The 144,179-nt window shown below is 41.9% G+C and overlaps 3 protein-coding genes across 3 annotated transcripts; 2 read left to right on the top strand and 1 right to left on the bottom strand.

Annotated features, from left to right (window-relative positions):
- The first annotated feature begins 36,587 nt into the window (after window positions 1-36,587).
- LOC139472798 (A disintegrin and metalloproteinase with thrombospondin motifs adt-1-like) lies at window positions 36,588-106,668 on the top strand. Its single transcript, XM_071255267.1, has 20 exons — window positions 36,588-36,939; window positions 49,404-49,497; window positions 56,466-56,660; window positions 57,366-57,554; window positions 58,675-58,822; window positions 60,083-60,150; window positions 60,558-60,746; window positions 63,696-63,884; window positions 64,887-65,081; window positions 70,873-71,061; window positions 72,261-72,449; window positions 74,020-74,214; window positions 76,412-76,600; window positions 77,577-77,765; window positions 79,697-79,897; window positions 94,112-94,306; window positions 95,001-95,189; window positions 97,399-97,587; window positions 104,247-104,417; window positions 106,390-106,668. The coding sequence occupies exons 1-20, from the start codon at window positions 36,613-36,615 to the stop codon at window positions 106,590-106,592; spliced, it is 3,693 nt and encodes a 1,230-aa protein (XP_071111368.1). The 5' UTR covers window positions 36,588-36,612; the 3' UTR covers window positions 106,593-106,668.
- A 15,089-nt stretch (window positions 106,669-121,757) lies between these two features.
- Window positions 121,758-127,937, top strand: LOC139472835 (uncharacterized). Its single transcript, XM_071255306.1, has 3 exons — window positions 121,758-121,989; window positions 122,887-123,027; window positions 127,678-127,937. The coding sequence occupies exons 1-3, from the start codon at window positions 121,758-121,760 to the stop codon at window positions 127,935-127,937; spliced, it is 633 nt and encodes a 210-aa protein (XP_071111407.1).
- Window positions 127,938-129,517: 1,580 nt separating this feature from the next.
- On the bottom strand, window positions 129,518-142,208 carry LOC139472905 (uncharacterized). The gene is made up of 4 exons (XM_071255366.1): window positions 142,127-142,208; window positions 140,335-140,409; window positions 138,759-139,163; window positions 129,518-129,783 (listed from the first exon to the last, which is right to left on the bottom strand). The coding sequence occupies exons 2-4, from the start codon at window positions 140,384-140,386 to the stop codon at window positions 129,518-129,520; spliced, it is 723 nt and encodes a 240-aa protein (XP_071111467.1). The 5' UTR covers window positions 140,387-140,409; window positions 142,127-142,208.
- Window positions 142,209-144,179: the final 1,971 nt, after the last annotated feature.

Below are 144,179 nucleotides of genomic sequence, written 5' to 3'. Positions count from 1 at the left end.
ATTTTAACACAGTTGGATAGCCAATGTGACCCTTTCAATGTTTCCAAAATATTTGAAAAGATTTGGTCACTGCAAAGTGTTTCAAAAGACATGCACATTTACTCCTAAAACCAAAATTGGTGCGTTTCTCTCACACTCAAGGCAGAACAATGTCTTGTTCGTTTGCTGACTTGGAAGTCCTTTTGCTGGAGAGGTGAAAAAGACATTTTTCTTAAATATTAAGCGATTTTAGTGCATGATGGCTCGTTGGAAAGCTCTTGAAATTCTAAGACGTTTGATACCAAATCCGACACACCTATAAGGGGTCGTTAGGGAAATACAACTGTTTGAAGGTGTCCAAATTGACGTCAGAGACCTCTCTTAGTGTGCTACCGCACGCGCATGCGCGACACCATTGTGGTTATTTTAACACAGTTGGATAGCCAATGTGACCCTTTCAATGTTTCCAAAATATTTGAAAAGATTTGGTCAGTGCAAAGTGTTTCAAAAGACATGCACATTTACTCCTAAAACGAAATTTGGCGCGTTTCTCTCACACTCAAGGCAGAACAACGTTTTGTTCGTTTGCTGACTTGGAAGTCCTTTTGCTGGAAAGGTGAAAAAGACATTTTTCTTAAATATTAAGCGATTTTAGTGCATGATGGCTCGTTAGAAAGCTCTTGAAATTCTAAGACGTTTGATACCAAATCCGACACACCTATAAGGGGTCGTTAGGGAAATACAACTGTTTGAAGGTGTCCAAATTGACGTCAGAGGCCTCTCTTAGTGTGCTACCGCACGCGCATGCACGACACCATTGTGGTTATTTTAACACAGTTGGATAGCCAATGTGACCCTTTCAATGTTTCCAAAATATTTGAAAGATTTGGTCACTGCAAAGTGTTTCAAAAGACATGCACATTTACTCCTAAAACCAAAATTGGCGCGTTTCTCTCACACTCAAGGCAGAACAATGTCTTGTTCGTTTGCTGACTTGGAAGTCCTTTTGCTGGAGAGGTGAAAAAGACATTTTTCTTAAATATTAAGCGATTTTAGTGCATGATGGCTCCTTGGAAAGCTCTTGAAATTCTAAGACGTTTGATACCAAATCCGACACACCTATAAGGGGTCGTTAGGGAAATAGAACTGTTTGAAGATGTCCAAATTGACGTCAGCGGCCTCAGTTCGTGAGCTACCGCACGCGCATGCGCGACACCATTGTGGTTATTTTAACACAGTTGGATAGCCAATGTGACCCTTTCAATGTTTCCAAAATATTTGAAAAGATTTGGTCACTGCAAAGTGTTTCAAAAGACATGCACATTTACTCCTAAAACCAAAATTGGCGCGTTTCTCTCACACTCAAGGCAGAACAATGTCTTGTTCGTTTGCTGACTTGGAAGTCCTTTTGCTGGAGAGGTGAAAAAGACATTTTTCTTAAATATTAAGCGATTTTAGTGCATGATGGCTCGTTGGAAAGCTCTTGAAATTCTAAGACGTTTGATACCAAATCCGACACACCTATAAGGGGTCGTTAGGGAAATACAACTGTTTGAAGGTGTCCAAATTGACGTCAGAGACCTCTCTTAGTGTGCTACCGCACGCGCATGCGCGACACCATTGTGGTTATTTTAACACAGTTGGATAGCCAATGTGACCCTTTCAATGTTTCCAAAATATTTGAAAAGATTTGGTCAGTGCAAAGTGTTTCAAAAGACATGCACATTTACTCCTAAAACGAAATTTGGCGCGTTTCTCTCACACTCAAGGCAGAACAACGTTTTGTTCGTTTGCTGACTTGGAAGTCCTTTTGCTGGAAAGGTGAAAAAGACATTTTTCTTAAATATTAAGCGATTTTAGTGCATGATGGCTCGTTAGAAAGCTCTTGAAATTCTAAGACGTTTGATACCAAATCCGACACACCTATAAGGGGTCGTTAGGGAAATACAACTGTTTGAAGGTGTCCAAATTGACGTCAGAGGCCTCTCTTAGTGTGCTACCGCACGCGCATGCACGACACCATTGTGGTTATTTTAACACAGTTGGATAGCCAATGTGACCCTTTCAATGTTTCCAAAATATTTGAAAGATTTGGTCACTGCAAAGTGTTTCAAAAGACATGCACATTTACTCCTAAAACCAAAATTGGCGCGTTTCTCTCACACTCAAGGCAGAACAATGTCTTGTTCGTTTGCTGACTTGGAAGTCCTTTTGCTGGAGAGGTGAAAAAGACATTTTTCTTAAATATTAAGCGATTTTAGTGCATGATGGCTCGTTAGAAAGCTCTTGAAATTCTAAGACGTTTGATACCAAATCCGACACACCTATAAGGGGTCGTTAGGGAAATACAACTGTTTGAAGGTGTCCAAATTGACGTCAGAGGCCTCTCTTAGTGTGCTACCGCACGCGCATGCGCGACACCATTGTGGTTATTTTAACACAGTTGGATAGCCAATGTGACCCTTTCAATGTTTCCAAAATATTTGAAAAGATTTGGTCACTGCAAAGTGTTTCAAAAGACATGCACATTTACTCCTAAAACCAAAATTGGCCCGTTTCTCTCACACTCAAGGCAGAACAATGTCTTGTTCGTTTGCTGACTTGGAAGTCCTTTTGCTGGAGAGGTGAAAAAGACATTTTTCTTAAATATTAAGCGATTTTAGTGCATGATGGCTCGTTGGAAAGCTCTTGAAATTCTAAGACGTTTGATACCAAATCCGACACACCTATAAGGGGTCGTTAGGGAAATACAACTGTTTGAAGGTGTCCAAATTGACGTCAGAGGCCTCTCTTAGTGTGCTACCGCACGCGCATGCGCGACACCATTGTGGTTATTTTAACACAGTTGGATAGCCAATGTGACCCTTTCAATGTTTCCAAAATATTTGAAAAGATTTGGTCACTGCAAAGTGTTTCAAAAGACATGCACATTTACTCCTAAAACCGAAATTGGCGCGTTTCTCTCACACTCAAGGCAGAACAATGTCTTGTTCGTTTGCTGACTTGGAAGTCCTTTTGCTGGAGAGGTGAAAAAGACATTTTTCTTAAATATTAAGCGATTTTAGTGCATGATGGCTCGTTGGAAAGCTCTTGAAATTCTAAGACGTTTGATACCAAATCCGACACACCTATAAGGGGTCGTCAGGGAAATACAACTGTTTGAAGGTGTCCAAATTGACGTCAGAGGCCTCTCTTAGTGTGCTACCGCACGCGCATGCACGACACCATTGTGGTTATTTTAACACAGTTGGATAGCCAATGTGACCCTTTCAATGTTTCCAAAATATTTGAAAGATTTGGTCACTGCAAAGTGTTTCAAAAGACATGCACATTTACTCCTAAAACCAAAATTGGCGCGTTTCTCTCACACTCAAGGCAGAACAATGTCTTGTTCGTTTGCTGACTTGGAAGTCCTTTTGCTGGAGAGGTGAAAAAGACATTTTTCTTAAATATTAAGCGATTTTAGTGCATGATGGCTCGTTAGAAAGCTCTTGAAATTCTAAGACGTTTGATACCAAATCCGACACACCTATAAGGGGTCGTTAGGGAAATACAACTGTTTGAAGGTGTCCAAATTGACGTCAGAGGCCTCTCTTAGTGTGCTACCGCACGCGCATGCACGACACCATTGTGGTTATTTTAACACAGTTGGATAGCCAATGTGACCCTTTCAATGTTTCCAAAATATTTGAAAGATTTGGTCACTGCAAAGTGTTTCAAAAGACATGCACATTTACTCCTAAAACCAAAATTGGCGCGTTTCTCTCACACTCAAGGCAGAACAATGTCTTGTTCGTTTGCTGACTTGGAAGTCCTTTTGCTGGAGAGGTGAAAAAGACATTTTTCTTAAATATTAAGCGATTTTAGTGCATGATGGCTCGTTGGAAAGCTCTTGAAATTCTAAGACGTATGATACCAAATCCGACACACCTATAAGGGGTCGTTAGGGAAATACAACTGTTTGAAGGTGTCCAAATTGACGTCAGAGGCCTCTCTTAGTGTGCTACCGCACGCGCATGCGCGACACCATTGTGGTTATTTTAACACAGTTGGATAGCCAATGTGACCCTTTCAATGTTTCCAAAATATTTGAAAAGATTTGGTCAGTGCAAAGTGTTTCAAAAGACATGCACATTTACTCCTAAAACCAAAATTGGCGCGTTTCTCTCACACTCAAGGCAGAACAATGTCTTGTTCGTTTGCTGACTTGGAAGTCCTTTTGCTGGAGAGGTGAAAAAGACATTTTTCTTAAATATTAAGCGATTTTAGTGCATGATGGCTCGTTGGAAAGCTCTTGAAATTCTAAGACGTTTGATACCAAATCCGACACACCTATAAGGGGTCGTTAGGGAAATACAACTGTTTGAAGGTGTCCAAATTGACGTCAGAGACCTCTCTTAGTGTGCTACCGCACGCGCATGCGCGACACCATTGTGGTTATTTTAACACAGTTGGATAGCCAATGTGACCCTTTCAATGTTTCCAAAATATTTGAAAAGATTTGGTCACTGCAAAGTGTTTCAAAAGACATGCACATTTACTCCTAAAACCAAAATTGGCGCGTTTCTCTCACACTCAAGGCAGAACAATGTCTTGTTCGTTTGCTGACTTGGAAGTCCTTTTGCTGGAGAGGTGAAAAAGACATTTTTCTTAAATATTAAGCGATTTTAGTGCATGATGGCTCGTTAGAAAGCTCTTGAAATTCTAAGACGTTTGATACCAAATCCGACACACCTATAAGGGGTCGTTAGGGAAATACAACTGTTTGAAGGTGTCCAAATTGACGTCAGAGGCCTCTCTTAGTGTGCTACCGCACGCGCATGCGCGACACCATTGTGGTTATTTTAACACAGTTGGATAGCCAATGTGACCCTTTCAATGTTTCCAAAATATTTGAAAAGATTTGGTCACTGCAAAGTGTTTCAAAAGACATGCACATTTACTCCTAAAACCAAAATTGGCCCGTTTCTCTCACACTCAAGGCAGAACAATGTCTTGTTCGTTTGCTGACTTGGAAGTCCTTTTGCTGGAGAGGTGAAAAAGACATTTTTCTTAAATATTAAGCGGTTTTAGTGCATGATGGCTCGTTGGAAAGCTCTTGAAATTCTAAGACGTATGATACCAAATCCGACACACCTATAAGGGGTCGTTAGGGAAATACAACTGTTTGAAGGTGTCCAAATTGACGTCAGAGACCTCTCTTAGTGTGCTACCGCACGCGCATGCACGACACCATTGTGGTTATTTTAACACAGTTGGATAGCCAATGTGACCCTTTCAATGTTTCCAAAATATTTGAAAAGATTTGGTCACTGCAAAGTGTTTCAAAAGACATGCACATTTACTCCTAAAACCAAAATTGGCCCGTTTCTCTTACACTCAAGGCAGAACAATGTCTTGTTCGTTTGCTGACTTGGAAGTCCTTTTGCTGGAGAGGTGAAAAAGACATTTTTCTTAAATATTAAGCGGTTTTAGTGCATGATGGCTCGTTGGAAAGCTCTTGAAATTCTAAGACGTTTGATACCAAATCCGACACACCTATAAGGGGTCGTTAGGGAAATACAACTGTTTGAAGGTGTCCAAATTGACGTCAGAGACCTCTCTTAGTGTGCTACCGCACGCGCATGCGCGACACCATTGTGGTTATTTTAACACAGTTGGATAGCCAATGTGACCCTTTCAATGTTTCCAAAATATTTGAAAAGATTTGGTCACTGCAAAGTGTTTCAAAAGACATGCACATTTACTCCTAAAACAAAATTTGGCGCGTTTCTCTCACACTCAAGGCAGAACAATGTCTTGTTCGTTTGCTGACTTGGAAGTCCTTTTGCTGGAGAGGTGAAAAAGACCTTTTTCTTAAATATTAAGCGATTTTAGTGCATGATGGCTCGTTGGAAAGCTCTTGAAATTCTAAGACGTTTGATACCAAATCCGACACACCTATAAGGGGTCGTTAGGGAAATACAACTGTTTGAAGGTGTCCAAATTGACGTCAGAGACCTCTCTTAGTGTGCTACCGCACGCGCATGCGCGACACCATTGTGGTTATTTTAACACAGTTGGATAGCCAATGTGACCCTTTCAATGTTTCCAAAATATTTGAAAAGATTTGGTCACTGCAAAGTGTTTCAAAAGACATGCACATTTACTCCTAAAACAAAATTTGGCGCGTTTCTCTCACACTCAAGGCAGAACAATGTCTTGTTCGTTTGCTGACTTGGAAGTCCTTTTGCTGGAGAGGTGAAAAAGACCTTTTTCTTAAATATTAAGCGATGTTAGTGCATGATGGCTCGTTGGAAAGCTCTTGAAATTCTAAGACGTTTGATACCAAATCCGACACACCTATAAGGGGTCGTTAGGGAAATACAACTGTTTGAAGGTGTCCAAATTGACGTCAGAGACCTCTCTTAGTGTGCTACCGCACGCGCATGCGCGACACCATTGTGGTTATTTTAACACAGTTGGATAGCCAATGTGACCCTTTCAATGTTTCCAAAATATTTGAAAGATTTGGTCACTGCAAAGTGTTTCAAAAGACATGCACATTTACTCCTAAAACCAAAATTGGCGCGTTTCTCTCACACTCAAGGCAGAACAACGTTTTGTTCGTTTGCTGACTTGGAAGTCCTTTTGCTGGAGAGGTGAAAAAGACATTTTTCTTAAATATTAAGCGATTTTAGTGCATGATGGCTCGTTGGAAAGCTCTTGAAATTCTAAGACGTTTGATACCAAATCCGACACACCTATAAGGGGTCGTTAGGGAAATACAACTGTTTGAAGGTGTCCAAATTGACGTCAGAGACCTCTCTTAGTGTGCTACCGCACGCGCATGCGCGACACCATTGTGGTTATTTTAACACAGTTGGATAGCCAATGTGACCCTTTCAATGTTTCCAAAATATTTCAAGAGATTTGGTCACTGCAAAGTGTTTCAAAAGACATGCACATTTACTCCTAAAACCAAAATTGGCGCGTTTCTCTCACACTCAAGGCAGAACAATGTCTTGTTCGTTTGCTGACTTGGAAGTCCTTTTGCTGGAGAGGTGAAAAAGACATTTTTCTTAAATATTAAGCGATTTTAGTGCATGATGGCTCGTTAGAAAGCTCTTGAAATTCTAAGACGTTTGATACCAAATCCGACACACCTATAAGGGGTCGTTAGGGAAATACAACTGTTTGAAGGTGTCCAAATTGACGTCAGAGGCCTCTCTTAGTGTGCTACCGCACGCGCATGCGCGACACCATTGTGGTTATTTTAACACAGTTGGATAGCCAATGTGACCCTTTCAATGTTTCCAAAATATTTGAAAAGATTTGGTCACTGCAAAGTGTTTCAAAAGACATGCACATTTACTCCTAAAACCAAAATTGGCCCGTTTCTCTCACACTCAAGGCAGAACAATGTCTTGTTCGTTTGCTGACTTGGAAGTCCTTTTGCTGGAGAGGTGAAAAAGACATTTTTCTTAAATATTAAGCGATTTTAGTGCATGATGGCTCGTTGGAAAGCTCTTGAAATTCTAAGACGTATGATACCAAATCCGACACACCTATAAGGGGTCGTTAGGGAAATACAACTGTTTGAAGGTGTCCAAATTGACGTCAGAGGCCTCTCTTAGTGTGCTACCGCACGCGCATGCACGACACCATTGTGGTTATTTTAACACAGTTGGATAGCCAATGTGACCCTTTCAATGTTTCCAAAATATTTGAAAAGATTTGGTCACTGCAAAGTGTTTCAAAAGACATGCACATTTACTCCTAAAACCAAAATTGGCCCGTTTCTCTCACACTCAAGGCAGAACAATGTCTTGTTCGTTTGCTGACTTGGAAGTCCTTTTGCTGGAGAGGTGAAAAAGACATTTTTCTTAAATATTAAGCGGTTTTAGTGCATGATGGCTCGTTGGAAAGCTCTTGAAATTCTAAGACGTTTGATACCAAATCCGACACACCTATAAGGGGTCGTTAGGGAAATACAACTGTTTGAAGGTGTCCAAATTGACGTCAGAGACCTCTCTTAGTGTGCTACCGCACGCGCATGCGCGACACCATTGTGGTTATTTTAACACAGTTGGATAGCCAATGTGACCCTTTCAATGTTTCCAAAATATTTGAAAAGATTTGGTCACTGCAAAGTGTTTCAAAAGACATGCACATTTACTCCTAAAACAAAATTTGGCGCGTTTCTCTCACACTCAAGGCAGAACAATGTCTTGTTCGTTTGCTGACTTGGAAGTCCTTTTGCTGGAGAGGTGAAAAAGACCTTTTTCTTAAATATTAAGCGATTTTAGTGCATGATGGCTCGTTGGAAAGCTCTTGAAATTCTAAGACGTTTGATACCAAATCCGACACACCTATAAGGGGTCGTTAGGGAAATACAACTGTTTGAAGGTGTCCAAATTGACGTCAGAGACCTCTCTTAGTGTGCTACCGCACGCGCATGCGCGACACCATTGTGGTTATTTTAACACAGTTGGATAGCCAATGTGACCCTTTCAATGTTTCCAAAATATTTGAAAAGATTTGGTCACTGCAAAGTGTTTCAAAAGACATGCACATTTACTCCTAAAACAAAATTTGGCGCGTTTCTCTCACACTCAAGGCAGAACAATGTCTTGTTCGTTTGCTGACTTGGAAGTCCTTTTGCTGGAGAGGTGAAAAAGACCTTTTTCTTAAATATTAAGCGATTTTAGTGCATGATGGCTCGTTGGAAAGCTCTTGAAATTCTAAGACGTTTGATACCAAATCCGACACACCTATAAGGGGTCGTTAGGGAAATACAACTGTTTGAAGGTGTCCAAATTGACGTCAGAGACCTCTCTTAGTGTGCTACCGCACGCGCATGCGCGACACCATTGTGGTTATTTTAACACAGTTGGATAGCCAATGTGACCCTTTCAATGTTTCCAAAATATTTGAAAGATTTGGTCACTGCAAAGTGTTTCAAAAGACATGCACATTTACTCCTAAAACCAAAATTGGCGCGTTTCTCTCACACTCAAGGCAGAACAATGTCTTGTTCGTTTGCTGACTTGGAAGTCCTTTTGCTGGAGAGGTGAACAAGACATTTTTCTTAAATATTAAGCGATTTTAGTGCATGATGGCTCGTTGGAAAGCTCTTGAAATTCTAAGACGTTTGATACCAAATCCGACACACCTATAAGGGGTCGTTAGGGAAATACAACTGTTTGAAGGTGTCCAAATTGACGTCAGAGGCCTCAGTTAGTATGCTACCGCACGCGCATGCGCGACACCATTGTGGTTATTTTAACACAGTTGGATAGCCAATGTGACCCTTTCAATGTTTCCAAAATATTGGAAAAGATTTAGTCACTGCAAAGTGTTTCAAAAGACATGCACATTTACTCCTAAAACCAAAATTGGCGCGTTTCTCTCACACTCAAGGCAGAACAATGTCTTGTTCGTTTGCTGACTTGGAAGTCCTTTTGCTGGAGAGGTGAAAAAGACATTTTTCTTAAATATTAAGCGATTTTAGTGCATGATGGCTCGTTGGAAAGCTCTTGAAATTCTAAGACGTATGATACCAAATCCGACACACCTATAAGGGGTCGTTAGGGAAATACAACTGTTTGAAGGTGTCCAAATTGACGTCAGAGGCCTCTCTTAGTGTGCTACCGCACGCGCATGCGCGACACCATTGTGGTTATTTTAACACAGTTGGATAGCCAATGTGACCCTTTCAATGTTTCCAAAATATTTGAAAAGATTTGGTCACTGCAAAGTGTTTCAAAAGACATGCACATTTACTCCTAAAACAAAAATTGGCGCGTTTCTCTCACACTCAAGGCAGAACAATATCTTTCCCATTTGCTGACTTGGAAGTCCTTTTGCTGGAGAGGTGAACAAGACATTTTTCTTAAATATTAAGCGATTTTAGTGCATGATGGCTCGTTGGAAAGCTCTTGAAATTCTAAGACGTTTGATACCAAATCCGACACACCTATAAGGGGTCGTTAGGGAAATACAACTGTTTGAAGGTGTCCAAATTGACGTCAGAGGCCTCAGTTAGTATGCTACCGCACGCGCATGCGCGACACCATTGTGGTTATTTTAACACAGTTGGCTAGCCAATGTGACCCTTTCAATGTTTCCAAAATATTGGAAAAGATTTAGTCACTGCAAAGTGTTTCAAAAGACATGCACATTTACTCCTAAAACCAAAATTGGCGCGTTTCTCTCACACTCAAGGCAGAACAATGTCTTGTTCGTTTGCTGACTTGGAAGTCCTTTTGCTGGAGAGGTGAAAAAGACATTTTTCTTAAATATTAAGCGATTTTAGTGCATGATGGCTCGTTGGAAAGCTCTTGAAATTCTAAGACGTTTGATACCAAATCAGACACACCTATAAGGGGTCGTTAGGGAAATACAACTGTTTGAAGGTGTCCAAATTGACGTCAGAGGCCTCTCTTAGTGTGCTACCGCACGCGAATGCGCGACACCATTGTGGTTATTTTAACACAGTTGGATAGCCAATGTGACCCTTTCAATGTTTCCAAAATATTTGACAAGATTTGGTCACTGCAAAGTGTTTCAAAAGACATGCACATTTACTCCTAAAACCAAAATTGGCGCGTTTCTCTCACACTCAAGGCAGAACAATGTCTTGTTCGTTTGCTGACTTGGAAGTCCATTTGCTGGAGAGGTGAAAAAGACATTTTTCTTAAATATTAAGCGATTTTAGTGCATGATGGCTCGTTGGAAAGCTCTTAAAATTCTAAGACGTTTGATACCAAATCCGACACACCTATAAGGGGTCGTTAGGGAAATACAACTGTTTAAAGGTGTCCAAATTGACGTCAGAGGCCTCAGTTACTGTGCTACCGCACGCGCATGCGCGACACCATTGTGGTTATTTTAACACAGTTGGCTAGCCAATGTGACCCTTTCAATGTTTCCAAAATATTGGAAAAGATTTGGTCACTGCAAAGTGTTTCAAAAGACATGCACATTTACTCCTAAAACCAAAATTGGCGCGTTTCTCTCACACTCAAGGCAGAACAATGTCTTGTTCGTTTGCTGACTTGGAAGTCCTTTTGCTGGAGAGGTGAAAAAGACATTTTTCTTAAATATTAAGCGATTTTAGTGCATGATGGCTCGTTGGAAAGCTCTTGAAATTCTAAGACGTATGATACCAAATCCGACACACCTATAAGGGGTCGTTAGGGAAATACAACTGTTTGAAGGTGTCCAAATTGACGTCAGAGGCCTCTCTTAGTGTGCTACCGCACGCGCATGCGCGACACCATTGTGGTTATTTTAACACAGTTGGATAGCCAATGTGACCCTTTCAATGTTTCCAAAATATTTGAAAAGATTTGGTCACTGCAAAGTGTTTCAAAAGACATGCACATTTACTCCTAAAACCAAAATTGGCCCGTTTCTCTCACACTCAAGGCAGAACAATGTCTTGTTCGTTTGCTGACTTGGAAGTCCTTTTGCTGGAGAGGTGAACAAGACATTTTTCTTAAATATTAAGCGATTTTAGTGCATGATGGCTCGTTGGAAAGCTATTGAAATTCTAAGACGTTTGATACCAAATCCGACACACCTATAAGGGGTCGTTAGGGAAATACAACTGTTTGAAGGTGTCCAAATTGACGTCAGAGGCCTCAGTTAGTATGCTACCGCACGCGCATGCGCGACACCATTGTGGTTATTTTAACACAGTTGGCTAGCCAATGTGACCCTTTCAATGTTTCCAAAATATTGGAAAAGATTTGGTCACTGCAAAGTCTTTCAAAAGACATGCACATTTACTCCTAAAACCAAAATTGGCGCGTTTCTCTCACACTCAAGGCAGAACAATGTCTTGTTCGTTTGCTGACTTGGAAGTCCTTTTGCTGGAGAGGTGAAAAAGACATTTTTCTTAAATATTAAGCGATTTTAGTGCATGGTGGCTTGTTGGAAAGCTCTTGAAATTCTAAGACGTATGATACCAAATCCGACACACCTATAAGGGGTCGTTAGGGAAATACAACTGTTTGAAGGTGTCCAAATTGACGTCAGAGGCCTCTGTTAGTGTGCTACCGCACGCGCATGCGCGACACCATTGTGGTTATTTTAACACAGTTGGATAGCCAATGTGACCCTTTCAATGTTTCCAAAATATTTGAAAAGATTTGGTCACTGCAAAGTGTTTGAAAAGACATGCACATTTACTACTTGAGGTTGTACCTTGAGGATAAAAGAAATTTTAGAAAATTATGTCATGAAAAACAAGAGTGTTTTAAGCAAAAAACGATTGAGTCCATAAATTCTGCCCTACTAAATAAAAACTGCCAAACTTTCTGGAGTAGTGTTAAACGTTTATTACAGTACCGCAGTCGAAAATCTGGGGTGCCACCGTCTGTATGGGTTACTTACTTTCATGAACTTTTAAATCCTGAACAAGTTTCTGATAATGAGTTTGATAAATCTGTGGCAGATTTTATCAGACATCATGATCCTCTGAATTGTGAGAAATGTAACGATACTGAGGTGCTTTCAGATATGATAACAGATGAGGAAATAAAACAAGTATTGAAAACTTTAAAATTAGGTAAGGCGCCTGGATCGGATGGAATACCACCCGAGTTTTATAAATATTGCATGAATATCGTCCCATACTTAAATATACTTTTCAATGCCATTTTAAAGACAGGGACTTTCCCTTGTGCCTGGAATATTGGCCTTATAATTCCTTTGTATAAATCTGGTGAGTCAACAAATCCTAACAATTATAGAGGAATATCCCTCCTAAATGTAATGGGTAAAATATTTACTTTTGTTGTTGAACATAGACTTAGATACTGGGCTGAAATCAATGAGATGTTATCGGAATCCCAAGCTGGATTTAGAGAGGATCATTCAACAACTGATAATATTTTTGTTTTGCAGGCGTTGTGTCAAAAGTATTTAAGAAAACCAAAACATCGCTTTTATGCCGCCTTTATAGATTTTAGAAAGGCGTTCGATTTTGTTGATAGAAAGAAACTATTGTTTGTACTTCTCCAAAAAGGCGTTCATGGTAAAATGTATAAAGTTATTGAAAATATGTATAAAAATGTTTGTGCATGTGTGAAGATAAGTAATAGCAGATCGGATGTTTTTAACACCTCTTGTGGTGTAAGACAGGGCTGTATGTTGAGCCCATTATTGTTTATCCTCTTTATTAATCAATTAGTGTCTGAAATTGAGGCAAGTGAATGCCGGGGCATTTTTGTAAATGAAGTTATTGAAACAATTAAGCTGCTGCTCTTTGCAGATGATGTTGTCCTACTTGCAGACTCCGTGATAGAATTGCAAAGAAAATTAGATATATTAGAATTATTTTGCAATAAATGGGCAATGGAGGTAAATATGGAAAAATCAAATATTATTGTTTTCAGAAACGGGGGGTATCTAAGAAAGGTGGGAAAATGGTTTTATAAATCTATGGAAATGCAAGCAACTTCACATTATAAATACCTGGGCATTATATTTTCTTCCAGGTTAATCTGGTCTAAAGCTTGTGAGACTATTTCATTACAAGCTAGAAAGTCATGTTTTCCGTTATTTCAACTTATGAAAACTTATCCAGATATATCTTTGAAGACAATTGTTGCTTTGTTTGATTCAAAACTTGCACCTATTCTATATTATGGCAGTGAAATTTGGGGATATACATACAGAGGATCTATAGAAAGAGTACAAAGTTTATACTTTAAAAGATTTTTGAAACTGGGAAAACAAGCGTCTTCAAGTGCCGTTTTGGGCGAAGTTGGCCGTTATAACTTATGTATAAATTATTTTAGCAGGTGTCTAAAATATTGGTGTAGACTTATTCGTATGAATCCGAAGCGTTACCCCTATGCCTGTTATAAAATGTTACAGTCACACGATGCGATTGGGGCTTTGAACTGGGTTTCACATGTCAGGATGTTGTTATTTCAAACAGGTTTTGGTTATGTCTGGATTGCTCAGGATTGTGGAAACACGAAGGGTTTCGTAACTATGTTTAAACAGAGATGTGTAGATATGGAGATACAGAAATGGTTTCAAAAGATTACCAGCTCACATTTCCTGTCACATTATAATTCATACAAGTCATTACTAGCGCCAGAGATGTATATCACATCGGGTGTTTTAGATAAAGACTTGATCTGTGTATTAGCTAAGTTCCGCACTCTTTCGCATAGTTTGAAAATACAAAAACTGCGTTATAGTAAAAATAATGCGAAAACAAATGTTGATCAGCTGATGCTATACTGTGACCAGTGTGATGAATTAGTTGTAGAGGACGAGTACCATTTTGTACTAGTCTGTTCATACTATAAGCAAAGTAGAAACACATTTATTCCACAGTATTACCATAAACATCCTTCTCGTCAAAAATTAATTGAACTAATGTCCTCTACAACACATTCAACAATCAAAGGTCTTTCTTTGTACCTAAAGAGAAATTTGAAAAACACAAGAAACAAACAAACATAATTATGTAGTATGTATTACGTCACATATTATGGAAACATTGTAAATCAACTGTGTGAGATCCACAAGTAAGTTAGATATAAATGTATTGTACTCTGGGCCACGAGGCCTCCAATACTGAAATAAAGAATCTTGAAAATCTCACATTTACTCCTAAAACCAAAATTGGCGCGTTTCTCTCACACTCAAGGCAGAACAATGTCTTGTTCGTTTGCTGACTTGGAAGTCCTTTTGCTGGAGAGGTGAAAAAGACATTTTTCTTAAATATTAAGCGATTTTAGTGCATGATGGCTCGTTGGAAAGCTCTTGAAATTCTAAGACGTTTGATACCAAATCCAACACCTATAAGGGGTCGTTAGGGAAATACAACTGTTTGAAGGTGTCCAAATTGACGTCAGAGGCCTCTCTTAGTGTGCTACCGCACGCGCATGCGCGACACCATTGTGGTTATTTTAACACAGTTGGATAGCCAATGTGACCCTTTCAATGTTTCCAAAATATTTGAAAAGATTTGGTCACTGCAAAGTGTTTCAAAAGACATCCACATTTACTCCTAAAACCAAAATTGGCGCGTTTCTCTCACACTCAAGGCAGAACAATGTCTTGTTCGTTTGCTGACTTGGAAGTCCTTTTGCTGGAGAGGTGAAAAAGACCTTTTTCTTAAATATTAAGCGATTTTAGTGCATGATGGCTCGTTGGAAAGCTCTTGAAATTCTAAGACGTTTGATACCAAATCCGACACACCTATAAGGGGTCGTTAGGGAAATACAACTGTTTGAAGGTGTCCAAATTGACGTCAGAGGCCTCTGTTAGTGTGCTACCGCACGCGCATGCGCGACACCATTGTGGTTATTTTAACACAGCTGGATAGCCAATGTGACCCTTTCAATGTTTCCAAAATATTGGAAAAGATTTGGTCACTGCAAAGTGTTTCAAAAGACATGCACATTTACTCCTAAAACCAAAATTGGCGCGTTTCTCTCACACTCAAGGCAGAACAATGTCTTGTTCGTTTGCTGACTTGGAAGTCCATTTGCTGGAGAGGTGAAAAAGACATTTTTCTTAAATATTAAGCGATTTTAGTGCATGATGGCTCGTTGGAAAGCTCTTGAAATTCTAAGACGTTTGATACCAAATCCGACACACCTATAAGGGGTCGTTAGGGAAATACAACTGTTTGAAGGTGTCCAAATTGACGTCAGAGGCCTCTCTTAGTGTGCTACCGCACGCGCATGCGCGACACCATTGTGGTTATTTTAACACAGTTGGATAGCCAATGTGACCCTTTCAATGTTTCCAAAATATTTGACAAGATTTGGTCACTGCAAAGTGTTTCAAAAGACGTGCACATTTACTCCTAAAACCACAATTGGCGCGTTTCTCTCACACTCAAGGCAGAACAATGTCTTGTTCGTTTGCTGACTTGGAAGTCCTTTTGCTGGAGAGGTGAAAAAGACATTTTTCTTAAATATTAAGCGATTTTAGTGCATGATGGCTCGTTGGAAAGCTCTTGAAATTCTAAGACGTTTTGATACCAAATCCGACACACCTATAAGGGGTCGTTAGGGAAATACAACTGTTTGAAGGTGTCCAAATTGACGTCAGAGGCCTCTGTTAGTGTGCTACCGCACGCGCATGCGCGACACCATTGTGGTTATTTTAACACAGTTGGATAGCCAATGTGACCCTTTCAATGTTTCCAAAATATTTGAAAAGATTTGGTCAGTGCAAAGTGTTTCAAAAGACATGCACATTTACTCCTAAAACCAAAATTGGCGCGTTTCTCTCACACTCAAGGCAGAACAATGTCTTGTTCGTTTGCTGACTTGGAAGTCCATTTGCTGGAGAGGTGAAAAAGACATTTTTCTTAAATATTAAGCGATTTTAGTGCATGATGGCTCGTTGGAAAGCTCTTGAAATTCTAAGACGTTTTGATACCAAATCCGACACACCTATAAGGGGTCGTTAGGGAAATACAACTGTTTGAAGGTGTCCAAATTGACGTCAGAGGCCTCTGTTAGTGTGCTACCGCACGCGCATGCGCGACACCATTGTGGTTATTTTAACACAGCTGGATAGCCAATGTGACCCTTTCAATGTTTCCAAAATATTGGAAAAGATTTGGTCACTGCAAAGTGTTTCAAAAGACATGCACATTTACTCCTAAAACCAAAATTGGCGCGTTTCTCTCACACTCAAGGCAGAACAATGTCTTGTTCGTTTGCTGACTTGGAAGTCCATTTGCTGGAGAGGTGAAAAAGACATTTTTCTTAAATATTAAGCGATTTTAGTGCATGATGGCTCGTTGGAAAGCTCTTGAAATTCTAAGACGTTTGATACCAAATCCGACACACCTATAAGGGGTCGTTAGGGAAATACAACTGTTTGAAGGTGTCCAAATTGACGTCAGAGGCCTCTCTTAGTGTGCTACCGCACGCGCATGCGCGACACCATTGTGGTTATTTTAACACAGTTGGATAGCCAATGTGACCCTTTCAATGTTTCCAAAATATTTGACAAGATTTGGTCACTGCAAAGTGTTTCAAAAGACGTGCACATTTACTCCTAAAACCACAATTGGCGCGTTTCTCTCACACTCAAGGCAGAACAATGTCTTGTTCGTTTGCTGACTTGGAAGTCCTTTTGCTGGAGAGGTGAAAAAGACATTTTTCTTAAATATTAAGCGATTTTAGTGCATGATGGCTCGTTGGAAAGCTCTTGAAATTCTAAGACGTTTTGATACCAAATCCGACACACCTATAAGGGGTCGTTAGGGAAATACAACTGTTTGAAGGTGTCCAAATTGACGTCAGAGGCCTCTGTTAGTGTGCTACCGCACGCGCATGCGCGACACCATTGTGGTTATTTTAACACAGTTGGATAGCCAATGTGACCCTTTCAATGTTTCCAAAATATTTGAAAAGATTTGGTCAGTGCAAAGTGTTTCAAAAGACATGCACATTTACTCCTAAAACCAAAATTGGCGCGTTTCTCTCACACTCAAGGCAGAACAATGTCTTGTTCGTTTGCTGACTTGGAAGTCCATTTGCTGGAGAGGTGAAAAAGACATTTTTCTTAAATATTAAGCGATTTTAGTGCATGATGGCTCGTTGGAAAGCTCTTGAAATTCTAAGACGTTTTGATACCAAATCCGACACACCTATAAGGGGTCGTTAGGGAAATACAACTGTTTGAAGGTGTCCAAATTGACGTCAGAGGCCTCTGTTAGTGTGCTACCGCACGAGCATGCGCGACACCATTGTGGTTATTTTAACACAGTTGGATAGCCAATGTGACCCTTTCAATGTTTCCAAAATATTTGAAAAGATTTGGTCACTGCAAAGTGTTTCAAAAGACATGCACATTTACTCCTAAAACCAAAATTGGCGCGTTTCTCTCACACTCAAGGCAGAACAATGTCTTGTTCGTTTGCTGACTTGGAAGTCCTTTTGCTGGAGAGGTGAAAAAGACATTTTTCTTAAATATTAAGCGATTTTAGTGCATGATGGCTCGTTGGAAAGCTCTTGAAATTCTAAGACGTTTGATAGCAAATCCGACATACCTATAAGGGGTCGTTAGGGAAATACAACTGTTTGAAGGTGTACAAATTGACGTCAGAGGCCTCTCTTAGTGTGCTACCGCACGCGCATGCGCGACACCATTGTGGTTATTTTAACACAGTTGGATAGCCAATGTGACCCTTTCAATGTTTCCAAAATATTTGAAAAGATTTGGTCACTGCAAAGTGTTTCAAAAGACATGCACATTTACTCCTAAAACCAAAATTGGCGCGTTTCTCTCACACTCAAGGCAGAACAATGTCTTGTTCGTTTGCTGACTTGGAAGTCCATTTGCTGGAGAGGTGGAAAAGACATTTTTCTTAAATATTAAGCGATTTTAGTGCATATGGTTCGTTGGAAAGCTCTTGAAATTCTAAGACGTTTGATACCAAATCCGACACACCTATAAGGGGTCGTTAGGGAAATACAACTGTTTGAAGGTGTCCAAATTGACGTCAGAGGCCTCTCTTAGTGTGCTACCGCACGCGCATGCGCGACACCATTGTGGTTATTTTAACACAGTTGGATAGCCAATGTGACCCTTTCAATGTTTCCAAAATATTTGAAAAGATTTGGTCACTGCAAAGTGTTTCAAAAGACATGCACATTTACTCCTAAAACCAAAAATTGGCGCGTTTCTCTCACACTCAAGGCAGAACAATGTCTTGTTCGTTTGCTGACTTGGAAGTCCATTTGCTGGAGAGGTGAAAAAGACATTTTTCTTAAGTATTAAGCGATTTTAGTGCATGATGGCTCGTTGGAAAGCTCTTGAAATTCTAAGACGTTTGATACCAAATCCGACACACCTATAAGGGGTCGTTAGGGAAATACAACTGTTTGAAGGTGTCCAAATTGACGTCAGAGACCTCTCTTAGTGTGCTACCGCACGCGCATGCGCGACACCATTGTGGTTATTTTAACACAGTTGGATAGCCAATGTGACCCTTTCAATGTTTCCAAAATATTTGAAAAGATTTGGTCACTGCAAAGTGTTTCAAAAGACATGCACATTTACTCCTAAAACCAAAATTGGCGCGTTTCTCTCACACTCAAGGCAGAACAATGTCTTGTTCGTTTGCTGACTTGGAAGTCCATTTGCTGGAGAGGTGAAAAAGACATTTTTCTTAAATATTAAGCGATTTTAGTGCATGATGGCTCGTTGGAAAGCTCTTGAAATTCTAAGACGTTTTGATACCAAATCCGACACACCTATAAGGGGTCGTTAGGGAAATACAACTGTTTGAAGGTGTCCAAATTGACGTCAGAGGCCTCTGTTAGTGTGCTACCGCACGAGCATGCGCGACACCATTGTGGTTATTTTAACACAGTTGGATAGCCAATGTGACCCTTTCAATGTTTCCAAAATATTTGAAAAGATTTGGTCACTGCAAAGTGTTTCAAAAGACATGCACATTTACTCCTAAAACCAAAATTGGCGCGTTTCTCTCACACTCAAGGCAGAACAATGTCTTGTTCGTTTGCTGACTTGGAAGTCCTTTTGCTGGAGAGGTGAAAAAGACATTTTTCTTAAATATTAAGCGATTTTAGTGCATGATGGCTCGTTGGAAAGCTCTTGAAATTCTAAGACGTTTGATACCAAATCCGACACACCTATAAGGGGTCGTTAGGGAAATACAACTGTTTGAAGGTGTCCAAATTGACGTCAGAGGCCTCTCTTAGTGTGCTACCGCACGCGCATGCGCGACACCATTGTGGTTATTTTAACACAGTTGGATAGCCAATGTGACCCTTTCAATGTTTCCAAAATATTTGAAAAGATTTGGTCACTGCAAAGTCTTTCAAAAGACATGCACATTTACTCCTAAAACCAAAATTGGCGCGTTTCTCTCACACTCAAGGCAGAACAATGTCTTGTTCGTTTGCTGACTTGGAAGTCCATTTGCTGGAGAGGTGGAAAAGACATTTTTCTTAAATATTAAGCGATTTTAGTGCATATGGTTCGTTGGAAAGCTCTTGAAATTCTAAGACGTTTGATACCAAATCCGACACACCTATAAGGGGTCGATAGGGAAATACAACTGTTTGAAGGTGTCCAAATTGACGTCAGAGGCCTCTCTTAGTGTGCTACCGCACGCGCATGCGCGACACCATTGTGGTTATTTTAACACAGTTGGATAGCCAATGTGACCCTTTCAATGTTTCCAAAATATTTGAAAAGATTTGGTCACTGCAAAGTGTTTCAAAAGACATGCACATTTACTCCTAAAACCAAAAATTGGCGCGTTTCTCTCACACTCAAGGCAGAACAATGTCTTGTTCGTTTGCTGACTTGGAAGTCCATTTGCTGGAGAGGTGAAAAAGACATTTTTCTTAAGTATTAAGCGATTTTAGTGCATGATGGCTCGTTGGAAAGCTCTTGAAATTCTAAGACGTTTGATACCAAATCCGACACACCTATAAGGGGTCGTTAGGGAAATACAACTGTTTGAAGGTGTCCAAATTGTCGTCAGAGGCCTCTCTTAGTGTGCTACCGCACGCGCATGCGCGACACCATTGTGGTTATTTTAACACAGTTGGATAGCCAATGTGACCCTTTCAATGTTTCCAAAATATTTCAAGAGATTTGGTCACTGCAAAGTGCTTCTAAAGACCTGCACCTTTACGCCAAAAAGAAAAAATGGCGTAGGACACAAGGTAGAACAATGTCTTTTCCGTTTGCTGACTTGGAAGTCCTTTTGCTGGAGAGGTGAAAAACGCATTCTTCTCAAATATGAAGCTATTTTAGTGCATGATGGCTCGTTGGAAAGCTCTTGAAAAGATTTCAAGATTTTAGTCACTGCAAGTTGGTTTCTAAATACCTGGTACATTTACACCAGAAACGAAATTTTGCACTAATGTCTTTTCGGCTGTAGACTTGGATGTACTTTAACTGGCGAGCTGACATGCATCAACCTACCCGATCCCGTTGACCGCCTTTTACGACAAGCATGGGTTGCTGAAGACCTCTTCTATCCTGGATCTTCACGGGTCGGATGAAAGTTTGAAGTAGTTTTCCCTTGTGATGGAAACACCGAGCAGCACATGCTTGCCTGTCATTCTTTCAGCACAAGGGATACAAAATGGAGGATCCACATCTTCCAGTAAACAATCAGTGTATATATCGGGAATGGCCAATATGACATCGGCTGAATATGACCTCTTGAAATCTGACAACTCAAGTTGTTGTGACTGATATTTGATTTTATAGCATTTAGGCCAGCAGAGGGCACTCCCTCTGCATTAGATCTCTGACGAAACATCTAATTGCAGGTCTACAATCACTGTATGGGATAAGAAGTGGTGTCACAGATTTTTTGAGAGCTGTTTTAGCCACAGCATCATCAAATTTGTTACCAACGATTCCAACATTGCAGTTCTATTTTCAGTTTATATAAATAAGTCATAAATGTTAACATCATTTAGGGACGTAATTCATTAAAGTAAGGGGAAGTCATGATACACTGTAGCTCACCTGGATATGTGTAGTCATCAGTTTAAAATTTCAACAAAGACAGAGAGGCCCTGTCCTTCTGGCAATGCTCTTATTGAAGAGTGGAACAAACTTCCCTTGACATCCAGACACAATTGGGAGCACAAGACTGCATCGCCAGGCTGTGATCGCACCAAGTGTATCACATAAGCTAATGAGAGTTGTTTTTGTGGAATTGTTTGAGTGTTGTTGTTTTTATATTTCAGGTTTGGTCATATACTCTCATTGTGATGAATGGTATGACTGATTATTGGTCACATGTATTTTGTTTGTCATTGTGTGGCACATGACAACGTACATTTTCACACAATATTGTCTTTGGGTATTTCAACAGATGTACACAATTTGACGTATTACCTTTTACGGTGTCCCCAAAACTTGTCATGAATAATTAAAAAACCCATTTTGGTCCTTATATTGTGCCCCGAAAACCAGCTTGCTTCATCTCAACTTTTGGTCAAAACTGTCTTAAGATTCTAGAATTATTCCATGTCTTAGCGAAGTTGCAAGTCACTATTATGAGGTGAAACTTAAACTTAAAAGCAAAACTAAGTTCAAACCTGTTCCAAGTGCGTATCAAATGAAAAAAGTTCCTCTGAGGTAGAACATTTTTAAACTGACAACGTGACGGAAGACACATGTAAAAAAAGATCATATTTTGCATGGTTGATTCTCTCTTACTTTCCACAGATTATAACTACCACGGATAATAAAAATAGTCAAATGAGGAGAGTATGATGCTATTTCCTGTTTGATTAGGCCATTCCATATGAGTTTTCTTCGTTACTTCCATTATTTTCTCGATACTTCAAGTTTATTTCCTAAACTCGAAATTTTGTGCTTTTACTCGTTATTCCGATTATTGTCTCGTTATCTGAAAAACTGGAAATTTAAAAAGAAAAATGACACAGACGTGGCACCATTAGGCATTCGTAGAAACTAAACCATGTACTTCAGGTTTTTTTTACGGAAGCCTTTTAGGGCCATTTGTTTTTTTCGTTTTTTTTTCATTATTAAATGTCAAGATACTTAGATGAAATTTCAAGATACTAAGATAGTTGTCCGCTTATATGGCCCACATATACGTGTATTACATTGCCCAAGGCCTGCGAGACATTATCCCCATTCAATAGATGGTGTGACATTCCTTACTCTCACTCATAGGATCGTGTGACACTCCTTATTCCCCCATTCATAGAAGAGGTCTTCAGCAACCCATGCTTGCCGTTAAAGGCGACTATGCTTGTCGTAAAAGGCGACTAACGGGATCTTGAACGCTGGCTTGGTTTGGATTGGTTGGTTGGTTTGTTGTTTAACGCCGCACTCAGCAATATTCCAGCTATACGACGGCGGTCTATGAATAATCGAGTCTGGACCAGACAATCCAGTGATTAATATCATGCGCATCGATCCACGCTAACATAAAAAATCAGGGACCCCTGAGGTCGCCATTGCAAGCTTGCGCTAATACCAGCATAACAAACAGGCAGTGTATGGAAGGGGATGTCGGGAGATACGACAGGTCTCCACGGACACGTCACCACCACCAGAAACACGGGTGAAAGTGGTTCAAGCCTCGAGTCCCAGGTCATCGGGAGACACGAGGATTTGGAACAGAAAGCCAGTACCCTCACCACGTTTGCAGAGGAAGCCAGGACCTTTATGACGGAGACCAGGACCTCTATAGAGGAGACCAGGACCTCTATAAAAGAGACCAGGACCTCTATGGAGGAAATTAAGACCGTGGTCACGAAGCTTGTGGAGAATGTGAACAGTAGAGGGCGGCAAAGGTCTCCGAGCCCGAGCCGACGCACCAAGGGATGCTTTATCTTTGGAGTTAAGGGCAATTTCAAGGCAGATTGCCCCCGCAAGAGCCCCAGCGAGGAGAGAAAGGTGTCCTTTGTAGAGTCGTTTGGGGGCATGACTTTAAACATGTAGGGGAGGCCGGACAGGCCAGAATCCCTCCCCCACATCTCACGCGGGTCGAGCAGACACGAAAGGACCACCTCCAAGGCCACCAGACATAGCAATAGACCTGGCACCGCTGGTTCACGACATACCGGACGGGGAACTTAAGCCGGTGGGAACCAGCAGCTTCTCTACGATACCTCACAAGTTAGCAGACAGGAAAGGACCACCTCCATGGCCACCAGACATAGCAATAAAGCTGGCACCGCTGGTTCATGACATACCAATGACTGACAGTACGGACATGACCGCTAAGGTTAGGCAGGTTATGTTATTCCCACTCTGCTGACGTTGGAGAGGAAGGGACCAGCCAAGCTTATTCCGCCCTTTTGTGGAGAGGGGGTGGAGTATTCCTGTTAGTACTTTGCATTTCCTTTCTTTCCAGGTATAGCCATGTTCAGCACAAGTGACTCGTCACAGGAAAGATCTTTAAAAGAGGGAGAGAGGGGAAGGAAGAAGGTGGTTAGTCTCAAGAGAGCAGTCTAGCGCCCCTCACAGACACCATGAGTCCGTCATGATGGCGGATTCTGGGGGAGAGAAAAGGCCTCATCGAAGGCGGAGCCCGAGGGCGGGCCATCTCATCGTCAAAGGAGCCCCAGCTGACACCGTTAGCGGAGAACTGGGAGCTCGCATCATCATGCAAGTTATGGGCGCAGCCCCAATCGCTGTGGGGAAAGACACTCAAGACACCAAAGTCCCAGCATAACCCGGGATAGACTCAGCAGCCGTAGGAGCTCCCCAAGGAGTACTGCTGGTTATAGGAGCCCCAGTCCTCGGAGGAGCTCGTACCGGAGCCGCCAGCAGGGGCCATCGAGGTCGAGTGAAGACAGAAGGCACCAACAGTCTTCAATGAAATCAAACCGGTCCTGGTCCGTCGTGCAAGCGGATCGGGCAACAGTCCAGGTCAACACCAGGACATGGACACAGGTACACGCTGAAAGGCAGCCTGAAGCGTCACAGTCCGCCCTGCAAGCGCACTGAAGAAAAGCAGTGGACCTTTCTCAATGAGTGGCCAAGCCACAGGGCTAAATCACTCACCCGAGAGAAGCATTAGACCCCTCACGTTACCTTCCACGACCTAGCCAGAGATGGACGCACGGCCACAGTCAGAGGATGGTCATATACTCCCTGACATAGAGATCACACGAGAGGTAGGCCCTCGTGAACGAGAGAAGAGGTGCAGGGGATATCTGCTGGTGTCCCCCGTCGGACAGGCGGGCGACCGAGCCCCTTTCTCGGAGGAGGCGCCCGCAGCTGAGGTCCAGAAAGGAATGGTGACTGAAGCGCTCCCTAGGAGGAAGACTCAATTCACCATGTTTTTTCCAGCCAGGACCAGTCGCGGGGCTCAGGACCTTCTCAAAGCTCGGAACGTCTTCAGAGACCAGCCAGCAGGCAGAGAAGAGGCCTTGGAGTGCACGAAGGGTAAAAAACAGTGGGAAGGCATGGAAGCCCCGGACTGACCGCCAAGAAGGAGAATATCCTGGTAAGACGAGTAAAAGTGGGAAGGCATGGAAGTCCCAGTCAGCCCGGCAGAATACCTTGCGAAGGCAAGAGCCAGGCACCCAGGAAGGCATGCAAGAAAAGCCTTACTCCGCCTCCGTCCGGAAGGGATAGTTCGGGTGAAATACCGCAGGGTCGGTCCAGCAGGCAAGGCAACAGGCGGGACCACACCAAATCCCGTTGTCCGCTGCGGGGTTGCCCTGCAAAAACAAAAAAGTTAAAGAGGCATGTCATAGACCGGCATCTGCCATGGTATTTTAAGGACAAGGAAACGGAAACAGCCATGAAAGACCCGGAAACGCACTCTAGAAAGGCGTCTGCTTTAAACTAATTGGCTCGATGGATCCTGGGAGCAGAGGGGACTGTCTTCCAGCTGGTAGAATATGCCAATCACTGCCTTGTGATCCCATCAGACAGTGAGATCGCTCAACTGGCGTGTGCATGGATGAGGGAGCTAATTAGGAGGGAGGGGCGGTCACAACCTCCTCGCCTCAGCCTACACCCCATAAATTCACCAGCCTGTCTGATGTAAAGGAGGGTGCTGGCATTGCTCATGAATGCACTCACCCCGTCCCAGGTTAACGAGTTTTCTACAGCCCGTGGCATCCAGAGCAATTCCCAAACCCTCCGAAACAGCCTCAAAACCGGAGTCCTCGGAAAATTGGGGGACCAGGAACTTTCCAGTACCGGTGAAGAGGTGTGGATTCCCATGGTACTGGAGGCCCCAGAGTGGAAAGGGACGGGTGAGGGCACGGTATAGACAATCTACCTTCCGACCATACTTAGAGATGGGAGTCCGTGTCGCCCTTTACCATTCACACCAGCCATAGGACGCCGGCAAGACTTGTGGAAGAATCGACAGAATTATCACTCCCAGCCATGGTGGACAGCCACTTTCACCTCGACCCCACCAGGACCCAACTGTGGGGTAGTCTGTCCACGGCCAGCACCGAACAGTTGTTAGCAGAGGGTCCACAGCCAGTTCCTCAGCACAGAGTCAGGGTTGTCGGGGCAGTTGAAGTGTACTGTGACCCCGAGACATATCCGGAAGTGGGCAGCCTGGGGAAGTGGAAGGTGGCAGTGTGGGTCCACCCCAAGAAGGTGAACCAGTTGACTGATACGAGATTCCGGCTTAGTAAAAAGGGAGGGATGTAGTGATCGTAGGTTTCCGGAGGTCTTCGGAAAGGTTCCAGTTGGTCGTCCCGTGGCTGACCGCGGGAGACCCCAGATTTAAGTGTGTTGTCAGCTATCGTTGTAAGTAAACCAGGTCGAGTACCCAGCTCAATGCAGTATTGACTTGACGAACTGACAGCCCTTGTATGTGAGTAGAAAACAAGGATTGTGAAACCGAGACATCGTTTTCACAACACAACCATCAACTATTCATAGGGATCGTGTGACGCTCCTTATCCCCCCATTGGTTGGTTGGTTTGTTGTTTAACGCCGCACTCAGCAATATTCCAGCTATATGTCGGCGGTCTGTAAATAATCGGGCATGCAATTGGGATCGATGACATGCATCAACCAAGTCAGCGAGCCTAACCACCCGATCCCGTTAGTCGCCTTTTACGACAAGCAGAGTCACCTTTTACGGCAAGCATGCGTTGCTGAAGACCTATTCTACCCCGGATTCCCCCCATTCATGGGATCATTAATATGTTAGTGTGACACACCGTATTCTCATTCATAGGATCGTGTGACACTCCTTATTTTTGGTCCTCCTAAATCCCTGGGGAGTAAACACCCCAAGCTGCAGGTTAGGTGCTCAACTTTAGCATCCAAAATGCAGTCTCATCCTGGGTGGCACCCATTTGTACTGCTTGGTGGACAGAGGCTTGTCTCAGCAAGTTCCTTTAGAAAGAAACTTTCTAAGGTAATCCGATGTACCTTTCTGTTGTGTGGACATGTCATCTGGAAATGAAAGCATCTTTCCGAGGGTGTGGCTTGAGGGAGTCATAACGTGAATCAAGCAAAGCTTCTCCAGACTGAACCCCCAACAAAAGTAGGTTTGTCGAACCATGCTCCTTTCACATACATTGGTTGTTGAATCATTTCCTTGTGTGCTACCTCACCAACCATCCTCTTGAGATTTTCCTTTGTGGGCATAACTCTACATTCGCGGGCATTGAGGACATAGGCAACCCATGCTTGCCGTAATAGGTGACTATGCTTGTTGGGACCGGATGGTCAGGCTTGCTGATTTGGTTGATGTATTTCATCAATCCCAATTACGTGGATCGATGCTCATGATATTAATCACTTGATTGTCTGGTCCGGACTCGATTATTTTCAAACCGCCGTCATTAAGCTGTAATATTGCTAAGTGCGGCGTTAAACAACAAACCAACGAACCAACCACCATCAACTTTGTCATCATACTCAAAATCACATTCCAAGGACGCCTTGAGTATGTCTGCCTCCGACAACAGAAGGAAGGTAAGATACTCCTGATTAAGGGATTCTTTTGAAATGTATCCATGCTATAAATGCAACATGACATGAATGATTTTGCTATGCACACGGGGAAGTAGTGGTTAAGTGAGTTAGTGCTTTACGTCACAATATTTCAGCCATATCGTGACGAGAAATTATACATTTTTAAAACATATATTTAAACTAAATATACACCTGTCAACGATGGACAGTAAAAATACTAGAATATCACAGATAAATATTAAAAACTAGCATACAACAATAACAAAGATATCACTATAAGTAACGGTACAATAAAAAAGGGCTATAGATCGCCAGCAGCTGAAGGTAGATCACCATGCTAGGATCCATGGGGACTTACAGTACTTTTGCTAACTGCATGGACCCCAGCCGGATTTACATCAACCCTTCCGCTTTGGGCGATTAATGACGAATTTAGCCGAAGTTAAATTATTTACTACGATTAAAATCGTGGTGGAAAAACAATTACTTTGAATGCCGTGGTCTGACAAACCCTCTCTGGGGGACAATCATTAGTTCTGCCACTTCCAACCGCAATAGAGAACAGAAGCAATTGCCTGCCAATCATCATTGCCATAGTCGTGCCTTATAAAAGGCACCTTACAAGCCCTTCGAAGACAACACTGTTCAAAGAAAGAATCCAAGAAATTTCTACCAAAGCATCCCGCATTACCCTTCAATTGTCTTCAGGAACCTCCATTTCATCTGGATATTGAAATTCCTGAAAGACATATCCTCTGTGTATGCAGATGGTGGGGTAGTTGATATTGACGTGTCCTGTCTGGTGTTCAAGATCTGCAATGAAGTTATCCAGGCGATCAATATCAATCTGGAATAATTTCAGCATGAAGAGGCAAGATATTTGGTAACTCATCATTATCATCACTTTGTTCAGCTCCGTTTCCTGTAGCCTGTGCCTGATGATCTTGATTATCCTGTAGTTCAAACTTCCGCCAAGGAGGTTGATCCTGCTGAACTGGTTCAAAAGGTGGTGGTCTTGGTTGATCTTGCTTAGTCTCTTCCAAAGACTGTTGTCTTGTATGAGCCACGAGTTACTGTAGCAGGTGTATCTGTCTGGGCGCCATCACCAGGAAAAGGATCTCTGGTGGTGTGGTCTTGTACTTTCTTCATTGCCAAGTAAAACCTCAGGTTCGTCAGTCGAGTTAGATCACACAATTCCTGAACAGTGATATCCTCGTTCAGAATGATAAACTGATAGTCCATGACATTCAATTCATAATCAGTTTCGTGTCAAAATATTACAGAACCTCCACCTGGGAAGAAGGTAGTCTTTGCTTGAACAAAAAGGTCTTGTTTAGTTGACGTTTTCGTAACCAATATATCCCGAGTACCCCCTCCTGATTTGGTTCGAACTTGAGTAAACATGCTTTTCTTTTGGTCAAATTTCATCAGGCCAATTCTCTCAATTTTTGTCAGTTTAACAGCATTTTGGCTTTGTGGACTTTGTGGATATCTGGAGGATGAGGTTGGTTTAGTTGGTTGATTATTGTATGGATATTTCTCAGTTGCCATCACTTCTTCATTCCTGGTAAATTATAAACGGATGGTTACCAGGGTCCGGACGCAATGCTTGTAAATTACAACATCCCATGCAAATTAAATTTACTGAGGTGATACTCATGTTGGCCATGGAAAGACTGAAATAAGTGTGTAGCATATGTGACAGTGGATGAGAAAATAGGGCCAAATCTTAAAAAATGGCATTTTTATGATATTTCTCATTTTCTACATAATCTGTATTTTTCCAAAAGTTAATGATAGAACGTAAATCTTTCGCCAAAATGTTTTCCTAATATATGCATTACTTACTACTTTCAACAAATTGTGTACTATACGATGTCTAACCTGCAAATAGCGTACATTGCCTTGTTAAATTGAATTTTACCTATACAGCTATTACATGAGTCAAATTTGAACACAAAATGTACACACAAAATGTCAGACATAGATCTGTCCAACATCTGACACAATGACAGATGTTGAAAAAGGTTTTGAAATAGGTCCAACAATTACCTTCAAGACCTTACCTTGTCAGACGTCTGACCACCCGATCCCGTTAGTCGCCTTTAACGACAAGCATGGGGTCCGACTCTTTCAGTTTGTGTTTACATCATGGAGAACCGGAAAGCATTGATTCGCTTAGAATAGCATGAACTCACAATTTACATCCTTGACTAAGAATGCTCAATATATCACTGATATGGTACGTACTTGTAAAAGGAACTGCTCAAACGGGCGCTATTTGCAAAAGGAAGATAACGCTAGAGTGAGGTTTGGCTGGGGAGATATTTCTTATGTCAAATACAATCATTTGGCATACCGCTAAAGCAAAACTTTATACTCAGCAGTCATGAGCTACAATTTATGTTAAACAGTGATGAGCCAATATGGATATAATACTTAATAATATTACACAATATATTTTGATAATTTAATGAAATAAATTGGCATAGAAACTTACATTGACTGCATCTGTGCTCTTAGCATTTGTGGTTTCCCTTGATCTTGTTGGATAAACCGTCCTTCCTTCGAAGAGACAACCCCCAAATGTAAATTATGTAATTATAACATTGGTTGGTTGGTTGGTTGTTGTTAACGCCGCACTCAGCAATGTTACAGCTATATGATGGCGGTCTGTGTAAATAATCAAATCTGGACCAGACAATCCAGTGATTGATATATGAGTGTGACTGATCTGAGGGGTGACATGATGTTTCCAAATAACCACAGAACAGGTCATCTTTGTTCAACAATAATACTGTAATTTCTTTACATGAATTAACCATTCAAACTATATTAATAAAGATTATATACACAAATATCGATGACGTCATGATCACAGAATGGCGCGGCGCGGCCCGGTAGCCTGGCATGTCGCTCTGTGCAGTCCGTCATCGAAATCCAAACGGCAAATAAACATAATCCCTACGTCTATTAAATTGTTACTCACGTAAACACAAATGTTGTACACAAATTAACTTGGAATAGTGCCTATAACTGACGATAAACAATGAACGAAAACAGGATAATGTTACGCGCGACATATGAGAACTCATGCACGTAACAATGAGCATCGATCCACGCAATTGGGATCGATGACATGCATTAACCAAGTCAGCGAGCCTGACAATCCGATCCCGTTAGTCACCTTTTAGAAGCATGCTCATGGGTTGCTGAAGACCTATTCTACCCACGATCTTCACGGGTCCTAATAGTCTGACCTTCGTATCAGTCAGTGATCTTCTTCAGAATGTGACCAAAACGTGCAGATCTTGTCATGACATCATCCAGTCTATTCCTAAATTGTGGAGAAAACGCTGATCTGCCTGATGAACACTTCTCAGTGACTGAATTCCACCACAAGCTCTGGAATTCAAGACATTTCCAAACCTTGAAACTAGGTCGTGTAACATTTGAAGAGACTGTGCCTGCATCTGACTGTTCCCTAACCCTGGGTCTTTTGCGAGCTGAACAACTACAAACATTAGACCTCTCCCATGTTAAAATTTCAGCACTGTCGTTTGTATCAGTATCACAAATATCACAGTCTCACAAATTGGTACACTGTCACCGGTTCAAATCATCAAATTTTGTTGGAAACTTCTTCATTTAAATGTGAATTACACCAACATTTCTCCAGATCCAATAGAACACATCTTTGAATTCACAAATGAATGCTGTTGTCTTGAGTGAGTGAGTGAGTTTAAGCTTTACGTCACATCGGCAATATTTCAGCCATATCGTGACGAGAAGTTATACAATATTTAAGCATATATGTAAACCAATTAAGAACCTGTCAGCGAAGGACAGTAAAATGACTAGAATATCACAGATTGAATGGTTAAAACTAGCATACAACAATAAAAAGATATCATTACATAGTCATGAAACAGTACAATATAAAAAAGGGCTGTAGATCGCCAGCATCTGAAGGCAGATCACCATGCTAGGGACCATGGGGACTTACATTACTTTTGTTACCTGCATGGACCCCAGCCGGATTTACATCATCCCTTCAGGTGTTGGCGATTATTAACATACTTAGCCATATTAAAATAACATATATACTACGATTAAAGACAATGGTAAGAATAAATCTACTTTGAATGACGTGGTCTTACATACCCTCTCCAGGGGACAATCATTTTACGCTGTTGTCTTGAAGCTTACAGGGTTTTCTTTGTTTTTGTTAGTTGTGTTGACTTTCGTGAAGTAGTTTATCTGTCCGTCATTCTTCGACTTGTCGCAAAATGATTCTTTTTCAATTTAAGATTTTGTAAACACAGTTGTTAATAGATTTCTTGATTGCACCTTCACTATTCATTACAAGGATATACCTCATTATGTCTGTCAGCTACACCCTTGAGGATGTCTTAATGTCAGTGACACCAGAAACTACTGTTGATAGCAAAGACGTGTTTGAAGTGACACGAATTATTCAAATGAATCCAACAGAAAGTACAGTAACCTTGGTGTATTGAAAGTTGTTGAAGTGGTCACAAGTGGAGATACATCTTCCGCTGATGACATACACAAAGCTACTTAGTCATAGCGTGAAAATGCCAAAGGAAACAAGCCTTGGAGAGTCAGACAACAAGCCGTTCAGGGCAACTGAGGATCAGTAATTTGATGAACAGCTTTCAAATTATGCACCCCCTCCTCATCAACAGACGTAGGTACAGATACATTCATGAGAAATAGAAGAGGGACACACGTACCTCGACAAAGAACCAAAGAAAACTTCAAATGCAGTCCGGGAACAGTTACATTGACACAAGGGGTTGGAAGGTTCCCGAACGAAGTGTGAAAACAAAGAAAGATTTCATTGAGACGTGCAAATACAAGTGTGCCAGGAAAATATCAGCTAGAGAATGGTATATTTTATTCGAGACATTTTGGTGTTTTACAGGTGGCGAGATGAACAACATTTACAACAAAAAAGTTGAGAGAATGGTCTAGAAGAGAAAGCGGAGGAAAGATCAAAGCAGAAGATTGTACTCCTATGACTACTTTGCAGAGAAGAAATTACTGTTACTTTACTTTGAAGTTAAGCACGATTCTTCTCGTTCTACTCCAAACCAGGGTGATATGAGAGGAAAACTAACTAAAGACAGGATGCTTCAAGTGTCAAAGGACTTTGTGAGATTCCTAATCAATTTCCTTCCAAGAGTGAAAGAGTGGCAAGAATCTCACTACAGCCGATCATCCACACAACGAGAATACCGTGAACAGTATCTCTCGCTAACACAGATGTACAGACTATGGGTGGAAAAATATGGGCTACACGCCATTGAAAGATCACATATATTGAAATACTTTCAATACAGGATTCAATCTTGGGTTTCATTCACCTAAAAATGACAGTTGTGGCAAATGTGAAGAGTATAGAATTGATGAGGAGCTCACTGAATGTCACACTCAACACTTGGCATCAGTGGTGGCCACTAGAACAGAACGTGACAAGGGCCGTCAAAAAAAGCAAAACTATGGTTTGCTTTTGCCTCGAAAATGTGTTTCTTGTCCCAGAGCCAGTATGCGCCATAGAGCAAGCTGGTAGAGGTGCAAGTGAACTGGCAAGTTCAAAGATAGCGATGCTTGAGAAAAAAGATACAGAACATCAAAACATTTTGTTCTTCGGTCAAATTCATGTGCTGCACAATAAAAGATTTGTTTGTTTGTTTGTTTGATGTTTAACAACAGTTAAGAGACCATGCAAATAGTAATTTATGATTTACTGTTGATGCATCCGGATGTGAAAACAATTCAGTGAACAGATCTTTGTAAAATAATTCGTTGAATAGATCCTTATGAAATAACGTTGTCGTTTTGACTTCTGTGAATAAGATTGTATACCTTATACACGTCACTGTCTACTGCATGCATTGGGCAAGCTGTATTTCCCACTGGACATAGGCAAACGGCCTGCCAAATGCACGAAATGGGTTGGTTGGTTGGTTTGTTGTTTTACGCCGCACTCAGCAATGTTCCAGCTATATGACGGCGGTCTGTAAATAATCGAGTCTGGACCAGACAATCCAGTGATTGACATTATGCGCATCGATCCACGCAATAATGGGATCGATGACATGCATCAACCAAGTCAGCGAGCCTGACCACCCGATCCCGTTAGTCGCCTTTTACGACAAGCATAGTCACCTTCTACAGCAAGCATACATGTAGGTTGCTGAAGACCTATTCTACCCCGGAATCTTCACGGGTCGCACGAAACGGGCAGTTGCACAGATTGAATGTAACATCTATTGCCGTATGTTTTCTTCGAAGATTTAGATAGTAAAGTGATGTCAATTTTATATTATAATGGTGCCGAAATATACTTAACACAGATTGTAAGCTTAGCAGAGTTTTTGGAGGCGTTTATGTCCATGCATGCAAATATTCTCAACGTGTGAAGTCGTCAACTCCAAATCATGTTGTACGTGGTGAATGTGGGAGACACCTTGTATATATTTATGCCTACAAGCGGTGTACAACATATTGGTGTAAATTACTATCCATGCCAGACTCGCGACTACCAAAGAAATGCTATAATATGATATTGTTAGATACGGGTCATGATAAAATCAATTGGGCTTCACAGTTAAGAAATGTATTATTAAAAATGGGATTTGGCTATGTTTGGGATAATCAAAGCATTGGTAGTATTCAGTCATTCTTATCAGAATTTATGATTGGAGCAAAATGTATTCATCAGCAATACTGGCATGCATCCTTGTCACATGGTGCAATTACTCTTTGTATCAAGTCATCAGAAAGATGACATATCCCCCCGGCAGCTGTCTGTAAAGTAACCACTAGTAAATGTGCAATTATGTATGTAATGAGTCAACAGTTGAATGTTCTATTAGAAGCATACATTGTTTAACCTACTGAATGGTTTTCGAATTCTGGCCCGGAAACGAACCCGTTTCCCAATGGAGTCTAGGTCCAACTTCTTTCCATAAAAATTGTAAAAAATAAAAATTCGTAACAAAAAAAAATCGAAAGGCATCACTACAGTATGTGCCGGAAAAGGAAATGATTACGGACGGACAGACGGACGGACAGACAGACTGGCTGATCGCTATATCCCCCCCCCCTATTTGCCGGGGGGGGGGGGGGGGGGGGGATAAAAACCTATAGTTTGTCAAGAGTATGATATTAAGTATAGTTCTATCCATAGGTTTCGTGTAGCTTTAGCAAAGTTTAGATGTAGTTCTCACCAACTATAAATTGACACTGGCAGGTAAGCAAATGTTTCAAGAAATGAAGATTTTGCATCATTGGTAAAACAGTTTTCGTTGAGGATGAGTATCATTTCTTGTTTGTATGCACGGTGTATGCCGAATTGCGTGAACGGCACATTCCAAGAAACTACTATGTATTTCCCACATTACATAAATTCATTGTCTTGATGTCAAGTGATAAATGTAATATCATAAGAAATTTGGCTATGTATATTTCTATATAATATGTATAAGTCTATGCAATTAAGGACAAAACTGCTGATATAAATTTCAGTTACAAGAATGGCTGCTGTACAACTGCTGTGACATGGGCCGATGGCCTATGTAACCTTACTGAATAAACAGTATAATGTATACTGTGAGTTAGTATGGTTTTATGCCGCTTTTACCAAAATTCCAGCAATATCACCAGAAATGTGCTTCATACATTGTACCCATGTCAGGAATCGAACCGGGTCTTCATCGCTTTAACCACTAGGCTACCCGACCGCCCCCGGTATGGCTGTGAACAAATCAACACAAATACTGTTTTCCATTTTCAGGTTCTGTTTTGTGCATGAACGAGTAAGGAGGGTACAGACCCGTGAAGATCCGTATTAGAATAGGACTTAGCAACCCTTGCTTGACGTAAAAGGCGACTATGTTTGTCGTATGAGGCGACTTTGTTGATGCATGTCATTGATCCTAGTTGCGTGTATCGATGCTCATGCTGTCAATCACTGGATTGTCTTGTCCAGACGCGATTATTTACAGGCCGCCGCTGGCTGGAATATTACTGAGTGTGGCGTTAAACAACAATAAAACAAATTAAATAGTAAAATTATTTTGAAAATTATTGTCATGTTTGACGATGAAAATGCGAATTTTCGGTGATACATACTTTAATTTAAGACACTGAGATTCTGAAATCTATTTTTTACGAGACTTTTGCAACTGAACATACTCAAGTAACGGAACACGTACGATCGGTAGCCAATTATATTTTTCAAATATAATGTCAGGAGAAAGGAAACGATCTCTGAAATGTGATTCTTTGAGAAAGTTGAATTGATTAAAATCGATATATCAAAATGCTGACACTGCTGTCAGTATTATGAATAATAGAACTCAACAATATCAATAGCAGAATACTTCAGGATCACAATAGTTCTGTCAGGGACAGAAAGGCAATAAAAGATACGGTTGCTCATGATGTCAATCACTGGATTGTCTGGTCCAGACTCGATTATTTACAGACCGCCGTCATATAGCTGGAATATTGCTATACCTGACCACCCGATCCCGTTAAGTCGCCTTTTTCGACAAGCATAATTGCCTTTTGTGACAAGCATGGGTTGCTGAAGCCCTATTCTAAATGGCGACTATGCTTGTCTGAGTGCGGCGTACAACAACAACAAAGCAACCAACCAATCTTTGTCACGACGTTTCAGAGCTACTTCTTGCGCCTTCATCAGATGAATGCTGAATGACCTCTTGAAGATGATTGGTTTGCTTTCATTTTTCAATCCATTAAATATGCAATGCAACCTTGTCACAATATAATGCTTGAATGGCATGACGGAAAAGAGCCCAACACCAGACCACCCTACTTTGAATGCACCTGTATACGTATTCAATCGAAGGCCGACAACTGACCATTCACACCGAACTGTATATAGCTCCTTAGAACACCGATATAGATAAGTACTATTGATCATTAAAGACACTGCATGCATAACTAACCAGACCAGCCGCAACAATATAGGGATGGGTACCCACGAACAACTACGCTTAATATGATCAGCGAAAATTCCTCTTGGGATAACTCAATGGATCAATAGTCTTCTGGAAAAGCAAACACGAAGTTGCATATCTAGTGGGACCTCAGTTACACCAGAAGCTTCTAACCTACAGGTGGATGTCTTAGATACAGGTGGATGTGTTCCAGTGTATGGCCGTGTGGATAAGCATCACAATGTGTTTGTCCCGAGTAATATTTTTCTTGGCGGGCCTGCTGCCCGTGACTCTGCAAGCCGGGTGTAAGGTTGACCAACACAGGAGCGAGACGTTGGACATGAAGTCTTTGAAGTCCGGCGTGTTGTCCTCCGTGTACAGATGCTCCCACATGTGTTGGTACTTGAGGGAGTGCAGGTCCGTCAGCATGGACATCGGCTCCAACAGGTGCGACATGAAGACAGAGACCGGCACCACCGCCCCATCAAATGTCCGGCCCAGGATGAAAAGTCTGCGAGCGGATGTAGAATCTGAGCCGTGTCAGGTTGGTGCAGGTTTTTCTGTTACACGGCTATATTCTTTTGCACAGCTATCTTCAATTTGTCATCGTGTGTCGAGTGAAATATCATGTTTCTCTGAACGAGTGACGGGGAAAAAAGAAGTTATTTTCTCTCGTGGCTACAAATATCTTATTGATTAAATACTTTTTGCGTAGTTGTCAACTGGAAAAAAATATTTACTTCATTACAAATGTAACAAAATGAAACGTAAATTCTCCCTACTTAACACACAGGGACGGTTCACCACCCCTTGTATTTGCGACTAAAAAAGTAGTTTCGTGTTTGGAAATCTTAAAAAATATAAACAATGGTAACAAAAAGATATTTAGGATCACGAAATTGTGTACCATACATATAGATATGATAACATTTATATATATATATATATATATATATATATATATATATATATATATATATATATGTAGAATCAACTTCAACAAAAAATATTCTTGATAACTACGAGTCCGCGAAAGAATACACGCTGGTAAAGTAACAAAAATGGCGCTTATCGAAACGAAGAGTCTCGATTGACGAGTAAAATGAGAAATTTACAGTTTATAGCAAACGGCATGAAGCGATATTAACTGTTGTCAATGTGGAACTAACGTAAAAAGGAAGTCAACAGTTTGTGTACGGGCAAGAAACGTACGATGAAGGGAGACAATTTGAGGGGAGGTAACTCTTGAAAATAGTTCCATCAAAGTGTTCACTGCAGTGAAATATCAGGTCTTATGTTTATTTGTTTGTTTGTTTGTTTGTGGTTTAACGCCACACTCTGCAATATTCAAGCTATATGACGACGGTCTGTAAAATAATCGAGTCTGAACCAGACAATCCAGAAATATATATATTGACATCATACACTTACTTTCTTACGTGTGTGTGTTTGTGTGTGTATCCGTTTTAAATAACACCGTTAATTCAACACGGTTCCTATATTCTCATGATACTTTCCATGGCTTCTCTCAAATCATTTGGCAGAAGCACAACATATGCTAATGGATATCACAACTGCCATTTTCGACAATGCAGCTTCTATAATGCTGGTCTATATCAACGCCATACAACTTTTAGTAAGAATCAATAACAAATCCCCAAGCTGGATGGTACCTCGATATCTATGTTGAAATGTTAATACCACAGTGTGAGCATAGCTTTTTGATTTCAACAAACGCGCTGTGCGCCGTTAGACAACGACTCTCTGCGCGCATTGTGTGAGCGGCGGGTGCTACCAGAAGAGCAAGACAAGCTTATCCTTTTCGCGAACACCTAGTGTCCTCGCTGATTTTTCAGTGATCAATTCATATAATTTCCACCTCGTTTTTATATTAACGCCCAGTGGAATCTGTATCGGCAGATAATTGAGACTCGATATTTTTTTCTTCACCTAATCTACACTTTGAATGAATGGCCTAAATCTAACTTGTATATGGGCCGATGGCCTTTGATACAATAAACATCTTTGACTTTGACTTGACGTGTGTTTGACAAATAGGTAACACTGAGACATAGTAAAAGCTGTTACTCCCCTAGTCAATTAATTGATACTATCGTAATTGATCAATAAATTGTCACTCCAAGTCAACAAATTGTTACTCTCCTAGTCAATCAGTTGTTCCTCCTAGCCAATCAATTGTTACTCCACATCAATCAAGTTTTACTCTCCCAGTCAATCAATTGTTCCCCTAGCCAATCAATTGTTCCCCCTAGTCAATCAATTGTGACTCTCCCAGTCAATCAATTGTCCCCCCTAGCCAATCAATTGTTCCACCAAGTCAATCAATTGTGACTCTCCCAGTCAATCAATTTTTCCCCCTAGCCAATCTATTGTTCCACCTAGTCAATCAACTGTTACTCTCCAAGTCAATCAATTGTTCCCCCTAGTCAATCAATTGTTGATCTCCCAGTCAGTAGTTACTCCAATAGTCAATCAATATTTAATCAATTGTTATTCTCCTAGCAATGCTTTTCTATGCTTCATAGTAAAACAACAAACAGGCAAAAAAACAAAAGTATCAATTGGTTACATTGTGTCTGTCTGACTGTGTTACCATACCCCAGTGACCGCCTCCGTGGTCTAGTGGTAGAGCGTCTGCCCGGGGGGCGGAAGGTCCGGGGCTCGATCCCCGGTCGCGTCATACCAAAAGACGTTAAAAGATTGTACTTGTTGTTACCCTGTCTGGCGCTCGGCATTAAGGGGCTAAAACAAGGACTGGTCGGCTCGGAGTCAGTATACTGTGTCTGAGTGGGGTATTCATGTTAAACTGCGGCATGGTACCTCAAGTGTGCTTGCACTATAAATCGGCATCAGTCCGGACTAGTACAAGCAGCCACACACACACATATACACGTGCATACACGTCGCTATATAAGTGAAATCTTGGACGCGACGTTAAACCCCATTTTACCTCACCTCACCATCATACCCTGACGGCGTGGCTTCTGCATGCTCTGCACCCGACCCGAGTTCCATTATTTACTGGCAGGGGGATCAAATGCGGCGTAAGTCAAAATTCAGTCACTTAAATATTATTTCAACCTTTTGCGTTAGCGAGGAGTAACCCTCACGTTATGTTCGTCCAAAATAAAACTGGTTCACCGAACTTATTCACCCGTCAACGATGTTTGTTGCTTTTGTTCAGGCTCTTGAGATCTGGTTTCTCCATTTGAAATAGGTGCACCTGTCCACATTACCCGAACTAAATAATTCTGTCGTATCTCGTCTACTCTCGCGAGACCAGAATCCGAGCTAGCAAATTAGCAGTTCAAGCCTCTCTTGGGGCCGTAAGCTGACAAAAGAAGGACCAGTATGTTTGTTGATTTTCTCGCGAGAACAATCCCGAGAGAGACTGCCTTAGAAAGACTGAAGAATGTTTTAAATATTGAAAACGTCTTCACAAACATCATTTTATGTCACACAGTTGTTCTTTGGACGTGTATCAATATTCAAGACTCTGTCTTCTTTCGTTGGACCAAATGCTTGTGTATTCACCATATGGAAGGCACCTCAGTATCAGACAGAGCAGGACGATCTCTGGGGGATGTGTCATTGGTGAACCGTTTCCAATTGAATGCATTCAGTTTCTTTCCCTGACTGGTGTTTTAAATTAAAGTTAACATGATATATCTTGCACAATTTAATTATGTAAAAAAGTAGTTTTCACTATCTGTTTGGGACAGTTTTAAATCATGCTCATCTGGCATACCAATTGAACAAGGAAAATCCGAAGAAGCATGTCTTGTCCCTTGCTGGTTGTTTGTTTGTTTCTTGTTTGTTGTTTAACGCCGCATTCAGCAATATTCCAGCTACATGACGGCGGTCTGTAAATAATAGAGTCTGGTGCAGACAATCCAGTGATTGACATCTTGAGCACCTATCCACGCAATTGGGATACGATGACATGCATTAACAAAGTCAGGGAACCTGATCTCCCGATCCCGTTAGTCGCCTTTTATGACAAGCATGGTTGCTGAAGACCTATTCTACCCCGGATCTTCAGGGGCCAGGGTATACGTATAAGAAGTAGTGTCACAGATTTGCCGAGTGCTGCCTTTGCAGCAGCATCAGCCATTGTGTTAGCAACGATCCTAAAATGGCTGTTGTTTGTTTGTTTGTTGTTTTACGCCGCACTCAGCAATATTCCAGCTATATGACGGCGGTCTGTAAATATTCGAGTCTGGACCAGACAATCCGCTAGTCGCCTCTCACGACAAGCATATTCGCCTTTTACTGCAAACATGGGTCGCTGAAGACCTATTCTACCACGGATCCACAACATGGCTGGGTAACCAACAAGAGACGGTGATGTTAAGTAAAACTGGATGTTGACACGAAGTATTTTGTATTGCCTGAAGACAGGACAGCAAGTCCGAAAACATAATGAATTTCTTATGGTTTAATTATTTATTTATATATTCTAGAGCAGTTAAAATGGCCTTTGATTCAGCTGTAAAAATGAAAGAATTATCAAGTTATGTAATTGATTAAGTTTTGGATCCAATGATATTGGCACTGGCAACAGCACCACCATCCTTGGATCCATCTGTAAACATAGATTTGTAAGTGTTTTATTCGCTTCTTATCTGGCCGTCCTCCTGTTGAAAATGTAGTTGATTCGTTTCAGATTTTTTTAACTTTGATAAAGTAAGATCCACCTGTGGCTTCACCAATTGCCAAGGAGGAAAAGAAAGCAGGCGGAAAATAGATGTATTTTCGAGTTCGATATTAGCATTAGAAATGAAAGGTTTAATTCTGATTCCTAGTGGTGGAATAAGGGATGACTTCTTATGAAAAAGATCCTCATAAAGAGGATTAAAAACGCAGTTGTAAGCTGGATTTGACTCATTTGAATATAATTCCGTTATGTATTGTTATGATAATTGTATACCGCGCTGTTAAGGAGATGGCTCATCGGCCTCAATGTACAAACTGTCAATAGGGGAGATTCGGTAAGATTAAAGACAGAGTCGTAGACCTTGATGGTGAATAGAATCTAAAAGTTTAAGGTTGCTTTTACAGGTTCCACTATAGATGATGGAGCCATAGTCGAGTTTAGAACGGATGAGTGATCTATTTAAGTGAAGAAGGGTTGACTGGTCCCCTCCCTTTTTGGAATTAGAAACAACTTTAAATAAACCCAGTGCCTTCAGACATTTAGCTTTCAGATATGTAATATGTGATAAGAAGGTAAGATGATGAGCAAACATTATTCCTAAAAAAATAGCTTCTTTTACAACTTTGATTGGAGTTCCAGCGAGACGTAAATCTTGGTCCCTATGTCGTTTATATTTTCGACAGAAATGGATGTAATTAGTTTTAGATTTAGAAAACTTAAAGCCGTTCCGCTCTACTCATTCATTGATTTTATTCAGACAAGGTTGCAACTGTGTATATTTTTACCTCGACATTATAAAACTCATCGACAAACACAGACCCGTCAATAGTCATTTAAAACCATAGATAAACTATTTATCTTTATGCTAAACAACGTTACTGATAAGATGCTACCTTGGGGGACACCCTTATCTTAATCGTAAAAATCAGACAAGGTCGATCCCACAAGTACCTGGGAATGTCTATCTGTTAAAATCTGTGATATAAAAGAAGGCAAACGGCCTCTCAACCCATCTCATTAAGATCCTGTAAAAGTCCATGGTTCTAGGTCGTATCGTATGCTTTTTCTAAATCGAAAAATATAGATATTGTATGTTGTTTATAGATGACAGCACTTTTCACAAATGATTCTAATCTAACCAGATGGTCAATAGTACTTCTATTTTTTTCTGAAACCACATTGAATATTTGTTATAAGATTTTTTGTTTCCAAGGACCATATTAATCTATTATTGAACATTCTTTCCATAGTCTTACAAACACAGTTAGTAAGCGGTATTGGCCTATAATTTGAAGGATCAGTCTGATCCCGGCCAGGTTTTGGTATTGGTATGATAACAGCATTCCGCCATAACGAAGGGAAATAACTCGTTGTCCTGATCTTATGAATTATATTTAATAGTGTTTCTAAATAGGATTTAGGTAAATGTTTTAGTAACTGATTGTGGATATTATCATCAACCATAGCAGTATCATGAGCTTGCCATTAGGCAGTATTCAGCTCATGAATGGAACAATACTTCATCATTAATCTTCACCGTTTTCAGAGTTAAGATTCATTTTCTTTCTTTCCTGTTTGTCTTTATATTTCTGAAATTTGGAACATAATGATGAAGAATGATTAGTTGACGTTTCTCCTAATTTATTGGCTATATCAGATTTAAGAAGGTGAAGGTGAACACAAGATTTGGAACCCTAACCTTTTATTCTTTGCACCATATTCCAAACCTTAGACATTGCTGTACGTGAATTTATATTAGAAACATAGTTCCGCCGAGATGGGCGTTTATTTTGTTTGAACGTACGACGAGCTTTTTCATTTACAATTTTCAATTTAACAGAATAGTTTTCGATGCAACAGATGTTACACAAATATAATCTTATTTGAAAAAAAGGTTCTTTCTGTTAATTTTGATGTCTATCCCATGTGAAGTAATTACTTAAGAAATCAGTAATAATTTTACCATAACATATTCTTCTGTTACATCACTAAAATATTTTTTTTCAAGAACTAGATTTCATTTTATTTCCATCATGTGCAACTGAAAGAGAGCTATCTTTCTGTATTGACTTTAAAACTCAAAGGTAGTGGGTTGGTTGGTTGTTTTACGCCTCACTCAGCAATATTCTAGCTGTACTGCTAGCTCACGTGCAGCGACAATGAACAGAACCGACAAAACCCTTTTCATATACTTAAAAAAATATCTGCTTAAGGCAGAGTCAATATTGTCTCATTCAGACTCTATTATGAACATGTGTTTATGAGTCACTGTCATACAGTGATGATACCAGATGTTAGCGAAAACAAGCGAGTTATCAGGAAGGTCAAGCATCAGGCTAATCCAAAATCACCACCCCAAATAATGGTCCCAAATAATGATTGAAAAAATCATTCCGCTTCTGACTATGGAAAAAAAAGTGAAACATATTGTCACCCACAAAATTGTTGCCATATGTTTGATAAAACTGTTCAGGTTTACAGTTTGAATATATGAAAAACGCCCCCCCCCCTCTAAAAAACAAACAAACAAAAAAAACACAAAAAAAACAAACCCAACAACAACAAACAAACAAACAAACATAAAACAAACAAAAAACAAGCCAAAATACAAAAACAAAAGAACAACCTCGATTAGCAAATGGTCCCTAGGCACGCTTGTCTTTAGGAGACTCATGGGTTACACCCGGGTTACACCCGTGTTCTTATACTTAAAGTCGCAAAATCAATGAATGCGGAAGGACCAACATCATGGTCTATAAATAATCGAGGAGACCTATTCTACCCCGGATCCTCACGGGTCAACAGACAACTAATGGGATCGGGTTGTCAGGCTGACTTGGATCATGCATGTCTTCGTATCCCAAACGTATAAAGTACTCTTAGACCATCAAATAATACTTTTCTTTTTTTCTTTTTTTAAAAATCTGTAAATAGAACTAAGTCATCGGCAAGGGACAAATGACAAATATTTAAACCATTAAGTGTACTAGTATTACGATCAGGTTTGAAATAATTTTGAATGGAGATCATTGAGGAATATTGAGACAAAATGCACCCTTGTCTTCCCTATTGTTGAATTTAAGGGATTTTGAAATGCCCTGTCAGGTTTCAAGAACAAATATCAGTACGAAGTGGAAGGGGGATATAGGAATGGGTGCCGTCCGTCCGTCCTTCCCTCCTTCCGTGCGTCCGTTTCGTTTCCGGAGCAGATCTTGAAAACCGTACCATATGTCTTCACCAAACTTGGCACATAGATAGGTCTAGTAGTAAACTGGGGACTTTTGATAGTTTGGGATTTTTTCAGAAAAATATGTTTGAGTTTCCATGGCAAAGACTTTGATTTAGGCTGAAAATGGCGGTAGTCCTCGTTTCCGGAGCAGATCTTGAAAACCGTACTATATGTCTTCATCAAACTTCGCACACAGATAGGTCTAGTGGTGAACTGGGGCCTTTTGATAGTGTGGGATTTCTCAAAAAAATATTTTTCGAGTTTCCTTGGCAACGACTTTGATTTAGGCTGAAAATGGCGGTAGTCCTCGTTTCCGGAGCAGATCTTGAAAACCGTACTATATTTCTTCATCAAACTTGGCACATAATGTCATTTCACAGTTTTGAATACTTTTCCTTTCTTGCTGGTAAGTTCTGCATTGCTTGAGTGTATGTTCCTCCAAAAGTATCATGGACACAGTTGTTCACTGACTGACTTCATGCAGAAACACAACTCATTACAAATACAACAGTGTAACTGATCTTAAACCTACTCAACTGTATAAACACTATATATTCTTGTCAACCATAATCTGAACTTCACTTGCTTGATAACGGTGTCAGAACCTTCACCGAAACCAGCGCTCCTAATTGTAATAAAGAAGTTGTTCGTCCATATGTCTATCATAAACTTCAGATGGAAAAACAACACCAGTAATAACTTTTGTTAGTGCTGCAATTATGCCATTTACTAAAAGGCCCTGTGAACATAGTTCACAGGAGCTAATGCAATGCACAAAACCCGACATGTCATATTGGCGGGGGATGTGAGTATTTCATGCTTGTTATTATATAACTTGCTGTACATATATATGTGTGTGTATGTGTGTGAGTGGGGGTGTGATCTCAAATATTTTCTTCTTGACTTTTGTTTGCATTGAACCGTACAAGTGGAAATTTCATTTGCAGTTCCTGGTTTATTAAGTGGTTTGTCAGCTCTTCAAGATCAGCATAAACAGATTCCTTAAACAAGATATTTAAAAAGTTTGTATATACCTGTTTTGACATGAGCAATAAGAGCTCTGTTTTTTATTGAAATATTGTTTAACACTTTTTACTGACTACATTAATTTCCTCCTACTACGTTAGGTGTGTAATATATATGTTACGGTCAATGTCTATGATCAGGCAATATGTACATTGACTTAATATTCAGGCAATATGTATATTGACTCATTCACTAAGGCAAAAATTATGACCCGTGAAGCTTTGGGGTAGAATAGGTCTTTAGCAACCTATGCGTGTCGTGAAAGGCGAATATTGCTGAGTGCGGCGTTAAACAACAAACAAACGAGGGTCGTCTTTACCTCCATCGACAAGAAGGATGGGAACTGTCACAGTATCATGCTCAAGACGTCTTCGCTGGACCATGCGTTCAGCCTGTGCAAGTTGACAATCTGATGCCCCTTTTCCCGGGATGTTCAGTGCCTGTTATTTGACTCAATAACTATCTGCTTCTAATCAGGTTATTTTCTGAGATAAGGAGACTGTTGCAGGTCGATGCTCCCTATTATTTGACCAATTATCTATTTGGCCTTCCATCTATTTTACTTTTTATTCTAGATACCAGTGAAGATTCGGGGAAGAATAGGTCTCAGCAACCCATGTTTGCTGTAAAAGGCGACTATGCTTGTCGTAAGAGGCGACTAACGGGATCGGGTGGTCAGGCGAGCTGACTTGGTTGATACACGTCATCGTATCCCAATTACGGGGATCGATACTCATGATGTCCATGGATCGTTGCTCATGATGTCAATTCAGACTCGATTATTTACAGACCGCCGCCACATAGCTGGAATATTACTGAGTGCGGCCATAAACAAACATACAAATTAACAAACATGATGTCAATCACTGGATTGTTTTGTCTAAACTCGATTCTTTACAGACTGCCGTCATATACCTGGAATATTGCTGAGTGCGGCGTGAAACACAAAAGAAACAAACAAAACAAACATTGTGAAAGACTGCGTTTTCCGAGGTTGAGAAAAGTGATATGTTCATTGCAGTGAACATAACACCTGATATTTCACTTTCACTTTGACGGAACTTTTTTCATACAAGAGTTACCTCCCCTCAAATTGTCTCCCTTTATCGTAAGTGTCTTGCCCGCAAATACAAGGTATGGTGAACCCGTCCCTGTGTCTTAAGTAGGGAGATCAAACTAACAAACAAAACATGGCGGTTGGCAGTTCACCATCATTGAATCCACCGGGACGTTACTTTGTTATAAGGAAATTTTCGTTTTCTTTTCTATCATCACAGAGTTCATATTTTAATGATGATGCTCACTGAATACAGCTCATTATCATGTAATAGACGTTCAGTAGTTTTGACACACTTGTTTACACAAACTGAAATTGTTCCAACAACGTACGCACGTTTTGCATTTGAATGAAATTGTTGTAAAGATTTCTTTATGCAGTATGCAACGTCAATCAATACGCCTATATAAGATTCATGAGGAATGGACCCGTAAACCTGGGGGAGATTAGGTCTTCGGCAACAATGCTTGCCGTAAAAGGCGACTTTGCCTGTCGTAAGAGGCGACTAACGGTATTGCGACAATTGCGTGGATCGATGCTCATGATATCAATCACTGGATTGTCTGGTCCAGACTCGATTATTTTACAGGCCGCCGTCATAAAGCTTGAATATTGCTGAGTGCGGCGTAAAACAACAAACCAACCAAGCAACCGGCTGTAATGCAGACGGATAATGTCGGTCGATTTGTGTGCATAACGGACATTATTACCCATATGGGCTCAAATATGCAGTGTAATAACTTTTTGATATTTGCACAGTGTGCAATTAGTGATTCTCGAAGCTGATTGGTCAGTGGAACAAAGATAAATTTTCATTGGACAACGGAACTATTTTTTTTCTCATCCCATTCATTCACAAATCCACGCCTTTCCCTTCAGATGTTTTACGTGCTACAATCTCACTGATTCGAGATTTTAAAGACAAGACACATAGTTTCATATTAACAACATGATTTCACATTATCATTTTTTTCATTTATTTCACATGATTTTCATTCTACAGTATAAACCAAAACTACGTCCCCGTTTGTAAACAAACATGGCTGGCCATTTGAGACCTGTCAAAGTAAATGACCTCGTTAAAGCGGACGGGGATCTGACTGACCTGAAAAGTTATTCGTATAATTCAACCTATGAACACATTTAATGTCTCTGTTGTCAAAACTGCATATGGCCTGATTGAAGTTCCAAGATCCAAATTGTGATGTTGCCATAAACTGTTTCTAGGGCGCCAAGATCATCACCACCAAGTCCTGGTTTGTGTTTGTGTTAGAGGGTTTGCTGTTTGATGAATTCTCGACCACCCGAATCCAAAAACCGGACTTTGTATAGACAGGTTTGCCTTTGTGAACGATGATAACATCGATAACTGCAACTGAAAATGAAAACACACATGAAAAAGACTCAACTTGACAAGTTGCCATGAATTTAGTTCACATATGTATACAGGTAAGAAAAACTCGAAAAATATGACTACTCACACTTTCAACGATGGCATGAGAATAAAAACAAATTCATTCAGCAACAACAATTAGACTTTCCGAAAGACAACATAAAGAAGCTACTATTTCGTACGATTTCGTAACGTTGTGTGAAGAAATAACGTGACACTTTTTTTATACAATGTATACGTTTTTCGTAACCGCGACGTCTGCAAAGTACGGCGATGTGCGGTATGCAGGCTGACTGATGTCCGGGAACCATATGACTATGGGGGTGAATGACATAGGAAAGGTGCAACTAAACATTATCATCTGCAAATTTATCATTTCGGCATGCACATCAGACAGTTCAGAATTCGAACTGTCTACTTTGAAGGAGATCAAGGGTAGCATAGAGTGTTACCTTAGCGACATGATTACCAGCATCTGGTTGCGAAATCGATGCACATTGCTAAACTCGGAGAGGTTTTGAAATTAAAACAAAAATAATTAAAAATACAAGGAAAAGAAAACTTACCCCAGCGAGCTGATCCCATGTCCGATATGGAACTAAATAAACTCCGTGAATGCGGACAGTTTAGCACCAAGTCTCCAGATACCGTGTTTGTCTATCAACAGGTGTTCGACCATTATGAATCACTTCAAAATATCAACAAACTCCCGTCATCTGACTGTCCACTCCGCTTTTGACAAATCTCCTGAAATCCCACATGCACATGTTTCCCATCAGTGACACTTGTCTCAAAGCACACACGATGTTCATTAAACTTCTTGTCCGGATTAAGCTGTAACGCCGGTTCTCTTGTCATTCCTGGTTTCGGCTGTCTCATATCTGGGTCAAGTCGGGTCATTCATTCCGACACTGTGACAGCAATCGTACTTTTCAAAGTTTACCTTCTTTTCGTAACTTTTCTCTAACAAACAAGACTTCTGTACATTCTGTCTATGTTGTTGTTATAGATTTTGTCATTTTTGTCAAATGACACATAAAAAAATTGACAGGTTTTTTCGTGTTTCCCCTTCTCAATATGAAATGCATGTATCCGCCGATGCACGACGGGGGCTGTCTTTCAGTTACGAGATCTTAAATTGTCAAAACAAGCTTTGATTTAAAAACCTGATGAACCTCTTTGGAAATCTGTCTTCCTCATCAATGCTAGATAGTGTACGCTGTGTAAATCGGACAGAAATATAAGTGCAATAATGTGATCTTTACAGTTTTTTAACAGAACTAATTTTTTTCAGACGTAACAACACGTTAATTGAGTAATGCGGTTGGAGTGAGTGGACGGTGTTTTTTTCACACGCGGATTGATACAAAACAGCTGATTCTTGATCGGCGACAGTTGATTGTTTTTTTCTTGAAACATATCTTTAATATGAATATGGGTAATAAATAGAATAACCCACTCGGTACGAGTGATTACGGAAAATATGTCACTCGTGAAATTAATGTTTTAAGTTCCGAGCTTTAGCGACATATTTTCCGTAATCACTCGTACCTCGTGGGTTATTCTATAAATAATTATTAATATTAATACGGAAATACTGCGTAAATAGTAGAATATGTTTTCAGAATTCCAAGCATGCCTGCGCCAGTCAACCATGTGCCCCGAATGAGATCTGTATCCCGGTGAAAGCAGCGTCCGCACACATATGTCTGCCAGCATGTACGTATGTCAACTGTGTACAGTGACACCTCACGAGTCCGGAAACTTCACATTCAATAGAGCACAGCCCGTAACACATTCATATTAGCACGCATGTGTCTGCCAGCATGCACGTATGTCGTTGTACGCTCATCTGTGCACAGTGAAACCCCACGAGTCCGGAAACCTCTCGAGTCTGGAAACCTCACATTCCAAAGAGCACAGCCCGTTACACATTCATATTAGCACACCTGTCTACCAGAATGTACGTTTGTCGTTGTACGCTCATCTGTGTACAGTGAAACCCCATGATTCCGGAAACCTCTCGAGTCCGGAAACCTCACCTTCAGTAGAGCACAGTCTATTAGCACACATATGTCTACCCGCATGTACGTATGTCGTTGTACGCTCATCTGTGTACAGTGAAACCCCACGAATCCAGAAACCTCTCGAGTCCGGAAACCTCACATTCCAAAGAGCACAGCCCGTTACACATTCATATTAGCACACATGTGTCTGCCAGCATGTATGTTTGTCGTTGTACGCTCATCTGTGTACAGTTAAACCCCACGAGTCTGGAAACCCCTCGATTCCGGAAACCTCAAATTCAATAGAGCACAGCCCATTACATATATTAGTACACATATATCTACCAGCATTTACGTATGTCGTTGTACGCTCCTCTGTGTATAGTGAAACCCCACGAGTCCGGAAACCTCACATTTCAAAGAGCACAGCCCATTACACATTCACATTAGCAGACATATGTCTACCAGCATGTACGTATGTCGTTCTACGCTCCTCTGTGTACAGTGAAACCCCACGATTCCGGAAACCTCTCGAATCCGGACACCTCATATTCCAAAGCGCACAGCCTATTACACATTCATATCAGCACATATATGTCTGCCAGCATGTACGCATGTCGTTGTACGCTCATCTGTGTACAGTGAAACCTCACGAGTCCGGAAACCTCTCGAGTCTGGAAACCTCACATCCCAAAGAGCACAGCCCATTACACATTCATATCAGCACGCATGTGTCTGCCAGCATGTACGTATGTCGGTGTACGCTCATCGGTACACAGTGAAACCCCACGATTCCGGAAACCTCTCGACTCCGGAAACCTCACATTCCAAAGAGCACAGCCCGTAACACATTCATATTAGCACATATATGTCTGCCAGCATGTACGCATGTCGTTGTACGCTCCTCTGTGCACATTGAAACCCCACGAGTCTGGAAACCTCACATTCTAAAGAGCACAGCCCGTAACACATTCATATTAGCACATATATGTCTGCCAGCACGTACGCATGTCGTTGTACGCTCCTCTGTGTACAATGAAACGAGTCCGGAAACTTTACACATGCACATAGAATTAAAAAATAATTCATGCTTTTGTAGCAGGTCTCTCCCTTCATAACTTACTTCAAAATACGTATTCTATACTTAAACTGAATACGGATTCCAGATAGAAAAAGACCCGTGAAGATCCGGGTTAGTATAGGTCTCCAGCAACCCATGCTTGCCGTAAAAGGCGGCTAACTTGATCGGGTGGTCAGGCTCGCTGACTTGGTTGATGCATATCATCGATCCCAATTGCGTGGATCGATGCTCATGATATTAATCACTGGATTGTCTGGTCCAGACACGATTATTTACAGACCGCCGTCACATAGCTGGGATATTGCTGAGTGCGTCGTAAAACAAAAAAACAACCAACCAACAAACCAACCAACCAACCAACCAACCAACCAACCAATCCAGATAGAAAACACAAACCGAGGCGGGACACTCCCTTGCTGAAAAAAATAATTGATGCTTGTTTTTAAATTTGGTGTGATGCTTTTATCAACTGACATTACTGAAGGCGCTGTACAGGAGGTTAAAGTATCGTAAAAGTATTTTCCCCCTGTGTGACACGTAATCCTATCATAATCGATGTAAACCCAACTCACTCACTAATTTATCGTGATGAGTGTAGTATTGAAAGATAAGTAGCAACAAACAACATTTGGTCCTCTACCTACGTTCACCTCGCGCAGCACACCAGTGAAGATCCGGGGTAGAATAGGTCTTCAGCAACCCAGGCTTGTCGTAAGAGCCGACTAACGGGATCAGGCTGTGAGGCTCGCTGACTTGGTTGATTCGTGTCATCGTATCCCAGTTGCGTAGATCAATGCTCTTCATGCCAATCACTGGATACGATTATGTACAGACCGCCGTATTCACTCACTACTAGACATTTATTGTTTACCAAACATATCACCAATTTATCAAAAAAGATGGGGATGAAAGGAGGTAACGGTACATTATAAGATAGAGATAAATAAGATCAGTTTTATTGTACATATACATCCACTAGGTGTCGGTTACAGAAATCCATTAAACACTCACTCACTCACTCACTCACTCAACCACTCACTCACTCAACCACTCAATCAATCAATAAATCTATCATACCCACCCACTCACTCACTCACTGACTCACCAACACTCACTCACTCACTCACTCACTCACTCACTCACTCACCAACACCCACCCACCCACTCACCCACTCACTCACTCACTCACTTCCAGTTTTAGATTCAGGCTTGAACGATGTCAAACTAGAGGTTGTATATCTATGATTTGAACAAAACACACATGGTTCTAGTCCGTTGTTTATTTAACAGCCGAGATACCTCATTAAGGTGTTTATTTAACAGCCGAGTTACCTAATTAAGGCTTTTATTTAAACGACGAGCTAATATTTAGAGGACTATGTCAATATAGGACGAGTAAGTTTAAACGTTATCTGCGACATTTCTTTTCTAAACGGGGTCTTGCCTAATGAATATTTTCGATAGATTATAATACCAGTTTCATAAATAAATGTTGAATTGAGATTCCCACGTATTTGTTCCCGTATCGAGTGGACGCTCACAAAATCGATCACATGTTTCATGTACCACGCTTTGGTTCGTACAAAATAATTGCTAACAAAAGATCCTTTACCTTGTATGGCGAAGTCGACTATATTGAGATGTCGTTCTATATAACGACTGTGTGGTTTAAGTACAATAAATATTTTTGATTTGTCTGAAACGAACAAATTGTTGAAATTGTATGAAATTCAAAAGCATCTTCCAACAATGTATATTTTATGCCCGTTGAAATAATTGCTTTTCAATAGTGTAAAGCAGCATTAAATTTTTCAAGCAATTTCGATTTTCGATAAAATAGCAGCCACCCCGAATATCAAGTTATTAAATGATCAGTCCCTACCTGACGGCCAAGGTTCGTAGAAAAGGAATACTTTCCAAATATGTAACATCTTATATCCACTGTAACAGGTAATTTGACCCGAGAAGATTCCGGGGTAGAATAGGTCTTCAGCAACCCATGTTTGCCGTAAAAGGTGACTATGCTTGTCGTAAAAGGCGACTAACGGGATCGCCGTCATATAGCTGGAATATTGCTGAGTGCGGCGTTAAACAACAAACCAACCAACCAACCAACCAACCAACTAACAGGTAATTTCCTATATAAGGACTGTGTGGCAAAATACAATACATTCATACTTGTACTGTCTTGTTGAAATTGTTTGAAATTCTGCTAACATCCTTGTGCTGTTGGTTGTAGTCTCAATACTTGTTCTATTTATTGGGTCACATACAATGTTTACGTTTTTGATTATTAGGTAATTATGTCATAATCACCCGCCGATTCTATATTTTAACACAACATTAAACAATCAGTTAGACCCGTGAAGATCCGGGGTAGAATAGGTTTTCAGCAACCCATGCTTGTCGTAAAAGGCGACTATGCTTGTCGAAAGAGGCGACTAACGTGATCAGGTGGTCAGGCTCGCTGACTTGGTTGATGCATGTCATCGATCCCAATTGCGTGTATCGATGCTCATGATGTCGATCACGCGATTATATTATTTGCAGACTCACGTCATATAGCTGGAATATTGCTAAGTGCGGCGTTAAACAACAAACAAACAAAGTTAATCAATCAAATAAATCACGAATCACGCAAGTAACTAAATGAAAAATTAAATTAAATTAAACTAAATTAAAAATAACTCATGACATAAAAAACTTAATAGAAATAAAACAAAATGAATATTTTTTTCTCCATTTAAACATTTGTGAAATAGCGGAAGGTAGACTGTTTTGTAAACAGCTTCTGTGAAAGACATGTCCATGTGTGCTTGTCCCGAAGTTCAATACAACACGGAGCCTGTATGAAGTAGGCTTCGTGTATGAGATTTTGTATGAAACCAGATATTTGTTTGCAATAATGTATTTTTGTGCCAGGCAAGATAATTGGTTTTTTTGAACAGTATGAAGGATCATTATATCTTTCAAGCAATTTCGATTTTCGATGTAATCCCAGCTACCCCGAATATCAAATTATCAAATGCTCGGTCCCAAAATGACAGCTCAAGAGGACTTCTCATATTCTGCCCCCTTACAGAAAACTATTGATTGTGAAAATATTTACATTCTCCAGCCACGGCACATCTTGCCTAACAGAGTATATCCACTCTCAGAACTTCGCAATTATTTTTTAATCGTTGATGCTGCGGAGTGTTTGAGTAGGCCTGCTTCTGTAATTCACCCGTTTCCATTCGATGAAGCTGTCATTCGTTTATGGCGTTTATTGGTTTATACTGTACATCTCATGAAAAGTTATAAAACCATAAGGGACAAATCTCTTCCCATTATAGGGGCGGTCGGGTAGCCTAATGGTTAAAGCGTTCACTCGTCACGCCGAAGACCCGGGTTCGATTCCCGACATGGGTTCAATGTGTGAAGCCCATTTCTGGTGTCCCCCGCCGTGATATTGCTGGAATATTGTTATAAGCGGCGTAAAACCATATTCACTCACCTAGAATAGGTCTTCAGCAACCCATACTTGTCGTAAAAGGCGACTTTGCTTGTCGCAAAAGGCGGTTAACGGGATCAGGTGGTCAGGCTCGATGACTTGGTTGATGCATGTCATCGTATCCCAATTGCGTGGATCGATGCTCATGATGTCAATCCCCGGATTGACTGGTCCAGACTCGATTATTTACAGACCGCCGTCATATAGCTGGAATATAGCTAAGTGAAGTGTTAAACTAGAAAAACAAACAGTGTGCTTTTCAAGAATATCTATTTTGTTAGCGATAAACATCATCACTGAGTTTCTATCAGATGGTAACAATCCGGGTAAAAATCTGCAGCCATGTTTCTTTTTAAAGTTGCGAGGACTTAAGCTTCACTAACACCATCCTCATGCAAATGGGTTTCCCCAGCATAGTAAGGACCTATAGTTGCTGTGTTTCTATGTTTTGTAAAATTGCATTGGTCAAATACAAAGAAGACACGGGGGCCCAGTCGTCTAAGGCTGCGCACTTTGCTGTGAAGAGTTGCGTCCCTTTGGCACGCCAGAAACCTGTGATCGTGGTGTAAAAGTCTTGGTTCGCCTCCATTTGTTTCTAGGTTTGTCAGCACCAGACCCTCGTAGTGGTTTATTTCTGTGACCTGCATCGCTTCGGGCTTTCCTCCCACATTTACCATTCACGTCGTCATGTACCTGGAAACCGCCTCCGTGGTCTAGTGGTAGAGCGTCCGCCCGGAGAACGGAAGGTCCGGGGTTCATTCCCTGGCCGCGTCATACCAAAAGACGTTAAAATATGGTACTTTTTGTTACCCTGTCTGGCGCTCGGCATTAAGGGGCTAAAACAAGGACTGGCCGGCTCGGAGTCAGTATACTGTGTCTGAGTGGGGTATTCATGTTAAACTGCGGCATGGTATCTCAGTGAGCTAGCACTCTAAATCGGCATCAGTCCGGACTCGTTCAAGCAGCCACACAAACACACATACGTACATGCACGTCGCTATATAAGTGCAATAATCTTGGACGCGACGTTAAACCCCACTTCACCTCACCTCATCTCATGTACCTGGAATACTGTTCAAAGCGGCGTTAAACCAATCTCACTCACTCATGCTGTTAAAGATTGACTGTGTATTTTTTTCGGTTCATTGAGGTATGAATCGAAAAAGCAATGTGCAAATTGTATGAATCCGCGTAGCGGATTCTTATAAAAGTTTGCACATTGGTTTTTCGATTCATACCTCAATGAACCGAAACAAATACACAGTCAATGCTTATAATTAAATTCGACAGCATAAAACATGTTTTATCTACAATAGTTTAACCAAAAACAGTTGTATATATCAAAACAGACAAAATGACGAGATTGATAAACATTCCAGGTGTAGGAATACATACTGTGGCGTGACATGAATCAGCTGATTGTTTAATTTATGCACATAAATTGACACGCCTACACAGTCAGTAGCCAATCAACGGAGAGCAGGATCAAAACAATGTCCATTGGACCTGTCAGTTAAGAAAAGAGGCGAAAAGAACTGCAACAGTCAGACTGTAACGAACTGAAAGAAATATGTCCGGGAGAAGGCGGCTGTTTCAAATTACATGGTCAGATACCGCCAGATTCAAACATTACTTCCCTGATTACGGTAAAACACAGTAGGAAAAATGTTAGTTAGAAAGGAAATCCGAAGACATGAAAGTTGAACCGAGGCGAGCAGAAAAAAAGCCCAGCCAAGCGAGCCTGCACGTTTGCTGTTTCATTCATTCTCGGCCTTCGGTTTCAAAGGTTTGTTTTGACAATGAATATGCATGAAAGTCGCTAAATGTCCTGTGCATGACGATACACGTGAGCAGAAAGGGCATTCCCTCGGCTGTAATATTTGGATTCCCCGACATTCCGAAGAAATAAAAATAGTGCGCCTCGGTGGGCATGGCTTAATTTTTTACATTCATTGGGAAATGAATGCAATAACACGTGACCAATTCAGCTAATCAGAATACAGGAATTTCAATGAACTTAACGAAAATTTAATTATTTAAGATTGAATGTACCCTCGTTGCATAGCACTCTCATTATTAATATCTTGGTGTCACATGATCTTCACAGTTAAGACGGACGGGGGTTTCACCAACTGGACAGTGACGGACGAAGGGACTTGTCCTGTAGAATGCGGGGGCGGTATACTGACAGTGATTAAAAACAGAACGTGCACTGATCCAAGCCCCTACAATGGCGGACTACCCTGCTCCGGGCCCATCTCCACAACGGAAACGTACACCTGCAATACACATCGATGTCCAGGTGAGTACACTATAGTACACCTAGGTCCTCGGCAATAGACGAGTACACTATAATATAATCGTATGTTCATCATTCCTCCCTTAGTTGTGCTAGGATCTAATCGTTGTGGGTACCCAAATCAAAGGCTTTGCATGTGAGCAATATACCCGCGCCTGTAGATTTTCCCGTAGTGGTCAAGTTCCATTTTCCTCCAAAACTAACTGTCAAGCCGTGACATAACTGAAATACTGTCAAAGCGGCGGCAAACCCAACTCAAACACTCACTCACTCACTCGTTGATCGATAGTGTCGCCTCGTGATAAGAATTGAGTATTTTCGACTCAAACCTGTCATATAGAATCTTGTGTTGTATGTTACGAGGCCACTCTCACTTGACTTTTCCCGGCCGCGTCATACAGAAAGACGCTAAAAGATGGTACTTGTTGTTACCCTGTCTGGCGCTCGGCATCAAGGGGCTAAAACAAGGACTGGTCGGCTCGGAGTCAGTATACTGTGTCTGAGTGGGGTATTCATGTTAAACTGCGGCATGGTATCTCAGTGAGCTAGCACTATAAATCGGCATCAGTCCGGACTAGTACAAGCAGCCACACACACACACACATACACGTGCATGCACGTCGCTATATAAGTGCAATAATCTTGGACGCGACGTTAAACCCAATTTCACCTCACCTCACCTCACCTTGACTTTTCGTATATTTCCAGTGAATGGCGGATGGTCTCCGTGGGTAGTGAACACTATCGGCACGTGCACTCGCTCGTGCGGAGGAGGTACCCGGTTTGTCACCTCAAGACGGAAATGTAACAAGCCGAAACCAAGGTTTAACGGTACAGATTGTTCTGGCGATGTGAAGGAGGTAGCTGAAGAGGCATGTAATCCCCAGGCCTGCACACGTACGTACAGTATACATTCTTTGTTTTGTGGTTCAGGCTCAAATTGTGGATCGCCTCTTACAACCAGAGTAACCACTTACGAGAAAGCCTTGGCTGCTGAAGATCAATTCTAACCCGAATCTTTACGGGTATACGACCCGTGAAGATTTCGGGGTAGAATAGGTCTTCAGCAACCCATGCTTGCCGTAAAAGGTGACTATGCTTGTCGTAGGAGGCGACTAACGGGATCGGGTGGTCAGGCTCGCTGACTTGGTTAATGCATGTCATCGATCCCAATTGCGTGGATCGATGCTCATGATATTAATCATGGATTGTCTGATCCAGACTCGATTATTTACAGACTGCCATCATATAGCTAGAATATTGCTGAGTGCGGCGTTAAACAACAAACCAACAACCGACCAACTTCACGGGTATACGATACGTATACTATTTAAGTCCAGTTTCCACACTTGCCGAACTAGGCTGGTATTATGGAGTTTTGATGGACTAACGAGTCTATGCATGCCGATTACAGGATTTGCAAAGTAAGTGCGCCGCCAGCGCGTTGTCAGCAGATATTTTCCAAATCTTTTCATGTTTTTAATTAAGGTGCTCACGTGATTTGATGCATTTCGCGATGTAAGACCCATTTTATCACAACATGGATCTTGATTATCGATCTGATCGTCCTTACTTGGGCGCGGCCATTTTCTTTGAAGCAAATGCAAGTAATACGAGGGGTGGAATCTGATTGGTCCATATGAGAGGCTTATAAGGGACATAACTGGTAATAGCAACTGGTGGCGTTACAATCGAGCCCAGTAATTCCAGCCTAGTTCGGCAAGGTGGAAAACTGGACTTTTATAGATGACCACGTTAAAATTAGGGGAAGAATATTCGGCATCACTTGTTTGTAAACTTATCGGGCGGTCGCGAATTTAACCCCAGTTCATGGTTGTAGGCCTCCTAACGCACTAACGCACAAGTGGCCGCGGTACTATATACTGTGAAGCTTGTTACGTATCGAAAGGAACACAACCCATTACCCATAATTCCTTTTCCAGACACTCCTTTATCCGGACGATTTAAAATGTATGGATAAACGAAATTTCCTTTTGATTAATAACTTTTATTCCAGCTAATACCGATGGCGGATGGACAGACTGGGCGGTGGTTGAGGAGGGCGACTGCTCCGTCACGTGCGGGGGCGGGTCACAGGTCAATAAGAAGGAACGCTACTGTGACAGTCCAGTACCGACAGGCACTGGGCAATCATGTTTGCAAAGGTACATGATCTGTATATAGCGGAAGTTGATTTGTTTGTGTTCAGTCACAAAATATATAATCTGTGGATTAGCCCCCTTTCAATATGGACCATGTCTGTGGTCTTGTGGTAGGGTGTCCGCCCAGGGAGCGAAAGGTCCGATGTTCGATGCCCGACATTCCAAAAGACGTTAAAAGATGGTACATGTTGTTGCCTTGCCTGGCTCCCGGCATTAAGGGCTAAAACAAGCACTTTAAACTCGATTTTGGTCCGCACTAGTACACACACACACACATACGCGCACACACACACACACACACACACACACACACACACACGGTCAATGTTATCTAATACATTACATACCGTGGAACAGTGGATGCATGCTGCGGAAACATTGCAGTTGAGCACTGGCGGCACCAAAACAATTCGCAAATTAGTTTACAAAGGTTAAGAGGTCATGACCAAAGGTGTGTGAGTGAGTGAGTTGTGTTTAACGCCGCTTTTAACTGGATTAAAGTCATATCACTGCGTGTCAGCTTAATGTCATCTTCCCGAGGCAAGAGAGTTTACTGACTATAAAAGTCCAGTTTCCACCCTTGCCGAACTAGGCTGGTATTATGGAGTTACAGTTTGGCTGGACTAACGAGTCTATGCATAGTCCAATCCAAATCGCGCCCCGCAATCGAAATCCGTCGTTCAGATTTCGGTCGATTGCAGGATTTTCAAAGCATGTGCACCGCCAACTCGTTGTCAGCAGATCTTTTCCAAATTTTTTCATGTTGTTAATCAAGGTTTTCACTTGATTTGATGCACTCCGCGATGTAAGACCCGTCTTATCACAGTATATATCTTGATTATCGATCAGATCGTCTTGACTCGGCGCCGTCATTTTGTTTGAAGCAAACGCAAGTAATACGAGAGGTGGAATTGGTCCATAGGAGAGGCTTAGAAGGGACATAACTGGTAATAGCCACTGGTAGCGCTACGATAGAGCCCAGTAATTTCAGCCTAGTTCGGCAAGGGTGGAAACTGGACTTTTAAATTCAGTTAACTCTCTTGCCTCGGGAAGATGGCTTACTGTGGAAGGATGTAGGTGTTAGACGTTTACCACTCGGTACCCCCCCCCCCCCCCCCCCCCCCCCCCCCAATGGCCCCTTTTCGCATGGAGGACACGTGTTTTGTCATCAAGTATAGGCATTTCGCATCTTCATGTTGACATTTGAGCAAGTTAATGAAACACAACACAATAACTTATATTTTAAAAATGATTCCATTTCAGTGATGGTACTCGTTCATTCCTGGAGAAGGGGCAGGATACACTGAGCTGTAACAACGAGGCGTGTCCAGGTAGGGCGAAGATCCGGGGTAGAACAGGTAACCCATGCTTGCCGTAAAAGGCGACTATGCTTGTCGTAAGAGGCGATCGGGTGGTCAGGCTGGCTGACTTGGTTGATGCATGTCATTGAACCCAATTGCGTGGATCGATGCTCATGACGTCAATCACTGGATTGTCTGGTCCAGACTCGATTATTCACAGACCGCCGTCATAAAGCTGGAATATTGCTGAGTGCGGCGTAAAACAACCAACCAACCAACCAATTGCGTGGATCGATGCTCATGATGTCAATCACTGGATTGTCTGGCCCAGACTCGATTATTCACAGACCGCCGTCATAAAGCTGGAATATTGCTGAGTGCGGCGTAAAACAACAATCCAAACCCAAAAAACACTTATTGTCGCACCCTCTCTTCAGTCAACGGAGGATGGAGCACATGGGCGGACGCGGACATGGATGGATGTTCCGTCACCTGTGGGGGTGGAACTAAAATACGGACTCGTCAGCGGGAATGTTCAAACCCAGCGCCCTCTGGCGGTGGCGAGTTCTGTCAAGGGGACGCAACTCTAACTGATGAATTGACGTGCAACACACTCGACTGTCCAGGTATGTTATTGTATAAAGTTTATTTTGTAAAAAGAGTTATTATCATTATTATTACTTAAAGATAAAAATTAAAAAATGCAGTAAAGAGGGTTTAGGGGATCCTGGCACAGCTTAGGGCCCTTGCCCCATCTACACGCAGCCCAGACAGCGAATAGGACTTCTCCCAGGAAGCGCTGCCCTGTCAAACCCACCCAGAACCTTTCGGAGAATAAGAAGACTCCCCAACACTTCAGCCTTCTGCATTACCCAGATTGGCAGAAGGGCTGTATTCCTGGTAGCAAACACGGGAACTCTCCCAATGTCAGTCAACAGATTGGGAGGTACCAAACCTAAGGCACCGAGGACAATGGGGAGTTGGTACTGGCGATGCAAGCGTGACATTTCGAAAGCGAGGTCCCCATATTTGTATTTCTTTGCTGAATCTTGTCAATCACATAAGTGTCAAAAGGGACAGAAAATTAAATGATATAAACGATATTATTGGATTTATCAAAAAGGGATTATTCTATGTCTTCTATGTAATTATACTCTGAAAGGGGGAAACCTCGCACTATAAGTAATTATTCTATGAAAGGGGAACAACCTCGCTCCTCCCACAATATGTAATTCTATGAAAGGGGAATAACCTCGCACAATAAGTAATTATTCCATGAAATGGGGACAACCTCGCTCCTGAAATAATTTTTCAATGAAGTGGGGGCGGGGGGACTTCGCATCTTTGAATATATATTCTCTGTAGGAGCATATCCTCTCATGTCAATATTCTACGACTAGAGTGATAAACACGTGTCTGAAATAATTATTCATTGAATGGGGAATAACCTCGTTTCTCAAATATTTATTCAATTAAATGGGACAACATCTTTCCATGGGAAATTATTCAACGACTTTGGGGTAACTGGCACCTTAAATCAAAGTGTGGCTGTCGCGTTATAATGAGGCAAATATGACACTGCAACATGTCACAAAGAACCATGATAATATCGATTTCACGAAAATCGAACATTCACTTTCAGGTGATCCCAGGGTAGTTATTTTGACATGAACACACCATAAATTATTGATGAAACAAGCTACAGAGAAATAAAGACATTGCAAATTAGGGAATTAAGAAATAAAATACCGCAATCGATATATCACTGCGACGCATTGGTTAACCTGTGTATTAACTAACTGGCATCTTGACAGATGGCGTTGTATGTGAATACTTCTCTAAATACATGTCTCTGCTGACATGTTGCCATTGTGTCGGCTTGAATAAAGGTCTAACATTAGCTTGGCGTGCTGCAGGCGTATATGGACATATTCCTCTTATGCAAGCTTAGGTGTGTTTGACATGAATATTCATTGTATTTACTAATATACTCCTTTTGTAAAAAACACATTATTGGACAAATAACCATCACAATGCGACCATGGTGTTTTTTCCTTACATTATGAGAATATGGGAGCAAAGATTACTAAAGTGGCGCGAGGGTGGCTCGAAAGTGACGCGATCAACTATTTTGTTTTTGCGAAGGAATAGCGAAAATTTTGTAATAGATGTCGTCCGATATATAATACAATGACATTTTCTTGGAACTAGGGAAATATATTTTGTGACATTTGGTTTATATTAATTAGTGCACGAAGGGGTCCAATATTTACGATACGGACGCACGGTCGGCAGCAAATATATATGTACAATCAACTCTAGATGTCCATATTATACAGAGGGGTATTTTAATGCTTTAATGCCCTTTATAAATTAGTCCCATAAAACTGACAAATCTACGTTTAAACCCTCGAGCGAAGTGAATAAGAGAGATTTAACACTGCTTTGACCTGTGCGCCGTTACATCTATTGCATATCCGTGAGGATCCGGGTTACAATTGATATCCAGCAACCCATGCTTGTCGTAAAAGGCGACTATGCTTGTCGTAAGAGGCGACTAACGGGATCGGGTGGTCAGGCTGGCTGACTCGATTGATTCGTGTCATCGTATCCCAATTGCGAGGATCGATGCTCATGATGTCAATCACTTGATTGTATTGCAGTCTCGATTATTTATAGACCGCTGTCATATAATGGACTATTGCTGAGTGCAGTGTTAAACAACAATAAACAAACAAACACAAACATCTATCGGGTGCCAGCTTGACATAGAAAAGCAGAAGGTGACAAAGGGCTTAGATTTGTACTCCTTTACTGTTACCAATGAATGTTACCAGGTGTGATTCATGATCGGCGCGAATACGAAATATAGATCACAAGGAGCGGATGATGGTACTCCATGGCGAGTTGCGATGCCAGTCACTAGGTGACTTCTGATCTGAGCTCGGTAAAGCACAGAACTGAACGAAACTGTTGCAAAATGACGAGGTGGGATAGGGCCCATTTCATATTGGTTGAAAATTATCACACATGGTCAAACGGGTGGCGCCTCGACTCAATCTCATTAAAATCAGATCTGATCTCTCGCTGCTGCTGAACAAAGATCTGAGGACATCCTATTACTGGTTACATTATTTTGCCTTTTACGCCAAATAAGATCTGGACCCGTGAAGATCCGGGGTAGAATATAGGTCTTCAGTAACCCTTGCTTGCCGTAAAAGGCGACTATGCTTGTCGTGGGATGCGAATAACGCAATCGAGTGGTCAGGCTCGCTGACTTAATTGATGCATGTCGCATTCCATGTGGTCAATCTCTGGATTGTCTGGTCCAGACTCGATTATATACAGACCGCCGTCATATAGCTGAAATATTGCTGAGTGCGGCGTTAAACAACAAACCAACCAAGCAACTAGCTGTAATGCAGATGGATAATGCGGGTCGATTTGTTAGATTTATTTTATCGGATAATCGAGACTACATTTAATAAACAGGAATTTTATGTTATCTTGCCGATCCCTTGGCCAAAAAAATTCTTTTAGAATATCTTGTTCATGACATTGATGTTGTCTTGCAGTGGACGGTGGGTGGACAAACTGGACCGTTACGTCAGTCAGTGGATGCACTCAGTCTTGTGGGGGAGGTCAACGGCAAGTCGTGTCTCAAAGGTCATGCACTGACCCCGAGCCTGTTTTCGGAGGTGAACCATGCGAAGGCGACCAGTCAGAGACCGTCACGGAAGCATGCAACACCCATGAGTGTGCAGGTGAGGGAGTGAGTGAGTGTTGTTTACCGCCGCATATTATTTCAGCATTCCAGCTTTATAATGTCGAGGGGGCATAGGGGGCCCAGTCGTCTCAGGCGCCGCGATTCGCTGTGCAGAGTTGCGTCCCTTGGCCACGCCAGAAACCTATGATTGCGGGTTCGAATCCCGGTTCGCCCCGATTATGTTTCTAGGTTTGTCAGCACCATACCCGTGCTCGTGGGTTTCACCGAAGTGGTAAACGTCTGAGACCTGCATCACTTCGGGCTTTCCTCCCACATTAAGCTGACACGCCGCGATATAACTGGAATATTGTTAAAAGCGGCGTTAAACCCAACTCACTAAATTATAATGTCGACTTGGAAACAACCGAGTCTCAGTAATTATTTGATTCCGGAAGTAGAATCAACGAGTCCAAAAGACGAGGTTTGTATCAACCAAAGCATGGTTTAAGTCTATATATAAATATATATAAATTCTTTGATTCTACTCCCTGAACAGATTCGCGTGTTTTTTTCGTCTTAAACCATCTGATGAATCTTTTCTCTATAATTTTGACCTTCAGTTTTCATGATCAGAAAAAAGCCAATGAATCAACATCAATAGCGTGACGTCATCTTAATGGTTTGAATTTTGAGCAACGAATGAATGAATGGGTATTGTTTTACGCCGCTTTTAGCAATATTTCAGCAATATCGACGGGGACATCAGAAATGGCCTTCACACATTGTACCCATGTTGGGAATCGAGCCCGGGTCTTCGAAGACCTATTGGTTAAAGCTCGTTCGCCACGCCGAAGGCCCAGGTTCGATTCAACACATGGTTACAATAATGTGAAACCCATTTCTGGTGTGATATTGTTTCTTGTGTGTATGTGTATGTGTGTGTGTGTTGTGTGGTGTGTGCATGTACGTGCGTGGGTGTGAGTGAGTGCGCGTGCGTGCGTGCGTGCGTGCGTGCGTTTATACACGCATGCTTGCACAAAAGACGTATGCTGTTCTTCAGCCGATCCTGTTGCCGGTGGCTGGAGTTACTGGGTGTGGCGTTCAAGCACCTGCTCCAAAACATGTGGCTATGGGACAATCACGCGGACAAAGGAGAGAACTTGTGACAACCCAGAACCGGCCAACGGCGGAGCCACCTGTCCAGGAAGTGACACTTCCGATTACACTTACAAGTGCAATTCATTCACATGCCCAGGTGAGCTTTGTTTGTTTGTTTTTTTGTGTAATGCCACACTCGGCAATATTCCAGCTATATGACGGCGATCTGTAAACAATCGAGTCTGGGCCAGACAACTCACTGATTGATATCGTGAACATCGATCCACGCAATTAGGATCGATGACATGCTTCAACCATATCAGCGAGCCAGACCACCCGATCCCGTTAGTCGCCTCTAAGTCAGTTTTGATTTTTCAGTTTTTAACAATGATTCCACTTTGCTGTTATCGCTAAGATAAAGTGATACAGAAATATTCTGATGCCACTGCTTACAAAATAAATCCTTCAGTCTCTGGTTAAATGAAAATAAAAGAAACTGGATCTCCCATACCTTGGGATATCCATACATATGTAAATACATATAGATTTCTCACATCTGAAACCCAATTGTTTTGACCATTATCATCAAGTACCTTTAACATTTTTAACACTGGTATCAGGCACCATTCTAAGTAACTTACATTGCATAGTCTACGACAATCTAGAGGAAAACATAAGACCTAAATATTTATAGTAGGTGACAAAATTCTGGGTTTCCTTAGCAGGATTTTGATGTTGTTCACATGGTCTGTTTATTGAAACTGGACGTCACACGGTTATTAAAAGGGAAGAACGCATTTGTCAATTGAGCACCCTGAATGACTTTCAAGATGAATACCACTTCCTTTTTATATGCCCATTGTATGCAACATTAAGGGCTAAGTATACACCTGAATATTACTATGTCAATCCCAATTTCTTTAAATTCACATCTCTGTTAAACAACTCGAAGTTCTGACTTTTACCAAATTTCTCTATGTGCATTTACCATGCAATGAGACACAGGGAAAATATTATGTTATAGTACTGCGCTGAACGTACAAATTATAAATGTACTATAGGCCTGTGGCCTCCTGAGTATGGAAATAAAGAAATCGTAAGACTACGAACAAAGGAGACGAACAAAGAAACCCCTTTTTCATGTTTTGCAATACCACCATCTCAAACACAACAGCATTGGCTTTGTTAAGATTTACGTCTAGACTCCATTTCGAACAATACCTCTGCAACACAACATTTTTGCAAGCTATGTATAGAATAAAAAAATATCACATTATCAGCAAAAATGAATGAGTATCATGGCCATTATTTCTTGTCTTACACATATCCCATGTTGGCAACTATTTTGCAACTCAATAGCAAGTTCATTAAAATTTTATGAAGACACGATGATTTATATACACCTTGTCGACCGAACATTCATTCCCCTCACGCATGGGACACCTATGACCAAGCGAACCGTGTTTCCGACAATTAAATGAATTGAATATTGAGACAGACAGAACAAGGAGATGTTAATGTTGAGTTGATGTGCCCTTAAAGGGGCACTGATCTAACGCCATTCCCCGGACTGGTTGTTGCCTTTGTTATTGTTTTTTCCCCCGTGAGTACCCGGATGATACGCAACGCAACTGAGCGTGACCAGAGACTGGGCTACCGTCTGCAAGGACAGCTAAATAAACTTGGAGGCTGGAGGCAATATTTGTTTTACGCATTTTTGCATAAACACTGATTGGTTAACTGTGATCTATAAAGATTCGACAAAGGGCGCATGTTAAATAATTTCTTCAGCCTAAACAAACAGACAAAAAGAACGGCGGAGCTCATCGGAAGTCGTCATTTGGAAATACCCCAGATGGTTATAGTTTAATACTAAAAAAAGTATCCATGCAGTGAAAGCATTTTCGGATTTCGGATTGTGTAATACAATTACTACTCCCTTGTTGTCATACACGTTTTCTCGTATAACCCTACACTTGTTTATTTGTCGTCATTCACTTGATGCTCAGTTAATGAATTTATTACAGGTACAATTAGTGGTAGCACCACTTAGATTACCTGACAAAGGTTCTCATTTGGCATTTATTGTGTCTGGGGTAATTATTCAATCTAAATCCAGGTTTGAAGTGAGGTTATGTAATATGCACGTGGCAGCCCAGCAAGAGATGAATGATCAGTTGATTTACTTTTTTTTGTAAATCAACGGATCGTTCCTAGTCATCAAAGGATTAACAGAAAATACGTTGATTGATTAATCACTGTTATCTTGCACAGTGGATATGTCAAAAGTGAGTGTTTACATGTCTAGGTTTACTAAAACAAAGGGAATACACTCATATAATGGCGTGAAGTGCCGATGTAAAAACAACATACAATTTGTTCGAAGGGTTAACTGATAATACGTTGATTGGTTGCTCATTGTTATCAAACTCAATGGATTTTTTAGGAACCGTCGACGTAATGAAAATAGTTGTCACGGGCCTTTCTCAGCCGACCCTTGAGACTTGACACCCGAAACGATATATATCTTTTAGAATATTTGATAGTTACAGAGACACGTGACATCGAATAAGTTTTTTTGTATAGCTGCAGACGAGTGGGATATTATTCCTTTGTGTGGATATTCACGGATATATTCCTCGAATAAGGAAGCTGCCTATTTATACACATAAATTTGGTAAGTTGTAATTATGGTATTTGCATTTTGTTTTCCTTCATTTGAACCGATTCGTTCTTGTTTTTCTACGTCTTGGTTGGGAAATTCTTCAATGCGCGATAGACGTTGTTTTCACAGGTCATTTCCTTTGTAAGCGTGTATAGATTACCGTCAATTTGTAAAATGTGATTCTCTCAGGCAATTTTTAAAATGTGTAAATATTTCAGTCATTTTGACTAAAAAATCTGTCCAGATTAAGACGATCAAAAGGGCCTACAAACATCACAACAGATTATTATGTAGGATTAGAAGCCAAACAACATAGAAATGTACTTTTCAACGTAACATTTTCAGTCTCTTGGTGATGACATTAAACATCAAAATGTTTGGAATTCGTTATCATAATAATACAGATGGAAATGTTTTTCAGTCACTTTGTAAAATAACTGAATATTTAGACGTTTAATAAATATGTTACACATTTTGACAGTAAAAAAATATACACACTATAAAAAAAGCAATGCTCAGGTGAAATATTTACTTTGTGTTGCAAGTCAAAATAGTGTAAACGAAAATCTCAAAATTACCAAGCAAGTGACTTATCAAAACTTCGTCACCATTACCGATGCTACCCACAAAGATGCCTACATTTCCTTATTATTTCCAAAACTGTATTTCATTTTGTTGATCAATGTGACCATACGCTCTTATTACTACCGGTATCCATAAAAGTGACTAATGCGCTTACGAATGGCGCAACAGAGGTCGCGAGCTAGTCTAGATTTCTGCTCTACATCCGGGTACTCACTGGGAAAAAACAATAACAAAGGCAACAACCAGTCCCGGGGAATTGCGTTAGATCAGTGCCCCTTTAAGCTAGTATTCACCAGACCATAAGTAGAAGGTTGGCCTGTCTTAACTAGTCTTCTCCGTGGTGAAGTGGATATTGCGTCTACTCGGAAGGTTTCCGCCCATTAGTCACGGGTTGAACACGTAAAGGATATGATTGATTGTTCCAATATACCTTATACCTTTTGTGTAAAGTGGAATGATCCAATATGACTATGACAAAACGCATTATAGCTAAAATGGAGAAAATTATCATGAAACCGCCCGCATGTTATAAAAAATCGGCGGCCCACTGTAACTTGATAATGCCCATATATTGCTTGACTACGGGCCATTATCACGCCCGTTGTTAGGTGACGTCATAGGGTAGGGGAAGTGACGTCATCTGGTTTGTTCTATGACGTTTCCAAATTTTAAAAAGTGGGTCAGTGACATTCGTGTTGATTGGAGTAAATGTTTCAAAACCGATACTGTAATTTATTTTTATTTGACAACAAATTCCATCCATTTTATCTATAATAACGGTAACGGTCCCTCAGTCTTTTCAACTGCCCTCCTACGTCGGACAGTAAATGAGGACTTGGGGCTTCTGCAAATGATAATGCCCTGGGAAATAGCGTTACACTCAAATTATCATACCTCCATGTCAGAATCATGAGATCTGATTGGTCCACGTGATCTTGATGAAATACTGTGTAACCCACCTTGGAGGGTAATAAATTTCTCATCGGGAGAATAAAACTCTTATACCCCGCCACGAGCACTACAGGCTGAACGTGCATTTCTGAGAGACAGAATAAATCCTTTATATCCCACTTCAAAGCAAAAAGCCGCACGCTTTTCCGAGCCAATGGGTGTCACGTGGCATAGCGCAAGCTAACTTCAGCTCAATCGAGCAGCTGTTTTCTATCAATTTGGAATTTATTTGACTTATTTTACAATGTCATATTAAAACATGTCTGTAAGATAAATTCGTTGCAGCAGGATCAGTCGGGGTACATGTGGTTTTATACGACCCGCTCGTGGTATAAAACCTAACGCGAGACGCATACAACCACATGTGCCCCTCGAGATTCTGCTACAGCGTATAACGTAGGATGTTGTCATCATCGACCCGTGAAGATCAGGGTTACAATTGATATCCAGCAACCACCCGGGGTAGAATAGGTCTTCAGCAACCCATGCTTGTCGTAAAAGGCGACTATGCTTGTCGTAAAGGGCGACTACCGGGATCGGGTGGTCAGGCTCGCTGACTTGGTTGATGCATGTCATCGATCCCAATTGCGTGAATCGATGCTCATGATGACAATGACTAGATTGTCTGGTCCAGACTCGACCAATTCTCGAATATTGCTGAGTGCGGCGTTAAACAACAAACATCGTCATCATCAATTGACTTAACGTTTTGTGGATATACTTCTATGACATCATGACGTTGTAACGTCCACAACAAAAGATTTCACTTTTACGAAATTCCTTCAATGTGAGGCTTTGAGTATGTCAATCACATCTCGTAGTTCAGCGCCGTTGATTATAAAGATGACGACACAAGACTAAATGTTCGTTGCAACGGGAACCCCCGAGTTTATCCGACTGTCAAGAGCTGGTAAGCATTGGAATTAAATGAGTTTACGGATTGTAGGTTGGTTGGTTCTCTGGTTTCCGGGGCGGTCGGGTAGCCTTGTGGTTAAAGCGTTCGCTCCTCACGCCGAAGACCCTGGTTCGATTCCGGTCATGGGAACATTGTGTGAGGCCCATTTCTGGTTTACCCCACCGTGATATTGCTGGAATATTGCTAAAAGCGGTGTAAAACCATACTCAATCACTCACTCTGGTTTCCATCTTGCGATATATGTAACTCTAGGGTACATATTTACGATGCTTGTTGACTAAATATATAGTTTGGATATATTTATATATGATAGAGCAATCACAATGTTCGGTATTTCATGTGGGCTTACGACTGATTGCTTTTCTTTGCCTCCATGAATATTTTCTTGACAGGAAGGATGTGTCACACACGTTAATGTTATTGCGTAAATAAATCAGTAAAGCCTGTAACATGTTTGTTTGTTTGTGTGTTGCTTAACGCCGCAATCAGCAATATTCAAGCAATATGACGGCGGTCTGTAAATAATCCAGTCTGGGCCACACAATCCAGTGATTGACATCATGAGCATCGATCCACGAAATTTGGATACGATGACATGAATCAACCTAGTCAGCGAGCCTGACCACCCGATCCCGTTAGTCGCCTTTTACGACAAGCATAGTCGCCTTTTACGGCAAGCATAGGTTGCTGAAGACCTATTCTACCACAGAATCGTCACAGGTCACAAATGGTACGTGTTTACATTTCTACCTGACTTTTTTCATATCATGGTACAATGTCATTTATTAATTATTTTTTATCTGAGATTGACACCCTCCGATATATTGACAGTTGACGGCGGCTGGAGTCAGTGGTACATCCGGTGGACGGGGAGATGTTCTACAACGTGTGGGGGTGGGGTGAAGCGTCAGTACAGCTACCGCTGGTGCAATAATCCCCGACGCTCATACGGTGGCGCTTACTGTTCAGGATCCCCGTCCAAGACGGAGGAAGTTCCGTGCAATCAACAGGGCTGTCCAGGTAAGAAAACCAAGATAAGCGGACACAGCAGGGTTACTGGAACGAATTGGTTTGGTTTGTTGTTTAACGCCGCACTCAGCAATATTCCAGCTATATGACGGCGGCCTGTAAATAATCGAGTCTGAACAAGACAATCCAGTGATTCATATCATGAGCATCGATCCACGCAATTGGGATTGATGACATGCATCAACCAAGTCAGCGAGCCTGACAACTCGATCCCGTTAGTCGCCTTTTACGACAAGCATAGTCGCCTTTTACGGCAACTTGGGTTGCTGAAGACCTATTCTAACGAAGGGTTGCCTTGGTAACAAACAAAACATAATATGGAACACATGTCACTGACATGTGATTTGTTTGTTTGTTGTTTAACGCCGCACTCAGCATATTTCAAGCTATATGACGTTGAGTCTAGACCAGACAATCCAGTCATGATGTCAATCACTGGATTGTCTAGTCCAGACTCGATTATTTACAGACCGCCGTCATATAGCTGAGTGCGGCGTTAAACAACAAACAAACAAGTATAACACGGCTGCCTGTAAATACTAGAGTCTGGACTGATTAATCGTGATAGTAAGGGACTCATGTCTCATAAAATTACGTTGGATAAATACCGCGGGGACACGGGTGGCCCAGTCGTCTAAGGCGCCGCAATCTGCTGTGCAGAGTTGCGTCCCTTGAGCGCGACGGGAAACTGTGGTGTTGAATCGTGGTGTTGAAATCTTGGTTATTGTTTCCAGTTTTGTCAGCACCATACTGATTGGTTCCACTAAGACCTGCATCACTTCGGGCGTTCCTCCAACATTAAGCTGACACGCCGCGATATAACTTGAATACTGTTCACACCGCGTTGAACCCAATCCATTCACTCACACACCTGACCCGTGAAGATTCCGGGGTAGATTAGGTCTTCATCAAACCCATGCTTGCCGTAAAAGGCGACTATGCTTGTTGTAAAAGGCAACTAACGGGATCGGGTGGTCAGGCTCGCTGACTTGGTTGATACATGTCATCGATCCCAATTGCGTGGATCGATGCTCATGATGTCGATCACTGGATTGTCTGGTCCAGACTCGATTATATACAGACCTCCGTCACATAGCTGGAATATTGCTGAGTGCGGCGTTAAGCAACAAACAAGCAAACAAACTCACACACTTATTAACTAAACACGTTTCCATTTCTGTATGATATAGTAAGCGGAGCTTGGACCGCCTGGCTCGAGACGTCATATGGCACGTGCAGCGTCAGCTGTGGAGGAGGTCAGCGGGAGGAGATTTCAGAGCGAGGCTGCACAGATCCCGCCCCTGCTTACGGAGGCTCAAACTGTGTGGGGTCAACGGTCAAATACGAAACTAAAACGTGCAACACACATGATTGTTCCGGTCAGTAGTACTGTATTATTTTTGTCGGACGCAAGACATTGTGATGTTTTTTACAAAGTGACATATTCATTGTGAAAATCAGAAACGTCGAATGAAAACTCTTGAAACTTGTCCATGCCAATCGTTATTTGACAAGCTTTTGTTTGCTATCTCTGCTTCTTTGCGTCGTATAGTATGACAACTCTTGTGACAATTATCGAAGCATGAAGTAACTTTGTACAGGCCTTTCAGCGGATATCTTAGATGTATTTGACATTGATAAACATGAGATCAAATTCACATGTAGATATTTCCTTGAGTTGGTTGGTTGGCTTGTTGTTTGACGCCGCACTCAGCAATTTTCCAGCTATATGACGCCGGTCTGTAAATAGTAAGTGAGTGAGTGAGTATGGTTTTACGCCGCTTTTAGCAATATTCCAGCAATATCACGGCGGGGGACACCAGAAAATGGCTTCACATATTGTACCCATGTCGGGAATCGAACCAGGGTCTTCGGCGTGACGAGCGAACGCTTTAACCACTAGGCTACCCGACCGCCCCCTGTAAATAATCGAGTCTGGACCAGACAACCCAGTGATTAATATCATAAACATCGATCCACGCAATTGGTTGGTTTGTTGGTTTGTTGGTTAACGCCGCACTCAGCAATATTCCAGCTATATGGCGGCGATCTGTAAATAATCGAGTCTGGACCAGACAATCCAGTGACTGACATCATGAGAATCGATCTGCGCAATTGAGAAACGATGACATACATCAACTAAGTCAGCGAGGCTGACCACCCGATACCGTTAGTTGTCTCCTACGACAAGCATGGTCGCCTTTTACGGCAAGCATGGGTCGCAGAAGACCTATTCTATCCCGGAATCTTCGAGTGTCTATTGTTTTGCAGAGAGGAGTCCTGTTGCTCTGTCAGCTCCCGCAGAAATGGGTTTTATCTCAAATTTGTAGTTGTTGTTGTTGGTTTGTTGTTTAACGCTACACTCAGCAATATTCCAGCTATATGACGGCGGTCTGTAATCGCGTCTGAACCAGACAATCCAGTGATTCATATCATGAGCAGCGATCCACGCAATTGGGATCGATGACATGCATCAACCAAGTCAGCGTGCTTGCCAACCCGATCCCGTTAGTCGCCTTTTACGACAAGCATAGTGACCTTTTACGGCAAGCATGGGTTGCTGAAGACCTATTTTATCCCGGATCTTCACGGGTCGTCAAATTTTTAAGGATTAGGGTGTTGTTTTGTCAGCACCAATGCTCGTGGGTTTGGATGCGACAGATGCCTGCATTAGTCCCCCCCCCCCCCCCCTCCCCTAGATATAGCTGACATACTGCACACAACATAGCCACCTAACTTATCTCATTTCAGCGCCTATGGGTTCGCCCCGATTATGTTTCTAGGTTTGTCAGCACCATACCCGTGCTCGTGGGTTTCACCGAAGTGGACGTCTGAGACCTGCATCACTTCGGGCTTTCCTCCCACATTAAGCTGACACGCCGTGATGTAACTGGAATACTGTTAAAAGCGGCGTTAAACCCAACTCACTCACTCACTCACTCATTTCAGCGCCTATCAATGGTGGCTGGGCATCGTGGGAGTCTGACTCTGTACTGACGTGTTCGGTGACCTGCGGGGCCGGGACAAGAAACAGAGTCCGGTCGAGAACCTGTTCCAACCCAGCGCCTGCTAATGGCGGGAGCAAGTGCCCTGGATCCGATACAGACACCGATCCGGAAAACTGCAACGAAGGGGCGTGCCCAGGTATTATGGTTTCCACGGCGGGAAGTCGAAAACATAATAAACAATTATAACGAACTCACAGGGGCCACTAATTTTAGTTCGAAATAACCATAGTTCGTTATAAGCATACATACAGGATATACACAGCAAATGAGGGACCAAAAAAAATACGTTATATCCGTCAGTTCGCTATAAGCGTGTTCGTTATAAACGTAGGTTACTGTAGTTTGTTTGTTTGTTTGTTGTTTAACGCCGCATTCAGCCATATTCCAGCAATGTGACGTCGGTCTGTAAAATAATCGAGTCTGGACCAGGCAATCCGGTGATTGACATCATGAGCATCGATCCATCTATTTGGGATACGATGACATGTATCGACCAAGTCAGCGAGCCTGACCACCCGATCCCGTTAGTCACCTCTTACCACAAGCATAGTCACATTTTACGGCAAGCATGGGTTGCTGAAGACCTATTCTACCCCGGATCTGTGAACTGAGATTGTTATTGGCTGTACCCTTGACGGGGGTTAAAGTACTGTAAAATTATTGTCCCCCTGAGAGGGTATAGTAGGTCCATATCATTCAAATTACGTTATTCCTATCCTAGTTTTAATCAAAGAATTTGTGTTCTTTTAAATTCCGGCTAAATTTCCTAATCGTCGCCAGCAGCTGAAGGGATGATGTAAATCCGGCTGGGGTCCATGCAGGTAGCAAAGGTAATGTAAGTCCCCACGGATCCTGGTGTCGTAACTGCTTTCGGGCGTCCATAGCGATCCTAATACAGTTACTAACTGTATTGCCGTTCCTTGTCCTCGTGGTCAAAGACATTGCCACTCGCCTTGTCCGCCGCGGCTCGGCTCCGTCAAGGAGTGATTGGTCTAACGATATTTACTCCAAGTTGTCTCTATCAGCATTCACGCACGCATAATAAAGAAACGCAACACCAGTTTTACACTCATATAGTTTTACTTACTCTCAGCCCATCTATCAATACAGGACAGGATCAGACCGACCAGACTCGTCACTAACTGGGGAAACTTAGAACGATCGGGATTCGACTCGATCGATTGCAAACCGCGCTCTCCTCTCCTAATGTTGAAGGTAGCATTCTATAGTGTTCTGGCCTGGCCTGTCTTTGTCACATGTCACAATACCTCCTTTTGATTCGTTAAAGGTTTGACCATGAACTCATGTGTGTCGTAATCGGAAAAATACAGAAGCATACGTGCCATATTGCTCATCTCTCTTTTGATTTAGTGACTCGCATCCGGAAGCTCCGAATGAAATATACCTTGAAACTCTCTATTTGTTTCATTAACTAATGGACGATAGCCAGGAACCGATCCAATGATAATTATGAAATGTCCAGAATACACTTATGATAAATGTGAAATGTCTTTTATCTATTGATTCCTTTCAAACTAAAAGTTCTGTCACAAACTATATCTAATGCAACTCCTCATTGCAGCTATAACGGTTACCATTTTCTAATGTTTTTGGGATGCATTTTTAACCTTATAACACTAGCATGGTGATCTACCTTCAGCTGCTGACGATCTATAGCCCCCTTTATATTGTATTGTAATATATAGTGATTTTTTTATGGTAAAATGCTAGTTTCAACTATTAATCTATGATATTCTAGTAATTTTGCTGTCCATCGATTACAGGTTTTTATTTAGCTTAAAGATAAGTCTTCATATGTATAACTTCTCGTCACGATATGGCTGAAATATTGCCGATGTGACGTAAAGCATAAACTCACTCACTCACTCACTCACCAGATCATCACGGTTCCACTCACTCATTGACTGGTTCTTTGCCCTAAATTGACTGGATTTACGTCCTACGTTGTTAGCCTCCGATAATTATGGGTTCAAATCCTATGGTCCATGGTTTGCCAGCACCTTACCCGTCCTTGTGGGTTTCACTAAAACCGACTCGTTCACAGAGACATTAAACCAAAGTCACAAATCTACAGGAGATGCGGATCCTTCTTACACCGGCAATGTATATGCTGTTAATAATACAGTAAACTACGTTTATAACGAACACGCATATAACGAACTGACGGATATAACGAACATACTTTTTAGTCCCGACCATTGGCTGTATATATGCTGTAAATATGCTTATAACGAACTACGGTTATTACGAACTAAAATTAGTGGTCCCCTCGAGTTCGTTATAACCGTAGTCTACTGTACTTTCTGTTTCAGTTGATGGAAACTGGGGCAACTGGGGTAGCCCTAGCAACGGTGACTGCTCTGTGACGTGTGGCGGAGGCAAGATGACGTCAACACGGACGAGAACGTGCAGCAACCCCGCCCCTGGCCTGGGGGGAGCTCTGTGTGGTGGCTCCCCGAAAGAGGTACAGGATCTGTCTTGCAATAGTCAAACCTGCCCAGGTATGTAATCTCATAAGGTCTCGTATTTCCAAATATCCTGTTTTTTGTTTTGTGCAAGATATCGTATTCCAATATTTTAAAAAAAAATAAAAGTATACTTCTTGTCGGTACATTTAAAACTCAGAAGCACAAATACGAATCCCGACCAATGACACCTCTTGTTCACATGCGCAACACTGGGAAGAGTTGCGTCCCTTAGGTGTGCCAGAAACCTATGATCGTGGGTTCTGGACAATCCAAGATCCACATTGATTTTGTTTCTCGTTTTCTCAGCACTATAACGTCCTCGTGTGTTTCACCAAGGTGAAAACAAAGATCACTTTCGTACCACATCAAGCTGACATGCCTTGATACAACTGCAATACTGTTCCAAGCGGTGTTAAAGATAGTCATCGAGTCATACGTAAAGGCTTGATGACCCTAAAGTACACGTGGCCTGTATATGTCACAATGAAATTCACATGCCAGCAACATCAACACGCAAATCAAAATTGACAGAAGTCCGATGGATGTTCTCCCACACTAGGAACCACAGGTGGCCCATTCGTCTGAGACGCAGCAATTCGCTATGCAGAGTTGCGTCCCTTAGTCTAACCAGAAACCTATGATCGTGGCTTCGAATCCCGGTTCGCCCCGATTATGTGTCGAGGTTTGTTAACATCATACCTTGCTCGTGGGTTTCACTGAACTGGAAAGGGGCGGTCGGGTAGCCTTGTGGTTAAAGCGTTCGCTCGTCACGCCGAAGACCCGGGTTCGATTCCCGACATGGGTACAATATGTTAAGCCCATTTCTGGTGTCACCCGCCGTGATGTTGCTGGAATTGCTAAAAGCGGCGTAAAACCATTCACACTCACTACTCACTGAAGTGGAAAACGTCTGAGATATGCACCCCTTCATGATTACCTCTAAGCTGTGATGTAACTGGAATACTGTTCAAAGCGACATTAAACAAAAACTCACTCACTCACTCTTCAGTGGACGGGAACTGGGGCACGTGGATAACGACATCGACCGACCCCTGCACCGTGTCATGTGGAGGAGGGACTAAAACACGCCGCTCAAACAGACAATGTAATAATCCCTCACCCGTCGGGACGGGGGCCACCTGCCCTGGGGTCAGCTACCAAACGGAAGATGTGGCGTGTAATCCTGATAATTGCCCAGGTACAGTTCGACCAATTTTCATCAGCATTTCATTTTTATTTTATTTGTTTATGGTTGGTTGGTTGGTTGGTTTGTTGTTTAACGCCGCACTCAGCAATGTTCCAGCTATATGACGGCGGTCTGTAAATAATCGAGTCTGGACCAGACAATCCAGTGATTAATATCATGAGCATCGATCCACGCAATTTGGCTTGATTGACATGTATCAACTAAGTCAGCGATACTGACCGACCGATCCCGTTAGTTGCCTTTTACGACAAGCATAGCCACCTTTTACGGCAAGCCTGAGTTGCTGAAGACCTATTCTACTCCAGAAACTTCACTGGTCTTTTTTATGACTTGTGGCAAATAATAGACCATGTTAAAATGATGGATCTTTTTCTAAACAAGAAGCATTTCCTTTTAGCGGACTTAATTAATTATTCAGTTTCATGGTGTTTGAGTTTATGTATCATGTGAAAGACTGAAAACTCCATTTTTGATCTGTTCTAAGGCGTTAGTGTTGCATCCGCTGGTCATAGGTTCGATTTAACCCGATCACGAGCCTGTATGTGTTTGCTTGTTTGTTGTTTAACGCCGCACTAAAAACAATTCCACCTATAAGACGGCGGTTCGTAAATAATCGAGTCTGGACCAGATAATACAGTGGTTGACATCATGGGCATCGATCCATGCAATTTGGATACGATGACATGCATCAACCAAGTCAGCGAGTCTGACCAACTGATCCCGTTAGTCGCCTCTTCCGACAAACATAGTCGCCTTGTACGGCAAGCATGGGTTGCTGAAGGTCTATTCTACCCCGGATCTTCACGAGTCTGTCCCAGACAGCTGTCATCCAAAGTTTGGCTGCCCTCCATGAAAAGTGTGAAGTCGCTCCCCGTGACAAGGCCTCATGTAACATAACGATCAATTGTAAGCATCACAACATTAATTGTTTGATCAAGGAACTTGGTACAAGTGACCTAAAAATAATGTCACATAAGCGGTCAGTTTATTTACTCAGGAAGACATCTGTCAAAACCATTCACCAGAACTTTTGACACCTGAAGATCCAACAAACAAACAAAACATTTACCACTTGTGTTTTTTCAGATGAATCATATGCCAATAAATGGCCAATAGAGAAGAGGAACCTGTTGATCGTCTTTCAGAGTGGGTTAAGTCAGTGCGCGATGTCATTGGTGGTATGCACAAGCTTAGAAATAGGAAACAGAATTGGAATGAATCCAGTCTGTCCCTGCCAGCTGTCATCTTAGCTATTGATGCCCTACATGAAAAGTGTAGTGTTGTTCCCACCGACAAGGCTTCAGATAACATAACAATATAGCACATTATATGTAAGCCTCGCATCATTAATTGTTTGATCAAAGAACTTGGTATAAGTGACCTAAAAATAATGTCACATAAGAGGCCAATGTCACATAACAAACAAACAAACAAACAAACACATGCATACGCCCACTAATATGGATCGGATGGTCAGACTCTGTGACTAGAGTATTCTGACTGTGGAACAGCAGCGGCGTTAAAGAACATTCACTCACTCTCATTTGTAAGAACAATTTGCGGTCACAACTCTCTGAGGATCATACAAGGATTGCCATAAAAGGCGACTATGCTTGTCGTAAAAGGCGACTATGCTTGTCGTAAAAGGCGACTATGCTTGTCGTAAAAGGCGACTATGCTTGTCGTAAAAGGCGACCAACGGGATCGAGTGATCAGGCTCGCTGACTTGGTTGATGCATGTCATCGATCCCAATTGCGTCGATCGATGCTCATGATATTTATCACTGGATTGTCTGGTCCAGACTCGATATTATTTACAGACCGCCGTCATATAGCTGGAATATTGCTGAGTGCAGCGTTAAACAACAAACCAACCAACCAACTACAAGGATTTGTAAATTGTGACGTGTGTGTTTCTACAGTGGACGGAGAATGGTCCGCTTGGACGGTGTCTAACCAAGCTTCCTGTTCCAAAAGCTGCGGCTCTTATGGATTACGCACAACCTCATACAAGAGGACCTGTAGCGACCCTGCACCTGCTTATGGCGGGAGTGACTGTTCAACCTCCATTCTGGAAACCATTAAATCCATTGTGTCTGTTTGCAACCGAGTCGAATGCACAGGTGAGTATACCACAGTAACCCGGTGAGTATACCACAGTTACCCAATAAGTATACCTCAGTAACCCACTGAATATACCACAGTTACCCATTGAGTATACCACAGAAACCCATTGAGTATATCACAGCAATCCAATAAGTATAACAGTTACCCATTGAGTATACCACAGTTACCCATTGAGTATACCACAGTAGCCCAGTGAGTATACCACAGCTACCCAGTGAGTATACCACAGTAACCCATTGAGTATACCACAGTAGCCCAGTGAGTATACCACAGCTACCCAGCGAGTATACCACAGTAACCCAATGAGTATACCACAGTAACCCATTGAGTATACCACAGCTACCCAGTGTGTATACCAGAGTAACCCATTGAGTATACCACAGTTACCCATTAAGTATACCACAGTAACCCAGTGAGTATACCACAGCTACCCATTGAGTAGACCGCAGTAACCCATTGAATATACAACAGTAACCCAGTGAGTATACCATAGTTACCCATTGAGTATACCACAGCTACCCAGTGAGTATACCACAGTAACCCAGTGAGTATTCCACAGTTACCCAATACGTATACCACAGCTACCCAGTGTGTATACCAGAGTAACCCATTGAGTATACCACAGTAACCCAGTCAGTATACCACAGTAATCCTGTATCTATACCACGTTATCCCAGTAAGTAAACCACAGTTACCCAGTCAGTATACCAGAGTAATCCTGTATGTATACCACGTTATCCCAGTATGTAAACCAGAATAACCCAGTCAGTATACCACAGTAATCCTGTATGTATACCACGTTATCTTTGTAAGTAAACCACAGTAACCCAGTCAGTATACCAATGTAACCCAGTTAGTATACCTCAGTAACCCAATCAGTATACCAAAGTAATCCTGAATGTATAACACGTTTTCCCAGTAAGTAAACCACAGTAACACAGTCAGTATACCACAGTAATCATGTATGTATACCAATGTAACCCAGTTAGTATACCTCAGTAACCCAATCAGTATACCAAAGTAATCCTGAATGTATAACACGTTTTCCCAGTAAGTAAACCACAGTAACACAGTCAGTATACCACAGTAATCATGTATGTATACCACGTAATCCCAGTAAGTAAACCACAGTAAACAGTCAGTATACCACAGTAATCCTGTATTTATACCACGTCATCCCAGTAAGTAAACCACAGTTACGCAGTTAGTATCCCACAGTAATCCTGTATGTATACCACGTTATCCCAGTAAGTAAACCACAGTAACACAGTCAGTATACCACAGTAATCATTTATGTATACCACGTTATCCCAGTAAGTAAACCACAGTAAACAGTCAGTATACCACAGTAAACCTGTATGTATACCACGTTATTTCCAGTAAGTAAACCACATTAACCCAGTCACTATACCACAGTAGTCCTGTATGTATACCACGTTATCCCAGTAAGTAAACCACAGTAACCCAGTCAGTATACCACTGTAATCCTGTATGTATACCACGTCATCCCAGTAAGTAAACCACATTAACCCAGTCAGTATACCACAGTAACCCAGTTAGTATACCTCAGTAACCCAATCAGTATACCACAGTAATCCTGTATGTATACCACGTTATCCCAGTAAGTAAATCACTGTAACCCAGTCAGTATACCACAGTAAACCTGTATGTATACAACGTTATCCGAGTAAGTAAACCACTGTAACCCAGTCAGTATACCACAGTAATCCTGTATGTATACCACGTTATCCCAGTAAGTAAATCACAGTTACCCAGTCAGTATACCACAGTAATCCTGTATGTATACCACGTTTTCCCAGTATGTAAACCAGAATAACCCAGTCAGTATACCACAGTAATCCTGTATGTATACCACGTTATCTTTGTAAGTAAACCACAGTAACCCAGTCAGTATACCAATGTAACCCAGTTAGTATACCTCAGTAACCCAATCAGTATACCAAAGTAATCCTGTATGTCTACCACGTTATCCCAGTAAGTAAACCACTCTAACCCAGTCAGTATACCACAGTAATCCTGTATGTATACCACGTTATCCCAGTAAGTAATCCACAGTAACCCAGTCAGTATACCACAGTAATAGTGTATGTATACAACGTTATTCCAGTAAGTAAACCACAGTAACCCAGTCAGTATACCACAGTAATCCTGTATGTATACCACGTTATCCCAGTGACTAAACTACAGTAACCTAGTCAGTATACCACAGTAATCCTGTATGTATACCACATTATCCCAGTAAGTAAACCACATTAACCCAGTCAGTATACCACAGTAATCCTGTATGTATACCACGTTATCCCAGTAAGTAAACCACAGTAACACAGTCAGTATACCACAGTAATCCTGTATGTATACCACGTTATCCCAGTAAGTAAACCACAGTAACACAGTCAGTATACCACAGTAATCCTGTATGTATACCACGTTATCCCAGTAAGTAAACCACAGTAACACAGTCAGTATACCACAGTAATCCTGTATGTATACCACGTTATCCCAGTAAGTAAACCTCAGTAACACAGTCAGTATACCACAGTAATTCTCTATGTATACCACGTTATGCCAGTAAGTAAACCACAGTAACCCAGTCAGTATACCACAGTAATCCTGTATGTATACCACGTTATCTTTGTAATTAAACCACAGTTACCCAGTCAGTATACCACTGTAACCCAGTTAGTATACCTCAGTAACCCAATCAGTATACCACAGTAATCCTGTATGTCTACCACGTTATCCCAGTAAGTAAACAACTGTAACCTAGTCAGTATACCACAGTTATCCTGTATGTATACCACGTTATCATTGTAAGTAAACCACAGTTACCCAGTTAGTTACCTACAGTAATCTTGTATGTATACCACGTTATCTCAGTAAGTAAACCGCAGTAACCCAGTCAGTATACCACAGTAATCCTGTATGTATACCACGTTATCCCAGTAAGTAAACCACAGTAAACAGTCACTATACCACAGTAAACCTGTATGTATACCAAGTTATCCGAGTAAGTAAACCACTGTAACCCAGTCAGTATACCACAGTAATCCTGTATGTATACCACGTTATCCCAGTTAGTAAACCACAGTTACCCAGTCAGTATACCACAGTAATCCTGTATGTATACCACGTTATCATTGTAAGTAAACCACAGTAACCCAGTCAGTATACCACAGTAATCCTGTATGTATACCACGTTTTCTTTGTTAATAAACCACAATAACCCAGTCAGTATACCACAGTAATCCTGTATGTATACCACGTTATCCCAGTATGTAAACCACATTAACCCAGTCAGTATACCACAGTAATCCTGTATGTATACCACGTTATCTTTGTAAGTAAACCACAGTAACCCAGTCAGTATAGCAATGTAACCCAGTTACTATACCTCAGTAACCCAATCAGTATACCACAGTAATCCTGTATGTGTACCACGTTATCCCAGTAAGTAAACCACTCTAACCCAGTCAGTATACCACAGTAATCCTCTATGTATACGACGTTATCATTTTAAGTAAACCACAGTAACCCAGTCAGTATACCACTGTAACCCAGTTAGTATACCTCAGTAATCCTTTATGTATACCACGTCATCCCAGTAAGTAAACCACAGTAACCCAGTCAGTATACCACAGTAATCCTGTATGTATACCACGTCATCCCAGTAAGTAAACCACAGTAACACAGTCAGTACACCACAGTAATCCTGTATGTATACCACGTTATCCCAGTAAGTAAACCACATTAACCCAGTCACTATACCACAGTAACCCAGTTAGTATACCTCAGTAACCCAATCAGTATACCACAGTAATCCTGTATGTATACCACGTTATCCCAGTAAGTAAACCACATTAACCCAGTCACTATACCACAGTAACCCAGTTAGTATACCTCAGTAACCCAATCAGTATACCACAGTAATCCTGTATGTATACAACGTTATCCCAGTTAGTAAACCACAGTTACCCAGGTAGTAACCAACAGTAATTTTGTATGTATACCACGTTATCCCAGTAAGTAAACCACAGTAACCCAGTCAGTATACCACAGTAATCCTGTATATATACCACGTTATCCCAGTAAGTAAACCACAGTAACCCAGTCAGTATACCACTGTAACCGAGTTACTATACCTCAGTAATCCTGTATGTATACCACGTCATCCCAGTAAGTAAACCACAGTAACAAAGTCAGTATACCAGAGTAATCCTGTATCTATACCACGTCATCCCAGTAAGTAAACCACAGTAACACAGTCAGTACACCACAGTAATCTTGTATGTATACCACGTTATCCCAGTAAGTAAACCAACTTAACCCAGTCACTATACCACAGTAACCCAGTTAGTATACCTCAGTAACCCAATCAGTATACCACAGTAATCCTGTATGTATACCACGTTATTCCAGTAAGTAAACCACTGTAACCCAGTCAGTATACCACAGTAATCCTGTATGTATACCACGTCATCCCAGTAAGTAAACCACAGTTACCCAGTTAGTATCCCACAGTAATCCTGTATGTATACCACGTCATCCCAGTAAGTAAACCACAGTTACCCAGTGAGTATCCCACAGTAATCCTCTATGTATACCACGTTATCCCAGTAAGTAAACCACAGTTAACAGTCGGTATACCACAGTAAACCTGTATGTATGCCACGTTTTTTCCAGTAAGTAAACCACAGTAACCCAGTCAGTATACCACAGTAATCCTGTATGTATACCACGTTATCCCAGTAAGTAATCCACAGTAACCCAGTCAGTATACCACAGTAATAGTGTATGTATAAAACGTTATTCCAGTAAGTAAACCACAGTAACCCAGTCAGTATACCACAGTAATCCTGTATGTATACCACGTTATCCCAGTGACTAAACTACAGTAACCTAGTCAGTATACCACAGTAATCCTGTATGTATACCACATTATCCCAGTAAGTAAACCACATTAACCCAGTCAGTATACCACAGTAATCCTGTATGTATACCACGTTATCCCAGTAAGTAAACCACAGTAACACAGTCAGTATACCACAGTAATCCTGTATGTATACCACGTTATCCCAGTAAGTAAACCACAGTAACACAGTCAGTATACCACAGTAATCCTGTATGTATACCACGTTATCCCAGTAAGTAAACCACAGTAACACAGTCAGTATACCACAGTAATCCTGTATGTATACCACGTTATCCCAGTAAGTAAACCTCAGTAACACAGTCAGTATACCACAGTAATTCTCTATGTGTACCACGTTATCCCAGTAAGTAAACCACAGTAACCCAGTCAGTATACCATAGTAATCCTGTATGTATACCACGTTATCTTTGTAATTAAACCACAGTTACCCAGTCAGTATACCACTGTAACCCAGTTAGTATACCTCAGTAACCCAATCAGTATACCACAGTAATCCTGTATGTCTACCACGTTATCCCAGTAAGTAAACAACTGTAACCTAGTCAGTATACCACAGTTATCCTGTATGTATACCACGTTATCATTGTAAGTAAACCACAGTTACCCAGTTAGTTACCTACAGTAATCTTGTATGTATACCACGTTATCTCAGTAAGTAAACCGCAGTAACCCAGTCAGTATACCACAGTAATCCTGTATGTATACCACGTTATCCCAGTAAGTAAACCACAGTAAACAGTCACTATACCACAGTAATCCTGTATGTATACCACGTTATCCCAGTTAGTAAACCACAGTTACCCAGTCAGTATACCACAGTAATCCTGTATGTATACCACGTTATCATTGTAAGTAAACCACAGTAACCCAGTCAGTATACCACAGTAATCCTGTATGTATACCACGTTTTCTTTGTTAGTAAACCACAATAACCCAGTCAGTATACCACAGTAATCCTGTATGTATACCACGTTATCCCAGTATGTAAACCACATTAACCCAGTCAGTATACCACAGTAATCCTGTATGTATACCACGTTATCTTTGTAAGTAAACCACAGTAACCCAGTCAGTATAGCAATGTAACCCAGTTACTATACCTCAGTAACCCAATCAGTATACCACAGGAATCCTGTATGTATACCACGTTATCCCAGTAAGTAAACCACTCTAACCCAGTCAGTATACCACAGTAATCCTCTATGTATACGACGTTATCATTGTAAGTAAACCACAGTAACCCAGTCAGTATACCACTGTAACCCAGTTAGTATACCTCAGTAATCCTTTATGTATACCACGTCATCCCAGTAAGTAAACCACAGTAACCCAGTCAGTATACCACAGTAATCCTGTATGTATACCACGTCATCCCAGTAAGTAAACCACAGTAACACAGTCAGTACACCACAGTAATCCTGTATGTATACCACGTTATCCCAGTAAGTAAACCACATTAACCCAGTCACTATACCACAGTAACCCAGTTAGTATACCTCAGTAACCCAATCAGTATACCACAGTAATCCTGTATGTATACCACGTTATCCCAGTAAGTAAACCACATTAACCCAGTCACTATACCACAGTAACCCAGTTAGTATACCTCAGTAACCCAATCAGTATACCACAGTAATCCTGTATGTATACAACGTTATCCCAGTTAGTAAACCACAGTTACCCAGGTAGTAACCAACAGTAATTTTGTATGTATACCACGTTATCCCAGTAAGTAAACCACAGTAACCCAGTCAGTATACCACAGTAATCCTGTATATATACCACGTTATCCCAGTAAGTAAACCACAGTAACCCAGTTAGTATACCACAGTAATCCTGTATGTATACAACGTTATCCCAGTTCGTAAACCACAGTTACCCAGGTAGTAACCAACAGTAATTTTGTATGTATACCACGTTATCCCAGTAAGTAAACCACAGTAACCCAGTCACTATACCACAGTAATTCTGAATGTATAACACGTTTTCCCAGTAAGTAAACCACAGTAACACAGTCAGTATACCACAGTAATCATGTATGTATACCACGTTATCCCAGTAAGTAAACCACAGTAAACAGTCAGTATACCACAGTAATCCTGTATGTATACCACGTCATCCCAGTAAGTAAACCACAGTTACGCAGTTAGTATCCCACAGTAATCCTGTATGTATACCACGTTATCCCAGTAAGTAAACCACAGTAACACAGTCAGTATACCACAGTAATCATTTATGTATACCACGTTATCCCAGTAAGTAAACCACAGTAAACAGTCAGTATACCACAGTAAACCTGTATGTATACCACGTTATTTCCAGTAAGTAAACCACATTAACCCAGTCACTATACCACAGTAGTCCTGTATGTATACCACGTTATCCCAGTAAGTAAACCACAGTAACCCAGTCAGTATACCACAGTAATCCTGTATGTATACAACGTTATCCCAGTAACTAAACCACAGTAACCCAGTCAGTATACCACAGTAATCCTGCATGTATAACACGTTATCCCAGTAAGTAAACCACAGTAACCCAGTCAGTATGCCACAGTAATCCTGTATGTATACCACGTCATCCCAGTAAGTAAACCACAGTTACCCAGTTAGTATCCCACAGTAATCCTGTATGTATACCACGTCATCCCAGTAAGTAAACCACAGTTACCCAGCTAGTATCCCACAGTAATCCTGTATGTATACCACGTCATCCCAGTAAGTAAACCACAGTTACCCAGTTAGTATCCCACAGTAATCCTGTATGTATACCACGTTGTCCCAGTAAGTAAACCACAGTAACCCAGTCAGTATACCACAGTAATCCTGTATGTATACCACGTTATCCCATTAAGTAAACCACAGTAAACAGTCAGTATACCACAGTAAACCTGTATGTATGCCACGTTTTTTCCAGGTAAGTAAACCACAGTAACCCAGTCAGTATACCACAGTAATCCTGTATGTATACCACGTTATACCAGTAAGTAATCCACAGCAACCCAGTCAGTATACCACAGTAATCCTGTATGTATACCATGTTATTCCAGTAAGTAAACCACAGTAACCCAGTCAGTATACCAGAATAATCCTGTATGTATACCACGTTATCCCAGTAAGTAAACCACTCTAACCCAGTCAGTATACCACAGTAATCCTGTATGTATACGACGTTATCATTGTAAGTAAACCACAGTAACCCAGTCAGTATACCACTGTAACCCAGTTAGTACACCTCAGTAATCCTGTATGTATACCACGTTATCCCAGTAAGTAAACCACAGTAACCCAGTCAGTATACCACAGTAATCCTGTATGTATACGATGTTATCATTGTAAGTAAACCACAGTAACCCAGTCAGTATACCACTGTAACCCAGTTAGTATACCTCAGTAATCCTGTATGTATACCACGTCATCCCAGTAAGTAAACCACAGTAACCCAGTCAGTATACCACAGTAATCCTGTATGTATACCACGTTATCCCAGTAAGTAAACTACATTAAGCCAGTCACTATACCACAGTAACCCAGTTAGTATACCTCAGAAACCCAATCAGTATACCACAGTAATCCTGTATGTATACCACGTTATCCCAGTAAGTAAACCACTGTAACCCAGTCGGTATACCACAGTAATCCTGTATGTATACCATGTTATCATTGTAAGTAAACCACAGTAACACAGTCAGTATACCACAGTAATCCTGTATGTATACCACGTTATCCCAGTAAGTAAACCACAGTAACACAGTCAGTATACCAAAGTAATCCTGTATGTATACAACGTTATCCCAGTTAGTAAACCACAGTTACCCAGGTAGTAACCAACAGTAATCTTGCATGTATACCACGTTATCCCAGTAAGTAAACCACAGTAACCCAGTCAGTATACCACAGTAATCCTGGATGTATAACACGTTCACCCAGTAAGTAAACCACAGAAACCCAGTCAGTATACCACAGTAATCCTGTATGTATACCACGTTAAAATTGTAAGTAAACCACAGTAACCCAGTCAGTATACCACAGTAATCCTGTATATATACCACGTTATCCCAGTAAGTAAACCACAGTAACCCAAGTAGTATACCATAGTAATCCTGTATGTATACAACGTTATCCCAGTTAGTAGACCACAGTTACCCAGGTAGTAACCAACAGTAATTTTGTATGTATACCACGTTATCCCAGTAAGTAAACCACAGTAACCCAGACACTATACCACAGTAATCCTGAATGTATACCACGTTATCCCAGTAAGTAAACCACAGTAAACAGTCAGTATACCACAGTAATCATGTATGTATACCACGTTATCCCAGTAAGTAAACCACAGTAAACAGTCAGTATACCACAGTAAACCTGTATGTATACCACGTTTTTTCCAGTAAGTAAACCACATTAACCCAGTCACTATACCACAGTAATCCTGTATGTATACCACGTTATCCCAGTAAGTAAACCACAGTAACCCAGTCAGTATACCACAGTAATCCTGTATGTATACCACGTTATCCCAGTAAGTAAACCACAGTAACCCAGTCAGTATACCACAGTAATCCTTTATGTATAACACGTTATCCCAGTAAGTAAACCACACTTACCCAGTCAGTATGCCACAGTAATCCTGTATGTATACCACGTCATCCCAGTAAGTAAACCACAGTTACCCAGTTAGTATCCCACAGTAATCCTGTATGTATACCACGTCATCCCAGTAAGTAAACCACAGTTACCCAGTTAGTATCCCACAGTAATCCTGTATGTATACTACGTCATCCCAGTAAGTAAACCACAGTTACCCAGTTAGTATCCCACAGTAATCCTGTATGTATACCACGTTATCCCAGTAAGTAAACCACAGTAACCCAGTCAGTATACCACAGTAATCCTATATGTATACCACGTTATCCCAGTAAGTAAACCACAGTAAACAGTCAGTATACCACAGTAAACCTGTATGTATGCCACGTTTTTTCCAGTAAGTAATCCACAGTAACCCAGTCAGTATACCACAGTAATCCTGTATGTATACCACGTTATCCCAGTAAGTAAACCACAGTAACCCAGTCAGTATACCACAGTAATCCTGTATGTATACCACGTCATCCCAGTAAGTAAATCACAGTTACCCAGTTAGTATCCCACAGTAATCCTGTATGTATACCACGTCATCCCAGTAAGTAAACCACAGTTACCAAGTTAGTATCCCACAGTAATCCTGTATGTATACCACGTCATCCCAGTAAGTAAACCACAGTAAACAGTCAGTATACCACAGTAAACCTGTATTTCAACACGTTATCCCAGTAAGTAAACCACAGTAACACAGTCAGTATACCACAGTAATCCTGTATGTATACCACGTTATCCCAGTAAGTAAACCACAGTAACCCAGTTAGTATACCACAGTAATCATGTATGTATACCACGTTATCCCAGTAAGTAAACCACATTAACCCAGTTAGTATACCACAGTAATCCTGTATGTATACCACGTTATCCCAGTAAGTAAACCACATTAACACAGTCAGTATACCACAGTAATCCTCTATGTATACAACGTTATCCCAGTAAGTAAACCACAGTAACTTAGTCAGTATACCACAGTAATCCTGTATGTATACCACGTCATCCCAGTAAGTAAACCACAGTAACCCACTCAGTATACCACAGTAATCCTGTATGTATACCACGTTATCCCAGTAAGTAAACCACAGTAACCCAGTCAGTATACCACTGTAACCCAGTAAGTATACCTCAGTAACCCAATCAGTATACCACAGTAATCCTGTGTGTATACCACGTTATCCCAGTAAGTAAACCACAGTAAACCAGTCAGTATACCACAGTAATCCTGTATGTATACAACGTTATCATTGTAAGTAAACCACAGTAACCCAGTCAGTATACCACTGTAACCCAGTTAGTATACCTCAGTAACCCAAGCAGTATACCACAGTAATCCTGTATGTATAACACGTTATCCCAGTAAGTAAACCACAGTAACCCAGTCAGTTTACCACAGTAATCCTGTATGTATACCACAATAACGCAGTTAGTAAACTGCATTATCCCAGTAAGTAAACCATAGCATTCCTGTCAGGGAAATATGCCTATATAACGTTTCACAATTTGTTGATCAAAATATAGATACAAAACAGGATGTATTATCCGAACTGATGCAAACAGAGAATATATGCACGTACCTCTCTGTTCTTACAGGGGCACAGGTGGCCCAGTCGTCTAGGGCGCCGCAATTGGCTGTGCAGAGTTGCGTCCCTTGGTCCCGCCAGAAACTTATGATCGTGGGTTCGAATCCCGGTTCGCCCCAATTATGTTTCTAGGTTTCTCAGGACGATACCCGTGCTCTTGGGTTTCACCAAACTGGTAAACGTCTGACACATGCATCGGTTTGGGCGTCCCTCCCATATTAAGGTGACACACTGTGACATAACTGGATTACTTTTAAAAGCAGCGACAAACCCAACTCACTCACTCACTGCTACAAACATCCTCCTGAGGAGTCACACAGATGAACGATCCATCACCAGGTTATGGAGGAAAATTGTACCGGGGGAAGCTGGCACTCTGAAAGACCAGTATGCACATTTCTATAGTAATGCGATGAAACGAAGTCTTGAGGCGAAGATGAGATGCGCTGATGCGAAGAGGGGATGCGGTGAAGGGATGCGGAGAGGGCATGTGATGACATGAAGACGCGATGCGATGAAGGGATGCGAACGGGGCATGTGGTGACATGAAGATGCGATGCGATGAAGGAATGCAAAGAGTGGATGTGGTGACACGAAGATGCGATGCGATGAAGGGATGCGAACGGGGCATGTGGTGACATGAAGATGCGATGCGATGAACGGATGCGAAGATGGGATGTGATGACATGAAGACGCGATGCGAAGAAGGGATGCGAACGGGGCATGTGGTGACATGAAAATGCGATGCGATAAACGGATGCAAAGAGTGGATGTGGTGACACAAAGATGCGATGCGATGAAGGGATGCAAAGAGGGCATGTGATGACACGAAGATGCGATGCGATGAAGGGATGCGAAGAGTGGATGTGATGACATGGAGATGCGATGCGATGAAGGGATGCGAAGATGGGATGTGATGACATGAAGACGCGATGCGATGAAGGGATGCGAACGGGGCATGTGGTGACATGAAGATGCGATGCGATGAAGGGATGCGAAGAGTGGATGTGGTGACACGAAGATGCGATGCGATGAAGGGATGCGAACGGGGCATGTGGTGACATGAAGATGCGATGCGATGAAGGGATGCGAAGAGTGGATGTGGTGACACGAAGATGCGATGCGATGAAGGGATGCGAACGGGGCATGTGGTGACATGAAGATGCGATGCGATGAACGGATGCGAAGATGGGATGTGATGACATGGAAGGGATGCGAACGGGGCATGTGGTGACATGAAGATGCGATGCGATGAACGGATGCGAAGATGGGATGTGATGACATGGAGATGCGATGCGATGAAGGAATGCGAAGATGGGATGTGATGACATGAAGACGCGATGCGATGAAGGGATGCGAACGGGGCATGTGGTGACATGAAGATGCGATGCGATGAAGGGATGCGAAGAGTGGATGTGGTGACACGAAGATGCGATGCGATGAAGGGATGCGAACGGGGCATGTGGTGACATGGAAAAGCGATGCGATGAACGGATGCGAAGAGGGGATGTGGTGACATGGAGGTGCGATGCGATGAAGGGATGCGAAGATTGGATGTGGTGACACTAAGACGTGATGCGAAGAAGGGAAGCAATGCCAAGAAGTGTTGCCGTGATGTGAGATGCGATGCGAAGAAGGGATGCGGTGATGCGAAGATGCGATGCAAAGAAGGGATGCGATGACACGGAGATGCGATGGGAAGAAGGAATGCGATGACACGGAGATGCGATGCGAAGAAGGGATGCGGTGATACGAAGATGCGATGCAAAGAAGGGATGCGGTGACACGGAGATGCGATGCGAAGAAGTGATGCGTTGAGGCGAAGATGCGATGCGAAGAAGGGATGCGGTGATACGAAGATGCGATGCAAAGAAGGGATGCGATGACACGGAGATGCGATGCGAAGAAGGGATGCGTTGAGGCGAAGATGCGATGCGAAGAAGGGATGCGGTGATACGGAGATGCGATGGGAAGAAGGAATGCGATGACACGGAGATGCGATGGGAAGAAGGAATGCGATGACATGGAGATGCGATGCGAAGAAGGGATGCAGTGATACGAAGATGCGATGCAAAGAAGGGATGCGGTGACACGGAGATGCGATGCGAATAAGGGATGCGTTGAGGCGAAGATGCGATGCGAAGAAGGGATGCGGTGATACGAAGATGCGATGCAAAGAAGGGATGCGATGACACGGAGATGCGATGCGAAGAAGGGATGCGGTGATGCGAAGACGCGATTACACGAAGACGCCAGGCGAAGAAAGGCGAAGTAACGAAAATGCGACTAGTTAGATACTACGAAGATAGTACCTCATCTTCGCGACTTCGCATACCCACTTCACTTCACCAAATCACACCTTCGCCTTTGCAGTAGAAATCAGCCATCGGTAATACCAGACCTGCATCACTTTGGGCTTTCCTCCCACATTAACACTTTGTGATATGACTGAAATGCGGTGAAAGACATAGTTAAAGATCGTCATCGAGCCATATATAGACCCTGGAGGACCTAATGTAACTAATTTCGTCCCAATGAAATTGACTCTCAGCAGCAAAACAAACAATTATTTGAGTAAACATTTCATGTTGCCATGTCAACACTCACACCATGTGTGGACCACCTCCGTGGTCTAGTGTTAGAGCGTCTCTCCGGAGAGCGGAAGGTCCGGGGCTCGATCCCCGGCCGCTTCATACCAAACGACGTTAAAAGATGGTACTTGTTGTTACCCTGTATGGCGCTCGGCATTAAGGGGCTAAAACAAGGGCTGGTCGGCTCGGAGTCAGTATACTGTGTCTGAGTAGGGTATTCATGTTAAACTGCGGCATGGTATCTCAGTGAGCTAGCACTATAAATCGGCATCAGTCCGGACTAGTACAATCAGCCACACAAACACACACAAGTACATGCACGTCGCAATAATCTTGGACGCGACGTTAAACCCCATTTCACCTCACCAGACCGTTTGTGAAATAGTCGCTTGATGGCCACCTCCAAATCTAACTCCCTCATTGTAAGCTGATTAACAGTTCACTTTTTCAGTGCAAGTGGACGGTAACTGGAGTCCATGGGTGGTCAGTTCCACGACGGCGTGTACGGCGACCTGTGGGGGAGGGGTTGAGACCGTTACGTCAGCGAGGACATGCACCGACCCCGCCCCCGCAAACGGCGGCGACACGTGTTCTGGGGATGAAACCTCCACGGAGGATATTGCGTGCAACGAACAAGTCTGTCCAGGTAATGCTTGTTTGTTGTTAAGCCGTAGCATTATTTCAGTTATGTGACGGCGGATTGTAATTAAGCGAAACGACCAGACAATCCAGTGACTGTTATCATGTGCAACGATCCATCCTCTTAGGACCAACGCTGGTTGCTGAGGATAATAAACAGCGATGCAATTATGACACACGTGTAGTTCAAATGGTGTACTACAATGGAAACATATATCCACTTAAAGCTCTTTTGATTACAAAATGAATCTGGCGATAAAATATAGTTAACTCGGTTCATTTAACCGCCCCATCTGACAATAGCTGTCACTCGTATTTCTGGTCCATCGATTACAGTGTTATACAGTCACACTGATCACATTTAACTGTATCTTGGGTATATCTTAAGATGCAAGACTTACGCAAAATAAAATAAAAATATTCTTGAGGGATTCTGTGACCAAAGTAATTGAAGTTATTCATTCTTATTGGTTTAAGTATTTTCGCACATTACATTCATCCATGGTTGGACGAGTCTTCTTGCAGGGTTCGGAAAGGGGCGAATGGTGGCGAATACACCTTTACCAGCCCAGAATTTGTTTTCGATTGTGACGACACGGTAACCGACGACGTCACACTGGTCTGCAAAGCAATATATCTTGCGTGAGCCAGTTTTGGCTGATAAAAGCGACTTATCCCTTAACTCACTCAATCACTCACAGTTGACGGCGGGTGGAGCAACTGGCATGTCACCAGTAGGGGGAGCTGTTCAGTGACCTGTGGGGACGGAACTGAGACCATCAACAAAGAAAGGTCGTGCAACAACCCTCTCCCATCAAATGGTGGAGCTCAATGCGCAGGACAGGAAACCAAAACTACGACCGGAAACTGTAACGAGGCGTCATGCCCAGGTAGGATCACAGGTCTTCTTCTTTGTGTCATTCCAGGGTAGCCATGGTCAATAGGTAATAATTTTGTGAAAGGTCTATGGTACTTATGAATAATTGAATACTTTTAGAAAGGTTACTTTGTTGTTTAACGCCACACTCAGCAATATTCTAGCTATATGACGGCGGTCTGTAAAAAAACCCGAGTCTGGACAGGACAATCCAGTGATTCACGTCGATCCAAACAATTGGGATACGATGACATGGATCAACCAAGTCAGGAAGCCTGACCACTCGATCTCGTTAATCGCCTTAAATGCGAAAATGCTTTTCGTAAGAGGCGACGAACGGGATCGCTCGCTGACTTTGTTGATACACGTCATCGTATCCCAATAACGTGGATTGATGCTCATGCTGTCTATCACTGGATTATCTGGTTCAGATTCCATTACCTGCAGACCGCCGTCATATAGCTGGAATATTGATGAGTGCGGCCTTAAACAACAAACAAACAAACACACACACAAACAAACACCTATGATACAGACTATATCGTAAACACGTAGCAGATATTTCTTAAGATTAAGGAAAGGGTATTGTCGCTTTTATTAAATGGGTGTCATAACGACTGATTTGGGACAACCTTTGTCTGAATGAACAAAGGCTAATTACCCTAGCCTTTAGGGTGTGTGTGTGTGTGTGTGTGTGTGTGTGTGTGTGTGTCAGGGGTGGCCCAGTCGTCTGAGGCGCCGCGATTTGCTGTGCAGAGTTGCGTCCCTTGGGCACACCAGAAACCTATGATTGTGGGTTCGAATCCCGGTTCGCCCCGATTATGTTTCTAGGTTTGTCAGCACCATACCCGTGCTCACTTCGGGCTTTCCTCCCACATTAAGCTGACACGCCGTGATATAACTGGAAAACTGTTAAAAGAGGCGTTAAACCACTCACTCTCACTAGGTGCTCCGGGGCACCAATACCATCACTACACTTTGTGCTTACATTGTATATATATATATATATATATATATATATATATATATATATATATATATATATATATATACCTATAAAGTAAACCTGTATATACTGCAAGCCATCGGCTCGTTGTTGTCACTTCCTACCGAGAACCAGACGCCGATGGGAATATGCAAATACACATTTATCAACGACACACCAACGCGCTGTGAATTCTGTTGCAAAAATATTGCAAACTGAAACATGAATTTGACTGCTAGAGTTATTAACAAACGACATACTGGGGAAACATGTATTCTTTGTCCTGAATAAAACTTGTCTGCATGAGCAGCTATGTGACGGCGGTCTGAAAATAATCGAATCTCGACCAGACAATCCAGTGATTGACATCATGAGCATCGTTCCACGCAGTTTTGTATACGATGACATGCATCAACCAAGTCAGCGAGCCTGATCACCCGATCCCGTGAGTCGCCTTTTACGGCAAGCATGAGTTGCTGAAGACTTATTCTACCCCGGACCTTCATGTGCCAAACTGTTGTCTTCTTCGGTCTTTAAAACTTGTAAGGCATTTAGAAGTGATATACATCAGGAAGAGAATATAGCATATACTCCGTTGTGATCCTCATAAGAGCCTAGTGGTTAAAGCTTTCGCCTGTGACGCCGAAGACCCGAGTTCGATTCTCGATATGGATACAATGTGTGAAGCCCCTTTGTGGTATCCCCCACCGTGATATTGCTGGAATATTGCTAAAAGCGGCGTAAAACCTCACTCACTCACTCACTCAACTGCGTGGATCGATGTTCATGATATCATTCGCTGGATTGTCTGGTCCAGACTCGTTTATTTACAGACCGCGGTCGTATAGCTGGAATATTGCTGAGTGCGACGTTAAAGAGTGACCAGAGTGAGTTGGGATTAACGCCGCTGTTAACAGTATTCCACTCACTCACTCACTCACTCACTCACTCACTCACTCACTCACTCACTCACTCAACCACTCACTCAATCACTCAACCACTCACTCACTCAACCACTCACTCACATACTCACCCACACACTCATACACCCACTCCCTCACTCACCTCATAATAAAGAAGTTGACATCATATATTCTCTTCCTTATGTCGTCTTCTTTTTCGCAATCAATCGAAGTCAGTGCCCGAACACGTTCTCAGCAACAATACTCTATTTGTCTATCATTCGGTCAAATTGGCTCTGCAGGTTTTACACATAACCGTTGTGTTAACGTTTCAGTGGACGGGGGTTGGTCGGCGTGGACGGAGGATGACCGCCAGCAGTGTACCAAGACGTGTGGAGGGGGGTCACAGACAGTAGAGTACATCCGGGCGTGCACCAACCCCGCCCCTCAACATGGCGGTGCCCAGTGCAGTGGAGGGAGTACCCGGGAAGAAACAATCGACTGCAATACTGCCAACTGTCCACGTACGTTGGTTAAAAGCGCACACGCTATCAAAGTCTTACAAACTCTCACGCTACCACAGCCTTACAAACGCACACTCAAGACCACGGTCTTACAAACGCACACGCCTTTAAAGTGTACAAACGTACACCTTACTACATAGTGTTACAAACGCACATACTACCAAAGTGTTACAAACGCACACACTCACTACCACGGTCTTACAAACGTACACCTTACTACATAGTGTTACAAATGTACATACTACCAAAGTGTTACAAACGCACACACTCACTACCACGGTCTTACAAACGTACACCTTACCACACAGTGTTACAAACGCACATATTGCCACAGTGTTACAAACGCACACACTCACTACCACGGTCTTAAAAACGTACACCTTACCACACAGTGTTACAAACGCACATACTTCCAAAGTGTTACAAAAGCAAACACTCACTACCACGGTCTTACAAACGTACACCTTACCACACAGTGTTACAAACGCACATACTACCAAAGTGTTACAAACGCACACACTCACTACCACGGTCTTACAAACGTGCACTCTACCACACAGTGTTACAAACGCACATACTACCAAAGTGTTACAAACGCACAAACTCACTACCACGGTCTTACAAACGTGCACTCTACCACACAGTGTTACAAACGCACATACTACCAAAGTGTTACAAAGGCACATACTACCAAAGTGTTACAAACGCACACACTCACTACCACGGTCTTACAAACGTACACCTTACCACACAGTGTTACAAACGCACATACTACCAAAGTGTTACAAACATACACACTCACTACCACGGTCTTACAAACGTGCACGCTACCACACAGTGTTACAAACGCACATACTACCAAAGTGTTACAAAGGCACATACTACCAAAGTGTTACAAACGCACACACTCACTACCACGGTCTTACAAACGTGCACTCTACCACACAGTGTTACAAACGCACATACTACCAAAGTGTTACAAACGCACATACTACCAAAGTGTTACAAACGCACACACTCACTACCACGGTCTTACAAACGTACATCTTACCACACAGTGTTACAAACGCACATACTACCAAAGTGTTACAAACGCACACACTCACAACACGGTCTTACAAACGTACACTCTACCACACAGTGTTACAAACGCACATACTACCAAAGTGTTGCATACGCACACACTCACTACCACGGTCTCACAAACGTACACCTTACCCCACAGTGTTACAAACGCACATACTACCAAAGTGTTACAAACGCATACACTCACTACCACGGTCTTACAAACGTACACCTTACCACACAGTGTTACAAACGCACATACTACCAAAGTGTTGCATACGCACACACTCACTACCACGGTCTTACAAACTCACACACTACAAAAGTCTTACAAACGCACATACTACCAAAGTGTTGCATACGCACACACTCACTACCACGGTCTTACAAACTCACACACTACAAAAGTCTTACAAACGCACATACTACCAAAGTGTTGCATACACACACACTCACTACCACGGTCTTACAAACGTACACCTTACCACACAGTGTTACAAACGCACATACTACCAAAGTGTTGCATACGCACACACTCACTACCACGGTCTTACAAACTCACACACTACAAAAGTCTTACAAATGCACATACTACCAAAGTGTTGCATACGCACACACTTACTACCACGGTCTTACAAACTCACACACTACAAAAGTCTTACAAACGCACATACTACCAAAGTGTTGCATACGCACACACTTACTACCACGGTCTTACAAACGTCCACTCTACGACACAGTGTTACAAACTCACATACTACCACAGTGTTACATACGCACACACTCAATCCCACGGTCTTACCACAAAGTGTTACAAACGCACATACTACCAAAGTGTTGCATACGCACACACTTACTGCCACGGTCTTACAAACGTCCACTCTACCACACAGTGTTACAAACGCACATACTACCAAAGTCTTACAAACGCAAACACTCACTACCACGGTCCTACAAACGTACACCTTACCACACAGTGTTACAAACGCACATACTACCAAAGTGATACAAACGCACACACTCACTACCACGGTCTTACAAACGTACACCTTACCACACAGTGTTACAAACGCACATATTGCCACAGTGTTACAAACGCACACACTCACTACCACGGTCTTAAAAACGTACAACTTACCACACAGTGTTACAAACGCACATACTTCCAAAGTGTTACAAAAGCAAACACTCACTACCACGGTCTTACAAACGTACACCTTATCACACAGTGTTACAAACGCACATACTACCAAAGTGTTACAAACGCACACACTCACTACCACGGTCTTACAAACGTACACCTTACCACACAGTGTTACAAACGCACATACTACCAAAGTGTAACAAACGCACACTGACGACCAGGTCTTACAAACGTACACCTTACCACACAGTGTTACAAACGCACATACTACCACAGTGTTACAAACGCACAGACTCACTACCACGGTCTTACAAACGTCCACTCTACCACACAGTGTTACAAACGCACATACTACCATAGTGTTACAAACGTACACACTCACTACCACGGTCTTACAAACACACATACTACAAAAGTCTTACAAACGCACATACTACCAAAGTGTTGCATACGCACATACTCACTACCATGGTCTTACAAACGTGCACTCTACCACACAGTGTTACAAACTCACATACTACCAAAGTGTTGCATACGCACACACTCACTACCACGGTCTGACAAACGTGCACTCTACCACACAGTGTTACAAACGCACATACTACCAAAGTGTTACAAACGCACATACTACCAAAGTGTTACAAACGCACATACTACCAAAGTGTTACAAACGCACACACTCACTACCACGGTCTTACAAACGTGCACTCTACCACACAGTGTTACAAACGCACATACTACCAAAGTGTTACAAACGCACATACTACCAAAGTGTTACAAACGCACACACTCACAACCACGGTCTTACAAACGTACACTCTACCACACTGTGTTACAAACGCACATACTACCAAAGTGTTGCATACGCACACACTCACTACCACGGTCTTACAAACTCACACACTACAAAAGTCTTACAAACGCACATACTACCAAAGTGTTGCATACACACACACTCACTACCACGGTCTTACAAACGTACACCTTACCACACAGTGTTACAAACGCACATACTACCAAAGTGTTGCATACGCACACACTCATTACCACGGTCTTACAAACGTACACCTTACCACACAGTGTTACAAACGCACATACTACCAAAGTGTTACAAACGCATACACTCACTACCACGGTCTTACAAACGTACACCTTACCCCACAGTGTTACAAACGCACATACTACCAAAGTGTTGCATACGCACACACTCACTACCACGGTCTTACAAACGTACACCTTACCACACAGTGTTACAAACGCACATACTACCAAAGTGTTGCATACGCACACACTCACTACCACGGTCTTACAAACTCACACACTACAAAAGTCTTACAAACGCACATACTACCAAAGTGTTGCATACGCACACACTCACTACCACGGTCTTACAAACGTACACCTTACCACACAGTGTTACAAACTCACATACTACCAAAGTGTTGCATACACACACACTCATCACTACCACGGTCTTACAAACGTACACCTTACCACACAGTGTTACAAACTCACATACTACAAAAGTGTTGCATACGCACACACTCAATCCCACGGTCTTACCACACAGTGTTACAAACGCACATACTACCAAAGTGTTGCATACGCACACACTCACTACCACGGTCTTACAAACTCACACACTACCAAAGTCTTACAAACGCACATACTACCAAAGTGTTGCATACGCACACACTCACTACCACGGTCTTACAAACTCACACACTACAAAAGTCTTACAAACGCACATACTACCAAAGTGTTGCATACGCACACGCTTACTACCACGGTCTTACAATCTCACACACTACAAAAGTCTTACAAACGCACATACTACCAAAGTGTTGCATACGCACACACTCACTACCACGGTCTTACAAACTCACACACTACAAAAGTCTTACAAACGCACATACTACCAAAGTGTTGCATACGCACACACTTACTACCACGGTCTTACAAACTCACACACTACAAAAGTCTTACAAACGCACATACTACCAAAGTGTTGCATACGCACACACTTACTACCACGGTCTTACAAACGTCCACTCTACGACACAGTGTTACAAACTCACATACTACCACAGTGTTACATACGCACACACTCAATCCCACGGTCTTACCACACAGTGTTACAAACGCACATACTACCAAAGTGTTACAAACGAACACACTCACTACCACGGTCTTACAAACGTACACCTTACCACACAGTGTTACAAACGCACATACTACCAAAGTGTTGCATACGCACACACTCACTACCAGGTCTTACAAACGTACACCTTACCACACAGTGTTACAAACGCACATACTACCAAAGTGTTACAAACGCACACTCACTACCAGGTCTTACAAACGTACACCTTACCACACAGTCTTACAAACGCACATACTGCCACAGTGTTACAAACGCACACACTCACTACCACGGTCTTACAAACGTCCACTCTACCACACAGTGTTACAAACGCACATACTACCAAAGTGTTACAAACGCACACACTCACTACCAGGTCTTACAAACGTACACCTTACCACACAGTGTTACAAACGCACATACTACCAAAGTGTTACAAACGCACACTCACTACCAGGTCTTACAAACGTACACCTTACCACACAGTCTTACAAACGCACATACTGCCACAGTGTTACAAACGTACACACTCACTACCACGGTCTGACAAACGTGCACTCTACCACACAGTGTTACAAACGCACATACTACCAAAGTGTTAAAAACGCACATACTACCAAAGTGTTACAAACGCACATACTACCAAAGTGTTACAAACGCACACACTCACTACCACGGTCTTACAAACGTGCACTCTACCACACAGTGTTACAAACGCACATACTACCAAAGTGTTACAAACGCACATACTACCAAAGTGTTACAAACGCACACACTCACTACCACGGTCTTACAAACGTACACTCTACCACACTGTGTTACAAACGCACATACTACCAAAGTGTTGCATATGCACACACTCACTACCACGGTCTTACAAACGTACACCTTACCCCACAGTGTTACAAACGCACATACTACCAAAGTGTTGCATACGCACACACTTACTACCACGGTCTTACAAACGTGCACTCTACCACACAGTGTTACAAACGCACATACTACCAAAGTGTTACAAACGCACACACTTACTACCACGGTCTTACAAACGTGCACTCTACCACACAGTGTTACAAACGCACATACTACCAAAGTGTTGCATACGCACACACTCACTACCATGGTCTTACAAACTCACACACTACAAAAGTCTTACAAACGCACATACTACCAAAGTGTTGCATACGCACACACTTACTACCACGGTCTTACAAACTCACACACTACAAAAGTGTTACAAACGCACATACTACCAAAGTGTTGCATACGCACACACTTACTACCACGGTCTTACAAACGTCCACTCTACGACACAGTGTTACAAACTCACATACTACCACAGTGTTACATACGCACACACTCAATCCCACGGTCTTACCACACTGTGTTACAAACGCACATACTACCAAAGTGTTGCATACGCACACACTCACTACCACGGTCTTACAAACGTACACCTTACCACACAGTCTTACAAACGCACATACTACCAAAGTGTTGCATACGCACACACTTACTGCCACGGTCTTACAAACGTCCACTCTACCACACAGTGTTACAAACGCACATACTACCAAAGTCTTACAAACGCACATACTACCAAAGTAATGGATACGCACACACTCACTACCACGGTCTTACAAACGTACACCTTACCACACAGTCTTACAAACGCACATACTACCAAAGTGTTGCATACGCACACACTTACTACCACGGTCTTACAAACGTACACCTTACCACACAGTGTTACAAACGCACATACTACCAAAGTGTTGCATACGCACACACTTACTACCACGGTCTTACAAACGTACACCTTACCACACAGTCTTACAAACGCACATACTACCAAAGTGTTGCATACGCACACACTCACTACCACGGTCTTACAAACGTACACCTTACCACACAGTGTTACAAACGCACATACTACCAAAGTGTTGCATACGCACACACTCACTACCACGGTCTTACAAACGTACACCTTACCACACAGTGTTACAAACGCACATACTACCAAAGTGTTGCATACGCACACACTCACTACCACGGTATTACAAACGTACACCTTACCACACAGTGTTACAAACGCACATACTACCAAAGTGTTGCATACGCACACACTCACTACCACGGTCTTACAAACGTACACCTTACCACACAGTGTTACAAACGCACATACTACCAAAGTGTTGCATACGCACACACTCACTTCCACGGTCTTACAAACGTACACCTTACCACACAGTGTTACAAACGCACATACTACCACACTCTGATAAATAGACCCACTCTGTATTGCAGTGAAATGCCCGGGAGGCTTCACGAAGGTGGAAGAGCATAACATGTGCTACAAGTATGAATCTAAGGAACGAAACTGGGAGGACGCTAGAGACCACTGCAAGGGCCATGATGCGGACCTTGTCATATATAAGACGGATGCTATGAACAAATTTTTTGAGGGTGTCATTCGAGGTAAGTGTTGGATACATTTCTAGACGTTCTTGAAAATGTCATTCAGTGATCCATTAATGACATTCATATGCTGTCTAGGCACAAATCTTTGTTAAAGAACAATTCTTGAAAACTGTTCATGGTAGGACATTGGTAGTAACATAGTACAGTGTTTTACTGTAATTGTAAAAACACATGTCATGTTGTCAGAATGTAAGTCTTTTGCTGTATGTTCAGCAAGATGTAAGTGTAAAAACACATGTCATGTTGTCAGAATGTAAGTGTTTTACTGTATGTTAAGAAAGATGTAAGTGTAAAAACACGTGTCATGTTGTCAGAATGTAAGTGTTTTACTGTATGTTCAGCAAGATGTAAATGTAAAAACACATGTCATATCAGAATGTAAGTGTTTTACTGTATGTTCAGCAAGATGTAAATGTAAAAACACATGTCATGTTGTCAGAATGTAAGTGTTTTACTGTATGTTCAGCAAGATGTGAATGTAAAAACGGCTAAACCGCTTTATCGGTGGTTCGAGAAGGGAGCTAACTCCGTTTGCCTAATCGAAAGTTCGAGGTAGGCCCGAATTCGAAACTAAACGCACTTGTTGTTGAGAATATGTGCTACGTAAACGAACCCGTATTATGAACTGCTATTTTGTCTATTTAAAATAAGTATAAGCAAATAGTATAGTGTACATTGTCTGTTATGAGCAATTATAATCGTATGTTTGTAGTAACATTAACGTTGACAGAACAAGTAGAGTATTGTTTGTGGGGGGCACAGGTGGCCCTGTCGTCTAAGGCGCCGCGATTGATGTGCAGAGTTGCGTCCCTTGGGCACGCCAGAAACCTATGATTGTGGGTTCGAATCCCGGTTCGTCCCGATTATGTTTCTAGGTTTGTCAGCATCATACCCGTGCTCGTGGGTTTCACTGAAGTGGTAAACGTCTGAGACCTGCATCACTTGGGTCTTTCCTCACACACCGTGATATAACTGGAATACTGTTAAAAGCGGCGTTAAACCAAACTCACTCACTCACTCACTCACTATTGTTTGTGTTTTCAGGATTATCTATGCTGTTTTATTGCTTAAATGGGGGTCCTTAATTTTATTCATTAAGTGATGAAAAATCCATTGTTAATAATTAAGTGATGACTGAAAGCATTGCCAGGTCCTAGACCTGGTCTAGAGTGGGATGATGCAGTACCCCATCGCCTACACTACACCACGAATACAATGGGGAAGGCGCAGTGATTCGCTGTGCCGAGTTGTCTCCCTTAGACGTGTCAGGAACACACGATTGTGGGTTGGAATCGCAGACTCGCCCTCGTCTCGTCTATTGGATTATCAGCACCACACCCATGCTCATGGGTTTCACCAAACTGGTGACCCTCTAACACCTGCATCGGCGTTAGCTTACCAAGCTGGATTGTCGTAATTTAACTGAAACACAGTCCAAAGTGATTTAAAAACCTCAATCATTCACTTAAATCTAAAACATCTTCGACAAAGAGAAACCAGTCTCGATTATACGCCGAAACAGATTCCATTGGGCACAAAGGGGAAAATAGCGGTGACTCCTTATAATACATATAAGTATAATTACAGTACATAATCATCGAATAACCATTTCTTGGTTGGGTAATTTTTGCCACCATCAAAAAAGGTGTGTACTTTCTTTGCCCTGGCAGTTCACAAGTACATGTTACCGCTGAGATATTTAAATCATACCTGAACAAACTAAACGCACATATTTACCACTATCCTGATCCAAACGTCATTTTTAATTAAATTAAAAAAAATGTTTTTATTTTTGAATTGACCCGCCAAAAATTAGTCAGAGAAAATCTTCAAACTTGATAAAAAGCATACTTGTGTGAATTTTGTCATCTGCCTAATCCTTACCTTAAACTAAAAACAGTGACTAAGAGCAATGGGTTTTTTACCTTTAGCGGCGATGTGTTGATGTGAGGTTTACTATATGTTGCAGATATAATACGCAATAAAAACATCGACGTATACCTTGGTGGGCGTGACAGGAATAAAAATAGCAAATGGTTCTGGTTGGATGGTGAACCGGTCAACGGCTTTTCAAAATCGGGAAGTAAAAACTGTCTGAAATTTGATGACTGGATTCTGGATGATGAAGACTGTTCCGACAAACATCCGTCTATTTGTCAAACATTTGCTTAATGTGATACGTCTATATATCAACTATTTGATTCAATTTTATGTGTCTATTTGTCAAACATTTTCTTAATGTGATTTGTCTATTTTTCAACACTTGCTAATTGTGATCCGTCTATTTGTCAAATATTTGCTAAATTTTATGTGTCTATTTGTCAAACATTTGCTCAATGTAATCCGTGTATTTGTCAAATATTTGCTAAATTTAATGTGTCTATTTGTCAAACATTTGCTCAACATAATCCGTGTATTTGTCAAATTTATGCTTAATTTTATGTGTCTTTTTGTCAAACATTTGCTTCATTTTATGTATCTGTTTGTCAAACACTTGCAAGTTGTGATCTGTCTATTTGTCTAATATTTCTGCATTTTGATCCGTCTATTTGCCAAACACACGATTCATGTGGTTCGTCTGTTTGTCAAACATTTGCTTTGTGATCCGTTTGTGTGTCAAATATGTGCTGCATGAGAGACGTAATTATAGGAGCACTTATCATGTTGTAAGAATATTAGTGTTTTCATGTGTGTTGGATGTACTGGAAACTGTAAAAGCGCATATAGTTTTGTCATATTGTGTTCAAGTGTGTTACTATATGTTTAGATTAGTGTGTTTTTACGCAATTATAAAAGTACTTCGCATATTGAAAGTTACTGTTTTACTGTATTTTCAGATTGACGTAAATGTGTTACTGTATACATGTTTACATAGTTTGTTTTGTTTCTTGTTTGTTGTTTAACGTTGCACTAAGCAATATTCCAGCTATATGACAGCGGGCTGTTGGATTGCTTGGTTTGTTGTTTTACTCCACACTCAGCAATATTCCAGCTATATGACGGCGGTCTGTAATCGAGTCTGAACCAGACAATCCAGTGAGTGATATCATGAGCATCGATCAACGCACTTGGGATCGATGACATGCATCAACCAAGTCAGCGAGCCTGACCACCCGATCCCGTTAGTCGCCTTTTATGGCAAGCATAGTCACCTTTTACGGCAAGCCTGGGTTGCTGAAGACCTATTCTACCCCAGAATCTTCACGGGTCTGTAAATAACCGTGTCTGGACCAGGCAATCCAGTTATTGATAACATGAGCATCGATCCAAACAATTGTGATACATTGACATGCATCAACCAAGTCAGCGAGCCCTGACCAACCGATCCTGTAAGTTGCCTTTTACAACAAGCATAGTTGCCTTTTACGGCAAACAAGGGTTGCCGAGGACCTGTTCTAACCCGGACCTTTACAGGTTCCGATTACTAGGTTGTTGGTTGGTTGTTGGTTGTTGGTTTTGAATATTTCTTCTAAACCAGACCTTCACGGGTCGTTAGCTTAGATAGATGTAAGTGTAAAAACAAATGTCATGTTGTCAGAATGTAAGTGTTTTACTGTATGTTCAGCAAGATGTAAGTGTAAAAACACATGTCATTTTGTCAGAATGTAAGTGTTTTACTGTATGTTCAGCAAGATGTAAGTGTAAAAACACATGTCATTTTGTCAGAATGTAAGTGTTTTACTGTATGTTCAGCAAGATGTAAGTGTAAAAACACATGTCATGTTGTCAGAATGTAAGTGTTTTACTGTATGTTCAGCAAGATGTAAGTGTAAAAACGGCGAAACCGCTTTATCGGTGGTTCGAGAAGGGAGCTAACTCCGTTTGCCTAATCGAAAGTTCGAGGTGGGCCCGAATACGAAACTTAACGCACTTGTTGTTGAGAATATGTACTGCGTAAACAAACCTGCATTATGAACTGCTATTTTGTCTATTCAAAATAAGTATTATGACTTATAATTGGATTAAAATGTACAAATGCGATGGCAATACAGCAGAACTCACTTCTACGAACATCGCCAAACTAGGTCGTGGGGTAATTAATATTCATGAGTTATTCCTTTTATTAAACAAGTTCCCGGAAACGTTTGAGGCTTGTATCATGTCCGAGATCACTTCATGAGTAGACATATTTTCAGGCTTTTATCACCACCAACACTTATGATTAGAGTGATGTGTTATACTGGAAAAAGTAGAATGAGTGGTCTTGCCTCTGTAAATTTAACTTGAAGTAGATCTAGGTTTAATCTTGCTTTGTAACTATTTTTGTAAAAATAGTGTGGTCAGCTATGATGTCGTTACTCAAATTTCAAAGACTTTTGTGCCTTTCGTGGAATTAACGTCACACGAAATGATTTAAAAAGATATGTCCCATCAATATTACAAAATAAGAATAACATATAATGTCACGTACCCATGCAAAGTAATGACAAATGTGTGCCCACTAGCCTTAATGACTTCGTCAACCCAATGAAACCCTACGATTTACAAATGTGGGCTACCTGTTTTGATCACTATAAGACGGGAACAATGTGGGCCCACATTTGAGAAAATAATTATCAATATTTAAGTAGGATTTCACGATTAATAAATGTGGTCCCTCCTGTTGCAATCAATATGACGGAAGAACGTCAGTCCACATTTAGGGATTGATTATCAGAACTAACGAAACGACCTAACGAAGCTAGGCGAAATACAAATGTGGGCCCACTTGTTTCGATCACCATAAATGACGGGAAAAATGTGGGCCCACACTTTAGAAAATGATTATCAGCACTTAACCAATCTTAGAAGATGTACGGATGGAAAAATAAATATATAATACATTCAAACATTTAATCAAGAATACGTTTTACCTTAGGGAATAAGCTGGGCATTTCATAGCTGGACCTACAACGTACAGCGTGGGTGACGCCATTTCCTGCAAATACGAAAACAACGGAGATAGCTCCCGTTTGAAATTAGAGTGACGACCCTTTCCCAATATGAACCACTGATAATGCGGTTTCGCCGTAACAACACATGTCATATTGTCAGAATGTAAGTGTTTTACTGTATGTTAAGCAAGATATAAATGTAAAAACACATGTCAGTTGTGATGTAAATGTAAAAGCACATACATGTACTATATGTTAAGATAGATGTATATGTAAATTTTAAAACATATTGTCAGAATGTGTGTTTGTGTGTTACTTTTTGTTTTGTCAGATGTAAATGTAAAAGCACATATCATGTCGTCAGAATTTGTCTCCATCTAAGTAAATCACTTAGATATTTGTTTAGTTACATATAAAGACACAGAAACCAAATAATAGCAAGAAAAAGTTTGATTTTTCTGCCCAACAGAAAGACAATTAGGAAGCAACAAAATCGTGTCACCAAACACTATTCTGGTACATTTCTGGCGCTTCCTTCTTGCGAGAGTGTATATCTACAGGTGCACGGGGAAGCGTGCATGAGAAATCCCTATGTAAAAAATAACTCTAAAATCCTATTCAGAACGATTTTAAACGGTGTAATAAAATTAAACCACATAATAATTATACAAGCTGAAAGTACAGTTAATTAGATGACACCTCGGAGCCTGAGACGTTGACAAAAAAGGGAAGATGTCATGTTCTAGTAACATGTATATTTGGAAAAGGTGTGCGACAAACAATAAAACAGCGGTATCACTATCCCCAACCAAGGGGCACATCAGAATTTTGTTTGTTCTTATAGTTGTGCCTACAAACTATAAAAAAGAGTCCCAGAAAGCCTTACGAAGAGATATGGCCCTGGGCCGCCTTATGTCATCAGAGAAAATGATTAAAAGTGATATTAATAACCACAAAAAGGCCCCTTCTCTGGAACAAAAGAAGTCAATCTTGATAAGTATCTCTTTGATAAGAGATTTCTGAGAAAATTTCTCCCAATGCAGACACTGTGCACCAAGTAAAACAATGGATCAAGGGCCATAACTCTGTAAAAAAAAGTAATTGACAGGACCAAATTTCCAACTCAGTCTTGACAAGTATCTCTCAGAAAATCATGCAACTTCAGAATTCTGGGAATCTTTGTCCACATTGCACACACTATGCACGAAGTTGAAAAAACATAACTCAATAGAAAAAAAATAATTAACGGACCAATCTTCGAACTCGAGTATCTCTCAGATAAGCTTGCAAACTTCTGAGAAAACGTGTCTCCATTTCACACAACATGTACTTGTTTGTTTGGGTTTTTTTGTTTGTTGTTTAACGCCGCACTCAGTAATATTCCAGCTATATAACGGCGGTCTGATAAAACTCAAGCCTGGACCAGACAATCCAGTGATTGACATTATGAGCGTCGAGCCACGACAAGATATAGATGACATGCATCAACCAAGTCAGCGAGCCTGACCACCCAATCCCGTTTGTCGCCTCTTACGACAAGCATAGTCGCCTCTTACGGCAAGCATGGGTTGCTGAAGACCTATTCTACCCCAGAATCTTCACGGGTCTGTAAATAACCGTGTCTGGACCAGGCAATCCAGTTATTGATAACATGAGCATCGATCCAAACAATTGTGATACATTGACATGCATCAACCAAGTCAGCGAGCCCTGACCAACCGATCCTTTAAGTTGCCTTTTACAACAAGCATAGTTGCCTTTTACGGCAAACAAGGGTTGCCGAGGACCTGTTCTAACCCGGACCTTTACAGGTTCCGATTACTGGCCATTCTGGGTTGTCGGAATCTTCACAGGCAATATGTACTAATTTGAGAAGCATTGAATAAGGGCCATAACTCTGTTACAAATGAATGTACGACACCAATGTTTAAAGTACAGTGTTTAAAGATTCATTTCTCTAAATTACATTGTTATTGAGAATGTGTGTCTACATTGAAAAGCGGATGGACGGACGGATGGACGGACGGACGGACGGGCGGACGGACAAACTCCCCTTCCTAGTTCCCTCACCCCACTTTGTGGCGGGGGACAAAATCTTGGGAAATATGTTGGATTTGTAGATCTGGATAAAAAAGAACTGGTTCGTTGTTAACGAGTGTGTGATCTGATTGGTCTGTTTGTTGTTTAACGCCGCACTCAACAATATTCCAGCAATGTGACGGAGGTCTGTAAGTAATCGAGTCTGGATCAGACAATCCAGTGATCGATATCATGAGCATTGATTCACGCAATAGGGATACAATAACATGCATCAACCAAGTCAGCGAGCTTGACCATACGATCCTTTAGTCGCCTCGTACAACAAACCAACCAACCAGCCAGCATGACAAACGTGACGTGACATGACAAACGACTTATATAACTGGCGCCCATAAAAACAATATAAATCAGATTGACGAAATGTTGGCATTAACCAGGCAGCAGCGATTTGTGATTATTATTATTATCATAATTATTATTATTATTATCACTTTCTTTCCAGACAATATAGGCAGCAAAAATATCGACGTGTACCTTGGAGGGCTAGACAGGGACGACAATGATCACTGGTTCTGGTTGGATGGTGAATCGGTCAAAGGATTTTCAAAATCGGGAAGTAAAAACTGTCTGAAATTTGATGCCTGGATTCTGGATGATGAAGACTGTAACGTCAAACATCCGTCTATTTGTCAAACATTTGCTTAATGTAATCCGTCTATTTGTCCAACATTTGCTTAATGTGATCCGTCTATATGTCAACTATTTGATTAAACGCCGCACTTAGCAATATTCCATCTATATGAAGGCGGTCTGTAAATAAATGAGTCTTGGCCAGACAATCCAATGATTGACATCATAAGCATCGATCCACGCAATTGGGATACGATGACATGCATCAACCAAGTTACCGAGCCTGACCACCCGATCCTGTTAGTCGCCCCGTACGACAAGCATCACGGGTCTCAAGTCTAGTGCTCCTTCAAAAGACTATCATCACTGTGTGGATCGATGCTCATGATGTCAATCACTGGATTGTCTGGTCCAGACTCGAATATTTACAGACCGCCGTCATACAGCTGGAATATTCCTGAGTGCAAATCAAATCGGACTTTGAAATTATCAGTTTGATACGTCTAATTTGCAGATACATTGTGATATCAAAAGCTCTTTTCTTTGACATACCCTGGATTTAATGTTTTGTTGGTTGGTTGGTTGGTTGGTTGAATCTTCACGGGTCCAATGTTTTGAGTAACCAAAATTATATCTTCCAAAGGAATCAACTGCTTTATCATGTTTTATGCTCTCCCTAGTAGGAATTGTATTAAATATAGCAAAGATTTCTCGTGATTATGGAAAGGGTTTTGTAGTTTTTAATTTTACTATTGATGATAACAATTATACCTAACAACAAAAGTTCCTGCGACGTTGAATAAGATTTAATGCAAAGTTATATTTTTTACCAAATTTGAAACAATTTCGGTTTGCAACAGATAAAAGACTCCTCTAAGTTTTTAAATGGTTAATTTGCCATACTGACTTCAGAAAATGATTTCATAAAAAACATGAACATGCCAAAATGTCAATGTACAGATCAAAAGCGTTTGTCCACCTCTGGTTGCGATGCAAGCAACACATCTTTGTCTCATGGAATGGACCAGGGGTTATCTTTTCATTTCTGCTGGCGCATGTTTCGAAGTTCCTGGAGTGTCAGTGGAACACGTGGTTGACGTCGAAGGCGCCGATCCATCTCATCCCACATGTGCTCGACTGGTGAGAGATCAGGGTAGCGAGCCGGCCTGGGGATGACATTCACGTTGTTTTGTTGAAGAGAATCCTGAAGAAGTCTAGCAATATGAGGCCGGGCATTGTCATGTTGGAAGGTAATGCCTGGGCCATGACGACGCAAAAACGGAAGAACAGGGCCGAAGATCGCGGTAGCGCTGTCCATTGAGATATCCCACTACCACTAAAAAACGGGTCCTCTGTCTTGCTGTAATCCCACCCCATACCATAACGCTGCCGCCCCCGAACCGATCTTCTTCCATGACACAATGATTGACGTAACGTTCACCTTGACGTCGGTACATTCGAATCCGTCCATCGCTGTGGCTGAGGAGAAAACGAGACTCGTTAGCGAATAGAACTTGTCCCACTGCATGGCCGTCCAGCGTAGACGCTGTCTGCACCACTGTAGACGTACTTGACGGTCGTTTCCTGTCAAAGTGGGACGTCTGGTGGGTCTTCTTGCGACAGTCCCTGCACATCTGAGGCAACGACGTACGGTTTGTTAAGATACTCGTCGAAGGCCAGGGATGCTTCTTGCAGTCACTGTTGCTGGCTGGAATCGATTTCGTAGGTGTGTTGTTCGAATCAAGTTGTCTTGTCGATTATTGGTTACGCTTGGTCTGCCACTTCGAGGATGGTCTTTGACTGCATTCGTCTGTTGCCAACGTTGCCATAAACACCAAATGGTGTTTCTGTGGACGTTCAATTGTCTTGCAACATCACGTTGACTCGATCCTGCTTCAAGCATACCAATGGCTCGCAGACGCTCAATTTCGGAGAGGCGTTGCATTTCGTAATGTTGAATAATTTCGTAATTTTGGGTTGTGAAATGAACGGGGCTTGCATTAAAGTCAACTTTTGCATGGAATGCATGCTTTTCTGTAGCAGTTGCGTTTTTGTGACTTGATTCCACACATGTACTACTATATTGAAAACCAAACCTTACTTGTTTGAAAATTCACTACAATATTGGTGTCACAAGAACTTTTGTTGTTGAATATATATTAGTAGCCTTTCATACACAATGTATCCGCAAAGGTAAGGATTTTGGAAAAGGAGGTATCCATTTTGTGATTTGGGCATTTTTTGTCCCATGATGGGGTACCTTTGTTGAGATATATCACCTAATGAGTGAGTAACCGTCTTGTTATACAGTTACCCAACAACCTTAACAAATTCCGCGTGTAACTAATATTCCATAATTGACAGGAATGTCATTGTTGTAAGGTTATACATTTTGTCTGTTCAACTGAATCACGTGAAAATATCAGATAGTCTTTCTTTTTTTGTTGGAAATAAAGAAAGATTTTCTTTTATGTTGTATATTTTACAGCAGTCTCATTTGAAATAGTTTGAAGGCCAAAAGTTAAGCGATCGCCTTCAAGAACGTTTATGAACACGTGTCTAAAGGTAACGTTTACCTCGACTCCCATGGACACGAGTCATTGGTGAGGTGAAATTGAGTTTAACGTCGCGTTCAAGATTATTGCACTGATATAGCGACGTGCATGCACGTGTATGTGTGTGTGTGGCTGCTTGTACTAGTCCGGACTGATGCCGATTTATAGTGCTAGCCCACTGAGATACCATGCCGCAGTTTAACATGAATACCCCACTCAGACACAGTATACTGACTCCGAGCCGACCAGTCCTTGTTTTAGCCCCTTAATGCCGAGCGCCAGACAGGGTAACAACAAGTACCATCTTTTAACGTCTTTTTGTATGACGCCGCCCACGAGTCATTGGATCCGTGAAGGTGCGTTATCAGTGAAGACGACACATCGGCTTCGACATGTCTGCAGCAAGTGTTGTCTGCCGCACTGGAGTCATCGACGTTGATGTCCTGCAGTCAGATGCCGAGGATACATAGACGCTGTCCGTAAATTATTAATTATCTCTGCAATTCAGTTAATACACTACTGTTGTTACTGCCATGTCTGAGAGATAACTCACAATTTTACACCAATATTGACTGTTTTCAACGTCTCCAAAGACTTGAAACACGAGATAAACGCTTCAAACTATTATCTTCGTCATTCTTGTGTTTCATATGCTACGGTGATAAGGCATACACTCAATTATCAAAGTCAAATATGAGGCCAAATACCTTACACATTATGTGAATTTGGTAATTTCATTTAGTGTTAAGACATCGACATCCATTCGCTCTTCAGTTATTTCTTTATAGTGCGAGTTCACCATTTTATACTGTTGTTTTTAAGAGAACCTTAACACGATATGGTTTTTCAATATTAATATTTGATTAATATGGTAATCAGATGGTAACTGGAGTATTTGATTGTATACTCCTTAAAGCCCCATCTGCGGTAGGAACTACCGCACTCTAGTGGGCGGAGCTTATACGAGTGATCTGACAGGTCAATATGACGTCATGATAACACACATTTCATTGGTTATTGCGTAAACGGGTGACGTCATGTAAACACCCACCCACGTGGGCCGTTTGACAACAAGGACGTACGTTTTAAAGGTAATAAATATCTATCAAACGATTCCAAGACTTTCCAACAAACGCGTAGGTCTTTGGTTTCAAAACCTACCTGCCATGTCGTCTTCACATCTTCATAAAATGATACCGCGGAATGTCCACGATATATCCAACGCAGTCCAACACAGAAATTTTAGACGTTCTTGTTCTGAGCTTTTCTAGATCTCCCGACGACAACGAATTAATACGTTTGTCGTGATGAATATGAACAGTGTAATTGAACAAAAATAAAAAATAATATGTGTCACGGCACCAAACGTTATCCTGTGGTGTACGGTATATCTGCAGTTTATAAATAGCATTTCTCACATATACACGGTAATCGGTGATTTCAACAGTGTTTTTCTTCGTTGTGTTCGTCTTGCCTTCATCTGGAATGGATGACAACGATCGTGTAAAAACCCTGGTAATGGTCAAAAATATTTTCACGTGATCAAAGCAGTTTTTTGTCGTTTCCGTGACATTTTTTCATTGCCCAGTAGCAATTATTTTGGCAAAGTCACACTTGTCCGATGAAGCTCTTCGAGCCGAAGTAACTCGATCCGTGAAACTTAGCGGGTCCCAGTGACCCAGATCCCTCTTGATTGGCATGCCAAGTGTCATTTGCATAAGGGCATCCATATTTTTTGTATGTGTTTCTCCCCTCAAGCCTAAACTAACCAGGGAGCAGCTGGACGAGATAAAATATATATTACTTATCAAAAAATGTCTTTCAATAATTGTATAAGTTATTTTATGACATTTAAAAAAAAAGTTTAAACACTTAGTACTAGAATCTAGTCTATGAATTTGTTTATTATGTAGATCGATTCGCTTTGCTTCGGAAGCGAATTTTTAATAAACAACGGAACAAAGATAAAGTTGATCTGGTTCTTTTATAAAGTTGAGCTAGTAGTTTTCCACAGCGGCAGCAACATTAAGACACGAAAACATTATATTATTTCACGTCGCAATGGAAATAAGAATATCAAAATACGGACAGCCTCACAGACTTCGAAACGATGTTTAATTAAATATTTGTTCACATTAATTCTGTCATGTGCGATTAAATGGATTTCAACATTATTTTCATCAAGCTTATTCAGGTCGCTGGCTGCACAGATCATCCTCTCTTGTAAACTACTTCGGCATGAACACATGTTTTGTCGCGAAGCTCAAAGCAACAATGTTTCTCTCAGATACATTTTTTTCTCCATCCATGACGAGCATCTGTCATAATGTGCCTCAACAACCTTCCTGGTCAGTTGAATTCAACAATGTTATACACACGGCCTCATTCACGGCTTCATCACAAGATTCCTTCCAAATACCCACCACGTGATCAGGGTTACGACCTTGGGATGAATTATTAAATTAATTTTCACTTTTAGAAAAGATTTTTTTTCGGGAATATTATTATTCAAAAATATCCTGTACATGGTACTTTGGGATTGCACTGCGGATTTCTTTTATTACTTTATAAAACTTTATGTTTTCCCCTTTCTGACCTCGCGATCTCCTAGCAACCACGCCCCATGAGTGCATCGATTTGCTGCTTACAACTGACAAGAACTTTGTAATTTCGCTTGTCTTCAATATGAGCAACAAAACAATTTCATGTAAATCCTAATTTGACGAAGAGTTGTTCGAGATAATCGGGAAGCCTTTGGTCATTTCGATTGTGACATTGGTGACTTTATCGTGGAGAAAGTTCCAATTCAAGATGACTTCATTCCGATTCACAACTCGAATCGACAAGATGGCGCCTCTCTTCCCGCCCTTGCAAGTGCAACAGAAACTTTGACAAATTCAGTGCCGATTCTTGGGAGTAGTGAATCAGTGTCAGCGAGATTTCATTGTGGAACCAGATTAAGCCGAATATGTATGTTCACACTTCTTTTGTCAACCATGCCAGACACGGCACAGACAATTGCAGTTAGGGAATGGTGCGGCCACCATGTTGCAGAAATTCGTCGATTCGAACACATTGCTTCTGGCCTGGAGAGATCGTAGATACTTGGAGTTGAAGAAACGGAATTATACGTTGCAGCAAATGAAGGATTGGTGTGGACAAAACGGGAAAGGGATCCCAGATTGTATTTTAAAACTTGTGCGCGAAGTGTATCCAAATAGCCCGAACAAAAAATACATGGGACAAGTGTGGATCTAATGATCAAACTCAGTTTTGTGTGTGAAAATTCTGTGAAAGGAAAGGAAATTCATAATTAAAGTTGTCTTGGAATATGTGTATTGGAGTTTTCGTTTATCGTAAGTACAATATTATCCGGATACGCCTTCTGTAGGCCAAAACATCAAGCATATTCAGTTACTTATTTACCAGTTGCTTATGTGCATTGTTATGTTGATACACGTAACATATTCATCTATTGTAGTCAAGCTGAGAAATATTGGCGCAACTTCTGGTGCTTCAAATTAGGCCCCTTCATAAACACTAGTTGAAAAATCTCTGTAATAATTTACGTTTTATGAATATATACAGATTATTGTGTGGCACAAATCTAACTGTTGAATGCAAATGACCAAAACTAAACAAATATCTGTAATTTTCGGATTGAACTGAAAGAATCGCGTTGTCAATTTCGTATTTAAGTATCGTTACTGTTACATTAACTGAAACTGATGTTCTGCTGCTGTTCTGCCGTAAAAATATACAACACAATACACTTTGACCACAAATGCATTAAATGTGCCCCATGTAAACATGACCATGTGCTTTGCTATTTATAGCGCAAACGTAAATAAGCTCCGCCCACTGTGATCGATGCAGACGCCAAACACGATCGATTCGATTTTTTAGGATAAAATTACAGAAAATTTATTGACTTATATCTTGATATGGAGCCATTTGTTGTATCCATGGTTTGTCATTCAAGTTGATACAAGTTTGATGGTCAATGGTGATCTTGTGCCCGTATGGTTTTCAAAAAACGACTCTCGACACTCGGTTGTGTTTACATTGTCAGTCATTGTTCGAAACTGAAACACCGCCACCTTGCGGGCTATTTATAGTCAGGGTGGGGCTTTAAGAAAGTAAAGCCAAAGCCAGATTTGTGTGAGGTAGGAAAATATATTTATACGAGGAACCGTGCAAGGTGTTGGTATGCGGTTGACGTCGTCGTAGGCGTCTATTCAATTCATCCCCCAGGTGTTCTATCGGGTTCAAATCCGGGGATCTGGAGGGCCAGGGGAGAACATCAACGTTGTTGTTGTGTAGACAGGCTCTTGTGATCCCTACTGTATTTGGTCGAGCGTTGTCCTGCTTGAATGCACCGTTGCTATTGGCTGCAGTTGGGAGGACGTCTGGTTGGAGAATTCCGTGGATGTATCGTTGATTGCCATCTTCCCGAGGCAAGGGAGTTAACTGACTTTAAAAGTCCAGTTTATCAAAAAATAGATCTTCATTATCGATCAGATCGTCCTGGCTGGGCGCCACCATTTTGTGTGAAGCAAACACAAGTGCTACGAGAGGTGGAATCTGATTGATCCATAGGAGAGGCTTAGAAGGGACATAACTGGTAATAGCCACTGGTGGCGCAACGATCGAGCCCAGTTATTCCAGCCCAGTTCGGCAAGGGTGGAAAACGGGTCTTACATCGCGAAATGCATCAAATCACGTGAGCACCTTGATTAAAAAACATGAAAGGATTTGGAAAATATCTGCTGACAACGAATTGGCATGCCATGCTTTGCAAACCCTGCAATCGATCGAAACCTGCACGACAGTTTACGAACCGGATTTTGATTTCGGTGCGCGATTTTGATTGGACTATGCATAGACTCGTTAGTCCAGACAAAACGTAACTCCACAATACCAGCCTAGTTCGGCAAGGGTGGAAACTGGACTTTTACAGTCAGTTAACTCCTTTGCCTCAGGAAGATGTAAGATTGCCTGGGATATGTACCAAACCTGTCCTGCCATGATGAGAGATAGTCGCCCACATCATAACGCTACCCCCATAAAAACTGTCCACGTCCTGTACGCAGTTTCAGGCGTAACGTTCTCCCCTGTGTCTGCAGATCCATGCTCTTCCATCCCCTCGACGGAAAAAGACATCTTGATTCGTTGCTAAACCAGACATCTCTCCATGGCAGTTGAGGCCATACCCTGTGATGACGACAGCAACGCATTGGTTGTTGACGATGTTGTCGACTCAATATGACGCGTTGACCTGACCGCAAATAGACCTGCTGCTCTTAAAACAGTTTCGTACGGTCTGGTCGGAGATTCTGCGCTGCCCGGTATTTGGGATGCGGTTGAGGTGGCTGTGGTCGTTCTTTCACGTAGGTGGCGCAGTCGGATGTAGCGATCTTGGGCGGGCATGGTCACTCTTGGTCGTCCCGACCTTGGCCGATCACGTGTTGACCCATGCTGTTGAAACCAATCCCCTAGCCTTGTGATATCGATGGTGCTGGGCGTTACATTGAAAACCCTGGCTACAGTTGATCAGGATTCCCGGCCTGCAAGCGGCCTATGACGTTGTCTCTTTGCACTTCTGTTAATCTTGGCATGTTGTTGAACTGTCACTGTTCGACTGACGCAGATGCCAGGCAATCAAAACCTCTGCACTTTAATACCGTTCATAGTACTGCTGCACGTGCAGTACATGCAGCTTCATGGCCCTTTTGTTAATGCACTGGGTGCGTTTTACCGAATCGTACGTGTTTCCCAACTAATTGTTTGCATGTCTTTGTCGTGTTCATTTTGATCCGGGAAATTTGTCACTGACACTTTAACACATGACACCTCTTCATTTTGCACCTCTTGGTCCGCTCATTTTGCTTATATGGCCAAAAGTATCCGTATTTAACTGGAAGTCTGGACATGAAATTTAAGGATATCATTATACGAGAACTGATGTTTGTTCATTAAATACCATTAACATCTGAAAAGGACAATATATGAAATTGAACAATTTTCTTCTCCAAAAATATTTTAGGAGGAATTTTACCATTAAAATAACACAGAATATTACAACAGGTACCTGTAATGCACAGGCTAACATTATTTACCAGAAGCAAGTCATGAAGAAAATTTGCATCCGGATACCTTCCGGAAACCTTCCAGATGCCTTCAACAACCTTCAAATTGCTAGGTATTTTCAAGTTATTTTTTTTATGTGTTTCACACTTAAGTGAACAAAATGCACCCCCCAAATTTTGACATTTTTTTTGGAAGGTTTCCGGAAGGTATCCGGGCCGGATCCAAAATGGGAAGGTATCCGGAAGGTTTCCGGAAGACGGAAACCTACACTTTTTTTGCTGTGTTTCGTTCCTGTTTTTGAGAGAATATTTCTCTTGCTTCATGTTTATTGTTTAACCTGGATGCCGAGTTACTTTTTCTAAAGCCATTTTCAATAGATCTGGAAAGTGAACGTTGTGGGAAAATTGCGCTCGCGCGACACCTCCGACTTACAAAATTACACAGAAATGTGGAATATTAAATATCCTATCTTTGTTTTTGTTTGTTTGTTTGTTTGTTTGTTGTTTAACGCCGCGCTCCGCAATATTCCAGCTGTATGGCGGTGGTCTGTAAATAATGGGGTCTGGTCCAGATAATCAAGTGTGATCATGAGCATCGATCCACGCAACTGGGATCGTCACGCCGAAGACCAAGGTTCGATTCCCGACATGGGCACAATGTGTGAAGCCCATTTCTGGTGTCCCCCGCCGTGATATTGCTGGAATATTGCTAAAAGCGGCGTAAAACCATACTCACTCACTCAATTATTTCAAAAAGAATTGTAAAAGAAAAGATAATCTGTGCCATTATCTTGATAATTCTATAAGTATACTTCAGCGAAATAAAGGAAGCTTTTTCGCATCCTTCATAATATAATTTGGAGACGAAATGACATTTTGTTGTTGATTGTAAACTATGCAATATTCCAGGAATATGACTTGCGTAGATCGATGCGCATGCATCACTGGATTGTCTGGCCCAGGCGCGACTATTTACAGACTGTCGTCACAAAGCTGTGCGGCGTTAAACAACACACAAACAAACAAGCAAACACTCACTCACTCACGGAGCGCCTGCGGGGATATTAATTTCGATCAAAACTGTAATCCTTCCTGATAACGCATAACCCCGTAGGCAGGCATACAGAGACGGCCGCGTGTGCAGCAACGATGTGGACGGTGGTGTTTGCTGCTGTTCTCTGCCCCCCTCTGATGTTTCTGCTTGGTGCATCAGAAGGAAGTGATATACAAGAATGGGAATTTAAGACAAGCAAACAACCTTATGGATTCAAGTCAACTGTGTTAAAGCGACACCACCGCTTCCACCGCCGCTTCCAAGATAATGACGTCATGACTGTGACGACATCTTCTGTCCCTGGAGTTATATACTTGACAGCGAATGGTACGTAAAGCTGTTTTAAAATAAGTGTGTTCTTGTTAACACTTTAGCCTGCTACCCGTGAAGATCCGGCGTAGAATAGGTCTTCAGCAACCCATGCTTGCCGTTAAAGGCGACTATGCTTGTCGTAAATCATATTCCAGCTATATGACGGCGGTCTGTAAATAATCGAGTCTGGACTCGACAATCCAGTGATCGATATCATGAGCATCGATCCACTCAATTAGGACCGATGACATGCATCAACCAAGTCAGCGACCCTGACCACCCGATCCCGTTAGTTGCCTCTTACGACAAGCATGAACGCTTTTTACGACAAGCATGCTGTAAAAGGCGACGATGCTTATCGTAAGAGGCGACTAACCGGATTGGGTGGTCAGGCTCGCTGACTTGGTTGATGTGTGTCATCGTATTCCAATTACGTGGAGGGACGGTCGAGTAGCCTCGTGGTTAAAGCGTTCGCTCGTCACGCCGAAGACCCGGGTTCGATTCCCGACATGGGTACAATGTGTGAAGCCCATTTCTGGTGTTTCCCCACCGTGAAATTGCTGGAATATTGCTAAAAGCGGCGTAAAACCATACTCACTCACTCACTCAACTGCATGGATCGATGTTCATGATATCAATCGCTGGATTGTCTGCTCCAGACTCGTTTTTTTACAGACCGCGGTCGTATAGCTGGAATATTGCTGAGTGCGACGTTAAAGATTGTTAGTGAGTTGGGATTAACGCCGTATTCCAGTTATATCACGGCGTGTCAGCTTAATGTGGGAGGAAAGCCCGAAGTGATGCAGGTTTCGGACGTTTACCACTTCGGTGAAACCCACGAGCACGGGTATGGTGCTGACAAACCTAGAAACATAATCGGGGCGAACCGGGATTCACTCACTTCTGTTTCAGCTCCCTGCAAGGGCCAACACTACGGCACAAGGTGTTCCAATAATGCTGAATGTGTGGATCACAGGACACAGTGCATTGACCAAGTGTGCAGATGTCGACCAGGCTACAGCTTTAACCCAGGGACCTGTTCATGTATCGAAGGTACAAAGGACATCTTGTTTTGTAATTGTTTAACAACGCACTCAGCGATATTCCAGCTTCATGACCGCGTAGTGCGTTGTTAAACAATTACATCACACTCTCAGCGATATTCCAGCTTCATGGCCGCGTAGTGCGTTGTTAAACAATTACATCACGCACTCAGCGATATTCCAGCTTCATGGCCGCGTAGTGCGTTGTTAAACAATTACATCACGCACTCAGCGATATTCCAGCTTCATGGCCGCGTAGTGCGTTGTTAAACAATTACATCACGCACTCAGCGATATTCCAGCTCCATGGCCGCGTAGTGCGTTGTTAAACAATTACATCACGCACTCAGCGATATTCCAGCTTCATGGCCGCGTAGTGCGTTGTTAAACAATTACATCACGCACTCAGCGATATTCCAGCTTCATGGCCGCGTAGTGCGTTGTTAAACAATTACATCACGCACTCAGCGATATTCCAGCTTCATGACCGCGTAGTGCGTTGTTAAACAATTACATCACGCACTCAGCGATATTCCAGCTTCATGACCGCGTAGTGCGTTGTTAAACAATTACATCACGCACTCAGCGATATTCCAGCTTCATGACCGCGTAGTGCGTTGTTAAACAATTACATCACGCACTCAGCGATATTCCAGCTCCATGGCCGCGTAGTGCGTTGTTAAACAATTACATCACGCACTCAGCGATATTCAAGCTTGATGACCGCGTAGTGCGTTGTTAAACAATTACATCACGCACTCAGCGATATTCCAGCTTCATGGCAGCGTAGTGCGTTGTTAAACAATTACATCACGCACTCAGCGATATTCCAGCTTCATGGCCGCGTAGTGCGTTGTTAAACAATTACATCACGCACTGAGCGATATTCCAGCTTCATGACCGCGTTACCCGTGCAGATCCGGAGTAGAATAGGTCTTCAGCAACCCATGCTTGCAGTAACAGGCGATTATGCTTGTCGTAAGAGGCGACTAGCGGGATCGGGTGATCAGGCTCGATGACTTTGTTGATGCATGTCATAGATACCAATTGCGTGGATCGATGCGCATGATATTAATCACTGTATTGTCTGATTCAGACTCAATTATTTACAGACCACCGTCATATAGCTGGAATATTGCTGCGTGCGGCGTTTTACAACCAAACCAACCAATTGCGTGGATCGGTGCTCATGATGTTAATCACTGGATTGTCTGGTCCAGAGTCGATCATTTACAGACCGCCGCCATATAGTGAGTGACTGAGTTAGTATGGTGTTTCGACGCTTTTAGCAATATTCCAGCAATATCACGGCGGGGAACACCAGAAATGGGCTTCACACATTTTACCCATGTCGGTAACCGAACCCGGAGCTTCGGCGTGACGAGCGAACTCTTTAAACCACTAGGCTACCCGACGCGCCCGCCGTCATATAGCTGGAATATTGCTGAGTGTGGCGTAAAATAACAATCAAACAAGCAACAGCCATGTTGGGATCGCTGGTAAACGAGTGCGGCGTAAACCCAGAAACCAGACCAAAACAACACCAAATCATGTCCGCGTGTTGAAAGTCCTGAGGGACCAGATTATCCAGTGATAGATACTGTGAGCCGTCTGGATACGATGACACATGCACTCTAAACAAGGCATAAACATATGTGTGTTTTGAACAGATTTGATTTTCTAAAATAAAACATTAAGAAAATAAACTGACGTCCAAAAGAAACTTTACCAGAGTTTGAAATCAGTCTTACTCAAAAACAACAAAACATACATGCATGAAGAAAAGTGTATTGAGAAGATCAATATATCAACATAATCAGCATTGCACATGACAATCATACCGCGACCGAGAGAGCCCTCGAAAGTTGGGTGTGGTACAAAACTCGAGCTTTCAGAATAATGGACAATAGGCAGAGTACATAAACTATCGCTCACGTTCAAGTGAACAAGTCATTAGTAGCGTGTGGGACCATCAAATGCCTCAATACACGCCAAAACTCTTCGACGCACAGAAAAAAGGCAGTCGTCTGATGAGGTCACGTGGAATTTGACGCCATTCTTCTTGGAGGGCCAAGATCACTTCTTGCCGGTTGGCTGGAGAGTGTGGTCGTTGTCGAACACGACGATCCATCAAGTCCCAGTGGTGTTCTATGGGGGAAATGTCGGGTGAGCGTGCAGGCCACGGTAGGGCGTTGACGTTGTTGGCTGCGTGGAAATTTCTGGCTGTATGGGCTCTAGCTTTGTAATGCTGATAAATGACACCACGTGGCTGCTGTGGAGAAATTGTAGGACAACTGGACGAAGAATGTTATCCGTGTAACGCTGAGCTGTCAAGTTTCCGTCAACGATGACCAGCGGTGTCCTCTCCTGCCCACAGATCCCTCCCCACACCATGACACTCCCTCCACCATATGGAACGACCTCCTGCACGTAACAAGCCGCCGTTCGTTCACCCCTTCGGCGGTAAACACGTTGTCTTCCTTCATCTCTAAACATACAGAATCGACTTTTGTCAGTGAAGACAACCCTCTGCCAGTCACGTCGTTGCCAACGTCGTACAGTCCGGGCCCATCTCAATCGCAGACGACGCTGTTGTCAATAGCTGTCCTCTGTATGGTCCAAAAGCCCTGATTCCATGAGCCCTGAGTCTCCTGGCCACTGGCTGTCGACTAACCCTGTGACCTAAGGCATTTGTCGCCGATGACGTCACTGTCAGAAAGCGATTTCGGATGTGCAAGGTACGCAAGTACCAGTCATCATGGGGCGTGGTCACCCTGGGTCTGCCTGTCAGCGGTCCGCCCGGTCTGTCTGTAATGTTGCATCAAGTTGGTAACGGCAACACGGGAGCAACCGAAGGTTCGTGCAATATGGACGTGGGTGGCTCGTTCACGTTGTTGACTGTGAGTCGTGGCATTTCTTTTATTTTTTATCACTGTGGATGTCTGACTTGCCGTTGCAATCGTTTTATACCCTTACCCGCACGTGCATTTGCAGTTGTCCGTGTGGCACATGTTTTTCACTTTTTCGCTTGTTATCTCGCAAACATGTAACAGACGATTAACATTTTCTGCATATCATAAAAAAAAAATGTATCCTTTGTCTGAAATTTATATTTTCAGTTGGTAAAGTTTCTTTTGGACGTCAGTTTATATTGTCATGATCAGTGGTAATTTACTATCACCGGACCCGTGAAGATACGGGGTAGAATATGTGTTGGTTCAGCAACCCATGCTAGTCATAAAAGGCAACTAACGGGATAGGTTGGTCAGGCTCGCTGACTTGGTTGATACGACCCGTGAAGATTCAGGGGAAGAATAGGTTTTCAGCAACCCAGGCGTGTCGTAAAAGGCGACTATGCCTATGGTAAGAGACGAATAACGGGATGGGGTGGTCAGTCGCGCGGACTAAGTTGATGCATGTCGTCGTATCCCAATTGAGTGGATCGATGCTCAAGACCCTGAAGATTCCGGGGTAGAAAAGGTCTTCTGCAACAAATACTTCAGGCTCGCTGACTTGGTTGATAAATGTCATCTAACCCAATTGCGTGGATCGATGCTCATGCTGTCAATCACTGGATTGTCTGGTTTATTTAAAGACCGCTGTCATATAGCTGGAATATTGCTGAGTGCGGCGTTAAACAACAAGCAACCAACCATCATGATATCAATCACTGGATTGTCTGGTCCAGACTCGATTATTTACTGACCGCCGTCATATATCTGGAATATAGCCGAGTGCGGCGTTAAACAACAAACCAACCAACCGACTTGGTTTAAGCATGTCATCTTATCCTATTCTGGGATAGATGCTCATGAGGTGAATCACTGGATTGTCTGGCCCATACTCGATTTCTTACAGATTGCCGTCATGTAGCCTGCAACCTCGGGGTATCGCGGTAGTTGTCATACATGTACGCTAAACGGAACAAAATGCATTCACTAACCTTTATGATTGATTATTTGTGTTCTCCATTTCAGATGTCATTTATTTTATCTAACAATGCATATTTTACTGATAAAAGTTCATTTAATACATTAGTAGCTCCGCGTAGAAGCCGGGCCTCGCGCTCTGTTTGACAAGGGAGAGACCTCCATCGTATCGCGGTGCAGAGAAAAGTTGTGTTTGGAGGTCCGAATTGGAAAAACAGAGGACATATTTCTACCATTTTTTTGTTTCTACCAACCACTTGGTATGGTTATGCCAGACATCAGTGATTTGTCCAGACAAGTGCAAAGGCGGCACAAGTAAAATTCTAAAAGTGCTATCAGTAATAGGTATGCAATGCATATTTACCAAAAAGTAAGAGAAATATTTAAAGAATCAACAACAAAATATCAGAAATGTTATTCTTAGATTGTTTTAAAAAAAAATGGATGACAATAATTTGTCACAAAATGGAAATAAAGTTAAATGTCAACAATACATATATAAAAAACACTCCTAGTATGCCCAAAGTATGTATTTATCTTTTGGCTACAAGTGAAGAACGTATTTCTAAGTTTGGCATTTCGCAACGAGTTGACAATTGTTTTAGGTATGCCCGTTTGCGCTTAGACGGAACCACGGGGTCCGAGTAAGCTGGAATAGTGCCAAGTGCGGCGTTAAACAACCAACCAAACAAACAAACAAACTCTTAAGTTTGAACCATTCGTCTTTACAGTGTTTGCAGAGTACGGAACAACCAGCAGCCTTCTTTCCCATGGGTACTGCATCACAGGTTACAACGACGCCGTGTACGTTAGCGTGTCCTCCCCCGAGGGCTGCAGGGAGAAGTGCATGAGGCAGAAATCCTTTCTTTGCAAATCTTTCGAGATATGGTTGAATGGGTGTTATGTTTCAAGGGTCACAAAACTCGATGTGAAAGCCAGGAAATGGAGGCTGTTTCATTCCTGCTCGTACTTTCAAAGAAACTGTGGGTAGACCCTTAATTATCCTCTGACGTTTGATACTTCACAGGGATGGAAGCAATCTCGTCATACAAACGTGTCGGGTTGAGGCTATCCCTAAATGTGTTCTTCACACTTAGTAAACTCGATCAATCGTAGCCGACACGTGAAGATCCGGGGTAAAATAGGCCTTCAGCAACCCATGCTTGTCGGAAGAGTTGGTTGGTTGGTTTGACGTTTAACGCCGCACTCAGCAATATTACAGCTATATGACGGCGGTCTGTAAATAATCGAGTCTGAACCAGACAATCCAGTGATTAATATCATGAGCATCGATCCACGAAATTGGGACCACCCGATCCCGTTAGTCGCCTTTTACAACAAGCATAGTGACCTTTTACGGCAAGCATGGGTTGCTGAAGACCTATTCTACCCCGGATCTTCACGGGTCTCGATCCACGTAAGTGGGATCGATGACATGCATCAACCAAGTCAGCGAGCCTGACCACACGATCCCGATATACTCGTCTCTCACGACAATACACAACTGACTTTCATGAAATAAAACTCTTTTAATCATTAACGTTTCCATTCGTATGTTTCATAAATAACATTGTTTCAGCAGATACATGTGATAATTTATATGACGAAATAATCAGAGGACGTTTCTCTCCGAACAACTCCTGTTGAACTAGATTGTTTTGTCCAGACTCGGTAATATATCGCCGTCAAAATGCGGTTGATTTGTTGTTTAACGCCGCACTCAGCAATATCCAGGCGATATGAGGCGGTCTGTAGATAATCGAGTCTGAGCCAGACAATCCAGTGATTGCTATCATGAGCATTAATCCACGCAATTGGTTGGTTGGTTGGTTGGTTGCCTTTCACGACAAGCAAAGTCACCTTTTACGGCAAGTATGGGTTGCTGAAGACCTATTCTACCATGGCGTCTTCACGGGCCTACACGCAATTAGGATCGATGACATGCATCAACCAAGTCAGCGAGCCTGACCACCCGATCCCGTTAGTCGCCTTTTACGACAAGCATAGTCGCCTTTTACGGCAAGTATGGGTTGCTGAAGACCTATTCTACCCCGGCGTCTTCGCGGGCCTCCACGCAATTGGGATCGATGACATGCATCAACCAAGTCAGCGAGCCTGACCACCCGATCCCGTTAGTCTCCTTTTGCTTGTCGTAAGAGACGACTAACAGGATCGGGTGGTCAGGCTCGCTGCCTTGGTTGATGCATGTCGTATCTCAATTGCGTGGATTGATGTTCATGATGTCAGTCAATGGATAGGCTGGTCAAGACTTGCAGTCCGCCATCATAGAGCAACAAACAAATAAAATTTTCAGACCGCCGTCATATAGCTGGATTATTGCTGAGTGCGGCGTAAAACAACAAACATATCAACCAACCAACCCGGTTATGTTTCTAGGTTTGTCAGCACCATACCCAAGCTCGTGGGTTTCACCATTGCCGGGTGGTAAACGTCTGAGACCTGCATCACTATGGGCTACTGTTACAAACCCAACTCACTCACTCACTCCACATTTCCGAACATCGAATACCCTTTAAAACCCGGAAATCTGAAAACATTTAACCATATAATTTAATGATATAACTTCATGTCAGTGAAGATATATGTCTCCCAGCCTGTGGCTAATGACACGTCTGTTGTGTTGATTGGGGTAGTGAATAGTTCACACACCTTGTCGGCTCTGCTGAAGCTGAGGCTGAAGCATCTCTTGCGGATGACGCACTCCGTGACGCAGAAGGCCCCAGAGACGTGAGAGTAGGCCTTCAGTAGAAAACCGCCTTGATATCTCACACCGTCCATCCTCTCTGTGTCAGGGGGTCCCGTACAGTTGTCATACTCTGAATATAGAAGGGTATGTTCATGTTAGAAATGGGAACAAGTAAATGGGGTTTAAGTGAGTGAGTGAGTTAAAATTTAACGTCGCATCGGCATTATTTCAGCCATATAGCGACGAGACCAAGTTAATATATTTACAATTTTGTCATTAATGCAAAGTTTTGTTTAAAAACAAGTTGTAAAACATATTTGACCATACTATATTTAGAAACAATTCATGAAACATATTTGAGCATAACAATATCATATATACAGTTTTAAAACACGGGCTATAGGCCACCAGTAACCAAAGCTAGGCCACCTCGCTGGGGATCATGGGGACTTACAGTACCTCTGCTTCCTGCATGATACCCCAGCAGGATTTACGTCATCACTTTAGCCACTGGTGGTTGTGCACAATACTAGCCAATATAAAAAAATACTCATCAATGAGTTGGCTTAAAAACACTGGTTGAGGATAGTTACATTGATTATGATAGGATTACGTGTCACGCAGGGGGGCAATATTTTTACGGTACTTTAACCTCCTGGACAGAGCTTTTAATAATGTCTGTTAACAGTAGCATCACACCAAAGTTAAAAACAAGCATTTAATTATTCACATACATATTTAAAATTTATTATACAGACCCAATTTCTTTCAAGTAATTTATGATGAGATGCCCGCTGTCACGGGAAAAGAGATCTTGCAGATTCACACTTTGATAATGTGAATCCCTTGCGATTGCAAAGTCCTCACAGTCAAGCAATATATGCTTGACGGTGAACCTTTCATCACAAGGGATACACTTAGGAGGTTTGTCCTCATCTGTCTTTAGCAGATATTCGTGTGTAAACAGACTGTGGCCATTACGACATCGTCGTAAGACGACCTCGTCATGTCTTGACTGACAACCCAAGTAGGTATGACCGATTGTTGGTTTCAATTCGTGTAGTTTATTGCTTCCTACTTGGGTGTCCCACCTCTTCTGCATAAGATCCCGAGTATAAGATATGACGGTAGGCTTGAAATCACTGTACGGGATCCGAAGTTGAGATAACGGTTTGTCAAGAGCTGCTTTAGCTGCAGCATCGGCTTTTGAGTTACCTGTTATGCCTACATGGCTTGGTACCCAGCAAAAGACGATGTCACATTGGCCAGTGGAAAGATCATTATAGAGTTCTAAAATGTCAAGGATAATAATATGGTGAGTCACCTTTAAGTGCCTGAAGGCAAGATAACGAATCAGAGAAGATGATGAAATTTTTAGACTGGTTTTGTTGTTTAATATAAGTCAAAGCTGTTAGGATAGCTTTGGCCTCAGCAGTAAAAATTGAACTAAAATCTGGGATTCTTGAGGAGACAGTTCTGGATCCAACGATGGTGGCACTTGCAACTTTGCCACCATCCTTGGACCCGTCTGTAAAAATGGACCTGTGAGAATTATATTTGGAGCGTAATTGGTTATACGATTGTTGATATACCAAAGGATTGGTATCCGACTTTTTTAGATTGTTAGAGTGAGGCCTACTTCTGGCTTCACCATCTGCCAGGAAGGAGAAGACAGAAGACGGTGAGGTGATATAATATTTAAATCTATTTTAGCTGCAGTGATGTATGGTTGAATTCTGATCCCAAGTGGTGGAACCAGGGTTGATAGATTTCGAAACAGGTTTTCAAATTGAGGGTGGAAAACACAATTGTACGCTGGGTTAGATTTATTTGAGTGAAATTTAGTGATATGTTGCAGTGAAAGTTTAATGCGGCGCAGTTCGAGTGAAGGTTAATCTGCCTCCACATACAAACTGTCCACGGGAGAGCTCCTAAAAGCTCCAAGACAGAGTCTTAGGCCTTGATGGTGTATAGTGTCCAAATTTTCTAAATTTCTTTTGCAAGCTCCACCATAGACAATGGAACCATAGTCCAATTTGGAGCGTATTAATGATCTGTACAAGTGAAGGAGGATGTTCTGATCCCCCCCACTCGGAGTTTACAACGACTTTTAAAAAGTCGAGAGCCTTCAGGCACTTTGCCTTGAGATATTTAATGTGTGGTAAGAATGTGAGATGACGGCCAAATATGAGGTCCAGGAATTTGGCCACCTCTACTACCTTGATAGGAGTACCATCTAAAAATAAATCTGGATCCTTGTGAGGTTTGTATTTACGAAAAATGTGAATACAGTTTGTTTTGGATTTAGAAAAATTGAAGCCGTTTTCGTTGGCCCAATTTTGAATTTTGTTAAGACAGAGCTGTGAAATCGTCCACAAAAAGTGAACCATCAACACTATTGTTTAATACTTTAGTGAGACTATTTATTTTGATGCTGAAAAGGGTGACTTATAGTATGCTGCCTTGAGGGACGCCCTGATCTTGATCAAAATGATCAGACAGGGTAGAGCCCACTCGTACTTGAAATTGTCATGTTGTATCATATGCTTTCTCTAGATCGAAAAAGATTGATAAAGTATGTTGTTTGTTGACAATGGACTTTTAATAAACGATTCTTAACGGTCAATGGTACTTCTGTTTTTTCGGAAACCACACTGAATGTCACTCAGGAGGTTATTGGTCTCCAGGTACCAGACTAATCAACTGTTGACCATGTGCTCCATGGTTTTTACAAACACAGCTAGTTAATGATATTGGACGGTAGTTGGATGGATCCGTATGATTCCGTCCTGGCTTTGGAATAGGAATAATTATAGCATTGTGCCACGGAGAAGGGAAATTTCCGGTCGTCCATATTTCATCAAATATACAAAGTAACGTTTCCAAACATGAATCGGGCAAGTGTTTCAGGAGCTTATAGTGGATGTTGTCGCTCCAGCTGCAGTGTCATGAGATTGCCCTAGGGCATTATATAATTCATGGAGTGAAAATGTTTCATTATAGTCCTAACCATTATCAGAGTTAAAATTGACTTTTTTCGTTTCCTGCTGTGTTTGAAACCTCTGAAATTGAGGATTATAGTTTGATGATGAGGAATGATGTGCCAAAGTGTCACCAAGTTTGTTGGCAATTTCGGATTTAGTAGTTAAAAGTGTATTACCATCTTTAAGATGGTGAACTCCAGATTTAGATCCTTTGGCCTTAATCTTTTGGATCATGTTCCACACCTTGGACATAGGAGTGCGGGAATTAATTTTTGAAACATAGTTCCTCCAGGATTCATGTTTATTCTGTTTAAAGGTACGTCTCGCTTTAGCACCCGTGACTTTAACGTTATTCAATTTGTGGACAGTTGGATGTCGTCGGAAATATTTTTCAGCTTTCTTCCTATTTTTCCTAGCTTGTTTACAATTATTATCGAACCATGGTTTACGTATATGAGGGTTTGCAGAGGACTTAGGAATGCTTTCGTCTCCAATAGCATTCAGTATATCTGAAAAAAGTTGTATAGGATCAGGAACATTCCTGAAACTGTCAGTTTTTAGTTTATGAGGGTTGGTTCGTCAGACGGATTAATGGTTGTAATTATTGTTGGAAAATGGTCACTGCCACAAAGGTCATCATGGACCGACCATTCGAATTCATTTAAAATATTTGAATCTGTCAGTGAAAGGTCAAGGGCAGAGTATGTGCCAGTGGCGGGATGAAGATATGTGGTATTACCATCATTGAAGATGCATAAATCATTGTTTGAGATAAAATCTTCAAGGACTTTTCCCTTATTATTTGTGGACCAAAGGAATTATGGACCTCTGCTGGGACCTCTAAAGGAGAGGTGGCCTTTGGTGTTTGCAGCTGTTTTTGCTGCTTCTTTTTCAATAATTTCTTTTCCCTGTTTGTAAGTTTAGTAATTTCTGGTTCTGGTTCTGGTTCTGTTTAGGGTTCATGTGTTGGTGTAGGAGTCTGAGACTCAACATTTTTATGTCACAGCTGGTTTATGGAGTGAAGCAGTAGGAAGTGGCTGAACTGACTTGACCCATGTCAGATCAGTCTGGCACTCGATAGAGGCAGTAGTGACAGGAGGACGAGAGCCAGCAGCGGAGTAAGAGATAGGGAAGACCCACAACCCTCTTCTTAGCTTCGTGGTACGAGACATTTTGTTCTGTATTGACTTTAATAATTTGGGACTCGCGTTTCCACACAGGACAGGATTTTGCGGAAGCCATATGGTTCCCACCGCAGTGTGCACACTTCAAATCCTTCCTGAAGTCAGTGGCCTCGTGTTTGTCACCGCAGCCGTAACAAACAGCGGAGGCATGGCAGGACTTGGATCCATGTCCAAACGCTTGGCAGGTGTAGCACCGGAGAAGATTGGGGATATACACCTCCACTCCGATGTTACAATAACCAGCTTTGATAGATTCAGGGATAGTCGTTCGGGCGAAAGTGAAGAGGTAGGTGTTGGTCGGTTGGACCACACCATCCCTCTTTACAGTGAATCGTTTGACAGCTGTGACGGACTGCTGGTCAAGTTCCTTGGCTATATCGTCTTCGGACATGTCGGACAGGCAGCGAGCTCTGTCACGGACAATGCCCTTACACAAGTTCAGTGTCTTGTGCACTGAGACAAAAACTTTGATATTGACAAACTCATTTAAATCGAGAAGAATCGGGAAAGAATAGGTCTTCAGCAACCCATGCTTGCCGTAAAAGGCGACTATGCTTGTCGTAAAAGGCGACTAACGGGATTGGGTGGTCAAGCTCACTGACGTGTTTGATGCAGGTCTTCGATCCCAATTGCGTAGATCGACGCTCATGATATCAATCACTGGATTGTCTCGACTCGATTATTTACAGACCGCCGTCATATAGCTAGAATATTGCTGAGTGCGGCGTTAAACAACAAACCAAACCAAACCAATTGCATTGATCGATGCACATGCTATCAATCACTGGATTGACTGGTCCAGTCTCGATTATTCACAGACCGCCGTCATATAGCTGGAATATTAATATTGCTGAGTGCGGAGTTAAATAACAAACAAACACACAAACAACGAACAAAGATAGCCACAGAGCGCAAATTGCAAGCGCTGCCTAATCAATTATTGACATGGTTTACAAGTTTGTGCTGTTTGGAATTGTTAGACAAAAAAGTAATATATTTCTGAAATATAAATAGTGTCATTAAAAAGTATGTCCTGAAATATGTTGGTAAAATATTTCATCCCAGTTTCGGGACATTTATGGCTTAACGCCGCACTCAGCAATATGCCCCGCAATTGGGACCGATAATGACATGCATCAACCAATTCAGCGAGCCTGACCACCCGATCCCGTTAGTCGCCTCTTCCGTTAAGCATAATCGCCTAAATTATACAGATCTCAAAGGTTCATCTGCCAGGTCGTGATTCATCGGACGTTTTTTCAGCAGTATCACATCTTTTTTTTTTATTGAACTTAAAAGCCCGAGTATCAAATCCGGCGTTCACTTGCATTTATTGGCTTGCTATTACCGCCAAGTCGTTGAGTTACATTTGTACCGGGAATTAATGTATATAAATTGATGTTTGACACATGTGAAGTTGTTGACTCAATGTATCCCCGTGGATGCTGTTCCATGTTTATATATACCTCCACACACAATAACAACGGGATATGCTGATCTGAAACGCTCCTTATCATCATCGACTTCGCGGTGTTTTTTTCACATCAAGAGCTGTGTTATCGCTATGCCTCTACGTGTTAGTATTGACATAACAGAGGGTATTCGACACTATTTCATTTCAAAGTGGTGTTTGTATCCTGTTTATTACAAAGTAGACCCAACGAAAGGAAGGTGATGTGTTTTGCTGCATGTGTTGCTTGACAACGCTATGAGGTCTATACCAAAACGTCGTTATGACAGCATAATAAAAAGAAGTGGTTATCCTTAAAGTATATAGGCCTCTTTGTCATCCGTCAACTTCTAAGGAATGCCTATCAAGCAATTCATCCTGCTGATCGTGTGTTTGATGAATGCACATCAATAACGATTGAAAGGATGAGACGCATTATGATCAATGTATTGGTATTTGTGTTTAGTGATGCTTGTACAATTGTCATATATCAGATCCGGGGTAGACTATGCTTGTAAGATGCGACTAACGGGACCGGGTGGACAGGTTCGCTGAGTAGTTGATGCATGTCATCGATCCCAATTGTGTGGAGATCCGTGATATGTTTATTAATCAGGATGAAATAGTGATACCAGGTGTTCGCGAAGGCAAGTCAATTGTTCACCTGACAAAACGTATCAACAGTATATCGGCCATGCAGCGTATCGTCGCGTGAAGATTCCGGGATAGAATAGGTCTTCAGCAACCCAAGCTTTCCGTAAAAGGTGACTATGCTTGTTGTAAAAGGCGACTAACGGGATCGGGTGGTCAGACTCGCTGACTTGGTTGATACATGTCATCCATCCCAATCGCGTGGGTCGATGCTCATGATATTAATCACTGGATTGTCAGGACCAGACTCGATTAATTACAGACAGCCGTAATATAGCTGCAATATTGCCGAGTGCGGCGTTAAAAAACACACACGAAAAACAACATATGTTTTTGTTGAACCCCGCCCTCAGCAATATTCCAGTTATATGAAGACGGTTTGTAAATAATCGAGTCTGGACCTGACAATCCAATGACTGACATCATGAGCATCACGAGTCACGATCAGACAATTGAGGGATTGGCATGAGGATTCTCAATACAGAGAACTGAGAGACGATGTCAGCGACTTGGACACCTGTTCCCGTAAACTTGCCCCCTACGACAAGTATAGGTTGCTGGGGACCAATAATTCTCATGCGGAGTCCCCTCGCGTATCCTAATAACCGAAGGGACTAGAGGGTACATGCTTAGTTCTTGTTTGTTTTAATCCGGAGTCAGAATTATTCCTGTTCTCGCACAGCAGGTCGTGAATAATCAAGTCTTGGTTACACCACTGGTTGATAACCGGGGACCTATTAAGCCCATAGGGTGTGACAAGCATGGGATATCGGGGACCTATTAAGCCCACAGGTTATGACAAGTATGGGATATCAGCGACCTATTAATTAACACATGCTATCAAGCCAACAGAGTATGACAAGCATGTGCTCTCTTCATTAACCCATCCTATTAAGCCCACAGGGTGTGACAAGCATGGGATACTGGGCACCTATTAAGTCCACAGGGTGTGACAAGCAAGGGATATCGGGGACCTATTAAGCCCACAGGGTGTGACAAGCATGGGCTACCATGCACCTATTAAGCCCACAGGGTGTGACAAGCATGGGATACCGGGCACCTATTAAGCCCACAGGGTGTGACAAGCATGGTAAAGCGGGTACCTATTAAGTCCACAGGGTGTGACAAGCATGGGCTACCATGCACCTATTAAGCCCACAGGGTGTGACAAGCATTAGATACTGGGCACCTATTAAGCCCACAAGGTGTGACAAGCATGGGATACTGGGCACCTATTAAGTCCACAGGGTGTGACAAGCATTAGATACTGGGCACCTATTAAGCCCACAGGGTGTGACAAGCATGGGATACTGGGCACCTATTAAGACCACAGGGTGTGACAAGCATGGGATACTGGGCACCTATTAAGTCCACAGGGTGTGACAAGCATGGGATACTGGGCACCTATTAAGTCCACAGGGTGTGACAAGCATGGGATACTGGGCACCTATTAGATCCACAGGGTGTGACAAGCATGGGATACTGGGCACCTATTAAGTCCACAGGGTGTGACAAGCATGTGATACTGGGCACCTATTAAGCCCACAGGGTGTGACAAGCATGGGATACTGGGCACCTATTAAGCTCACAGGGTGTGACAAGCATGGGATACCGGGCACCTATTAAGCCCACAAGGTGTGACAAGCATGGGATACCGAACACCTATTAAGCCCACAGGGTGTGACAAGCATGGGATACCGGGCACCTATTAAGCCCACAGGGTGTGACAAGCATGGGATACTGGGCACCTATTAAGCCCACAGGGTGTGACAAGCATGGGATACTGGGCACCTATTAAGCCCACAAGGTGTGACAAGCATGGGATACTGGGCACCTAATAAGCCCACAGGGTGTGACAAGCATGGGATACTGGGCACCTATCAAGCCCACAGGGTGTGACAAGTATGGGATATCAGCGACCTATTAATTAACACATGCTATCAAGCCAACAGAGTATGACAAGCATGTGCTCTGTTCATTAACCCATCCTATTAAGCCCACAAGGTGTGACAAGCATGGGATATCGGGGACCTATTAAGCCCACAGGGCGTGACAAGCATGGGATACTGGGCACCTATTAAGCCCACAAGGTGTGACAAGCATGGGATACTGGGCACCTATTAAGCCCACAAGATGTGACAAGCATGGGATACCGAACACCTATTAAGCCCACAGGGTGTGACAAGCATGGGATACCGGGCACCTATTAAGCCCACAGGATGTGACAAGCATGGGATACTGGGCACCTATTAAGCCCACAGGGTGTGACAAGCATGGGATACTGGGCACCTATTAAGCCCACAGGGTGTGACAAGCATGGGATACTGGGCACCTATTAAGCCCACAGGGTGTGACAAGCATGGGATACCGGGCACCTATCAAGCCCACAGGTTATGACAAGTATGGGATATCAGCGACCTATTAATTAACACATGCTATCAAGCCAACAGAGTATGACAAGCATGTGCTCTCTTCATTAACCCATCCTATTAAGTCCACAGGGTGTGACAAGCATGGGATACTGGGCACCTATTAAGCCCACAAGGTGTGACAAGCATGGGATACCGGGCACCTATTAAGTCCACAGGGTGTGACAAGCATGGTAAAGCGGGCACCTATTAGATCCACAAGGTGTGACAAGCATGGGCTACCGGGGACCTATTAAGCCCACAGAATGTGACAAGCATGGGATACCAGGGACCTATTAAACTCACAGGGTGTGACAAGCATGTTGTACCGGTCACCTAGTGCGGTGTGAAAATCATTTGACACAGGGGACCTTCTGATCCCTTCAACCAACAGGGTGTGAACAGCTGCGTGTTGTGGCTTAACTTACCAAAAATCCATTTAGCGCTTGGGGCGTTCACAGTGAAACTGTCGACACCGGGAATAAGGTGAGCAGTATCATTGTAGAGAATGTCTGCGTCCTTCACCTTGCCCCGACCAATTTTGAAATGCCCATCTTCCCAAGAGGTCCAAAACTGAAGATAGCCAGTGCAGTTTAAGACCGACCCAGAGAAGTCTACAGTTGTCCCAAATGCAAAGAATCGGCTTTGAGTGTCGAACCATCCCCCGAGTAGCATCCTGTACATCACTTGTTCACGGAAGTACAGTCTGATGTTGAAGTCTTTACACGCCATGATTTTGTACGTGATCCAGTCCTTGCCACGAATATCAAAGCCGAAGTTCATGGGGTTGACAACGTCTGCGTATCCTTGTGTGTTGAACGTTATCGAGCAGACTGGAAGGAAAGACAAAGCGTTGGTGAGTCATTCTCCAAGATATGTATCGTCGTAGATTGGAGATATAATACCCTTGATAATCGCGGATGAGTTAGCGACTGGGAGTTGAAGCCGTGGTCATCACAACTTTTGTTTTGTTTGTTTGTTGTTTAACGCCACACTCAGCAATATTCCAGCTATATGACGTAAATAAACGAGTCTGGACCAGACAATCCTGCGATTGACATCATGAGCATTGATCCACGCAAGTGGGATACCATGACATGCATCAACCAAGTCAGCGAGCCTGACCACCCGATTCCGTTTGTCGCCTCTTACGACAAGCAAATTTAGAGAAATGTATATACAAAGATGCTCAAATAGAGGTAGTTTCATCTTACACTTACCTCGGAATAATGTTTACCAAGACATTGAGTTGGAATACATATCTAGAATCTACATCTGTTAAAGCTAAGAAAGTGTTGATGTCGATGTTGATGTTGATGTGTTACAACTGACTGCATTTGAGCTCAAATTGGAACTTCAGTTCGCCTACACCTTAATTCACCTACACCTCTATTCGCATACGCAAAAAGTATACTCTACATTAGTGACCCCTATTTCATAATGGGCACTTCCAGCGCAATATTTTTATGCATTACCCCTTTTGGTTTGAATTCGGGAACAACTTTGTCATAAATATTTTAATAATCTACATTTGCTAATTAGCGTGTTGTATGGTGTCCAATCGACCCGTGAAGATCCGGGGTGGAATAGGTCTTCAGCAACCCATACTTGCCGTAAAAGGCGACTATGCTTGTCGTAAAAGGCGACTGACGGGATCGTGTGGTAAGGCTCGCTGACTTGGTTGATACATGTCATCGATCCTAATTGCGTGGATCGATGCTCATGCTGTCAATCACTGGATTGTCTGGTCCAGACTCAATTATTTACAGACCGCCGTCATATAGCTTGAATATTGCTAAGTGTGGCGTTAAACAACAAACAAACAAACAAACGATGATGTCCAATAAACACTTGCACTGTTGCAACTAAAAACATTAAAATATGCTAAATAAGAGAGATCTTTATGAGTCATGAACAATCACCCATTTACGAATTCGATCGTTTATTATTTATGTCAATTGCACTTTATTTTCAGCATGCTAAACGTTAGAGCACGATACATACCTCCCATAGTAACACACAACGCCAGCACAAACGGTAGGAACACACACGTCATTTGGATCTGCTCGTTATCTGTAACTGAAATGTTATACGGAATTGATTTGTGAATAACGTCAACAGAGAATGAGTTAGAAATTGCTTTGCGCCCTAATGTACAGTACTCAACACTATCACATCTGACTCCTGAAGGTCCGGGGTAGAATAAGGACTTCAGCAACCCATGCTTGCTGTAAAAGGCGACTATGCTTGTCGTAAGAGGCAATCCTTTGAGTTTTCCTACTTCAATCCACAAATATGTTTAATTGAAATCAAGACATACTCTGGTGACATTCGTTATATGTCAAGGAAACAAGACAAACTGAATTTTTGTAAAACATTTCGTAACAAGATTTGAGGGAGGTATGACAGACAGATATACCGTCTGTGCGTTAGCAGTATTTAAACATTCATCAAATGTACTGAATATAGCTTGTTTACAATTCTATCAAATACTAAAATATCTAATAAAATAAAATAAACACTTTGCCATAAATCATTTATACTTCATACAGTGAAATTTGAATTTGAATTTGAATTTGTTACAATGATCATTGAATGATAATCCTGTTAGGATTCGGTAGACGCTCACTGCATTGTATTTGGGCTGTGACTAGTCGTCAGGAAGTTACTATATTTAGATGCTAGTGTGGTGTGTAAACTACTGGTTATCGTACTGGTTATCGTGATGGTGTTGTGTAGAAGTTTCCTGTGGTTAGTTGGATAAGAGCGTGTTTAGGCATATTTAACACTTTTCATCACATCAAGACCTGCTTTCATGCGAGGATCACTTATCATTCCTGATTCTCTTCCTAGCCCGTTTCGGAAACTTGACCACTTTCGCCACTGGGTGAATATATCTTATTTTCAGACTTTTGCTATCATCACTGTAGCTTTGTATTTGCTACTGACCACTGCCATCTGTGGATCCGGTGTACAATAGGTCTTCGGCGACTATGCTTGTCGGAAGATGCGACTAACGGGATCGGGTGGTCAGGCTTGCTGACTTGGTTGATGCATGTAATCGGTCCCAATTGCGTGGATCGATGCTCATGGTGTCAATCACTGGATTGTCTGGTCCATACTCTATTATTTACAGACCGCCGTCATATGGCTTGAATATTGCTGAGTGCGGCGTTAAAAAACAAACCAACCAACCAAAAATGAATATTGTTCTACAATACTATTGTGTACTGCCATTGTCATTGCTGTGCAGTAATTTGTATTGATAAGTTAAGCTAGTGAGCTTTTGTAATGCATTTGTTACTTGTTTACCATCGGTTGATTGTTTGTTGGTTTCACACTATATAAGTTCGTTATGTACATTTCTGGGTTATCATATTGTTTCAATTTGGGTATCGACACGTAACAATTTTCTGCTGCTACGTGTCAGCTTGATGTGGACCACACTTGCGCACGTGAATTTCACCAAAACGGTAAACGTCTAAGACTTAGGCGTGTACCGCCTTGTAGGAAAGCAACGAGCGTGGGTTTGGTCCCAACAAGCTGTTAAGGTGCAGACAAACCTGGAAACTTAATCAGGGCGAAGCGGGATTCGAACCCAAGATCACAGGTTACTTGCAATGCTGACGAAACACCATGAAGAGAACTATTCTTGAAAGTTCACATATCTAATGAAATAAGACATTTATGAAACACAACAGTTTCTCCACTTTGACAAATGTAAATTACCAAGTAATTGATTGATTGTCATATTTAGAACAAAGCTAAATCATGGAAAACAAACAAGCTGATCTACCTGATTGCTGGTCACCCCTCAGTCAACGGGTAGATACTAGTAATCCAACAGCTGCCTGATCGTCGGTTCTGAGAAGGCTGCTTCAACGCACACGATTAACTGCATCTAACGAGCGCGCACATTATCGATGAAGTCTCGCTTATGAAACGGACGCTTCATTATTTCAACGATCAATCGATACAGAACATGGGACAAAAGGCACTGTGTTATGTTTTGGTTTTGGTTTGATTTGTTGTTTAACGCCGCACTCAGCAATATTACAGCTATATGACGGCGGTCTGTAAATAATCGAGTCTGAACCAGACAATCCAGTGATTAATATCATGAGCATCAATCCACGCAATTGGGATCGATGACATGCATCAACCAAGCCAGCGAGCCTGACCACCAGATCCCGTTAGCCGCATTTTACGACAAGCATAGCCGCCTTTTATGACAAGTATGGGTTGCTGAAGACCCATTCTAACCTGGAATGTTCAGGGGTCTGTGTTATGAGAGCTCAGCTTCATATTCAAACTAACTCTATATAACATGACCTTACAAACTGCCCACTCGGATTATAAAGCATGTTGTATAAATGATGATGAAGTGATAACTATACGGTCTGATGTTGGTTGTTGTTTAACTCCGCACTTAGCAATATTACAGCTATATGACGGCGGTCTGTAAATAATCGAGTCTGGACCAGACAATCCAGTGATTAATATCGTGAGCATCGATCCACGCAATTGGGATCGATGACATGCATCAACCAAGCCAGCGAGCCGGACCACCAGATCCCGTAAGCCGCCTTTTACGACAAGCATAGTCGCCTTTTACGACAAGTATGGGTTGCTGAAGACCTATTCGACCCTAGAATCTTCCCCGGTCCGGTCTGATGTGAAGACATGGATTCTGTAGTTCACCTGCGTTCAGTCATATAACGGCGTGTCAGCTTGATTTTGGAGGAAAGCCCCGAAGTGATGCAGGTCTCAGACGTTTACCACTTTGGTCAAACCTACCAGTAGGGGTATGGCGCTCATATACCTAGAAACCTAATCAAGGCGAGCCGAGATTCGAACCGACGATCATGGGTTTCTGTTGCGCCCAAGGAACGACGCATCTTTCCACAGTGAATGGTAAGACACGTAAAACATCACCATGCAAAATGAAAAACACATAAGTAAACATGCATCAGTCATAAATGTTGTACGAATGAGGGGGGTTACAAATAAAGGGTTTAAAATATAATTTTACAATGCCTGTTGAAATAATTATGACGGCGGTCTTTAAATAATCGAGTCTGGACCAGACAATCCAGTCATTGACATCATGGGCATCGATCTACGTGATTGGGATACCATGACATTCATCAAACAAGTCAGAGAATCTGACCACTCCTTCCCGTTAGTTGCCTCTGACGACAAGCATGGGTTGTTGAAGACCAGATCTAACCCGGATCTTGACGGTTTGATATTATAGAAAAATACACGCTTTACACGGTTGCCTATAAGAGACATGGAGTCTTTCTTCAAGGTTTTGATATTTCACTTACTTTTATCCTAACCTTTTTCAAATTAACACAATTTGTCATACCAATATATGATAAATCATGTATAAAAACAACCGAAAACATGGAAAATGTACTTTCAAGTAGCTATTGAATCGCTGAAATGTGAAGCGAAAATGTCAAAAACTAAAATGTAAATGTCCAAAACAAAAACGAAAAGGCCAATAACTAAAATGGAAATGTCAAAAGCAAAAACGAAAATGTCAAAAACAAAAGCGAAACTGTATGGTGGCCCATAAGGGACATGGAGACCGTTTTTCAATATTTTGATATTTCACTTACTTTTATCGTAACCTTTTGCAAATTAACACGATTTATCATACAAATATGTGATAAATCATGTATAAGATAATACTGAATTGCTGAAAAATGAAGCGAAAATGTCAAAAACTAAAATGAAAATCCAGAAGACTATTTCCACCGCGGTGAAATTAGACAGACTTTATGGAACGACATAGAGGTCAAAAACATCGTTAAAGTTCCAATCACAGGTTCAAGATAATT

The sequence above is a fragment of the Haliotis cracherodii genome, unplaced genomic scaffold (assembly GCF_022045235.1).
Source record: "Haliotis cracherodii isolate W230 unplaced genomic scaffold, xgHalCrac1.p SCAF_25, whole genome shotgun sequence".
Lineage (NCBI taxonomy): Eukaryota > Metazoa > Mollusca > Gastropoda > Lepetellida > Haliotidae > Haliotis > Haliotis cracherodii.
This window is presented reverse-complemented; position numbering and strand designations above follow the sequence as displayed.

What these genes read in the sequence shown, in the direction of transcription:
- LOC139472835 (XM_071255306.1), top strand. Translation starts at nt 121,758, where the DNA reads ATGTGGACGGTGGTGTTTGCTGCTGTTCTCTGCCCCCCTCTGATGTTT. An exon ending in TATATACTTGACAGCGAATG is followed by an intron (nt 121,990 to 122,886) that starts GTACGTAAAGCT and finishes CTTCTGTTTCAG; the next exon opens with CTCCCTGCAAGGGCCAACAC. An exon ending in GACCTGTTCATGTATCGAAG is followed by an intron (nt 123,028 to 127,677) that starts GTACAAAGGACA and finishes TCGTCTTTACAG; the next exon opens with TGTTTGCAGAGTACGGAACA.
- LOC139472798 (XM_071255267.1), top strand. Translation starts at nt 36,613, where the DNA reads ATGGCCGTGTGGATAAGCATCACAATGTGTTTGTCCCGAGTAATATTT. An exon ending in ACACATATGTCTGCCAGCAT is followed by an intron (nt 49,498 to 56,465) that starts GTACGTATGTCA and finishes TGATCTTCACAG; the next exon opens with TTAAGACGGACGGGGGTTTC. An exon ending in CAACGAACAAGTCTGTCCAG is followed by an intron (nt 94,307 to 95,000) that starts GTAATGCTTGTT and finishes AATCACTCACAG; the next exon opens with TTGACGGCGGGTGGAGCAAC.
- LOC139472905 (XM_071255366.1), bottom strand. Translation starts at nt 140,386, where the DNA reads ATGACGTGTGTGTTCCTACCGTTTGTGCTGGCGTTGTGTGTTACTATG. An exon ending in GTTGTGTGTTACTATGGGAG is followed by an intron (nt 139,164 to 140,334) that starts GTATGTATCGTG and finishes CTTTCCTTCCAG; the next exon opens with TCTGCTCGATAACGTTCAAC. An exon ending in AAGCGCTAAATGGATTTTTG is followed by an intron (nt 129,784 to 138,758) that starts GTAAGTTAAGCC and finishes TTCTATATTCAG; the next exon opens with AGTATGACAACTGTACGGGA.